The sequence below is a fragment of the Haliaeetus leucocephalus genome, unplaced genomic scaffold (assembly GCF_000737465.1).
Source record: "Haliaeetus leucocephalus isolate CR32 unplaced genomic scaffold, Haliaeetus_leucocephalus-4.0 Scaffold587, whole genome shotgun sequence".
NCBI classification, from domain to species: domain Eukaryota; kingdom Metazoa; phylum Chordata; class Aves; order Accipitriformes; family Accipitridae; genus Haliaeetus; species Haliaeetus leucocephalus.
This window is the reverse complement of record NW_010973023.1, coordinates 783,101-923,472: the sequence shown is the minus strand read 5'-3', so window position 1 is coordinate 923,472 and position 140,372 is coordinate 783,101. Positions and strand designations below refer to the sequence as shown.

At 43.1% G+C, this 140,372-nt stretch overlaps 2 protein-coding genes across 2 annotated transcripts; both read right to left on the bottom strand.

Annotated features, from left to right (window-relative positions):
• Positions 1 to 1,710: 1,710 nt before the first annotated feature.
• ASB18 (ankyrin repeat and SOCS box containing 18) lies at positions 1,711 to 13,483 on the bottom strand. Its single transcript, XM_010577996.1, has 5 exons — positions 13,228 to 13,483; positions 11,979 to 12,246; positions 3,553 to 4,051; positions 2,778 to 2,891; positions 1,711 to 1,896 (listed from the first exon to the last, which is right to left on the bottom strand). The coding sequence occupies exons 1-5, from the start codon at positions 13,481 to 13,483 to the stop codon at positions 1,711 to 1,713; spliced, it is 1,323 nt and encodes a 440-aa protein (XP_010576298.1).
• Positions 13,484 to 19,189: 5,706 nt separating this feature from the next.
• Positions 19,190 to 130,548, bottom strand: IQCA1 (IQ motif containing with AAA domain 1). Its single transcript, XM_010577995.1, has 18 exons — positions 130,237 to 130,548; positions 126,545 to 126,662; positions 124,233 to 124,426; positions 123,432 to 123,503; positions 111,679 to 111,866; positions 87,564 to 87,648; positions 74,042 to 74,117; positions 67,653 to 67,759; positions 67,344 to 67,439; positions 60,473 to 60,534; positions 57,541 to 57,623; positions 54,614 to 54,721; positions 50,980 to 51,179; positions 41,503 to 41,586; positions 37,247 to 37,424; positions 33,779 to 34,017; positions 29,321 to 29,398; positions 19,190 to 19,462 (listed from the first exon to the last, which is right to left on the bottom strand). Exons 1-18 carry the CDS (start codon positions 130,546 to 130,548, stop codon positions 19,190 to 19,192), a joined length of 2,553 nt encoding a protein of 850 aa, XP_010576297.1.
• Between the last annotated feature and the right edge of the window lie 9,824 nt (positions 130,549 to 140,372).

Below are 140,372 nucleotides of genomic sequence, written 5' to 3'. Positions count from 1 at the left end.
GCCTCTCTTCCTCCCCCCTGCCCCCCTAGCCCCACGGCGATGTTCCCCAGCACAGACCAGCTTTTTTTAAATTTTATTTTGATTTCCCCCCCTGCCTCTTTGATGTGCTTTTGGGTTTGTTTTTTTGCCCCAACGGTAGCTGCGGGATGGGGAGCCGAGGTCACGGATGTAGGGGGGAAGGATGTGATCACCTGGCAGGACTCTATCGCCATGCAAACTTGCCCGATAGGGATGTAAAACATGCCATTCTTCTCAGTCGGGGGACCACACAAAAGATGAAAGACTCATCAGAAGCACCAAAATTTAGATTTGGCTGGTTCAAACGCACCGTGACTCAGTCAGGACTCATTTTCCCTAAATCCCCTTCAATTGCCCGCCCCCCCACTCTGACCACTGAAACGAACCGTAAAGTAAACCAGCTACTAAAGTCATGAGCTGCCAGGACTCAAGGTGTGGCGGAGATTTGGCGTGACTCTTTGCTGTGGGGCGTTCCCATGTGGGACAGGTCTCAGGTACCAAAGACGAGGAACACAGGGGTTGAGGGGGGGCCCGGCAATGCCCTTGCACACATGTACACATCTTAAAGGGAAGGGAAGGTGGGGAAGCAGCAGGTGGAAGCTGGGGGCTGGGGGGGGGGGGGGGTTTATTTTCCCTCCCCATTTCCATGCATCCTGCTCCACGGGCACCGGCTCTGGGAGCCAGAGGTGCTGCCAGGCACCCTGCGCACATTGGCTGTATAACCCACAATAGTGTTGGGTGCTGGTGCAAAGTCCAGTCAAATGTGCAAAAAGGCTGATTTATTTACTTACATATTTTTAACTAGCGAGCGTAATTAAGCAGTGGAGCAATTTGGCGAGTGCTGTGGCAGAGCTGCTAACATGAGGACAGCTGTTCTTCTAAGGGGCACGTGCGCATGCTTGCTTTGGTTCCACAGAAATTAATTTGGGGAGCCTGAGGGTCTGGGAAAACAGATCCTCGCTCCTCCTGGTACCTTTTGCCAAGTCATTGTATGAAATGAAAGCCCAAATTCCTTCACTTTGGGTTGCCACAGGGCTTTCCAGCCCCTCCGAGTGCCAGATGGGCGCGGGAGGTGCTGGTGCACCCCTTGGAGCATGAGGAGCAGGGAGAAATAGGGGCTGTGTCACGCCCTGCCTCTGGTCCTGCGTGGAGTAACCAGCTCTTTCTTGGTGGCATCAACATAAAAAAATAGATTTTTTTGGTCTATTTTAAAGACTATATTAATGCCACTGGGTATTGGATCCTGCTAACAGCTTCCACGCTGCACCTCTCGTCCCAGTTCTGCTTGTGCCACTCACAGGGGAGATTTATCCAAGGGGATTTGATGCCCACGTGGGCTGATTTTAGTCATCTGCCGTGCATGCTTGCCTTTGCACACCTGAGGAGCCCCGCTGCTTCGCACAGATCCTTTATAATGAGTATTATTCATATCTGCAGCATGCTCGTAACAGCTACTAATCATTTTATTACTCTTTATAATCTATTTAAAGCACAATTAGAAAAAAATCTATACAAAGTTACAGCCGAAAGCACATTTTAGTTACATTATAAATCCCTGAAAAACAACCATCTATCACGAAAACTGGCTCTCCTCCGCTTGGCTGACAGAAATGGATGCTGCTGCGCTACACCGAGGGATGACGAGGTAAGGGAGGGCTGGACGGCAGACCTCGGCCGGCTCCTCTTGGCCCTTCAAAGCACGACTCCTTCGGGTTCCAGCAGCAGGTAATTGTGCAGAGGCTTGGGCACAGGCAGCAAGGGGATAAGGCAATGGCATTTGCTGCCAAACTTTTTCCGAATGGCAGAGCGGCATAGATGTTGCAGGCACCGGACTGTGCCCACCAGCTGGAAAAAGGACTCATAGAATAGCTGGTGCTGCTGCGAAGAGAGAGGGGGAGAGAAAAAAACAAGACCATCAGCTGGTTTGATTTTTTTGCCTGATTAAGCCAAACAAGCCAAGAGGTACTTTTGAGATGAAGAGCTAAGGGGAGGAGGTAGGAAACCCAGCGACGATGTTTGCCCATGGGTTAGGGCTCCGTGCACTGACATGGATCCTGCAGGCCTTAAAGGCTGGGTGAGGAATTCTCCTGTGGAAGCACACGTGAAGAAACCCAGCCTCACTGCAGGCACTGTTTGGGGAGGGTGATTTCATGCCCACCGGCAGCAGCATTCCTGCAGAAAGCCTTAGAGCTGAAGCAGAAGACACCCGCTTGTTTCTGAGATGGGGAAACAAAGCAGGATCGGTCTGTGAAGCCTCAGCCTTTCCCTAGCTTGGAATAAAAAAAAATATCACTTCTCAATCCCCTAGAACATGCTGAAGAGGTTTATTTGCATTTCAGCAGCTGGCCCCCCCTTGCAGCCAAGCTAACCAAAGACCTGCGGGGGTAAGGCAGCAATCCGAGATCATTCAAGAGCAGGCTGCCCGTACCTGTTGCACATCTGGGGACAAGCTTTTTAAAACCAAAATTAGTGGTGTGGGCTCCTGCCAGGCAGCGGTCTGGCTCCAGGGTCACTTCAAATGCTGGGATTGTATTTTATTGCAGGCCAGGGGCAGGAATGGGGGTTTTGGTGTTGATGAAGCTGAAAGGATGCAAAAAGCTGCTGCGATGAATTGGGAGTGCAGTGGTGCTCCGAGGACCATTCCTTTTTTTTTTCCTCCCCACCCAAGTGAAGTTTGGGTGGGGAAAAACACCTCTCAGTGGGTAAAACCCCCTCCTCAGGGCTTAGCCATCCCTGCCAAAGCAGCAGCGCCGTCTCACCTGAAACACCTCCTCCGGCACGGCCTCGGCCCACTTCTCGGAGATGGAGATTTGCGAGTAGGAGTTGAAGAGGACTTCGATGATCTCCGGTACAGCTGCGCAGGATTTCAGTACCTAGTCGTGGGCAAGGGGGAGGGGGTTCAGACAGAGATGGATGTCCCAGAGGGGCAGAGCATCCACGTGCTGCAGCCTCGGCTTGTCCCACCCCACCATGGTCCAGGCTGGGATAGTCCCATGTCGGTATGAGGCAGGCGTAGGGTTTGTCCTGGCCTGCCCTGGAGATTTTTCTCCATCTGTGAAGCAGTGGGAAGACCTGCCTCGCTGTGGCACTTCTTCCTCTGGATGCGGCCCTTGCTTCTTATTTACATTTTTGGCTTGTGCGTGATAATCCAGGATAATATTTTCTTTATTGTTTGATGTAAAATCAATGAAACGCAGAGCCATAAGGCAGCTGCACTGAAGGCTGATGTACCAAGCCTGTCTCTGAGATCCCCAGGCGGGAAACTTGCCAGACCCCCCTGCCCATGCTGGCTCCATCCTACCCTTCACCCTGCCTGCTTTTCCCCACTGCCACACCACAGGTGTTTTCATTTCCATCATTCCCAGTAGCATCGCCAACCCCGATGCCATGGTCCCCTCTCCCTTCCCGGATCTGGAAGCTCTCCCACATTCTCCCCCCCCCACCCCCCCGGCTTTTTATTTCCCAAAGCACCCCAAACCCAATTGCAAAATCCTGGGTGCCAGGGGATACACGGGAGCGGTTTTGGGTTGGTACCTTGACGAAGGCGGGGGGCCATATCTTCTGGGAGCCGTGGTTGAGCAGCAGCTGGACGGTGAGGTGGGGCCGCAGATCCCTCTTGAAAGCGGCGTTTTGCAGCGCGCAGCCCAGGGGCGAGACGCCGTCGTAGTCGATGGCGTTGACGTCAGCCCCGCACCACAGGAGGAAGCGCGCCAGGCCGGCGTTGGCGGCACCGCACGCCTTGTGCAAGGGGCTCCTCCGCATCTCATCCCGGGCATCAATGTCAGCGCCGTGGGCAGCCAGCAGCCGGCAAAGCTGCAGGCAGCCCTCGCTGGCACCCGGCGCCTGCCCGCAGAGGACGCCGAGGGCCGTGTCCTCCTGCGCGCTGCGCGCGTCGACGCGTGCCCCGTGCCGCAGGTAGAGGCGGGCATGGTCGCAGAGGCAGTGCTTGGCCGCCACGTGGAGCGCCGTCTCCTCCCCATCCTCGCTGGGCAGGTTGACGATGGCCCCATGTCTCAGCAGGAGCTTGGCGCATCTGCAAAGAGATGGGGAAGCTGGGGGGCTCCACCGCCCAGGTGGGTTTTGGGGGGCATGGGCTGGAGTGGGAGCTGTGAGGGACGATGAGGCGGGAAGCGGCGTGGGGAGGAGGGTCATGCTGGAGCTGGGGTCCCACAGGGGTTGTGGCACATGAGGATTTTGGGAGGGAGCAGCAGAGGCTGGGGAGGGTGACCCTGTGCCCTGGTGGTGCCTGCTGCAGTGGTGGTAATGGTGGTTTGGGCAATGTCTCCCTCTTGCCCTTGACCAGCATCATTCATGAATGGTCATCCCTGACCATCCTTGACTACATTGACCATCCTTGACCCACCAGGGTCCCACCATCCTAGACCCACCACAGAACAGTGATCCTTGTCCCAGCTGTGCCAGTGGTCGGGCAGCGCCGGGAGCGGTGCCCACAGTTAGCCATGCCAGCTGGGTCAGTCCTGGCCGGTGAAGGATGCATCCAGTCACGATGAGGACACATAGGGTAATGGGCCCCTTTGTGCCATCAATCCGTCCATTGCAGTTTCATCTCCCGGCACGGGTGCAGCCCTGGGGTGCTATGGAGATGATCTATACAGTCCCACCCCTTGGCTGACATCCACAGAGCTTCTCAGCTGAAAACATCTTAAACTGCTGCCTCCAGCTTAATCTGTGCTGGGACCAAGCTGATATGGAGCGAAATGCTTGATAAAGGCTCTGTGCAGCAGAAGAGCTCCCTGTGAGTTTACTTTCGTATAAAAATGGATTCTCCTTCTCCCGTTAAGGGACCCAAACACCTGTTTGGGGGTCCCGCCCCAGAGAGGACTAAAGGGTTGTGTTTTCTGCCCATCCTGAAAAGAAACACCTTTGCAGGTGGTTTAAGCCTGCAGAAATGAGTTTTGCTGGCTTGTTTGGCACCTGGTGATGATGGAGCAGCAGCACCTGCAGTTCCCAGGCGGAAAAGATCAAGGTAAGCAATCCTCCCCATCCTCAGTCGCTACTCGTACCTCTCTTTACCTCTAACATCACCATGTGTGGTTGCAAAGAGGCATCGTGGCTGCTGCAAAGTGGGGGCACTGGTTCCCATCAGAGCTTTCTGCCTGCATCCTTCTGACAACAGACGGGGATTAAAGATGCGTGGTATGCCCCAATGTGTTTTGTGTTTTTTTTTTTTAACTTTGGCGTTTGTGAGTAAATGGATGTGATCAGCCAGTCTAAGTGAATCAAAGTGACTGCTCCATCTTCCGCCACGAGCCGCTGGGGCTGACGCGGCTCAATGTCACCGCCCGGGCAGGGCTGTTGGCAGCCGGGTTAGTGCGTGGGGCTGAGCTCACCGCTGTGGCACTGAGGAGTTATTTTTTGGAGGGGGGCCAGACCCACAAGTGAGACCTTGAAAATGTGGCCAGCTTGTGTTTCCCAAGAGTTGCTGCCAGGGAGGTGGGAAGAGCAGTCCTTCAGGAAGCCTCAGCAGTGGTTGACTGGAGTCCAGGGAGGTGTATCAACCTTTAACCTCCCCCCCCCACCTGTTTAATTTTCCTCTAATACACTTTTCTTTTAGCTCAGGCATCACCCAGAGCCCTAAGTGGGGTTCTGGGCCGATACAGAAGCAAAATGAGGGGGAGCTGTGGAGGAGCAGAGCCCTAGCTTAATCCCTCCAGCAAGAGGGATGGGGAGGAAGAAGAGCCCTGGGGAGGAAGGATGGTGCCAGGGCATTGCTCATTTTGCCTGACCCAGATGAATGCTAACACATGTGGGGATAATAATAATAATAATAATAATGCTACTTGAATCCTTCTGGACCTGCAGCATCACCTCCCCAAGGTTTGATAGGAGCTGTTGAGACATTCCCTGTCCTTGGTGGTGCAGGATCTGCAAATGCCTCCTTAGGCTGCTATCAAGCCTCAGTTTACCAGGAAAGATCCTGCGGGACCTGTGGGGACAGGCTGTTTCTGCAGCCCTTGCAGGTGTAATGCTCCCAGACCATGCTGGACCTCCCTGGAGGCATCTGGTGTGGATGGTGTCTCCTGGGGATGCAGCTGTGGGTGAGCAGATTGAGTGTGTGCCCCCAAATCCCCAGATCCTTACTTTACAATTCCCTTTTTACTCTAAAACGTGCTGAATCCCTTTCTCAAGCAATGGCTTATCTCGCTGAGTGTGTTTTGGTGCTTGCTGTCTGCTGCTGGTCGGTAAAACTTTGTTGGAGGGGGTCTGTTGCTGGAGGAAATCACACCACGACTTGGTCATGTTCACTGGTCTTGTCCGACCTGACAGCAGGGAATTTGTAGCCCTAATTATAATGACTCTCTTGGGAGCTCTCTGGGTTAGCTTAATCCTAATGTCACAGGTAGCTCTGGCACCCTAAAATAACGTATTTGGGGCAAACCAAGGGATGGTTCTGTGGGGGAAAAAATGGGAAAAAAAATGTATTTTTGACTTGGTTGCTAAACACGCAGCAGCCTAGTCCAGGAGAATAATCCCCTTTTGTTCTTTTTTTAATAGATCACGCTTAAAACTTCTCTGTTCTTTCCCAGGCAAGGAGGTGGCTGTGCCGTGAGACCCTGAGCACAAACACCACGCCAGTTTTGGCAAGCACTGTGTATCGAGAGCACCCAGGCTGAAGATTTACATCGGCATAGGCAAGACAGAGGGAATGTTCCCCTGCCCTTAATTTCCAGGTAAAAGATGGTACACCATGGGTTGCCTGGCGAGGCCAAGACCTGAGCCCAGCCCCTCCAGCCCAGCATCCTCGCTCTGCCACGGGGTTTTCCCTTACTGAGAGCAGGATGGGAGTTCAATACAGGGAGTTCCTGTATTCCTCTTGGCCTCCTGCTAGACATCCCAAATTTTCTTCTAGAGATACCAGAGTGGAAATGCCATCCCTCCCAGATGCTATTTTGCTGAAGGGTTATTCTCTTTTCTTATCAAGTTCTTGTTGGAAGAAACCCAAGTTGGTTTATACTGAATTTCCCCCCTGGGTAGTCCTCCCTTGGCAAAGAGGGAACGTTAGTGAGGGGCTATAAATAAGGGGTGATCTCCTCCGGTTAATGGAAATGGCAGGCCCCCACGAGGAGTACATGCCTCCTGTTTGAATGTATGGGGCATCAGCAGGTGCTGGGTAGATGCCGTTCATGTTTGCTGGCTATACGTTCTTATTTTAGCCTCTCATCTCTGCTGATGAACTCATATGCTCTAACACTTTGCCAGCATTTCTGGCTTCTTGGTTTTTTTATTAACACCCTGTTGTGCACCATCAGATTAGACTAAAATCCCATTAAATGAGGCACAGCGATAGCTTGCTGCTTTTTGAGGGCTCCTCTCCAATTTTCTGGGAATATTGCAAGAAGCCATAGGTTTAGTTCAGCAGAAATTCAGACACAGCATGGCAAAGCAAGCCAGTTTCTTTTCCACCCAGCTGGGTACCGTTGACCTGGCTGAGCAGCTCACCGGCAGCAGCGATACCTCTGGAGCAAGCCCTCAAAGAGCCACTCTTGTGCACAGCTATGCCTTGTTTTGCCTAGTTTAAACTCACTTCCAAACCCTTCCTAACTCATTTGCGAGTGATGGGTAACACACCCGAATGTCTCCTTGCTTGGGCAAGTCATTTGTTAGGTTAAAGTTGCACTAATTTGTGACAACCGGTGTTAGTACTACAGGTTTGCCTTGTGCTGGGGTCCTGGCTCAAATAAATGGGATAAAATGGTTTGGGTTTTGTTTTCCTTCTTCATTCATCAATAGAGTCAGGGCAGACGTCGGTGCTGCATTGGGCAGGACATGCCCATCACCCTCCCCTGCCCTCTTGCTGCCAGGATGGTTCCTGCTGGCCACAGCTCCCAGCATCGCAGCGGGATGCTGCTCAATTTGGGATGAAAAATGCCCAGGCTGGGAATGCGGGATTTAGCTTGAAATGGGATGCAATGAATAACCAGCAGGAGGAGCAGGAGGTTGGGGCAGCGGAGGCTGGAGGAAAATTCCTGTCTCAAAAATCCACTCAGGCCCTTGGTCTTCTTAAGGAAAAATCCCATTTGGATTTTTTTCCCCTTCCCTGGGGTCGGAGTGAGGCTTGGTTGTTTTTCAAGGCATCTGAGTGACCACCTCCTAATCTGTCTGTGATTTATTGCAGGATTGATCCCACTCGGAAAAACAGCCTTCCCCAAGCCTGGCTCTGAATGCAAGGATTATTCTTATTAATTCCCTAAAAGAAGGAGAAAGGAAGCCTGTCTTTCTTTACAAGTTAAAACCCTTTTTGGGCACCGCAAGCCCACTGGTGAACTGCGGCAATGCTGGTGCCGAGGGCTGGTTGAAGGCAGGGCTGGCCGTGCCGGCATGGGGACCACTTGGCCGCCGCGGGGCAAACGCCAGCCCACGGGCATCGCTCTCTGCGCCATCTCTTTGCCAAAGCTTTGTGAGCTGTGGGTACTCGTCTGTATGAGCCCTCATTTTGTCACACCAAGTTGGGGAGCAGCTTCTCCAAAAAGCAGGGTCAGGCCTTGGGTTGCACTCAATGTCTGCTTTTGGGCTCTTTATTTCTTGCCCAGGACTCATTAAGGAGCTGATCTTCCCCAGCGGGGGGCCGAGTTTCCAAAACGATGGCTCCAAATGTTCCGAGCTTTGCATTTTAGCAACGCTAAATGGAGCAGAGGATGAGGTTTGGCACTAGATGATGCTAAACGCTGGCTTTTAAAAATCTGTGGTCTTTTTTTATTTGTAGTAATGCTTATTTCCCACAGCCAAAAGGGCTGAGTGTCCGGGCTGATGCTGGAATAGCCGGAGGGTGCCATGGGGCCGGGTCCACCACCAGCAGGTTAGCACCCATCTCCCTGTCATTTGGGACCCTTGCCATCTTGATTGCATTGCCTTTTTAGGTACCTGTCTTCCTGCTTGGCTCCTGTTTTCTGCTAAGTCCTCCCATGATGAGCTATCTTCATCTCACATCCCCTAAGCTAAACCCGTCCTGTCTCCCTGAGCTGGCCGCTCTTGCACTCGCACCCTATCGTTTCTTGCACGGACACTGACTGTCCTCCTGCATTGACTCATCCCACCATTTATCTCCCATCCCTCCGAGCTGGAGGCTCGGAGCCAGAAGATAACTCTGGTTTCAGCTCCCAAAGTGGAGAGAAAGCTTGAAGAAGTGAACGCAACAGCATCACTCAGCCATAAGCCCAAGTTGCAGGGAGGTAGGGGTGACATCTTCTTTTCTCATCCCTTGGTTTGACTAAGCCCTCTTCCCTATGTGGAAGGCTGGAGAAGGCAAGCCCTGGGGGATTTCTCTCCAGGTAGGCTCTCCCTGGTTGCACGGGAAACGTGGGATCTTCAGAGAGCTTTTTCCGACTCGCAGATCTGAAGGAGGACTCTACAAATGTGGTAGCATTCACCATGCCTTCTGCTACAGGTACCATGATGGGAGGCGGGAGCTACATCCCACATCCCTGCGATGCGCCTTCCCACCACCCCACGCCTGCTCTTCCCCCCGGCACTGCTGGGAGAGTTGAGACTCTTCCTCTCCTCCTCAATTATTTTAATTTTATTTTTTTTCGGGGTGCCAATAAAGGCAGCCTCCTTTAATCATCCCAGCTTTAAGAGGGAAATGGGAGAGCGCCAGGGAGAGAGTGCAGTGAATTTAGAGACTCATCTTACCCCACCATGTTAATTATCTCCGCTGTAAAAAAGAGGTCAAGGAGAGGAACTCTACTAAATAGGCCGACGTTGGCATGAACAGCTCCTAAAGTGAAGAAGGTAAGACTGAACTTTACTGGAACTTTTTTTTTTTCCATCTCTTCAAAAAGCTCCTAGATTAAAGCTCTGATATCCTTTTTGTTGAAATCTCATGGATTCTGAAGCTCAAATGGCTGGAAGGAAGCCCAGATAATTTTTTTTTATCCCAGTCACTGAGAGGCTCAAAGGTTTTAAGTCCTGCCCCCATGGTGAATTGCCGAGTATATGGGAATACAGAAGAACCCGGCACATAGGTGTTCTGGCCATTGTTATCGAGAGGGAGAAAAATAAAATAGCTCTCTATGTAGGTCAATGACCTGCTCTTTATTGTCAGTAAAAAATTAAGGATGACCTAAAATCTACTACTCAATAAAAAAAAATAAAAAAAAAAAAGGCAAGGTAAAGTAGTCTCCCCCTAATCAAAGAGGAAATGTTTGTGTTACCTAAAGCTTGACCTCTTCAGTCTCTAACTTTAGCAAAGTCTTTGCGATTGAAAAGCAGTGGTCGAAACCTCAAAACCTGTCTGAAATGTCTATTAATTTTTGATCTTTCAAGGGAGTTAGCTTAGTTATTGTAGAAGCCCCCGTAGCGCTGGGTAGCGTAGTTAAGGGTCTCTCAGCATTTCCATTATAAAGCCCCAATATTCAAGGGCTTATAACTCAGCTGTTTCCACGTTGCGTCTGTCTGATCCTCGCGCTGCCGTTTGCTGGCTCACCTGCCATCCCCCTTCGTCCTTCTGGGGGAAATAACATGTAAATCCATGACAAAGGCTCATTTTTAATATATATATTTTTTTTTTTTTTTCCCACGCTGGGAAGCACCTGGCCAAAAATGTGACACCTGGACCTCTGTGGGCCATGGGTTCTCCTCCATGCACCGAGCTGGTTTCTGTGCCCCATCTCAACGGGGGGAAAGTCAGTCGGTGAAGCCTAAAATACCCCCTTGGGGCTGTCAGGGTAGCTTGGGGTTTGGAGACAGAAGACGTTAAGGTAAAAAGGGCACACAGGTGAAGGAATTAAAACCAGCTCCTTATTAGTGATGAGGGCTGCTTGTAGCATCCTCCCTTACCCATCCCACTCCCCCCAACCCTTATTGCACCAAGGATGCGTTTGATTAATCCCTACATTTTTGGCTGAGCCAAAATTTGATTAATATCTTGTTTTTTGGCTGTCTTGCAGAGACTCTTACTTATAAGCCAGGCTCAAGATATTTACATCTGCAAACCTTTTCCTCTCTGTCTGCTTTCCTTTTGCAGAGCTCTTTCCCTGACACCTGGCCCACGATGCATTGGATCCATAGTGGGAACCTTGCCTTCACCAACTACTTCTAGTTAAGCTTGCTGCCTGCTTAAAGGGGATAGGATTGAAGCCGGGGTGGGTTTTCACTGAAGCTGGCAGGCAATGAAATTTGCTACAGCCCTAAGTAGTTTTGTCAGGCTATCAAGGGGCCGAGCTCTTTATATAAAAAAAATAAAAATCCCTATTCCCTGGGTCTAATGATTCAGGCACTTAAAATCCTACTGAGACATACATACGTGCATGAAAAGCTTATTTTTTCAAGGCAACATTTATGCCCATCTCTGTGTGATGCTGATGCTGACCCAGGGTGAGAAGGGAGCAGATTCACGTGGCCGAGCCTTAGCCCTGACTATAAACCGAGGTGGACCCATAGGTGGCTTGCGCGAGGTGAGGAGGTGGGAGGGTTGCTCCCATCCTGCAGACCCCATCCTGCATTCCTTAAGCCCTGGGGCTGGGATTTGAGGAGGAGTGGGTATCCTGATTGGCACTGACCTCCCTCACGGGTGGGGTCAGCGTGGGGCTGAGGAGGTTGGGGTGACCCATGTACCCCATGACTGGACCCATCCCAAGCATCTCCCAGGGGGAAACTGTGCTGGACCTGGGATGTGGGACATAGTGATTTTTTAGAGAGAAATCATCAGAGAAGAGGAAGAAGAAAAAGCGTGTGGAGCTGGGCTGGGCTGTTCCTGTTCATGGGAAGGAGACCCGGGCCGTGCAATGTGATTGGGACTGAAAAGTCCCTTTTCGGCTCTGCTGAACTTGCTGCAGCAGCTGATGCAGCCCGGAAATGTGGGAGCATATGGGAAGCCTTGCCAGGGACCATGGCATCTCTTTTGCACCGCCCAGAGGCAAAAGCACCGGGGTCTGCATGCAGGGTACACAGAGCGAGGTTGTCAGTGGGGGGGATGCTGATAGGGCGGACCCTCTCCTTACCCCAAGGAGTCTTGCGTGGTGCAGAGGTGCAGTGGGGCCAGACCCTCGTCGCTCTGCAGGTTGGGGTCAGCCTTGTGCTCCAGCAGCAGCTCGACGCAGTCAGTGTGCCCCCCCAGGCAGGCTTCGTGCAGGGGCCCCTGTCCCCCCAGTGCCAGGTTGGGGTCGGCCCGTCGGCGGAGGAGATGGCGCAGGCAGGCTGCGTGACCCCGGCGGGCGACGAGGCACAGCGGGGTGGTCAGCTCCCGCTTGTACTCCAGCGACCACAGCCCTGTGGGGTGGAGGGAGCAGGGCTGATGCCCAGGGCTGACCCACTGGGTTCCCCTGTCCCCCACACGCCAGCCTTGTGACTAAAGAGGATCAAGACGTTGCTTTTTCCCTTTTTCTTTTAGCTCCTTGGCAGCTTTAGAGGGGTTCAAAGAGCCCGGTTACGGTTTGGTGGCTGCTCCGAGGGCTGTTGGCAAGAGGGGAAGCAAAATTCCCCTGGCATATGTGCATCCAGGAGCAGGATTTCATATGGTATGAGCTGGGTAAACCAATACCCTGCCCGCAGCCAGCTGTGCAGGGGCCCCTGTGTGCAAGACCTTGCTGGCAGGAGCTAAAAGGCAGCTCACCTGCACCCACGGGAGGAAAAAACTGTCATTGCTGGGACTGTGCTGGGCCTGAAGGCACCCAAGCTGGGTGGGAGGGTGGTGGGAGGGTGATGCAGGGCTGGGAATGGGATGCATTGGGTTTGGGCTCAGCTGGAGCAAGGCATTGCATTTCCCAGCAGCTCTGGAACCTCCCGGACCATCAGTAGATGCACAGAGCCCGGTGAGCATCTGGGACCATGGGGAGCATCTGGGATTGGGAGGCACCAAGTATCACTACCCTGGGAGCATCTTCTTCCTCCCAGATAGGCCCAGGTTGCTCTTGCTGACCCCTGCACGGGCAACTTGGACTGCGAGTCCTCTTGCAAGCATGCCTAAGCCACAGAGCACCCCATCCCCACCTGAAGAATTCATGTGGACACAAGCTTCTAACACTTCCCTGCCCCTCTGGTGGGTTAGTATGTGCAGAAGAGAAGAAAATAACACAAGAAAGTGCTGAATATTTATGGATAGGGCTGCAGGACGCAGTCAGATAACCAGAAAGCAGCCACCTCAGGAGCAGGGTCTATAAAAACAGCCTAATGCACTGCACCTCTCCTATTTAGGGTTAGTAAATACCTGTTGTTTTAATTTTTCTGGACTGGCCTTTAAAGGAAAAGTACCTGAGAGTCCAAAAGAGGCTTGGCTTTTCACCTGCCACTCCAGCTCATTTTTACTGATCTCAAAAACCAGGTTGACATCTTGATAGTATTGGTCAGTCAGGACCTCGAGGCTTCTCAGGTCTCCCGTGACCAGGGCTGTGTAATACTTGGTGGCGGGAGTGCGAGCTGTTAGAGGATGCTCCGAATCCAGTTTGGGGGAAATCTGTAGCTTTTCTGTTACAGGTCCCGGTAACTCGCCCATTCCACTGCTTCCCATGTGTGTAGGTCCTAGCTGGGAGGATAGACGGGCTTTTATAGTTCATTGTTTCCATCCTCCTGGGCTCATTGTCTAATTATAATCCAGTTAAGGCTCTATTGTTGTTGTATTTATAACTCCGGTGGGGTCAGATGATAACGGGCATGCGATACAATGAGGGTCAAATGGTCACTGGGCTGTGTTGTGGCAGCACCTCTTGGATTAAATTGCCGGTTTAAGTCCAGGCAGCAGCTTGAGACGTGAGTGTTTAGGCTGGGAGGAAAACAGTGCCTAGTGTTTAGGGGGAAAAAAAAAAAAGAAATTTAGTCAGCTCCTGTGTGCCCAACCTCATTGTTGTGGTTTAACCTCGTTTGTGTGCTCTGAGAAAGTGTTTTTTTTTTTTTCTCTGCCTAACACTGTTGCTGTTTTTTTCTTTAAGGCACTCATACCTGTTTCCAGTCTCGTGGTTGCTATACAGAAAAATCTGGGCATCACATTAGTGGTCAACACGACGCGGGCCGGAACACTGGCGTGTCCCTGCAGGGATGCAAAGCACTTGGCAAAGGCCAGCGAGGTACAAATCCTCCCAGGGCTTTGGCAGGGGCTCAATGCCTTGTATAGGAGAGAGAAAAGGCCCAGCCTCTGTTGCCGTTTAAGCACAGGGACGGATGCCAGCCAAGTGTCCCTGGCTCCCGCTGCCCCAAGGCTCGTGGCTCGTTTCCTCAAGGTCACGGGAGAAGTCCGCGGCAGGGACGAGAATAGACCTCGGCATCTCGTGACTTGGAGGCTCTGAGCAACACAACTCCCCCCCCACCTCCTCAAGGAATAAACACAATCAAAGGGGATCTCAGGAAGACGTTAAACTCTATCAAAGCAACTAGATGTGGAAGGACTGCTGAAATGCTTCGTGGTTCCCTCTGTGTGGAGTCAACCTGGAAGAAATGTTTGGGACCTTCTCCATACCCCCCTGCAAGCGGGGACCTTGCTGGGCTCCTGCAGGTGACCATGAGCATCCTTGTGCCAAGCCCGGGGCGACCCATCCACCACTGCAAGGCTCGTCGGAGGTTTCTTGGGGGTTTCCTCAGCAGGGCTGTGGTAACATCCAGCCACCTGGCCCCAGAGACCATGGGAAGAGCACGGAGCCACATAAAAATCAATGTGTCTGTCCAGGATGGGGTCATGCTGAGCTGGGGGGGGGTCTGACTTGGGGTTCTTGTGTAAATTAATGCCTTGTGTGAAGGACCCCTCTGCCTTGGGGTCCTTGTTCACTCACAGCTGCAGTGGGAACTAATTTGATGGCAACCTATGTGGTCTCTCCCATTTTCTTTCTCCTTCTGAACTGAAGGCTGGCCTTCTCACCTGTCTGTCTGTCCACAACTGCTTGGTTGGTTTGAACCTCCAGATCCCCTCATCTTTCTCTTTTTTACCACTTGTTGCTATTCTGCTACCTCCAGCCTTTCTGTGCCCCTTCACCCTCCTGTTATCAACTGAACCACCTCCTCAAAGCATTGCTTTGGTATGAAAAATAGCCTTGTTATCCCCTGGGGAACCTTAGCAGGTGCAGGAGAAGGCTTGGAGACCCAGGCAGTGGCACAGACTGGGTTCGTTTTCCTCAGGGACTTGTCCTGGGTCATGTTTCTGCAGCCCTGGCTCACTTTCCCTCTCTGCTCATTAGCAACCCTGTAATATTTCCACAGCGGCGTGGAGGAAGCTTGCCTTCACGTGCCAAGGGGATCGCCTTCCTGCGGCATGGGCCACCTCCCACGCTGGCAGCCGGGTATATTTAGCAAGGAGTCTAGACCTTCCCGGTCAGACGTGGGCTAATTTTGCAAGGGGGTGTGTGTGTGTGTGTGTGTGTGTGTGTGTGTGTCTGGCATCAACCTGCTGTTGAGAGTGTGTTGAAATACCCTGTGACCCCTTCTTGTGAGCCTTTTAATCAGTGTCTATTTGTATATAACACTTCTTGGGTCACAGTAATGACAGGATTAACAACATCACTGACGGAGGGGGTTAAAAATAGCCAGGGCCAGCAAGAGTAGAAAGAAAAAGTCCTCTTGTAGCTGAGTGGCACATATAAACCCACAAGCCTGAGCTCCTGCCAGCCAAGTCAAGTGCTTTTTCCACTGATGAGTGGAAAGTGATGTCAGGATGAAATGCTATTTCTGTGTTTTTAAGTGGAACGCTCCTGTACAGGCAGGAGTGATTTACTGCAGAGAGGAGCTGGCAGCCAGGACACCTGCAGAGCATCCTGGGGCTGGCCAGGAGAGGGGGAGAAGTCCCAGGTTGGGTTTCAAAGGAAAATGGGGGGTTTCAACTGCTTATAAACTACTTGTCGCCTTTGGGCAGTGATTTTGGGTGGTGGAGTAAGGCTGGCACCCTGCAGCCCTACCCTCTCCTCTGCCACTGCCATGCTGCATGGCCTTGGGTGCATCACCTGTCCTCCCAGCATCCTGATCCCCACACGGTGAGACCCTGAGGAGCTGAGGGCCTGATCCTGCAACAAATTGAGCCTGGGATCATCCTTATGTGTCCTTACTTCAGTAGAGATGTTCCCACATGGAATCAGGCCCCAAACGTTGGCGAGGATGAGCACTTCATTAGCAGTAGCCTCGCGCTCATTAATTTCTAACATGGGGGTAGCATCTTAACCTTCTTCCCGCATGTGACTGTTTGCAGAGTACACCTCATTTAACAAAACATTAAGCATTTTACTTCCTCAGATCAAGTGTATCTATTAATAATGACTTAAATTGTCTGCACCGGCTTCACATTATGAGGAAAACTCATTCCTGGCACATGAAAGAGCACGATACACAGAAGCAAAATGACTTCAGCGTGAGCTTGTTCCCCAAGTTAAGCTGCCGCATAACAACTTAGTCTTCACACCGGGGAGATCTCAGCCCGTAATAACTTGCCCTGCCGGTTCAAAAAAACCATGAGACTGCCTTAAAAAAATCCAGCGAGTCCAGATGTGCCTGTGCTGAGAGCTCCTGGCATCGCCACCGTGATTTACAGCTGCCCTCCGGCAGTGGGAAATGGCATTTTTTTTTTTTCCAGGGAAATTTCCAGCGTGGCAAGGGAGCTCGAAGGCTGGCAGCCCGCGGCACTGCCTCCTCCAGCCGCTCTCAAGTGCAAATTGCAATGCACGACCGATTTAAAGCTCGCACCCCCTCTCACCCCCCAAAATAATTAAAATGAGCTGGCTGAGTGGCGGAGCTCCCTGTGATGGCTGTGTCCCCCACCCCTGGTACCCCGCAGTTGTGGGGAGGGGATGCTGAGCATCCTGTGGGCAGGCAGGATGGTGAGGCCACCATGCCACAAGATAAACCATCAGTTGCCCAAGCCTACCTTGGAGGGACGGCAGCGTGAGGGTGGCTCTCTCAGGTGATGCTTGCTTGTCCCCCCTGGGACACCATCCCCAGCCAGGCACCGTGGGCTGGGAGGTTTAATCTCCTCTCTCGGAGCCAGGTGCCACCTTGCAAACAGCCAACCTGCCACCGAAACGTCCCCACGTTTATATTTTCAGTGCTTTCCCCCCCACCCCCCCTTCCCTGGTCCATGTGACAGCGCTGCTCAGTTATGTGGCTGGTGGCTGAGCGAGGGGGTCAGACCACAAGATTGACGCCCACGAAGACGTGTGTCTTTGTGCGGGGGGGGGTGTCATGCTTTGCAACCCCCCAAAAAAAAAACTTTTGCAGATGCAATCGCATGAGCTGAGCCGGCTGAGCTGCTGGACCAGTTCTCCTTTAAAAACTGCCACCCGGTGAAATATAAACTCATCCCGAGGCTGCATTGATTTTGTCCGTTTTTTATTGGAAATTAGATAATATTTAAATAGTGCCAAAACATTTCCCTTTAACAGCTCTATATAATATGAAAAGGTATTCTGTGCTATGCTGGTTTATAGTGGCCCTTCTTTGTCAAACATAAATAATTAAATTCAATAATAAAAAAAACCCTTTCCAGTTCTCATAACCGTGCAGTGCTTTCTCCCCTCCCCCCCCCTTTTTCCACCAATTACAGGAATAAAATAACTATAGCTCTTAGCCTAACTAAGAATACTGGGCCCCCCCCCCCCCCGCCCTGAAGAATTGCAGCTGTGTTAATTATCCCCTGGGAATTCAATCCTGGTGTGCATCCTCTTTTAAAGGCGAAGGGGAGCCCTACCAATTATTTAACCCCTCAGTAATGCGCTCATGAAATGTCACCCTGAGTGCCAGCCTGGAAAACCATCTCAGACTGACCCTCCATCACACGGTCCCCTTACAGTACAAGGCCGGGTGATGGCATTTGCTAATTAGCAGCTCGCCCCTCATCTCCAGCAGCAAGGAGACAGGGTTATTTTTAGCAATCACCCCTGAGGTTGCTCATTTGTGGGCTGTAAATGTTGTAGTTTGTTTGTTTTTGGTTTTTTTTTTCCCCATTTTACCCTAGAATATTAGAGCCCCTTTGGCAAAGGAAGGCACTGGACTGCGATGCCTCTGCTGCTCTGGGCTGCAAAAGGCTCTTGGTGAGTGGCAGGCACGAAGCTTTCAGGTCGGTCTGCCTTAGATTTGGGGATGTGGGGGACTCGAGTTCTCCCCTGCATTTTTTTTTTTTCTCTTATTACCCCTTTCTCTTAGAAGGCATATGGCAAAGCTGTAATTTCTGGGTAGTGATGGTTTGCGGGTTGTACCCAAGAGGGTTTAACTCAAGGTGCAAGGGCTGTTCCCTCCCTGCATGAAAGCTGGTTTTGCTGCATAACACCTCTTTGTTAATGCCTACCTCAAACTTTGATGCCCCAAGGCTGCAATCTAAGCACCTGCCCACCTATGGCGGCTATAAAGACCACTAGCCCTGCTGTGGTTACCCCAGGGAGGACTTAGGAGTGGAGAAGCAGGCGGTGATAAAGGAGATGCTGGAAAGAAACCTGCACAACAAACCTTCTGAAAAGCAGGGACAGTTTTCTTTTGTGAAGGTTGTGTGCAATGGGAAAGGGCAGGAGAGCAGCTGTCCTGTGGGACTCACCCAGGAGATGCCACCAACCTTGGCACCAGCTCTTGGAACACAAACCCAAGAGGCATCTCTCAAGTGCTCAGAAAAAAAAATTTGTTTCTGCCATTAAAGTTTCAAAACTGCTGGGTTCAGCAGGGGATTGGGCTCTGCCAGCTGTTTAATGGCAACGGAGCATTGTTTTCGTTTTCAGTTTGCCTGGGTCTGCTGAAAAAATGAAGAGGAAAGGACACAAGTGAAATAACATTGTCCTATATAAAAGGTGGGATGGAAGGACAGAGCAAATATCTTGTTTGACTAAAGTGGCTCATAGGGCAGCACAAGGTGGCAATGGCTCTGCGCACCCCAAAAAAATGCTACTGGGGTCATGCAGGCATTTTTGTTGCTGAGCTGAGGCGGGGGAAGGTTTAGCATCTCCACAGCACGGGTTTGCTCTCAGTTTAGCCAGCACTGCAGTCGATGCTCTCCCACGGCTGCTGGAGAAGGGGGGTGCAAGATGGGTGACCCCCTCCCCACCTGCCAGGTGCCCTGTGGCCAGTGAGTCCCACCATGGCATCCCTGGGGGGGGCTGTGGTCCCAGGGAGGAGGAGTAAAGGGAGGAAAGAAGGTGGAAGAGATTAGAGGCTCCTTGTAGGGTCCGTAATGCAGGACCCCCTCCTGGGATGGGAGACACCAGGAGTGTGATGTGCCACGTGTCAACACCACTGCTCACAGGCTGACCACCTAAAAAGGGACTTATAAACGATTATAGGGTGAGGAGCCAGTGCTGGGTACCTCGGGACTCAAGCCCCAGTCCCTTTCCCCAAACTCAAAAACTGAATCAGATTCACCCCATTCCCTAGCTGGATCTCCACCAGGAGCATCGCTGCCATCCAACAGGCTTTTCTTTGCCAAAATGCTACGGGACGTGGAAACAGAGGAGCTGGACGGCACCACGAGCTTCAACAAGCCCTTCACTCGATTTCGTGCCATGCTGTTTTGCTCCTGAGAAAAATTAGCTTTTGACACCTGAAAGTGTAACGTAGTTGTGGAAAGGAGGTATTTATGGATCGGAAGATGTGTTTCCCAAGTGCACCCTAACTAGAAAGTTATGGAGATAATTGCTTGCCCTCTGGGATGCAGAAGAACAAACTCAACTATCCCTCATTGGCCATATCCATTTCTGGGGGATTGATTTATTCCTTACCAGTGGACACATCTGAACTTTGCTTGTCAGCATTAATTAGTGGGGACTCGGCCCGATTCATTACAGCTATGACCTCTCCTTGGCGCAGCTGCACTTTAACGAGAGAGCCATCTGGTTTGCCTGCTCAGCTCTGCCTTCATTCCTGCCGCCCCTTCCCATCACTTGCGGAGTACAGGCTGGAAACGCTGCCTTGGAAATTACAGGTTGCTGTTGCGGTGGGATGAGGCAGCCGGTTCTTGGGGTCCGGCCACGGCACCTGGACCATCCGTCACATCAGCAGCACCCGGCGGGGTGAGCTGTCAGCGCACTGCCCCCGCTGCCGCATCCCTGCCCTCCTCGAGCTGTGACACCGAGGAGTTTCCCTGCTGAAGGTGGAGGGTGGCTTGGGTGGGCAATGGCAGGGGGGACAGGGCTTTGGGCTGCCCCCGCCACCCCCCCACGAGAAGCTTTGTTAGCGGGCAGAGGGGGATGCGTTGCCTGCTGGCAGGGGTGACACATCATCGGTGGGTTAGGGACATCCCAGAATTGGGAGCTTTATCTTGGCGATGGAGCGGGGATGGCTTTGTAAGCCTAAAATGAAATGCTGGCTCAAGGCAGGACCCCGCTCGAGGGGCTCGTGGATGGAGGCATCTCCTGGCTGGGCTGGAGAAAATGACGCAAGGATGGGGCAGGTTTTTGGGCCATGAGGTGGCATCACGGTGTGCCCGCATGCGTGACCCCTCCAACCCACCCCGATGGGAGAGGAGGGGTTGCTCCCTGATGGGTGTTTTTAGGCTAATGTGGGGGGTAGGATGGGGGGGCCACCACGCCAGTGCAGGCTTCCATCAGGCTTTGAAATGATGCAACCGAGTCCCCAGATTTTGGGCTGGCCTGATGCATTTTCGCATTTCTCTCTACCCATCACCCACCCGAAGGGTGCTGCCTGAGAGGCTTTTCAGGAGCTGTCTGAGCAATGGCATTTGGGATGGAGCCTATCTGAGTGCACCTTTAATTAGAGCAATTATGGGTGTAACTTAGCCAAACATTGTGCTGAGTGGGGGTATTGGCTTTGCTGGCGAAAGGGCTCATTTGCATGATTTCCATCTCCTCCTGCTAATCCTCCAGTCTATTCACCCCTCCGAGGACAGGATTGCACCCAACCCTTCACCTCTCAGCAAGCTTTGACTAGGGCTTGGCCCATCACACAGTATCCAGTCTTAATGGCTGATGCCTAGATTTTCCCTTGCTTTTCAAACAGTCTTTCTTGGTGTTTCTGCTCTTGTTTCAGCCCATTCTCTTTCCTCTCCATCTTTTTTTTTCTTCCTGGAGTTTGATACTGAGTTATTTTTACTTAGGAAGCAAAAGTCCCACTCCACTGTGACAGCCTGATGTGGATGCTGGGACCTCACCCTGGACACCTGCTAGAGAAAATGGTGGAGGAGAACCAGCTGAGGTCCTCAGGCTTCATGACCTGCTTGCCCTGTTGGCTTTGCTAACTGGCCCGTTGCAGCAGCTGAGGAGTTTCTCCTGCTGTGAGGGCAGCAGGTGGTCTGGGTTTCCCATTTGCAGGTGATCCACCGAGCCAGAGAAAAGCCTCAGCCCCTGAGCTCCTTGGGATTTACTGGTTGGCTGTGGGCTTTGGGTGGTTTCTTGGGCAAAGCATTGCTTACAATCATTTTCCTTTCTTGTGGTCCACACACCAAGTACATCTGTGCAGAAGCTGTAGATGCTGCAAGGGAGAGCAGGTGAGTTCCTTGTGTTGGTTGTTTTTTTTTTTTTTTTTTTTTTTTTTTTTTATGATGATAGTATTTGGTTGTCCTCTGCAGGTCCTCCTTGTTCCAGTTCCTTGCTCTCTGCTGCTTATTTTGGGCTTTGGTGCTACTGTTGCCTGTGCTGTGAGCTGTCCTTCACCCTTTCCCAGTGTTTGCATTAATCCTTGCCTTGCGTTGCTGCTGGTTGCCTTTTCTCTGATGGGGAAACTGAGTAGAAGACTAAAGCAAGGGAGCCAGAAGAGGATGCTAGGAAATGGCCTTTACCTTGCTGCTGGCTTGCAGCTGCCCTCCTGAGAAGCAAACAAACAGCCTTATTTCATGTTTCTCTTCCCCTTTGCTTCTGGGTGCACTTTGTTGTCTTACTAATGATGACTTTCTTGCTAGTTTGAGCAACTTAAAGCATGAATACTTTTAAGGAGAGGGGCATCCCACCTATGGGAAACTGCACAGCATTGGTATTGTTGGAAATTGTGCAGAGGAGATTAGGGATGTGACTAGCCTTTTTTTGGAGGACTGAGAAAATGGGAAAGGGTGTGGAGTTTGCATTTCCCACCCTTTGGCCTTAAGGCTGCTGGGTAGGTGGGAGCAGAGCCTGGCAGTGCCCTGCCCTGGGACGGCACCTGGTTTCGGGGCATCCAGGAGCGGGGTGCAAGCCATGCTGGCACAACCCCTATTATTTTCCCCCCCCCCCCTGCCAAGAAAGGGTACTCTAGCTGAGGGCTGTAATGCCAAAGGCCAACCAAGGCTGTGTTTGGTGCTTTTGCAAGAGGCAACGGCACGCAAAAATAGGATGGTGCTTGTTTGCTCTGCAAAAGAAACGGCCCTTCTTTTGCAGCATCCTCCCAGGGTAGCGGCATTTCAGCCTGGAGCTCGGGAATTTGCCGGAACCGTGTAGGCACTGTGCCATTGATTGCACCGTGGTGGCCTCTGAAAAGCATCGTTGGCTGGGGGCATCCCAGGGCAGTGAGCCAGGGGTCCGGCTGGAGAAACCCCTTCTCCTTTGAAGAGGACAGCCTCACAGAAGCTGTGCAAAGCTGAACAAGAGCCCTAAATGATTTGGGGATTTTATGCAGCTTGTTATCTTAGGTGTAGGGTTTTCTTGAAATCCCAGCAAGAAATAATCCTCTTTTTCTGGCTGGAATAGAAATGGCTTGATGCCATGAGGCAAAAAAATAAAAGGAAGATCTACCCGGTGCTGTGATGATTTGCAAGGCTAGTGAGAGACTACATAAGGCGTTTTCAAATAGACTCCAATATTTTCAGTGCTTAAAGAGGGCCCGACTACATGATACCTTTTTTGAAGCCCTGATTTACAATGGACCCAGGCTGAGTGCATTATAATTTGCTGCACGAAGTGCCAAAGTCGCAGTACTTTCAATAATGAGGAGAGAAACCCTAATATGATGAGACTTTTTTTGGGTATTGTGTTTAATGAAAAGCTGAAAATGTGCTAATTTGTAAGTCCTGTTGTGGTAGTGGCATTGGAGGCTTTTGAAATGCATTACTGACTTAGGAAGTATTAAGAAAAAATGACATTTTGCTACTAGCAGAAAAGTCAATTATAATGTTTCTACACTTTAGAAAATTGCTGATGCAGGATGGGAGTTAATAGAACAGTCAGCTTCACTTTGTATTACCACATTTGGGGGGTTTTGCTGAGAAATGTCGGCTTGTTTTTTAATTCTGATGGCAACTTAAACAATAAGCTACAACAGGTGCCCTGTGGTTGGGACTTGTCTCTGGGGTGTGCTGGAAGGAGATGTATTCCTGTGGGCTGTTCCCACCTGGAGTTGGACTGTTTGCCAGCCTGGCATGATGCAGACTGCCCAGGACTGGGGTGAATTATCATAAATAAAGATTTAGCAGCATTTTGCAGTTGGGCTGATCTCTCCCTGATGGTGGAGGAGCAAGTGCCAAAGTGCTGAGGCCGGTGCAATCTGTTCCCAGTGCTTTGCAAAAGAGCCCTGTAAATTTGTTAAAAAACGTTTAAACCAAGAAACTGGAGAAAACAGCTGTCCTTACCCACTGTGCTTTGGAAGGAGCTTTTTTCCATCTCCTGGAGAACAAAACAGCAGTAAACTTTTCCTAAGCTCCTGGGGAACGGAGAGGCGGGAGCTCTGGGAGACTTGCTGCGGTTGCCAGAGAGCTTCAGTGCTGGTTGTAAAATCCCAGTGCTAGAGGAGTCTGCTTTCAGGAAGGCAGCGGTTGCTCCCAATAACCCTATCTCTAAATCGGTACAGGCTAGCAAGGCAAAATAGCTCATGCAAAATTGGCAGGGATCAGAGACAAGGGCTGGCACTGCTTTTAACAGGAGTTACAGTGTCTGATTAAAGGGCTTTGGCCACAGCGGCATAACCTGAGCTCTTGACATAAGCCAGGGACCTAATAATACTCAAGGCACATCGTGAAAGCATGACTTCATGGCGGCGGCGGCTGCCTTTTACCCAGCGAGGGCCATTTTCCCTCCCTCCTCGCTGCGAGGATGCAGCCCTCCTGCCTGGCTGCTCGGGACTGGGGCTGCCTTTGGCCGGCTGTGTCCCCAGGAGGTAGAGGCATCTCCTGCACGGATGCCAACAGGGATGGAGACTGGAATCTGCAAAGAGACAGGGGTGGCGGGAGCTCTGTCCTGGGCACTTGGTGGGTGCTGTAGAGCAGTGTGGAGGTGATGCCTCAGGACTTAAGGCTCCACTTGGTTTTGGTTTCTTATTCATCCTATTCCAAGCACTATGGTAAACTGCTTGTTTCTCAGGCTTATTGATAGGGTTTAAATCAATTGGCAGACATCTTATCCGAGGCAGGGTATCCCCTACACACCTGAAATTCTAATTATGGCACTTTTTTTGCCTTGGGGCAAATTGGTAGCAACTTATTTCCAGCTGTAGCAGGCCTGTCAGCCGCAGCCTGAGTCTCTGCTCTGGCTGGTTTGGCTGATGCCCAGGTGATGGGGATTGGGGTTTATTGGCATTTTGGGGAGGCAAAGGTGATGAGGGGAATTTGTACAACAGGGGAGGTGCGTAAGAATGGCTCCCAGGTGCTTGGATGGAGGCAGGGTGCTGGGGCTGTTCTCCTTGCCCACCACCAAGGACCCTGCAAAGCTGGAACTGAAACCTGGGCTCCTGCTCCAAGCATGGCCTCAGGGGCTATATTTAAAGCACATTAAAATCCACAGGAGGGGTTATGCCAAGACTTTATTGCCTCTGGGAGAGTGAAGTCACACTTTGTTCCCTCTTTCTCGGCTGTTCCTCCCCAAGTGTTTCAAAGGGGGGGTTCCCACTTGGTGTGGTTAAAGCAGAAAGATGGGGAGTGAGAATGAACACTTTTAGAAAGTCACGTCATATGTAGTTCTCCTGGGTTTGGAGGAAGCAATTAAGCCAATTAATTTATTGGTAAATTATCTTATGATGAAGTACAAAATAACTGCAATGAAACGCTGACATTCACATTAATACCAAATTAGTTACTGTATTATGACTGTTCTTACAATGAATGCCCAGTAATTTAATAGTAATGGGACATTTAAATAATTTAGCCGATAATTCTCTAGATCACTTGCATATATAAATGAGTGTGACAGCTTCTTTCCTCAACTTTGCTGGTGCTTCTGGATTACCTCCTACCACCACACCAGGAGGCAAAGCAGCCTGGCACTCTGCCATCTCCCAAAACTCATCTCTTGCTGGAAACTAAGTAGGGGACAGGGTGTAGCAAGAGGGATTTTCCTCCCTGGTCAGATTTTGGGATTGCTGTGGGTGGAAAGCAGAGCACAATTGCCTTGCAGCTGGGCTTAGCAAAGCCACAATCTTTTTTTTTTTTTTTTTTCTGTGGTGAAAGATCTCTGGGTAGAGATGCCCTACTCAGGCCTGGTAGAGCATCTCTAGCAGTGTTGTTTGTGAGAGCACTGTTAGCTTCACAGCAGGACAGGCATTGGAGGTCCAGCTGGGGCTGCTTAATTGAATAGTTCAGCTATTGATACCGAAATTACTGTGTGTTGGCTCTGCTCGATGCAACAACTTCAAGTAACTGCACTTTCTGTAATAATAATTATAAATAGCATTAAAATTGCTCCTCATCCTTCCTTCCCCACCTCCCACTGAGAGGGCTCTAAAGGAGAGCAAGGGCTTGGCAGCTACACAGGGCACAGTTTGTCTGCTTTATTGCATCTTTGTCACCCCCCTGCACCTATGGAGCTGTTTGTAGGTACACCAGCTGTGGCTTCCAGATCTCCATGGCTGGGGGGGTGGGGAAGAAATGCAGTTTACGCTGAAAGCAGCCACTGTTGCAAGCTACACCTAAAGGCTAAATTGCCCCAGTGTTTTTTTTCCCCCATAAACTGGTGAATACTGGAGAAAAACTGCAGGCTTCTGCCCTGCCAAGCACACCTGGGATGGTTAGAGGTTCATTCATCCTTTCTGCATGGGGTCGGAGTCATGCCCTGGAGATGGATGTTGCCAGTCAGCGTGTTACTTTGCTATTGAGATTGCACTGAACCTGCTGAAATATTAGTTAATGGGCTTGCTTACGTCCAACCTAAATGCGGTCTTTTCATCACATCACATTCTGCTGTCAAACCTGTTGTGGAGAGGAGTATTCCACTGTCGGCAAGATTGAGGACGGAATTATCCAAATTAGTTTTCTTGCAGATGAGAGCAGAGATGAGGTTTTTAACACAAACCCTGCCACATCTTTGGAGAGTCTGGCTCCCCTCACCGAGGGTGAAGTTGAAGAGTACCTTTTAATTTGGATGTGCTGCCAAATTTGGGAAGCCAGCAGCCTGCCACAAGCAAGTGTCTGCAAAGAAAGAATAAAGAAAGGAAAGCCAAAGTTTGTAGCTGCTCTGCTGCAAGTGATTAAATCCAGGGGCTGGCAGCTCATACTCATGGAGTCCCTTGTGTGGGTCATGACAAGACTCCAGCAGCTGGATTACTGCTGGGATGGCTGGGGGAAGGACTTGTGTACACCAGAAATATCCTGAGGTATAGCACACAGGAGATCCAGTAAGCATCTCTTTTCCTGTTGTTTGGATCCCCTTGGCAGGGCTGGAGATGCAGCCTCAAGGTTGAAAGGCTGAAATCCAGGGGAGCCCTGTACTGGACAGCAAAATGTAGCCAAAGAGGACCACAAAAAGCCCCAGTTGGGGTGGCTCTATCCTATGTGCTGTGATAGCATGGCAGCCTATTCTTCCCCTAGGGAGAAAATTCACTTTATTAACAAGAGCCATCCAGTTCCCTCTGCTGCGCTCAATGAGATGATTGTTTGAATCGTTTTCTGTGCCATTAGTTGCCTGTAGGAATCTTTCTGGGCTTTTGTTCAGACTTTGCTGTTTCCAGGAGCATCTTTTCCCATTGGATTTCTTCTTAGGAGCAGGAGAGGCTCAATACGATCCCCTTTGAGCAAGCTTTGTTAGAGTAGGTTTTTGGGTGGTCTTTCATCTTTCTGCAGGGTTTCTGTCCTAAAACATGTTGTGTACTGACACTCTGGGTAAGAGCATGTTTTCTACAAGTGTCGTGGTTTAACCCCAGCCAGCAACTAAGCACCATGCAGCCACTCACTCACTCCCCCCCCATCCAGTGGGATGGGGGAGAAAATCAGGAAAAGAAGTAAAACTCCTGGGTTGAGATAAGAACGGTTTAATAGAACAGAAAAGAAGAGACTAATAATGATAATGATAACACTAATAAAATGACAACAGTAGTAATAAAAGGATTGGAATGTACAAATGATGCGCAGGGCACCTGCCCCCCCCCCGCCGCCCGCCCCCCAGCCAGTCCCCGAGCGGCGAATCCCTGGCCCCCACTTCCCACCCAGTTCCTAAACTAGAGGGGACGTCCCATGGTATGGAATACACTGTTGGCCAGTTTGGGTCAGGTGCCCTGGCTGGGCATGAGAAGCTGAAAAATCCTTGACTGTAGTCTAAACACTACTGAGCAACAACTGAAAACATCAGTGTTATCAACATTCTTCTCATACTGAACTCAAAACATAGCACTGTACCAGCTACTAGGAAGACAGCTAACTACATCCCAGCTGAAACCAGGACAAGTCACTTGCCATCATATTTTTGATGAAATAACTGTTCTAGTAGGGGAAGCCAGGGGAGTAAGGGGTTGGGATAGTACTAAGATGCAGAAATTTTTGAAATGTGATCATTACCTTTTATGTAGAAGACCTGTCAGTAAGATCTTAATAAGCAGTGAGCAGTGCTATACTCAGAGTGAATTGTAACTGGCAGAGTATGTGTGATGTGCTGTCGTCAGCCTGCCCTCCTCTAAAGGCAGGTTGGCCTGGTCTGGTCTGGAGGAAACCTGAGCAGCTTCCTACAGCAATGCAGCCCTCCTCTACTTCACAGTCTGTCTATAGAGAAGGTACAGAGAGGTCCTTTGACTCCCTGGGGATGATGTGCCTTGTGTTTCCAGTTAAAATAGGTATTGTGAGTTACCTATTGTCAAGTCAACATAGGTAGGCTGCAGTTAGAGGTGAAAACAGGTATTTGTGGCTTTTATCTGTAGAAGACTCTAGCGAATGAGATCCTGCACTTGACATAAAGGTGGTGCTGGCTCCATCAGTGTCATGTAAGATGTTCCAAAGCTTTAGGGTGTTCTAACCACTGTTTAGAAATACCTTGTCCCCAAAATTGCTGATTTGTGCACAAACAAGATTGCCTATCAACTGAAACACTATCAAATCCTATCATGGACCACTTGGTGCATTGGCATTGTGTTTCCGAGACGGTTTAGTTCCCTGCACTTGCTATTTGTGATATTTTGATATTAGGCCTAATGCACCCTGTTGAGTAGGAGACACTACATCAAAGCCTAAGACCAGGAAATCTCTGCCTCCAAGTGTCTTAGGTCCTTCTGTGCAGAAGACATGCCTGCCACAGAGCTTCAGGTTTTCCTGCTCAAGCACACAGAAAGAGCTGCTGTGGTCCCACAAGCTGCATCTGCGCATGGCTTCATGCGTGGGGTCTGAATGTGGTGGGGCAGACTTTCACCAGTGGGCTACTTAAACAGAGCTTGCAGGACTGGATTTAGAAGAAGCTGAAGCAGGTCTCCGGATTGGGTTTAACACAGCATGAAACAGCCTTTTAGAAAGCTCAACAGGCCTATTCCAGATTGCCATTACAGCTGCTGCTTTGCTACACACGGGGTTTGTTTTAAGCAACAGATACATTGCTATTTGTGCAAACAAAGCAATTGGGCACTGCTTTCTATTGCAAAACAGACTTTCAGGACATCCACCAAAATGAACACCACCTGACTGCTTTGCTTTTGTGCTGCTTATTAATGTTTTCTGCTAAGATCCACATGTATGAATTTGTCCATGAAAAGGCATCAAAAGGTGAAACAGTGCTGGTCCTCATGTGACTATGTAAATATTCAGCTTGTGGTAGATTGCATTAAGTGTCTTATAATCCATCGCAATTAAAAAGCAGTCTTTATAGCTGTAATAGTTTTATTGAGAACTGTAACACATTAGACCTACAGATATATAAAGCAGTTAGTTTTATAAAGCATATAGGATATTAAAGTAATGAAAGACATTAATGTGACATCAATTTTTAAGGAGAGTTACTTGCTGAAATAAATGAGTATAGCCTAAAAGTTGATAGCATGTTACAGTCCTGAGTAATGAACCCTTCTGTCCCCTAAAATCTCTTAGAATAAATAATGCTTGAGCAAGTTAGTGGTCATTAACTCTTTATCCTCTGAGAGCTACTTGTCACATTGATGTCTTACCCGATTTTTTTAACTTTTAAAAATTCATTCAGAAAGGAGTTGTGTTTCCTGGAATACCTATAACTTGGGGTGTACTATTCTGACATGTCTGTTTTCCTAATGTCTTCCTCTTTCCCATGAAGTAGAGCTGTGGCTGGTATTGCCAGATGCAAAATTCTTGAGGAAGTTAGTTTTTCCCTTTTCCTTTTTTTGTTTTTCCTTTTTCTGCTTTCTCACTGTCTGCCAGCGCTTTGATGCGTGCTTTACCCAGTGGTGTCTTGGCATACCAAGCCTGGAGAATCAAAAAGCATGTGTATGTTTTTATTAAAACTTTAAAAAAAAAAAAAAAAAGAACATTTAAACTTTTTACTAGTACAATCGAGCATTCCTTAAAAAAACCCCACCTCTTAAAATCCTGGCTGGCTTGTGGAGAAGCAGAAATGAAATCCTCCCATCTCTTGAGAACATTATTATAACAAGAAGTATAGCAATTGCTTGCTTGAATTGTGTCTCATTAACAGGAATACTTAGCTGGGCCATTTGTGTTGCTATAGTTATGGAAATGTTAGAACTTCTATGATCAACCCTATTTCTGAGGCATATAGCTCTTGTCAAAACTCCCTCTGGTCTGAAACTTGGCAATAGACAAAGCATATACTTCTCATGGCTCTGCAAATCAATCCAGACAGTTTTTATTTCAATGAGAGAGCTTAAGAAGCAAAACAAACCCCGAACATTAAAAACCTGTTTATTGCTTTCAGATGCCTGTTCACAGTCCTGTGACTTGTAAATGATTTTGGTATAGTCGCTCTGCAAACTTGCCAAGCTCCTGGACTGCAATGTCAACAAGGCAGTTCTAGGCCATGTGAAAATAATGTAAAGTGAAGGAGAAGGCAATGCTTTAAAGTTAGTAGTTTGTAGGAATTAGTCTTTCCCCATATGTACGTACAGGAACCTTTATCAACAAAGGCCTGCCTACACCAGAGATTAAAATGCCACTAGGTGTTGACATGATTGATAAAATACCTTCCATCTTGACTGTATTCATCCATGTGCTGCCCCAGGAATGAATGTCTTTCTGCTGACCACAGACCACTATTTAATGCCAGAACTGTGACTCCTCTGCCCTTCGATTGGGCCCCTGTCATCTTCACCCTTCTTACCAATGCGGCATTCTGTGAAATCTGCCTTTTCCATATGATCCATCCAAAATGCTGCCTCCAACTTGAGCCTGGTAAGGCTACCCCTAGGAATTTGCCTTGTCCAGTTTCCCAGTATGTGTTACAGACAGGCAGTAGCAAGAGAAGTAATTGGGAGAAGAGGTATTGGAAGCGTATAGGGAAGAAAACCCCTTGATGTTCCTTTCCTGGCCTCAGACGGTCCTTCTTGGTGTCATGCTTCTTAAAGGCTTCCTCTGGGTCCCAGAAAGGGGCTGATGACAGGCACCCTATTTGGTTCTCTTGTCTGGCAGATTAAATACTGTCAGCAGGTAAATGAAGTCTGAGAGCTGTCCAATGTCCAGCTGGCTGCTGGGCAGCCCTAACCCTGATCTCTGCTCTAATTGCCTGAACTAGCTGAGCAGCCCTCCTCCTAGAAGCCTGACTCCACAGATTAAAACATCGTGCAACCTCTCATGCATCCACTTCTAGATGGAGGTGGGAATCCCTGAGCCTTTAATGCAGTGGCCTGGGCAATTAAATTTTGCTGTCCTAAAGATGGTTTTGGGCCAAGCTATTTCTGTGTCGGGGGAACGGATGCAGGATGGGGTAGGGAGAGGTCTGGACATGGTTGTTTCTGGTCCTTCACATGAGTGGGGTAAGAAAGACAAGGTGGTGGTTGTGACTGTTGGCTCAGGGAGGAGTTGACGTCCCCAAGAGTAGCTAGCAATCAAGCAATGACTCTGGCCTTCCGTGCATGATAGGCCATGAGGCCACAGAAATCCTATTTCCCCCCAGGTTTGTTGTCTTGGGTATAATGCTCTCCAGACTTTAAGTGCGAGATGGAAAGAACAACAAAACCCTGCCAACAGCTTGCTGGGACCTTGGTAGGGTGGAAAGCGCTGTTTGGTGGGTGCGGACTGGGGAGATCATCTCGCTGCCCACTCTGGGTTGCTGATAAAGGGCTCTGCACGTGGCATGAGGAGCTGAGTGACTCGTGATGGCTTCTCTTGTTCTCTTCCCAGTTCTTTGTGCATATATTTCAATGCACAAAATTAATCTGCCTGTTAGCGTGCCCTAACGGCTGCTTTTCACTCTTTAGCTAGTGGAACTGCTATGTGGGATTAATGAAGTCAGCTCCCCAGATATAGTTAAAATAAAAGTAGATTTATCACTAATGCACTAGCATATGAACTGGAGACATAAGTTACTGACAGTAAGTGACTGATCAGAGTAAAATGTTTGATTATTGGAGGAATGATGTCCACAGTCTTTGGTATGGGTTTTCTTACATATTATACATATTTTGTACCAGTCACTGCCAGGCAGAGCTACTGTGCTAGTGGACTGCCCCTTGCTCCTCTTCTAGGACTACTGTTATTTTTGTGTAAGGATTTGTATCAATCACTGGTGCAATAATTTATAATTTAAAAAATGTCCATGTATAATTGGGGCAGAAATTTGAGTAAATTGAATGAAGAAATCGCATTATCACAAATTTTGCATTATTTATATTCATTTTGGATCACTGGCAGAATATAAATGTCAAACAGGGAGATTCATGTTTCCAGTGAATGGAAATCAAAGATTCATCACAGTGCTAATCTTCACTTTGAACACCACGGTTTAGCCGCCCCACTTCAAAAAGGACAAAGCAAAGCAACAGAAAAGGTCCAGTGATGGGAACTATCAGAGGCACAGGAACAGGGGCTTCTGTGCAAGAAGAGATGAAGATACTGGAGTTAATTAATGCACGAGGCCATTTTGACAATCCTCTTCCCCTGTGCCATATTACAGGTGCTGGGGCAAGATTCCATGACATTTAAGGGAAACAAATTTAAAATAGATAAAAGGAAATACTTTCTTAAGGGCTGTAATTAATGCAAGGAAATGATTGTCATGGGACGCTGAGGATGGTATCATTTTAGCCGTGTTCAAAATGAAGTGCTGCCTGCATACTTTATGCTGTACAAAACAGGCACATTTATAGTAAGTGGAATAGTATTGTCAAGTTAAACTCACACTAAATACTAGCTCTCATGTTTCAGGGTAAAAATGGATTACTACTTGGAGCTGGGAATGATAGGGTTTTTTCTTCTTTGCTGCAATACTGAACCATTAGCCTTTCCCTGAGGAAAGATACTGGTTTAGATAGGAAGCATGAGGAAAAAAACGAGTAATTTGCCAAATATCACAAATGCTGCCTATGTTGAGTGAGCCAAATGGCTCTAAATGGAAATTGGAAAGTATTCAACAGAGCTGGGAGAAATATGCGCTATCATCAGGTTAGCAGTGGAAGAAGACTTGGACAAAGTTGTGAGAAACCACATCCTGTTTATTGTGTGAGGTGCTGTGGGGATTCAAAAGCAGGGGGGATTTAAAGAGCAAAATGAAAAGGAAACCTTTCAGCCAGGAGAACTGGATGGTTTATAAGCAGGTCTGGGTAGGAGATGAGGGGGTATGGGACTGAGAAAACTCTTTTGTGGTCTCTTGGTACACAGCAGGGTTTTCCTGTTTGGTGGCCAAGGCTTTTACTAGAGTTTAGTAGGCTTGAAATGCCTTAGTCAAGTGTTGTACCATTTTTTCTGGGGTGTCAGTGCTGCTAAACTGTAGTGTTGCACTCAGCTAGTTCAAGTCCAGTTCAGCTGTCCCTAAGCTACACCGAAGTCACTACAGTAAATAAATGGTAGACCTGTACTTAAGTCCAATTAAACTGTTCCTATCAACAGGAAAACCAAATGCAATACAGTGGAAGCAGAATTAACCACCACATAAAGATAATCCTTGTCTAGGGAAAGAAAGAGTAATTATTACTGAGCTACATGTGGAAAAAAGTAGTTGTTTGCAGGGTAATCCATGTATATTTGAGGTACATGTAATGCACCTCAAATGCACTAGGTTTTGCCTTCAGGATTTTATAGCCCTGAGGGTGGGAAGAGGGATGGAGTTTGAAGCAGAAACTATTTTTTTTTAACCCTGAAATGAAAACTCTTATAAGACAATTCTTGTTTGAAATAATTTAAAATAAGGGCTTAAAACTTGATCCTTTTGTGGAACACCCTGCAGACCCTGCATGTCCAGGGTTTTTTGCCTTCTCAAGATAACACAGCCAGGCTTGCTGAACATGTCAGCTCTGAAAGAAAAAGGACCAATGCGTTGTACTAATGGCACCTGCATAACTGATCCATGCCTGTGAAGGTTGCTCTGTTCAACATGAGCTGGGTGCGGGCAGTAGGTTCAGCAAAGCAGTACGCCAGGCGTGTTGCCCATGCAGAGTTGCTGCCTGTAATAATGACTGTTTGCCTGGCATATCCAGCTACCCAGTGGCCTGGGCTGCCAAACATCCCAAAATGGGGGAGATGGGTGTTTGGTGCCGTCGAGCCATACATCATCATTCAAACAGTGATGTGCCAACCCATCAGCAGAATTAGCAGGTCTCCAGAGCAAATGTGCCTGGACAAGGACATGGCAGGGGACGATGAAAGACAGCCAGTTAACATAGCTCTTAATGTCACCTTAAATGTTTCCTCCTCCTCTTTGTACACTGGGTCCTGTCTGGCCAGAGAAGTCATGAATTCGGCAGTCCTCAGTGGCTTCCTGGTCATCTGTAGGAGGCGTAGCTCGCTCAGGACAGCCTGCACCGCCTGGATGATGTGTCCTTGGGTGAAACCATCGGACACCTTTGCTAGGCAGCTTATGTTCAGCAAGTTGGTGATTGCTCCACCGTTCTGCAGGATGATGTGTTTCCATAACACTGTTCATCAGGACCCAGAAAAAGAGAGAATGCCGAAGACATGCATTAAGGAAAACAGGAGAAATATTTTTGCATTTTGAAGTTGAAGCAGGAAAATAAGGGGTATCAGCCAGGAAAGCCAAGACTCAAATCTTCCTTGTTTGCTGTTTCTTTTGTCTGTAGATTTGCAGTATAGCATCTGTTCTTAAACCATTAGTGATCATTTGTTGGCTACCAGTCAGTACTTTTCAGAAAGTCGTTAAGGGCACATAAAGTGAGGTGGATATGTGTGTAGAAATGGAAAGAACTACTTAAATATGCCTGTGTGTATACACAGAAAAAGAACCTGTCCAGAATGTTCCCATTTGGGTGTGTAGAGTTAAGTAGCTATATTAACAGCCTGTTGTTACTTCCACGACCCTGACTTCTGGTGAACTGAGGGCTGCTATGGGGACTCAATGTCTGGTTTGGAAGCCAAAGAAGCTAAAGGCTTCCAGCTATGCAGGCACATCTTGCGAAGGCCAGGTGTAAATTTCTGTGATTGGCATTTTGCTTGTTATTTAAATGGTGAACCTGTTTTTATCTTCTAGCTGTGAACCTCTGTGACATGAAGGTTTTCTTAATGTTTGTGAAGTGCCTGAGATTTTGCCTCCCAAAATAAATTAATAGGAGTAACAACACTTCTTGTTTTATCCTATGTAAAGTAATGGTCTGTCTCAGAGAAACTTAGTAAAACTTGCATGCCATCTCACTATGCTTTCCTTTGAAGCCTTATATGAAAACATGAGGAAAAAATAATTAGTATTATGCATAGAGATTAAAAACGTTCTTGAATGAAACAATTTGTGATTTGAGTATCGTGCATTTGAACACTCATATTATGAAAATGTTGGGAGGAAAGTTAATGGTAATGGATGTTGCAGCACTCATGTAACGGAGAAAACCTGCCTTATTCTTCCTTCGACTGCGATGTCGATACTATGGACTTGTGCCCATAACTATTGACAACTTTGTAGTACATTTTCCACTCAGGCAAATTGTGATCTTCCACTTGAATTACATCTATGCTCAATAATTATTGGCTGAATCACTAATTCATAAAAGAGGAATTGATGCGCACAACAGTGAGCGCTACTTCTGTGCAGCCATATATTGTGTGCCGCAGGCTGCAGGTAGGATCATGCGTAATAGGAGGTACTAACTTGCTGGGTGATTAATAGCAAGAAACCAGTACAGGATCGTGAATCTTCCACTTTAACGATTTCCATTGTATGTTTACTGTTTCCATCGTGCGTAGATTGGAATATTCTGGTTTGTAACAAAAGGGAGGGTTGTAGCAGACAGGTTGCTGTGCACTGTGGCTATTAATGTTTGTTACATCGTGGGTTTTCTGTCAAAACAAGTTTCTTTAGTTCTCAAATTGGGTGTTGGCACTGAAAATTGTCAAGAATGGGAGGTGAGTGCTCTGTACTGTAAAGATCATATTTCCATTGAACTCCAGGGAAGGTTGGAGCTAAAGAGCAAGCCAGGCACTTTCTTAAATGGGACAATGTTGAAGAAGTAAAGCTACAAGTTTAATCTGCTTTAAAATGTCAAGAGTTAACTTCTTGGGGCATTCTTAAGTTTGCAGCTGAAATCCCTTTAGCTGGCCCCATTTTTTTTTTTTTTTTTTTACTCCAAATGAGTGGTGAGAATCCCAGAATGTGACAGTTCAATCCCCAGAAGCGAACACAGCTAAATTCAGCTGCTATCACCTCTGTTCTCTAGGTCTTATTCATGTCCCTTATCTGTTAGCAATTTATCAGAGCTGTAACATAACATGAAACACATGTTAGCTTGCTTAGAGACCATTTCCCATCCACACTATGAAAATTATTGAACGTGGGAGAGATTTACAATGTGCTAGGCAGTCAAAACCTGTCTTGAGCTTGCCCAAACATGCATCTTCTCAGTACCTTGGCTGCCTCCATGAAAGGCAGTATGAAACTGGACTTCACAATACAGTTGCATGATTTTTGTAATAAGGTGACTATGCAGAGCAATATTGTAGTCAAGGTACAATTGTGTAGCAAGGTCCCTGAACTGAATGTGGTTTCCTTTACTACCGTGTTCTTCTGGGACATGATCTACTGGATCAGTGGCATGAAGGGAGCCTGTTTTCCTTGATGTGGTGATCAATAGAGATATTCATGCTAGGAGCTGCTGGTAGGAGAAGCGCACCATTGAGAGTCCTAACTTGAAGTGTTTGGTGCCATTCTGAATAGCCACAAACCTTTTTTCCATATTATCTTTAGACTGAATCTAAACAGCCCTTCTGTTCATGAGTTACCCCATCCAGACTCCTTAGTACCCTGGAAAGTGTATTAAACCACATGATACCTGTGATTAAACCACAGGAAAAAAAAAATTTATATTTCTGGGAACAAAAGCCCCTCTACCAGCCACTTCTGAAGGATGTGGACAAACAACCATTTTTCTTGTAGTAACTGATGCACATTATTAAGCTTAATTGGGAGCATTTCTTCTCAGTCAATGGTGAGCTATTGCAGGCTTCCAAGGTGATTCAAATCTGAAAACAAACCTGCATTCCTGGAAGTTTGTCTCTTTCTAGCCATGTAAATTGGTCTAATAAAAGACACTGTTTTCCTTACAAGCTTTGAGTCTCAGCCTATGGGGTATTCAATGAATTTGTCAGACTTTGGGAGGGCCTGTCTATCACTGTAAACATTTGATAGACTAGACATGCAAAATCTTGGATGCCTCTACAATTTCTCTCATGATCTGTAAGTACAAAAATGGAATCTGATAGCAACAAAACTCAGTCCTCCAGACATGGCTCTGTTTATGGAGAGGTCCCGAAGTATATTGTTTAGAGTATGGGAACTACATAGGAGTAACAGAAATTCAGAATCCCTGTGTAAAAAAATAAAAGCTTAAAATAGAAAATGGGCACTGAAATAGGATCTTATCCTTCATACAGGGGAAAAACCAGCTTGGGCTGAACTTACTGCACACTAAACTCATGAAAAAATGTTAATCACTGCTGAGCAGTATTTTAAACTCTTCTCCCAACTTGCACTTCTATTATTTGATCTTTGGGGGTAGCCTGTATCAATATTACCTAAATTTTCAGGAATTGAGATGTACCTGGGGTGTGAATTGAGTTTAAAGTCAGTTCTGAGGATAACCAGACAAAATAAGCATGGATTTTTAAACAGTAGTAATCATGAGGATGACTTGAAATACTTGCCAAATCTTGAAGCGTAGTCGGGCCTAGGAATCAGAATGATTTTTTGATAAACTTTGCAGAAGGATTTAACATTAGCATCGAAGGGACGGTTGGTGGTTCCCACTAGCAGCACTCTGTCCTGTGCTTTCAAAGCCTTAAGGAATTTGGGGAGGATCTTTTCCAGTCGTTTTGGGTTCGTCTTCAGCATGTACATGTAAATACAAGGAGGAAAGAGTTGTTACTAATGCTGACAGTTGAGTTAACGAGGTGTAGTTGTAGACATGCTACATGCAACAGGATTTTGTGCTTTTAGTAGTCTAGTTGCATTTAGTATAAGCAGACTAGATGCTGAACCTGAGTAGAAAGCCTCTGTCTTCTGAAAGTCAGGTAAGCACTTGGTTTCTGCTTAGGTATTTGTGGGTTTGTGCTAGTGCCTTTCACTATTGAATTTGCTGGTCCTGTTACTGAAAAGCAGGAAGGAAACAACTCATTTAAAAGAAGGAAATACTGATTTCCAGTGCAAGGAGAAATATTGCTTGGACCTGTGCACCTGATGAACCTTAACAGATAGAAAAATTGCCAGGGTATGTAACCTGTTCTGGAATCCTCACAGCTCTTGGAGGTAAACCAACTCCTGCCCATGGTTTAAATGTGAAAAATACAGTCCCTAATTTTCACTGTGATTTTTAGCTTGCTGAGGCTCTAACCTGAGGACACAAGCTCTTTGAATTCAGGATTCATTTCTTTGCAATAATTTACTATTGGACTTTATAACAAATATTTAACTACTATTTACAGAACAGATGAGTATCGAGCAAAACCTGTTATTGGATAGTTATGTTTGATAATGTTCAAGTGACTATTGGTTGGAGAAGCTTAATCAAATTGCTGTGGTGTCACTCTACTGTTAATAAAGCTGTAAGTGAGTAACTGTGTTAGGATAGTGCATCAGAGAAGTGTAATGACTTGGGCCTCTTCAGAAATGACTGAGACTTAACATCCAAGTCACCAACACTCACTTGAAAACTTTATTCTTTAGATCACCTTGTGGTTTTTTTTTGTGGTTTTTTTTTTGTTGTTTTTACTATATAGTAGGCAACTACCTGAGAAACTTGAGCTTCAATTTCAGATCAGCCTTCCTTAATGTCAGTAAGGAAGAAACTATGTCCTGCAAACCTTCTCAGCTGAAAGGCAATAATAAACACCTGTGAATCTATATTGCATGTACAATCTTTGTGATCCAATGTTTGTTTTCTGCAGTAGCAGATGGCTGACAGAAAGGAGACAAAACTCTGTTCTTTGGCGTGAAAGCTACAGAGGAGCAGAAATTGGGAAATCAATAAGAAATCCCCAAAGTCTTGGGGTAGAGTCACACAGCAATTTTCTAGCTAAACTTGTCTTAATTACAATATGTCTGTTTTCTCTTTCTTTTTATTCTCATGGTCATACTGTGCATCTTCCTAAGTTTGCCAATTGCTTAATCATGATAATGAGTTGAACATGTCTTAGCACTGGGGCTTAGGTTCTACTTCGGAGCATGGGCATGTTGCTTGCCTGGACAGTGCATCCAGCTCATACTTTTGCTCTTGGATTAACTATTCTTGTGGCCATTACTCAATGCCAGCTGCCATCTTTTTATCCCCTCCTTGTCATACCTATGCACCCAATGCTCCCAGGAGAGCAGGATGCCTGCACTTGCTCCCAAAGAAGGTACCTTGTAAGCACAGTAGGTCTGCCCTAGAGCAAAGGAGAAGCCTTGGCTTTTCTCTTGCTCCGAAAGAAAGGATGTTGCTCTGTCCGAACAGTATGTTTGCTGTCTCAGATCACAAGCTCTCATCCAAACTTTGCCATTCCCTTGTTGGGAAGCTTTTGGTAATGAACTTTACTTCTCTGATGATTAAACAAGCTGCTGTTATATATCTACCTTAGAAGTTTTAGCCAATCTTGCCACCCTTCCTCTGTCAGGGAGATCTGGTCACAGCAATGACTGAAATGTGGATTTACTTTGTTTTTAACACATTTTTATGCTGGCTAAATTACTCTCTGTGATTTATATATATCTGTTGCTACTCATAGGCTTCAAGATTTCCTCCTCTTCATGTATATTGGAAGGAAGTACAAGTGTTCTCCAAGATGTTTTGAGACATCAATATTGCTAGAAAAGTGAGAATTATCAAATTACTTTAGGTTTGGAGGGGGGATGGGTGGGTAGAGGCACCCCATCTCACTGAAATGACTGATAGACGATAATAGTTGCTTCAAGTGACACATGGTGTTTTCTGGGCTTGCAGTATATCTTCTGCTGGAAAAACTGACTATCAGGAGATGCAGAGAATTTTTAAAACAACTGTCTGACTCTTATTTCACCTCTTACTCGTGAAAATAAGTCCTAATTTAACCCCTGTATTTAGAACTTTAATTTATTTGGGTGATAAATGATATTCATGGATTCCCACTGATCTAGAGTTGGTTACAGCCTATGTTCATTGCTCAGCTTGTAGGAATCTTAATTTTTCAATTTTAAATGATTGAACCAGTATCAGAGACTGAGCTAAACACTCACTCTCAGGTTAAGCCTACTAAGCCAGACTGGCATTTATGTGTCAGCAGCTCCTGTTATGCTTGTGAAACTAATGTACGTCCATAGTGCACACATTTCAGGGTTATGTCCTGAAAGCTAATAATACCTCCTTCACTTTGAAAGAAATGTGTCAATAGCAAGAAGGGCTGTTGAAGAGGCAAGCTATGATTTTGGCCATCATGTGGACCTGAGCTGGAGAAAAGTGGGGTGGACTGTGAAAGTGACCCCTATTTGTTTAACTATGAGTAGCTGAACTGCTTCCACATCACCCTTGGCAACTGGGTTTACCATAACGTAGTTGCTATTGGACTGCTTTGCATCCTTTGGGGAGGACTGGAGAGAGACTAGTTTTTTAGTGGGTATTTGAAGAATTTAAGGCTTCTTTTTATGAGGTTCTGAGTCATGGTGCCAGAAATGTCACACTGGGATGAGCAAAGTGACTTCCACTCACTTTGGCTTCTTAGGGCTGAGCTTAGCTCATCTTCTCCAAAATTCTAGTGCTCCTAAGGAAGGCTCCCCAGGCTGCCAGTTACCACTACCTGTCCCTCCTGTTTCATGCTCTCTGGTTCCAAATATTGGTTATGCCATGAGAACTATCTTGGACGTGAGTGATTTCAAGCCTGGAACCACCCACTCCAACCATAAATGCAAGAGACCTTTTGTTAAATGCCTGCAGGTCTCGGGATGCGATAGCAGGGGCAGAGGTGATACCCTTGACACTGAGGTGCGCAGGACAAGAAATTTTTCCATGCTGGTGGTTATCAAAGCAGTTAAAGATAATGAGTACTCCAGGCAATCTTTGGCCCCTGGTCTTAATTTTACTCCCTATCTGCACTTGCTGTCAAGGTTTGAGCCCAAGAGAAAGGTTCCCTTTTGGTGTGGGGACCACTAGAGGGTATCAACCATTGCACACCTAGCAGCTCATACAGCCCTCATAGAAGTAACAGCCTCATCTGAGGTGATGCTTCATTGGTCTTTTAAAATACAGGCTTGTATCCATCCCACAGTCTAAATGTACAGGACTCACCTTAAGGAAAAAGGTTTAATTTTTCACTTGGATCTCTAAAAGTAAAATATTTTGCAAGCAGCATGAATCTAATCAGGATTTCAGGTGAATTGCTCTCTGCTGCAGTGGTTGAGTTGCCGTGCCTATTGGGCAGTGTTTTAATTTTCTTTCTTGTGGGGAAGCTACACAAGAGAGGAAGGAATGGCAGTAGGACTCCTGGGAGCCCAAAGAAAATAATCTGTAAACATAACTATTTAACATAGGCTCTTTGTTTTCACAGTGGAAATTTATCCTTGTTGCTTCATTGTTCACTTTGGCTCCATCCAATTTCTCAAATTAATAGAGCTGAACAATTTCAGCTCATCATAACTTTTAGTTTCTTGCCTCATATTTCGAAATTCTCCATTATTCTCTTCTACTTTTCAGTGCACTGATGAGCAGTGACTGGACTATTTTTAAATAAAGCAAGTATAGGCATAGGAGAGAAATGTGACCTCTTGGGGGCTCTTGAAGTCACAAGACTCTCTTAAAAGAAAAAAACTGTTAGTGAGGCAAGCTATTATCAAGCAAGCTTTGGCAGGTCTGGTCATACTGGTATGTGCTAAGCTAAGAAATACACTTGTTCCTTTGTGTTGGTTGTAACGCAACAGGAGAAATTATCTGCACCGAAATAAAAAAGGAGCAACTGACCTCTTCAGCCTTCGGTGCTGCTTTGGAAAATATTTTTTCTGTCTCTCCAATCCACACGACTGAAGGCTGCAATTGCTTAGCCACCTAAGAGAAAATGGGGGAGAGAAGGCAAGAAGTTGATTAAAATGGCTACAATTTCATACCTGGGTGCCTATAATTATGCTTTTGAATCCATATTTCAGCAGTTAAAATTAGCCAGGATTATTTTTTTTCCAGAAATGTTCAGTGTTCATAGATAGCACTGGGTCTGCTCAGCAGCCTTGGCAAATCAAACTGTTTCTAGTTAGGAATCTAACATTAAGAACCCAACCCAAACTGGATCATTTTGAGTGCTATGCTTATCCTCCATTTCTCAACCCAAATTCACTTGCAGTTCTGCAAAAGGAAGCCTGGACTTGGAGTTCAGTGGCAAACAATAGATCACTAGCAGCTTTAGACTGACTGCCCTTGCTGGTAGGATCCCTCCCTGGTTTTCCGAGGGCGATACAGAGGGAGAGACAGGCAAGACATGGCTGTTGCATGAGAAGTGAGGATACTAATCTTTAAGCAAAATAGGCTGATGTGCAATCTTCTAGCTTACAAAATAGCATTTAATTTGCAGTTAGCCCAAGAATTAAAACAGAGCCTGTTAAATTTGAAGGGGGGGGTCTATACAAATGGCCTTTCTGGCTCCAAAGTCAGAGGCACTATACCTCTGGTTCACAGCAGGATGGCAGCAATGCTACAGGCTTTTTCACATTTTGCACTCTCCCTATTGCTATAGAAACGCCAGTGGTTTAGATTTTCTGCTGCCAAATTTTAATCACTTTCCAGTGGCTCTCAGAGCTATATTAGTTTGCTCAGCAACAAAAGTGATGGCTTGAGGAGTCAATGGGTAATGAGAGACAGACAGCATTCTTCTGTCCCGCTTCCCCCACCCATCCTGCCCCCACCCAGTTGAAACTGCTGTTTCCAGGAAGGAAGCTTACAAAATCGACAGATTGTATACATCATAAGCTCAGTGTCTGATTGACAGCCAGTGCAGGAAGAATTAAGTCATGAACATTTTTCTTCAAAGCACCACAGTTCATTTTTATGGACACATATCAAAAGCACCAAGCGAGTGTGTGGCTGTACAGTAAAAATGGATTGACGATAGGAGAAAAGAATAGGAGATGAGGGCTGTTAAACTTGTTTGCTCTGCTGTGCTGCTGATGGGGTGAACTGGCAACAATGCCATCTTCAGCATGTGACACTTTATTTGTGGTAACTCATCAGTCCTAGAATATGTCAGGTGGTACCTCCAAGTTCAGAACCATTGCATTGAGGAAAACTGAGCTTCCCCCTTTGTTGAAAGGCAGGAACTCAAATGTTTAGCATTAATAATGAGGATTTAAAAAATAAAAACACCATATAATAAAAGATAATATGAAAATCTTGCAGAAACTGACATGTGGACCCAGGCAGTTATGTGAATGTTTATCTGCATGTACAACTTAAGGAGTAACTTCTCAGTCCAGCAGTGTGTTGAGTATACAAGCTGGAATGAAATGACAGATTAAAATTGTACAGCAATAATATCTGCCATTTTAAGGCCAGAGGGTTTTTTTATCCATCTCCTCTTTATCTATTTTCAGAGGTATGTTTGACACATTCCTAAGCCTGCACGCACTCTGCAAAGTACATTTGAGAGGCCAAGTTTGTGGCTTTCGTTGAACTGAGCTGTGCAGCAGCCTTAGACTCGGGTATTTTCTGCTGAGTATCCTACTAGTCAAGGGCTCAGACACCTGCAGAAAAATGCGTGTCAGTCCTACTGATTCATACTTGCAGGTGAATTCGGTTAGCTCCTGGATGTCTGTAAACAAGCTTGGACACAAGTGGTGAAAGAAGTGTAATGTGGTAGCATGATTATATAGGAGAGATGGGATAACTGACATTCTTTGTAAAATTAAGGCTTGGAAAGAAAAATGTAGGTGTGGTTTAAGTTGCTAAAAGAAACCTACAGCTTAAAGAGCTGCATTTGCATTTCGTGCACCCACTATGAAATCTACTGTGACGTGTGGAAACTTTGACTCGGAGACCCCTACTGAACTCGGCACTGCTAATGAATGGATTATCAGCTGGGGCTTTCTGATGTTTCTGATGGTGACTTTTGCCTTCTGAAATATAAGATAACAACCATTTTTCGCTCCCACTCTGTGTGTGTGCCTGGTGAGGATGTCAGGAGGGAGATGAGGCAGTGGGAGACTGTTCCCCTTGAAGCCTGCCTTTCCCCTGAGTGAGGACTGGGCTGGTGGCACGCTGTCGACTCCTGTTCATAGACTGTGCGTGCACGCATTACCAACCCAATAGGCTTTGTCACTGTGGGATCTGCTGTTATTGTGGTGCTTTTCCCCGCTTTGCTTGTGTTTATGACCTGTTAATGTCTCAGCTGTTGACAAGGGTTACCTCCCTGCTAATGTTAAGGCAAAGAGGTGCTGTGCGTTTGCTTCCTAAGAACAGTCCCCTTTTGGTATTTTTGCTTTGTGCGGGTAATGCAGCTGTACGATGTCTGGGGAGGTGCGTAGCTGTTCTGCAATACAGTCTCCATACCTGTGTGTCTGATGATGCAGTATGATGTGACAAAGGGAATAAGGGGGGGGCAAGGGTACAGAGGCTATAAAAGTTGTTGGCAATGCTTGAACTCTGCTTGGGTACTTCAAAGGGAACCAAGTCGTCCTTTCAGTGGGGCCACTGCAGTCAGGGAGGTGCTGAATCTTCCCCATTTGGCTCAGAGATGACTTCTGTGGTTAGAAGCCCTCTAAAATGGAGCCTTAAGTTTTAAATCAGACTATACTTTCATTTTAACTATTAATGAAGAATGCTTACTGTTGTCATACCTGTCACCTTTTTTGTCCCTTTTATTTCCCCACTAAGTGGAAATACAATGAATAACCTCAGGTCTGGCTCTTTCTTCAACACATACTTTCCTGTGCTTTCTGTTTTGAGGCAATGCTCTAAATGTATAAAGTGGCCTGCATATATTTTTCTGGTGCTGATACACGTTAATGTGACCAAATTCAACACACTGTGGGCCCGGCTGTTTCTTTTTTTTAAAGACATATCAGACACCCAGAATCCATTGGCATCTAATTTAAATTGTTGGCAGATACGTAGCAGACTGTATATCCCCCGTGAAAGTGCTTCATTTGAATTATCCATGGACAGTTTGAATCCATGGATAATTAAATGCACTGTACATAATTAATTTGTAATTGAAATTTTATTAGCTTTGCTGCATTCCACAATTTGTTGGAGCTGCCAGCAGATGGCTCCTTAACCCTTCTAATACCATACTGACCCAGAAGCTGCCTGCGCAGCAAACCTGTCTCTGATGGGTCACCAAAGCTTGATTTGCTCTTCAGGAAAATCACTGAGAAAAAGCCTTCTCATCCTGCTGTCTGTCAACATGCAACAAAGATCAAACGGCATTTTTGAAAGCCTTGGGTTAAACTTTTCAAACTTGAGAGCCAGAGTTTAACAGTTAAATTGCTACACTTGAAAATACAGAAACTTGATTCTTGCAGGGCACATGTGCACAAGGCTCCTCCAAACTTGAAGGCTTTGATGGAATTTTTTTAAAAGGCCCAAGACTAAGGTTTTCTGGAAGCTCAAGTTGTTGCTGAAAACCGCTCAATACTCTGTAGCTTATAATTACAGAAATGCTTCAAAGCAGCAAGATGCTGAAACCTGTGATTAGACCTTATCTGTGGGAGCCTCACCAGGCAAATATTCCAGTGCTACAGTGATGATGTCACTGTATTCTGGTTTGTTAGATACAAAACAACTATAAAATACTGTCTTCTAACAGCATGCATTTCATTTTTTGACACTAGAGTAACACAATGTAGAGCTGCTTTGTCACAGAAATAACACTGTATATTTGAGTACTGGTGGTATTGAACACTTCAAGGATCTAGGCTTCTAGCAGACTGAACTGTACCAAGAGAAAAGCATTGTTCTGGGATGCCTGGAAGAAAGGCTGACTGTACTGTTCCCAAACCTCAACTGTAATGGAAAAGTCTTGTGTGGCATGGAAATGCTAAATACAGAGTAAGGTACTAGGGTAAACTGTAGCTGGTTCTTCAGACTGCCAGAAAAATTACCTGTCTGAAGGGACAATACAGCAGTGGTTACGAAGAAATGAGCCTGATTCAGTGGGGAAAAAAAAAAAAAAATTAACGACAGACTTCAAAAATTATGTTGCCTCTAAATGCTGGGATTATATATTTTAATCTTAAATAAACTTAATCATATTCCTTTTTTGGTATAACACTTTCATAGTCACCTCTGACTTGCTAAATAGCCTAAATAAATAGCCTGACAACAGAGTCCCCTAACAGTGATGGTGTTGAAATATTTCTGCAGCTTGCTGCTCTGTAAAACTCCTTGCTTGGTAGAGACGGCTTGCACAGCACATGCTGAGCTGTTGATACACATACACGACTTCTCTGTTGGTATTTCCTCCTAGCCACCTCTTTCCCAACCTTTTAGCCTGGTCAGTGTTGCACTAATAACATTTTCCCATGTGTGGCTTTTTGTACAATGTGCTTTCTGTGTGCTGCTGCGGCCCTGGTAAAGGACGGGAGAGGGGTTGTCTCACTCTGGTAGTGATTAACCTGATGGCTGCCTTATGGTTGCTAATGGAAGGCCAGTGCTTGTCATTTTGATTGCCTTGGAGTTAAGCCTTATGAACTACCTGCATTTTAACACTTCTGTGTTGCAGAGTCAGGCATTCTATCTCCTTGATCCTTTCTGGATTTGTTTTTGTTTCTATGCATCCTTCACTATCCTTCTTTGCATCTTTTATATAAGCTGTTGTACTGCAGCAGTGTTTTGTGCCTTGATGGGAATGCGGGAGAGCCAAGCTGTCGGTTGGTACAAGCTGGTAGAGAGCTGAGTTGAGGCTGGCTTAATGCATGGAAAATGTGGCTTGATTGAAATATTCCAGCACGTTCTGGTACACGCTTGAAGGATGAGTTTTGTTTTGGGGACTGCTGGGAAGTGCTTCTATATTAGAGACAGATTCTCTCTTTTCACTCTGAAGCAGAGCTGACCTGGCAGGGTTTGCTGTGTCTTTATGGAGAACACAAGTGCTCGGGCTTGGTGTTTGCAGCTTCTCTCAATAGTTTTCCTATTTAATATTAATCTTTGTTACATTGCCTTTGAATAGGCAGATTGAAATGTTGGTGTGTTCCTGTTCTGGTATGAGAAGTCATTTCTTCCGTATGACATTTTCAAATGCATGCTTTGAGTAATACACAAGCCTCTCATTTGGATCAGGGCTGGTATGTCTCTTGCAAGTCTCCTCCCAAAATAAGGGAGGGGGGGGAAAAGAATTTGGCTTTTGCATCTGAAACAAATTAAGTTTTTTTTTTTTTTTTTTTTTTTCCCCAATGCTATTCACTTGCATAGGGTGTCTCCCACGAAACAACTGCCAGCAGCCAACACTCAGTTATGGACAGAAAGTTTCCTAATGGTCATTTTATGCTCTCCAGAGTTTCCTTTCATTACAGAAACTCTGTTGTTTGCAGATGCGATAAGTAATCGAAAGTGCAAGGTTACTTCACCTTTATCACAGAGCACCATTAATTCTTTTTTACTAAATCCTGGTGTTTAACGATGGTTACATGGGTCATAAGGTAACAGAAAAAGAACTGTCATGTTTCCTGTCATTCACTTACAACTGTAAGTGGAAGGTCTGTATTCTGCTTGACTAACTCTCTATAAAGGCACTTCTGGAAAGGTGGAGTAGAAAGCTTGCTTGACAACAGTTGCAGTTGCTATTTGCAAAAAACATGACCAGAAGTGTCTGATTATGGAGATGTGGTGAATCTTTCAGCGATCATCTGCACACAAGGCACTTCAACAAGGTATACTATGGTATGTCATAGTAGACTGAGAGCTGTGAATATTAAATACTGCATGTCAGCTGCAAGATGCCATTTGCTTTCATGGCTTGTCTGCTGTATGTGCCACTGTATATTGTAGTCTTACAATAATCCAAATATGTTTACACCAGACTTTTTTTACCATGGTGAAAAATAAACTTCTTTTGGGCAAATACCAGTGTTCAGCTTCCTCTTGTCAAGGTATTTGTTTTCAATTTGTGTTGCCCTTGTGTTTGCTTCAGCTTGAATAACAGTAAATTCATGTAAATCCGGATATAAAAGATTCCTTATCCTTCGATTCCTTGTGAAACTTTTTCCCTAACACTAAACAACTTCCCTTGCTGCAACTTGTGTCCATTGTCTCTTCTTTTGTTGCTGTGCACCTCTGGGAAGAGTGTGGCTCTGTCTGTATTATCCCATGAAGCCCCTGAAAACAGCAGTTGGAGTCCCTTTCACTCCAGCCTTCTCTTAGGCTGGAACAAGTGGATTTGTTCAGCTTATCTCATACACTTCAGCCCCCTTGTCTTCATGGCTCTCCACTGGACCTGCTTGCTGTGTCTGTCATCTTGTAACAGGGTAGCCCAATACTGGACACAGTGTCCAGCTGTGGTCTTATAAGTGCCAAAGAGCAGGGAATCATTAATTGCTTTAAGATGTTGGCTATACTCTTGCTGATATAGGCCAGTATTTGGCTGACTTTTGCTGTGTGGACATGCTGTTGACTAGTGTTCAACTTGCTGTCCTTAAGAACCCCCAGTCCTTTCCTGCAAAGCTGCTGTCTAGTTGGTGGGCTACGGCCTGGACCTCTTTGTGCTGTTGCATGGAGTTACTCCATCCCAGGAGGTGCAGGACTATGATACTGGATGGGAGCATTGATGTTGTAAAAAAGCAGCAACTGATGGCAGGACAAATGGAGCAGATGGCTGTGGCAGGCACTTGAGAGTTCCCAAAGACAGGGAAAATGAGATGCATTTGACATTGTCAAGGCCAAAAAAAGAGAGATTGTAACTGCAGAGGTGAGAGCCTGTGTGGATGGAGGATTGCTTCCAGCCTGGCTCTGGGAACCTACAGAATCTGAGTCTAAATCATCAGCAGATTGGACAAATCAGTGACTTGGCCATAGGGACAGAAGGCAGCAGGGAGAGGTGAAACAACCAAAGGAATTAGGAATGGAAATTGAGCATACTTGGTTTGAATGATGCTAAGACAGGCTGGTGCTATGTCAATATGAATTTGCACAGAAATGAGCATGCAGATGCTGTACCCCTTGGAAAGAGATACTCTGTGCTGTGCCATTTGCTCTGCTGTTAAAGGAGCAGATCTTGGAGCAGTAGTGCTGTTGTAGTTGGAACAAGTCACCTTTTGATAACTGAATGCCTGGACAGCCTTTATTTCATGTGATTGACTGTGAGCAACTTCCATCCCAGTAACTCATGGAGGTTCACCAAAGTGTTACTTCTTCTTTTGTAAGAGCTACAGTAGGGAAGTAAGCTTGGGCTGCTGCCTGTAATTTGGGGGAAGGTGTTAGATAATGTTTCCATTTGTTCTTAAGTAATGTGGAAAAATGTAAGAGTTTTTATATACCTGTGTCTAGACTCATGTATGTGTATACGTGTGTGTACATATATACTTATCTAATGGGTATAGATATCCACACACATTTTATGTATGTTCCAGTTATTGTATAAATTTGTCCTGGTTTCAGCTGGGATAGAGTTAACTGTCTTCCTAGTAGCTGGTACTGTGCTGTGTTTTGAGTTCAGTATGTGAAGAATGTTGATAACACTGATGTTTTCAGTTGTTGCTAAGTAGTGCTTAGACTAAAGTCAAGGATTTTTCAGCTTCTCAAGCCCAGCCAGCGAGAAAGCTGGAGGGGCACAAGAAGTTGGCACAGGACACAGCCAGGGCACCTGACCCAAACTGGCCAGTGGTGTATTCCATACCATGGGATGTTCCATCTAGTATAGGAACTGGGAAGTGGGGGCGGGGGATTGCCCCCTGGGGACTAGCTGGGTGTCAGTCAGCGAGTGGTGAACAATTGCCCTGTGCATCATTTGTACATTCCAATCCTTTTATTACTACTGTTGTCATTTTATTAGTGTTATCATTATCATTATTAGTTTCTTCTTTTCTGTTCTATTAAACCATTCTTATCTCAACCCAGGAGTTTTACTACTTTTCCTGATTTTCTCCCCCATCCCACTGGGTAGTGGTGGTGGGGAGTGAGTGAGTGGCTGCCTGGTGCTTAGTTGCTGGCTGGGGTTAAACCATGACAAAATTATACATATGTATGTATACAAAAATCCTTAATGTCTTCAGCTGGAACCTTCTATAGGAGTAAAAAGGCTGCTCTCCTTTCTCCTGTGTTTAAAGGCCTTGTGCTCTAATGGGGACTAAATGATGGAAAGGATGGTGTGTGTGCTGCGCCTGTAGCCAGGCACGTGCTTTGCTATTGATGAGGGCACAGAAATGAAGTGGAGAAGGGTGAAATGTGCAGAGCAGAGGAAGGAGAGGGAGTATTAGCTCAGTCTAATGCCACTAGCTTGTGTCAGGGAGTGCTAGACCCAGTGCTAGTGTTAAGACATCAAAGGTGCATGATCACAGCACCGTCACTTTTCCTTAGGCACTGCTCTGACCAGCAAGAAACGGGGTCCGTGGGGATTGCTTTGCTTTTAACTGTAAAACCTGTCTTTTCTGGGGATGGAGGCACCTGTCACAAAACCTGCTATAATAGTGGGTTTAATAAAATACATCTGATAAATCCCAGGGAAAGCCAATTTGAATTCAGTCTTTTAGTAGGCCTCTGGCACTGGAAAAATATTGTATTTGGCTTTTTCTAGTGTGTGTGCTTTGTTTTTTCTTTCTAAGAGTATTTTGTCTGGAAATGTTTACCAGCTTCCTTCCTTAGCAAAAATGCTGAGGACTTAAAATGTGGAAGAAATCCTGCCAGGAGTGTCTTTTTTTCTGAAGAGGATTTGGGATATGTTTTTCACAGTTCATATGCCTTCTTTAATTTCCAGACTTCTCATACGTTTCTGTTAATGTAATCCTGAACTAGGATTCCCTCTTTTGAAAAGCTTGCTGATAGGTAAACAGAGAGCAGTATAGGGGAGAGCTGTTTTACAGCAACAGTCCCAGAGAGGAAATTTTTGACCACCCCGGTCTAGTATTTGATTAAATGCTGCATGGCAAGCATTCCTGACTGATGTGCATATAAATAGAGAACAGAATTTGTTTTATCTATGATGCTTTTCATATTCAAGGTAACACAAAACTTGCACAAATGTTAATGTGAAAAATATGGCTACTATGAGTGATTTCTCAAGGGCCGTTAAATCTTCTGCAGTGGTGCATACACTGTCTGTCAACAAATGGTTTTGAAAACTTGAAAGCAGGGAGGGAATTTCAAAATGGGTTGGCAGACCTTTGGACCTTGGGCAGCTTTGCCCTTGTATGACTGGTATATATGTTCCTTGGTATGGAGGAACTACAATTAAATTCCTTATTTGTTCCACAAAAGATGTGATGAACTGAACCAACTTGGTGAGAAGTACACAAAACACAGTACCTTGAGAACCATGTGAAGCATCATTTGCAGGCCATTCTTGCCTGGATATTTCCCAGCAATGTTGGAAGCAGACAAGTTGAAGAGATTGGCTCCTGTTTCTGTGCAGATGGCATGGACCAATGTTTTCTTTCCAACACCAGCAGGTCCAGCTAGTAACAAGGCTTTCACCAAAGGAGCCTTTTCATGGACAGTTTGGGAACCTGTAAAAAGTCATATGGCACTATTATTGCTTTCATTTAAGTCTGCCATAAAGGTAATGGAATGATTCTTCCTTTTTTCTTCACTGTAAATAATTTATAACATGAATTCATTGTTTCCTTAATATGGCACAAGTGCTCTTTAGTTCAGTTCTGTGTAACCAGAGCTGTGGCTGTAGCATGTTTGAGTTAACATCTCTGTTTGTAGCAAAACTAAACCACCCTTATTTGTACCTTCTGATGGGCAAACTTCTGCTCTAAAACTGCGAGCTAAAAGAAAGGTAATTCATCAGTAAATTTTTGAGGACGGACACAAGGTAAGAGCACTGATATGGAACTGCTGCTGGTGGCTATGTGTACAGACAAGCCTGGTGCTCTGCACAGGGACACTTGCCTTCAATTACACAGCAGTTGTCAACTCCCTCCCTCAGCTGTCAGGCAGAGTTAGAGATGTACCTGCGGCTTTGAGCTTTGCATTTGTTGTCAGAGCAGGTCCTCACTTTCTGCAACTGGACAAGGGCATAGACTCATGTTGCACATAGGACTAGGAGAATTCCTTCCTCCTGCTGCCTGAAATGACAATTTCCAGCTTCCCCGTCTTTAAAGAAAACAAGCTAATGGGACTATCTGTTGGACCTGTGTTTGTCAGTGATTTTGAAACCAGATGTTACCATGTGTTTTATTTGCTCTTCTTTAACTTCTGCCTACACCTCCCTTTTTTGGGTAATTTTTCTTCTTAAATGCTATTGCTGTTCAGTGAGCATTGGAGACTGACTGTCACTTGAATAGCTGTGCTCCAAAATCCTTCACTGCTGATATCACCTCTAAGCACACCTGCTGAGAGTAGTGTTAGCTTATCTGTAGAGGAGCCAATGTTATTCCCCAGTCTGGAACATGGCAGCTGCATGCTACAGAGTAGGTATGACGTATCTGCTACAAGAAGGATCCTTTTCTGTTCCCTTAATTTTATTTGGGTGAGCAAATGCAAATGCCAGGGCTGCTATGCTTCACTTGCTCTGCTAGCAGCAGTGACTGCTCAGCATTTCTAAATCTGTCTCTCTGGCTCCTCCAGGTAAATTCATTCTGGGCTGTAAGAAATATGCTCCATCACCTGGGAAAGCCTAGTAGAAATGCCTGCATTGTGGAAACAGAACCACAGAGAGAGATTTAGGTGGTTGGTGGTGATAGAACTTGTCTTCCCTGCAGCTCTGTCACTGTATGAATTAGGCACAGGTGAACCTCCAGAGATGGAAGTAGCAGGGAATGTCAAATGCTTTGTCCTTACCCACTGATAGTCCAGTAACACCACTGCCTGTGCCTAAAAATGTCCTGTATCAGTAGTGGTGGTTGTTACAAAGTCAGATTTGAAAAATTTGTGTGAGCATCTGCTACTTCTGAAGAAGAGACTGGTGTCTATCCAGACTATGGGACTAGTGGGGTAAACTGGCCCCGAAAGTGATGAGCTGCAGAGGGAGCCTATGGCTTAGCCTGGAAAAGTTATCCAGGTTAAGGGGGACAGCTAGGTAAGAATGGTATTTAAAAACAAATTCAATCGGGCTGCCTATCTGTGTCCTAATGGTTTAATGTCCCAAATAAATGACAATGAACTGAGTGCTAAGATGAATGCCATTATTTCAGCACTGTGCAGGATGTAGTGAAGTTGTCAGCCACCCAGGCTTTATTAATATTTGGTCGTTCCATACCAATCTATTACTATTACACACAGATTTATTATGAGGGGAGCAGCAGACTCCTCTGTGGTTAAAGATGAAGTATATCTTCTACTATTATTTCTCCTTTCAGCTGCTTATAATTTTCTCAATGCCATTTAAGCTGGAGCCTTCCTTGCCATCCGGTGACTATTTTGAGAAAAACTTCCACTTCTACACATACACAATTACATAATGATTAACTAGTTTTGAGACCAATTAAGTAAAATATCATCCATAACATATCACCCAAAAGGTGAAACCATTCCTGTGCCTTTTTTTTTTTGGCTTATGTAATACCTTTTTTTACTCAAAGGCATTTTTTCAAACTGCTATTGCAAATACTTTTTGTTTGTTCAACTAGTCCAAGGTCTCTTCTCCCTAGAAGTTTTGCCAATTGTATAAATGGCAGGAAAATTTATGGGTTCTCTTTCCTCCTGCCTCGGGGGTGTCATGGGGCTTGATTTCACTAGATTAGATGGTGTTAAAACATAACCTTGGAGGAGTTATCTGATATGTGAAATACCACATTGCAGTCAGTGCAGACAGGGATAACTGCTGAGCACGGTCTCAGCTGATTGCAGTCAAACCTGCAGCCTGCCCCTGAGGGTTTACCTAAAACCATCTTGAGAGTGTTTTACATGGGAAGAGCCCCATCTAGGTTGAAGGCAAGGGTGCTGCTAGCATCCTGTTTGTTAACCTGACTCTTCAGATTGAGCTGTAGGGCAGCGGGAGCACTCTTCTCTGTCCAAAACCTGAATGAAGCAGACCTGTGCACTATTGCACCAAGCTTTCTACAACATATCGAGCCGCTTTGGGGACAGGGGGAGCGTGAAATGCCCAAGGAGAGCCACAGAGCATGGATGTACAGAATTGCCCAAGCACTGGCCTTTCTGGAAGGTGTGTAAAGGGGAGAGAAAAGCAGAAGCTCTGTGTCATCTCTGCTCCATTTGCTAGAATGGGAGACAGGGAGACGTCAGCTATTTTGCCCTATAAAGGGGATCAGCACACAATGATACAGCCTGGGGGAGGATATGGCTAGTTAAAATCTCCCCAATATCCAACAGGAATGGAAAAGGATGCAAGCAAAGTATGAGTAGAGGCCCTTGAGACAGGCACTTCTTGCAGTCTAGAACTAGACTGCAAACTAGAGTTTGGCTTAATGCCATTCCCAAGTTAAAATATGGGATAGATTTTATGTTAAAAGCAAACAACCTGACCCAGCAAAGCCTTGTTAGATGTTGGCTAAGTCTGGCATTAGAACTGCAAGGGCATTTAAAAGTGTTATCTCTGATGTACAAAATGTATTCAGACTAATTCCTTAAATGATTGCATTGTTTAGTACTGAGTAACATTAGCCAGCTTGTAAAAGGTAAATTGCAACCTTAGCCCTTCCCTTAACTTGATTAATTTTGATCACTGGAGCTTGTTTTAGCTATTATCTTTCCCAAGTGATTTCCTTTTATGTGCTGCCATTCACAAACTGTTAACATGCAAACAGAGATGGTATGGAAATGCAATACCTGACAATAGCATGTGCAAACTCCTTTATGCACTATTAAAATGATATGGTCTTCACTCAGAAGGCTTAATTGAAAAACAATTATACTGCAAAATGCTTTAGATTACGATTAATCAAGCCCTGTCAAAGCCAGTAAAAATGCATGTTACTGACAGGAAGCAAAGCCATTGTATTCTGCCCTCTAGTAATTTTTGCTGTGCTCTTACCTAATGGCAATATTCCATACAGTGCTATTAGCTGTCTGACATCTGCAAGAGAGGGCATTGGCTCTATATCTACCTGACGAAGTGTGGTCCCCAGATAGCTGTACTCGCCTGTAGGGAGGAAGCATGGGCTTAATAAATGTGACACTGCATTGTTATAAAATGCATAACTCAAGTAATGAAAAACTACCATAGAATACCAATATAACATGCTCTCAGCAAAACCAGTACTGTCAAGGGACAGGGACTCAAGCAGGGCGATATTGTTGTGGAATGTGGCCCTGAGAAATTTGAAAGGTGAACTGCAAAGGAAAATGAAGTTAAACACACTGTGGACTTTCCCTTCCAGGCTGTGGAAGGTGTTCAGCAGAGCAGTCGGTCTCGAGTAACCTTTTAAAGAAACTTTGTGGAGAAGAATCATTAGTAGCACCAATAAATCACACTGCTGGCAAAAGATTTCTAGATCTGGGATTTTGCAGGGCTGGAATCCCAGTGAACCATGCTCTATCAAAAGGATTTCAAAAAGGGGGAAAAAATATTTTAACAAGCTTTCCCTTGGCTGCATCACATCTCAGCTTCTCACTATGGTAGACATTTGTCACCTAATTTGGTGGGGCTCTTTGCTTTGCAGTTCACCTTTTCTGAACAAAAAACCCAAACCAACCCAACCTCCACAAAACAACCCAAGAAAACTAAAAATCCCCAACATGAACTGAAATGATCTAATCTTCCCTCAGCTCTTGTTACAGAGCCATAATCACGTTGCTTGCTCTGTCAAAGTCCATATACAAGACATGTTAGAGAACAAAGATCCAGAAAGATGGGCCACAAGCAGGAAAACTAGTTGTGACTGTAGTCAATGATTATTTTTTTAGCATGAATTACATTACTGAAAAAATAATAGTATATCATGTTTTATTGGAAATAAAAAGGGAGAGCACTAGAGCTCTCTGGAGCAGAGGTAAATTAGCAATGGTTAAGAGAGAAAGTGGAGTTGTAATTTGGGGGCAAAAAGGCAGACAAGCCCTGGTGCAGCTGCCTCCTCCCCTCTGAAGAATAAAATTCATTTCAGGTTTTATCTTTTATTTAAGGAGAAATCAAAAGAACTGGATAGGAATTAATCTTCACAGATTTAATTAGAAGGCATCAAAGGGTTTAATTGCAACTGAACATAAATCACAGTGGATATTCTCTGACTAATTTAGATAAGGTCACCAAGAAAATTAGTTCAGTGATGTCGGTTTGTCATAGAGGGGGGACATTTCAGTGCCTTTACTTGCTGTGTAGCACAATTCCACTCTTTGTCCTTTTGCCAGGGACTGGGCTTAGACTTCAGCCACGTAAAAGCTGAGCAGATGAGGACTTATTTTTCTGCAGGCTTTGACTGTGTCCTCAGACCCTTAAAGGGGCTTTTCTTGGTAGTAATAATAATAAAAAAAAGTCCAGATCCCAGGCCAACTTTAAATACCTTCTTTATCTTGTTCTGGCAGCTCAAGAAGCATGACTGAGTTTTGAGCGAGAAAGAGCTCTGGCTTTGACAGTCTGGGCCATCTCCTTGCTGCTTGGTCTGCATGGGCCAGCATCTGTGCTGGGACACATGGGGGACCTGGCATGGGTGTAGGCAGCCAGGTGAATATTGCTAGGCTCAGCACTTCTATGCCCAGTATCTTCTGCTGCTGGGAAGTGAATATTGCTGGTGTAACTTGGAGCAGCCCTTGTGTTGCTCTATGCTGCAGAGGAGCCAAGGCTTCAAACCTCAGGGTCAAGGGAAGATGGCCCAAAGCCATCTCAGCCTGTTTCCAAGTTTGTTACCAGCTGTTAATTATTATCCACTGGCTAAGATGTGCTTTAAAAACATCTGTGGTAGGGAATGTTTGTTGGACAAAAGTGACCTTGATGTACTGGTTGGTTGAATGAAGGAATGATGAAAATCTTCCATTACTTTACTTCATGATCTTTAATGAGCATAAAATGGATGGAATACTTGTTAATTCAGCCTTCAACAGAGTAGGTGAAGACTCTGAAGGAAATAATTGGTGCTTCTAAGAGTTTGTCTAAACACGGCATTTAGAGGTGGTGTACAACAATCTAGCTTTTCTGGCTCCAATACATAATGTACTAACAGCCTGTGGCATTGTGGCTTCTGGATGTCTGCAAATTCAAGTAATGGTGGCCTTTGAAACAACTGAATCTTGGGTTTTTTGCTGTTAAGGTTGCTGTGTTTTTGCTGTATGTCTCCAAATGCTTTTGGAGATGGTGTCAGACCTCTGTGTAGCCTTCAAGTGGTTTGGTTTGGTTTTTTTTTTGCTCTGTGTAAGCATAGGCAAGCATGTCTGACTGCAGCTGCGGGTAACAAACTGGGCAAGAGGACTATGAAATGCAGAACTAGACAGAGACACAGCTTCCTCAAATCAAGGGCCAGATATGCCTCAAAGCACTGCTCAAAGTTCATGGGCAGTCAGGGAGGTGGAGGTAAGAGGGCAAGTCTTCTCTGCTGAATGAACAAATGCTGAAGGTATGGTTTTTGCTGTTCTCTGGGAAATACTCTGGATGGATTATGACCCCTAGTCTGATAGACTTGCATTGTCTTGCCAATGCCTGGCCAGTGCTCCTTAAAGGATGTCCTGGTTCTACCTCAGAGTGGCTTGTGACATCCAAAAACATTCAAGGCTTCCAGGTGTTAGTGCTTGGAGCTAACCACCAGCTTTACAAACAGGTCCTGGTTTCAGTAGCAGAAGTGAAAGGTACTAAGCACCCTGCAGAAACAAACTTGATTTGCATACATGGCCTTAGATATTCAAGTTTGAAAGTCCTGAAAGTGTAATTACTCTTGGATTCACTCTTGACTGGAAATAGGGGTCAGAGAACATTGAATGGCTGGAGGTTTGGTTAGATTAAACACCATATTAGCTGTAAAACGTGTACTTTACCAACATAATCGGAGAGATTCACGGTCTTGGCTTTTATTAGTAATCCTTCTTCCACTAGTTCCCTGTACAGAGAATCGATGGTCCTACGGACAAGAGACATCACTCAGAAATTCTAGGGCACTGTAAGTAAAAGCTCAGTCCTTCAATAACTGAACTAGCTTAAGAGTTATTTATGTTTCCTCAGCTTTATAAATGTATTTTGTAGCTCAGAGGTAAAGGTTATTAGTGCCATCAATATGCAATCAATAAATACCGTTTCCTGCGTTATGGCAAGGAATTTCTTTTATTACCTCACAGACTGCATGGCTCCCTCTCACACTGATTCCATTACCCATTTCCAGGTGATACAAGATCAGTTATGACTTGTGTAATAGACTCGTTCATTAATATCAATTACTGGGAAATTATTTTTAAATTATACAATAATAGCAATCCTAACACTACTATACCTATTCACTTAGCTCTCCAATTAGTAGTAATTCATTAGTTCTTCTTGGAATTTATTCTGTTTGCAATAGACAGCCTCATCTTGTCAGGAACATACTGGGAATGACTCGATCAGTGCAACCAGTGGTTCACCTACTGCAGTGTTAGGGTCATGCTGGCCAAAGGAGGATTGAGGGGGGAAAAACATACAGTGGAAACAGGTATAGCTTCTCCAGTGGAATGATTTCTTCCTATCTCCATTAGTGGCTGGAAACAGCTCCCAGTAACTGAGGATTTAATACATGTACATTTGTATCTGGTTTTCTATTGGTGTGGACATTGTCCACACCCTCTCTTTTGGAGTTCTCTCTAAGTATTAATTTCAATGACACTTTTGGCACTAGGTTCAACAGATTGATATTGCTTTAAGGATTACATAAAATGAATATGCCTGTTGGAAATTCTTGTGATATTGTTAGTATAAACAATACTGATTTGAACCTTTTTAGGTCTTTTGCTGTTTGTGCACTTTCACATTCTCTTCCTTCAGTATCTCAGCTTTTTTTGTCTTTGTCATTTATCTTAATTGGGATGTTCTGGTATGCCTACAATAAAAGTATTTAATAGCAGCTCTCAGCTGGCTAATAAAACTACATATATAATTTGAGGTCTGCAGCCTTTTTCCATTTCAGCTGGGAAGTTTTATGTTTATGCAGTTAGTGGAACAATTAGTATAGGAGTAGTGATAAGCAAATACAAAATTTAACACACCTTCAACAGTGTTGATTTTGCCACTTTGACTCTTGCTTTTATTCTCGGTGATTTTATGTTGAGTATGCATCATAAAACAAGCAGAAGGTAGAATGGGACTAACCTGACAGTTCTGTTGGAAGCATGACTTCTACTTTTCCTGTCTTATTATTTTTACCATGCAAACTTAATGATGCATGCCCTGAGTCTCCTCCAAGTAAGTGTGATGTGATCAGTCTTTGTTGACTAAAACCCCCTGTGCCCCCTCCACCATGCCAAAAGACAGATGAACCTGAGCTTCTCTTGGTTATTTCCAAAATGCTTCCTCCCTCCCTGCTCAGCAGGGAAGAGCAAAGCATAGAGCCAAAATGCCACATAAACTCTGATTAAAAGCCAGCTACTAAAATGCTTGTGTTCTTAAATGCCTGTATGTTGTATTAAGTTTATATATATAAGAAGCAGGTATGTGCAAGAGTAACTTTAAAAGCACAGAATATATGCATCCTTGTTAGACTTTGGCACTGCTCTTGTAAGAGAGGTCATGCTCTGCTATAATCCATGACACATTTACTTTAAATATTTGCTTGGAGAGTTTTGGGGTTTTTTTTTGGTTTTTTTTTTCTTTTTTAAAGTGGGTAAGGAGATCATCAACTGATTGTGTAGTGCTAGCACCAAAATGATCTAGTCCAGGTCTTGCTGTGCATGTCTTGTACAAATAGATTTATGGGATGAACCCCATGTGCTTCCTCCTGTAGTGATTGACTGCGTGCATCTTCATGCTGTTCTCCAGCCCTGCTCTCCTGGGAGATGGGTCTGCTCCTGCTGTGCACTGCTGCTGGGTCAGCAGGTCCCAGTGGTGATATCTCTGTGTAGGTGTACCTGTTATGTGTACAGGTGAAAAATGGCCAAATTATCAGTGAATGCATCACGAGCTCACTGAAAATGTAATGTCAAAAGAAGAAATCCTCAAATCCCCCAAATAAAATAAGGGTGCTTAAGAGCAAGGGTACACAAGAAATTGCCAGGTCTGCCAGAACTCTTATTGATAAATAAGACTGATTTATGACATGTACATTATACCTCAGACATGAAGGGTGATTTATAGAGTACAGGGGCCTGTCTGCAGCCTCCCTTATCAGGCTTCAGCTGAGATGGAAAATCTGACAGTCAACAAAACTGCCAGGTGCTTCTGCACCTGCAGAGAGGATGGGGAGGAGGCAAACAGGGCCAATATCCTGCATAAATGTTACATGTGCTTAGCTTTGCATACTGGAATTAACCTGACTGAAGTTAATGGAGACTGGCCCTAGTGGTGTGTTGCAGAATGGAGATCTTAATTTGTATGCATTGTTGAAGATGGGGGGAAAAACAAGGTCTGTACTGTGTAGCACTAAGGCAGTGTTTTGTTGCTCTGTTATTTGTGGTGCTGTGAAACCATCAGTCCGGGGGGGGGGGCGGGGCAGGCAGGCATTGGGAAGGCTATACTGGTGACTGGGAATGCAAAAAAGGTTTTAGCTGAAGTGTATGTGTTTCAAGTCTGTAAAAGATTTTTTTTAATCATCTAGGCTTTTTATGGATATTTATAACTGTTAGTAAACAGGTTTTATATATATCGTAGGTCTCCTGATGCTGGTAAGCGTAGCAGTGTTGAGGTACTCCTTGTGTAATTAAAACCGAAAAGGGTTGATAGCACATCTAATGCAAAGAGGATGCAGTCTCATTGTCTGAATCTCAGGTAAACGGGTCTTCTCTTTACCTGTCAGGAGTAAGATCTTCCTCCACCTCAGGTATCTTTTTCCTCATGGTCGTCTTCTTTTTCTGAGGACCACAAAACCAGGCAGGAATTAGTGACCTTAGTACAGATATATATATTTGAATGTACTGAAGCAAAGTGAGGGCCAGAACAGCAAATGTTTCAGTGTTACTGTTACTGAAGGAACCCAAACAGAAAAAATCACATCCTTGAATGCCCTGAGGGAAAGGAAGTAATGTGCCCATTTATAAAAGCACAGGAGATGTTCCCATTTATAAGTGTCTCATCAAGGTGTGGGAGAGGTGAAGCACCCCTGGGCTGAGGAGCTGTGTCCAACCTACAAGTCTCATGCAGATCCTGTGGCAGGTGCTCTTAAAGTGGACCCTGCATGGAGTAACCTGGTGGCTGCTGCTTCCTTCTAGAATACAGCTGCTCAGGGAGCCTGTATACCTGAGCTGCAACTGTTACCTCCCCAGTGAGCGCCCAAGAGCACCATACTTCAAAGTGATCAGTCCCGCTCCTTCCAGCGGAGGTTGCATACAAAGAATCCAAGGGTCATTTGCTCCAAGAAAAAGCTCTTCTCTCCTTCCTTTTTGGATCACAACTCTGGTTGAGTGGGTATGGCCCTTACCCAAGAGGGAAGCAGGAAGGAAAAGGGTGTGGGGTTCAAGTAGCTGCTCCAGACCATTCATGCCTTTTTTTTTTTTTTTTTTTTAAATTGGCAGCTTCCCTGAGGGTCATGCAGGGTACTTACAGCTGGGCCAGGACCTGAAACCAATGCTCCTGAGTTTCTGGCTAGCCTCCTAACCATTAGACATCCTTCTGCCTTCTCTTTCCTAATGCCTCAGGGAAGAAGCTTGAAGAGGTCAGAAAAACATGACCTGCTCTTTCTACTTTTGATATTTTCACCACACTTTCACTATGGGAAGGTTTTGACTTGTGTGACTAGTTTCTTTACATACTGCAAGAAACCCATGGAAAATGTAAATAAGAAAGATGTGAATCAGTAATGTCAAGCCCCTCCATTAATTACAGCTCACAAGCTATAAATATGGTTAAGGATAATTAGTAGTGGAGAGGGCATCATTAATCCATGTTAGTGCCCACCACTGGTATCCATACTTAGGTTCTGCAAAGCACTTTAGAATTACTTCAGTGGAACTATTTACACAGTGACATTTGTGCACCATGGGATTTCTTCAACAGCTTAAATTTAAGCATGTGCTTAAATACTTAGTTGATCGAGACAGCTTATTCTTTCCAAAAGTTTATGTTCACTTTCTTGGGAGTAGAGTTGTTTACTTTCTTTTTTTAATAGTGAATACTTCTGCAGAGCTCTAGAGGCTATGTTGTTGAGTTAAAAAATCCTATCCAATTATCTGGAAAATGCTGTGTGATTTTTGATATTTTTTTTTTCCCTAGAATGGATTGGCAGTGTTCAGAAATATATCAATTTTAAGTTTCCAAGGACAGTTGCAATGTAAATAACCTGTTACTGTTTACAGTACAACAAAGATAATCTAGATGAATATGAAAATTAAACCCAGAACTATGTGGCTAAGCTAACTGGGAAAAGGTGATGTTTTTAAGTTTTGGATTAGAATATGCAAACAACTCTTGCATCTGTAGAAGTACACCTTGGGTTTCTTTACATAAATAAGCTTGGCAGCAAATACGTGTTAGAATGTGCCAGTGGAGGTTTTTCTCTAAAGAAAAGGAATGGGAAGCACAAAGCATGTGCCATGCTGTTTTAACAACTGGAAATATTGAGACTGTCAGTGGTTTATTTCTGCTGTTCCTCTAGCTTTGTCTCTCTTTCTTCCAACAAGCTAGAAATTACATATCATGGGGTCTGACTGGGAAGAAAAGCTCATTTCTACCTATGTAAAGACACTAAGCATATGCTGAATTTATTGGCCAACTGGTATTGTCCTCAAGGCAGCTTCACCAATAAAGTAACTCAAGAGCAAAACAAAAATGAACTATGCAGGGGAAAAATGTGTCTTCCTAATTAACATCAGCATTTATGGGAAATCTGGCAAACACTGAGATGCGATAAGGGGAAATATGAATTGTAGACAATGGCTTTTCTCCAAAATGTCTTATTGGGAACTGCTTTTATTTAGAAAATGATACTGTTTAATGAATGTGAACATGCTCACCATTTATAACGGAAATCTCCTTGTTTCTATCTCTGAAATGTCAGTCTAGCTTCTGTGTAGCCATCCACTTACTTGGTTATTTTCTGCTTTGATAAGTCACATGTAGTGAACTGCATTAGCTATTAGCTGGCAAATGACAGAAGACTGTCTTCCATGCACAGTGTGGTATCTTGTCTAACTGTGTGGGCTCATGAAAATGTTCTGAGTAGCTCAGAGGTTGCTATGAGCAAATACAGACCTGATTTCAGACTAGATTCCAGAGCAGAGTGTCTCTGGCACCAGAAGGGAGAGCGTAGCCAAAATGTTTCATTGAGAGAACTGTTCCACATTGGAACTACAAGATGTGTGTCACCCTTTGGCTGTGATCATACAAGTCCTGCTGCCATCAGCTGTCGGCAGCTACTGCCACCAAGTATGTGGAAAAGTAACAAGAGGAAAGTACTCCTGTGGTTTAAGGGAAATGACAGTATATAAGCAGCAGGCTATGAAGTGTTTGTGTGGATTCCTTGCATCATGTGTGATGCTTGGATGGGAAGCTGAGCAAGTGCAGATTTGCACTGTGTGCATCTGAAGTATTTTCTGGCAATGCCAAGATATAGAGAGCAGCTTCTGATACTTTTACTGAAAAAGTCCTTGAAGATGTTCCAACTGATTATTAAGCTCTTGCTAAATGAGGGGCTCTGATCTCTAATCTCTCGGTTTAGCTACAGCATCCAAAGAGGCTACAGCCCCTGCAGCTGGCTGAGAGCTCTGGGTGCTAATCTCCATTAGCTACAGAAAATCCAACAGGGCTTGTGAATCGCTGTCCTCAAACCCAGCCTTTCCTCAGTTCTGACTCAGCCTGTCTTCTGGCCTTATTCACCATGGCTTTGCTCTTACCAAGTCTTTAGACTGATGTCAATATTCTTGTCATAGCCATTGCTATAGTTAACCTCTTCTGGTTTTCTCTGCTTCTGCCCAGCTGCATCAAAAAGGAATATCCAAAGCTGCGTTGAGATGCTAGCAAGGCCTACTTCAGAAGCAACTTTTACACACTTAGGTTCCCATGTCCCCTCTTTCTGTTTTTTTCTGACTTCTGCCCATGCCTTTGTGTTATGTGTGGGTGTGTTCACTTGCAATGGGTTGCTTTACCTGCAGTTGGATCGGAAATAAATCCTTGGGGGAGCAGAGCAGGAAAAGCAGCACAATGGGCTTGATAAAAAGCACTCTGATAAGCACTCAAATGTAACTTCCAGGTCAGTAAATGTAGAGGGCTGATCTGTCAGCTCTTATGTGGGGTGGAAAGCCAGTTTAAAGAAGCCAGGTCTGTGGTGGTTTACTTGGCTGCAGATTCCCAAGAGAAACACCCTTGGCTGCTAAGTCCTCTGGGTACCATGGTTGGGTACGTGGCATCCATCTAGAAGAAACACTTGTAAAGCTGGTGGGTTGTGTTAAGCCACCCAAATCACAAGCTTGGGCTGTCAGCAGAAAGGGGTAGACTCGGAACAACAACATTTCACTAAAAGGCTTGTGCTGGCACAAGGATGCCACCAACTTTTTAGAAATCAAGTACTTTGGAAAATGCTAGCACTTTCTCTTTCACTCCAGGTGCTTTATAATAGGCTCCTCTAGGCTGGGTGGGGACTTAGACCTTCAGACATCTCTTTGCCAGCCTTCCTAGACATCAATGCCATATCCCTTGTTAGGAGGCAATCTCCCTTCAAATCCTTCCTCAGCCTGTTTTTACACAGGTGCTTACAATCCCAGCTTGCTGACCCATGGCTGGGCAGATGACAAGCTGCCACTGTGCATAGTGAAGAAAAATGCAATTTGCAGCAGAACTGAACCACATTCCTTTGTTTCTGCTGTATCCTCATCCCCTCTCCTGTGACAGTCATCAGATCTGGAGCAATTGGAGTCCAGCACAGTGTGTCTCTTAACAAGGACACTTGGGCTATATACCCTATCAATGCTGGACCGTAAGGACAACAGTGGGACAGTCTGTGGGGTGAGATGCTTCTAACATGGATAGAGGCACAGGATCTGTGCCTCCAATGATAGCAGTGTGGCTTGTTGCATATTACGTGCAATTTAATTAGTTTAGGTATTTTCAGACCAGCCTACTGGTCTGGAGACCCGTTTGTAATGAGAAGAGCAATTTGCCTTTCCACCCAAGATGATTCTTTCACAAAGGTGGCAAATGGGCTTTTTATCTTCAGGGGCAATAAGAGCAATTCTTGGTAGGGTTAAGTGTCAGCTTTTAGCAGTGAGTGGTATTTGAAGGTTTGGGAGTGAGTGGTAAAGTTCAGCCTAGAAAGTACAGTGCATGGAAATAAAGGAGTGGCCTGCTGGTATGCCTGGAGCTGTTAAATTTTGTTTATCTAAGACCTAAGCCATCTGAAACACTGACTGGGAGGGAGCTTCTGCTTTTCCTTTTGAGTCCAATTCCAAAATGTCCTTGCTGAACCCTCTATAAAAGGGACTTTCAAACAGGATTTCAAACTCAAATTATCTCCTGTGGGTCAGACAGATTTTTTTTTTTTTTTTTTTTTTTAATATGGACTTGACAGAGTTTTTAAAGTTGTAAACTACTTGTCCTCTGCCTTTTCAAGAGCACCTTAGGATATCTATACTGGGTACCCCTGGGTAGTGACTTTTCCCTGGCAACAAAAAAAGCCCTAGTTCTACTGTGGTGTCTTCCTGCAAAGAAAGTAGAAGAAATCCCTCCTTACAAGAGAGGAGATGGCCAAATGCACGGCATCGTGATTTTGGCGTAACTGCCCCTTGACAGAAAACTCCACTTGTAAAATTTCACTTAAAGAAATTACTCTTGCTGCCCATTCGCCACTGACAGAGTGCAGAAAAAGGTTTGTATTCTCTGAAGAATGTTGAATCCTTATGAGAATGCTTTTCTTTGCAGAATATCCCTTTGGAGCGGGGAGGGGGGGAAATGTTTTGCATTGTGCTCCAGACCTGTTCATGGCTACAATAAGAATCCAAGCCCTCTGTTATTTCACATTGCATAGTTGGGGGGGAGATGTATGGGACCTAGGATGTGGTAACACATGCCTTGAAAAACTAGAGGATTTTTGCTGAATAACAAATTAATAAGCTGCTTTCAAAACTTTCCAGCTCTTTATTATTCTTGTTAAATAAGCCAGATTTTCATAAAGCAGATCTGAATCTGTGTGCACAGGTATGCATGCACTCTGTTTGTTTATGGACTGAGATATTTATGCAAATGCTAATTAGAAAAAGCCTTTGCCAATGTCGATTGGACATTTCAAATAGTTTTGCATAGGGAAGATGTGTTTCGACTAAAACTGGATACATCCTTCCATTCCCCACCCCTAAAATAGAACTGGTTTTTTTTTTCTTTTGTTGTTTTTGGGGGTTTTTTGTTCATTTTTTTTCCCCCAGATAAAATCTTTAGGGAACTTGTATTGTTTAATTAGTACTTATTCCCCTCTTCCCCCACCTCATTCTCTCAGGTTACTGGCACAACTTGGGAAAACAAAAGTTAAATAACCTCCCTCCACCCAAAACTATTCCAACACTGTATTGTAAGAAAAAACCCCAACCCCAAACAAAGCTTTATAAGTCCAGAGTGACATTTTGAAGCAGTTTTGACTAGCTGATCTAAATGCATCTGCCCATGACAACTTTGGGAAGATTGTTGCAATATTTTGTCTGTGTATCTTAAGCCTCCCTATTTTTGAAATGGATTTAGCAATCCAATTGGTATCAGCTTTCACAGTTGCTCCAGTCTTACATTATTAAATTGCTCCTGCACGTTTGTCAGGTGAAAGAGCATTTTTAAATATAATTTGAGTAGAAGTACAGCAAAAGCAAGTATTTGCATGCTAAAAGGATTACAGAAATGAAATACAACATGAGATTAGGGTTGGCTATTTGCCCTGAGGATTTTAAGTGGATCTGCTGATTGAATGGTAGGGTCTGTAAGCTTTGAGTTATTTTGCACTGACATGATCTATAGTTTAAATGCTTGGGTAAGGAATTCTGGGAACTGCGGGCTGTTGAATTCTGCATGTGGTAATGCTGTGAAACGAGATGAGAACATGTGTGCTGTGTTTCACTGGGTAACACACATTAAAAAGAATCTATGTCTTCAATCCATTTTATATGTTTAAATAAACTTGGCTTAATTGCAAGTTCCCAAATGCTTCAATAGTAAGTAGTAACATAATTAATGTGTACCTGGCTGTATGTGATCTATGTGGCGTTACAGGTAAATGAAAGGTAACACCAAAACATTTTTTTGGTGTACAGTTTTGAAACACATGAACTAGTCCTCATTTAGGAGGAAGACAGCCAGCAGCTGGAAAACTTAGTGGCACCCAGATCCATGCCTTCATTGGAAGACCGTACTAATCTGAACCTGTCACCTTAAAGAGAGGGATTGCTTGGATTTTCCTGTTTGACTGGATCAGAGGATTTCAAAAGGGTGTGTATCCCTCTTGAAAATCTGATCTATCTTTTAAAGATTTATCTCTGCAATAGTTCAACTTTTCCTAAGCATTATTTATAAAGATTAGGGAATAATAATAGCTAAAGGAAAAGGCCCTGAAAAAAGCCACAGGTGAATAGATTTTTAAATGCTTCTGACTTGAGATCCAGTAAATGTCTGCGAGACTAGGGTTTGCACTGAATATCACTGTATCTGGGCAGAGAATTGAGATTTACCCTGAATTCTCCCAACTTGCTGCTCTTACCTTTTCACTTTTTCTTCCTTTTTTCTGTTTGTCGCTCTTTTCTCCATCCACAGCCAGTTTGAGATTCTCCAGTTTCTGTTGCATCAACTCATCAACCTATCCAGACAAACACAGTTGAATCTTTCTATGTCTTCTATTCTGCCACCACACCTCAGACAAATGTTCAGTTAAACAAGTGTTAAAGCAAGGAACAGATACTAGGGACTCTGGAAGGAGGTAAGGTCTATGCCAGGGCCAGTTCTTGCAGCTGTAGAGAAATATACACAGGCAATGTATGTTATTAGTGTCCTCTTACTATTGTAAGCACACCTGCACTCTGATCTCTTCCTCCACTTCTTCCCGTTTCTCTTCTTTGATCAGCTCCGGGTCATGATCCTGGAGAAAATCCCATCCCTCGCCTCTGTTCTGCCAAATGGCTGTTATCCAAAAGAAAGAAAAAAGGGAAAAAAAGTTACAGAAGGCATTGGTTTCTCCAACTGCTTCTGGAGGCAAAAAAATAGGTAGTTGTAGGCAGCTTTTATTTAAATTATTAGCTGTATGAAAGTAGCAGGCTCTAGGGACCCTTACCAAGTTCAGAGCCCTGTTGTGTTAGGCTCTGTAAATCTTGAGGTTAACCTTTTTTTTTTTTTTTTTTTTTTTTTTTTTTTTTTTTTTTTTTGTCTTGGGCTGTAAATTGGTATCAGATTTCAGGAGGATAATGGGATATGGAGGTTGTCACTTTCTGGTTGTAAAGCTGAATGCCTGGAGTGTTGCTCATCTTCAAGAGCAGGTAGTACAGTATGGGCCGAACCATATTGTGCCTGATGTTGGCATTCTTTTTTTTGAAGTCACAAAGATGACTCCTGTCCTGGGGAGTGTGCTCTCTATGCACGTCCCTTGGGTGGTGTAGTGCAGGCTTGGGGACCAAAGGAAGGTGTTTAGTTTAAACCAGGAAGTTTCCTTGTTCTCTGCTGCTCAGTTATCTAATGCTAAGTTAAAGCTGCTGCAACCTTGCAAGTTAGCCTTTGTAGTAGTTCACATGAGGCTGAAATATGGGCCAGGAGCACTGGAATAGGCATAAAAGCCTGTGCTGAGCACATGGAAATGGGAGTGTGAGGGGACAGGGAATCTGACAGAGCAGTAACCTCCATCCAACCCACAAGTGACATATGGCCACACGGAGTTTTAACTTCGGGGAGCTTTAAGCTTGATGCAGTAATTGAGATGCAGTCGAAGTCATTTCCGAAAGGTGACAAGGCCCACCTGATACAGCACCTCTATTTCTTAGTGTTGTGCAAAGGATAAGTAGTAAGAAGACCTAACTCCAGGAACAAAACAAGCTTGTGCAAACTGATGATCAAAAAAAACCCCCCAGCCCTGTTTATGATAAAGTAGCTAATGATCCTGAGCTGCAGCTCTTTATTTTTGTTCAGGCAAACAGCAATTTGCTGTTTAGAGAGAGAACTAAATGAGGTCTGGCAAGCTTGGTGCATATCTCAACTCTCTGCTATTAGCAAAAGTACCTTTTTTTTAATGGAAACGCCTCTCTTCTTTCCATATTTTTTGAGCTAATTTGAAGGAAGACAATTCATATCTTGCATTTCAAGCCCCGATAGTATCTTTATAAATGACAGCTAATCTCCAGCAGTATGTGCTAATTCAATTTCCAGATGATTTAAAATGACAGCTTTCCACTTTAAGACATAGGCTCCTTTATGAATCTGTTTTGTACAGGGTACTCCTTCCTGTACCCACTGCCATTTCTAAGGCACTATAAATTCAGGAAGGTTTTCACAGTACCCATAGGAGATCACTCAAGTTTTAGTCCAGTTAATATAATACTGGCTGCTATTTCCACCCCCTACGAATTTTCAGAGTCCAATTATGTGTGGAGTATTTGTGGCTTTACACATAGGGAATAGTTTTTGCAGGTGAGTAGTCTTAATTTCATAACTGAAGATGGTAGAGATGGAGAAGGACAGTGGATTTTTTTGGTAATGAGGAAAGAAACTCAAAAGTATAGATATTAATTTCTTTAAATTACTTGCAGGTCATTAGATGGCATGACACATGTCATGTAATATTTCAAGAGGGAAAGCTGATTTGCCCTAGTTAAAAGGTACCTCCTCCAGGGTTACTACCCTGGAATTTCAGCCCTGGGGAAAGGGGATGTTACATGGGAGTTATGTGAATTTTTAAACATTTTCCTAACTGGGTCAACAGGTTGCAAGTGCTTTATTTGCACAGGAGTGCTAGGTTTTAGATATTTATTTTTCATAGAGGGATTCATAGATTTTTTTTTTTTCATAATTGTTTATTGTAATTTTGTAAATCGATTAGTGGTTAATATCCACTGCAGGCAAACCAGGGACAGTCCCCGCAGATTAGGCAGCTGCCTTTGATATTACCTGGCAACCAGTTTTCTGAGTGCTATATTAGCTACTAGGTTAGAGGTCCCTGATTTTAGAAAAGAGATCAATAAATCATAGGTGTTAGATGCTATGTTGTTCTTCTATAGATCAACAAAATGCTTCAAAGTTATTTTTAAAGTAAGGTCAGGAGGCTAAGGATGTTATGTTTTCACTTGCTGGTCAAAAGAGCCTGGTATTCTGTTACAGACAGGGTCATCCAGCTATGGGAGCTATTTTTGCATGTGTGTGTATGCAGTGCAATTTATATCACTTCTAAAACAGTGTATGCTCATCTTTGGATTATTTTGTATGCGTACCTCTCTAGCTCAGGACTCAAAAGACAGCCCAGTCCACTAACGTGACTGCTAACATCATCTCAGCAGCATTAGTTTTCACTCTGCAGACTAGTAGGTAATTCCAATATCCCTGAATTTCAGAGAACAGCTTGTGACTAATAATTGAAATATATTTATCTGAAACATGAAGATTTTCTTAAAATTACTACTTTCAACCTCCTGGCAAAAGGATTTGAATCTTTTGATGCATAGTTAAAGATACATAATACCTCCACACCTTAAAGTTTGGGCCATGGAGTATTTGTGTTGAACTCAAATATGCTCTGCAACACTGAGCAAGTCGTAAATATCAACTGGCCCTCTGTATAATGGCGGAAATAGCACATCTCTGCCTTGCAGCACAGGCTACTGCAAAAATAAAACCCAGGAAGATGGAGGTAATGATTCAGACTGCGTACATCTGCTCCACATAAACTCTTGCTATTCCAGTGTAAAAGTAGATGTCACACAGAACTGGCTGTTTCCAAAACAGTATATAAAGTAAGTGTTTTAGATAGAGCTTGGCAAATGTAGTTTAGCAACTAGCAAAGCTGCCAAATACAGTTCTAGAAGAATAAAAGTCTTCATGAGTTCCAGTGAAGTTTAGGTAGTAGTTCTAGCTTGGTGGAGGAGGAAAAAAAAAAAAAATTGGGGTGGAGAAGTCTGTAACTGAAATGCTTAGATGTTTGTGAAAAGTAATCTACATCTTTTTAAGTATTTAAGTAACCTAAGAGCAAAGCAACCAGTTTCAGGGGATGGGAAGACTTTCTTAATTGCAAGTGTTGGGGGTGGGGGGTGTGACTAAACAAAAATGTTTGTTGTTTGGTCAGCTACCATTTAGGTAAACTCCAGATACATTCATAAGGGTCTTTAAATGACTCCATTGTAGGCATCTGGTATAAACTTTCTTAATCAAGCTCCCTCACTTCAATGATGTTTTCAAGAGTGATGCACTAATAAAGTTGAACTTCTGTGCAAATTGTGATGGTAATTGAGCTATTTCTACATAAGAATAGAAAAAAGTTCCCAATGTAGAAAGACTAAATTCAAACCTCTCTTATTCTAAACGATTACGCTACTGAAATGAAAGCAGGCTAAAATTAAAAATACAAGAAACTGCTTATACTGTTCTGGTCAGAAGTTGTTCTAGATTTGATTCTGGAGGCCTTGGAAAAAAAGAAACCTTATGCATGGCCAGGTTAAAAGTAAAATTATTCTGAACAACCACCAGGTAGTATTGTGATAAATGGTGTCCTGCAATAAAAAGCACTAAGTGCTTGTGAATGAGGCAGGGGACTGCTGCATGGAGGAATTAACAGCTGTTTACTAAAAATAAATATGGTGTCAAATAGACTTGGTTCACTAGGAGGAAAAAAAAAAAAACTAACACCTGAAGTTTATCTGAACAGCTACAGATTTTTACTGTGCATAAGACAGAACTGCAACTATTCTTTGAAGCTTGCAAGAGAGCTCTCTCCTCTCTGAGGATCTCTGGTTGTGCTCTATGCAGAAAATGGTTCCTTCTTGTATGCCTTTGGAGCTAAGTGAATAGCTGTCAGCTCTGGCAGGATGGGCTGGAGATGAGCATTGGTGTTTAACTCTGAATGCCAGGCTGGAGTCTTTATCTACCACAAAAGGATGCTGCCCATGCCTGACCTACCTGAGCACATTATTGCAGTGTTACCTGAAAGTGCTGCCAGTACATAATGGGAAGATGGAGGTACTAGCACTGACTGGCTTTAGGCATCCAATTCAGGTGCCTGAATAGGAACACAGGCTCCGCAGACAGCTAATAGGCTGCTGAGTTGCCCTTGGGAGGCCTTGTGAGATATACAGGAACACAACAGCCCCAATTCAGCACTCATCTTTGTGCGAAAAGTTAGCATGAGTAACCCTGAAATGTTATATACTTGCAGAGCTTAAAGCAGGCATCTTATTAGGAATGGAAGTACTGGTGTTTAGGTACAGTTTGGGTGACGAATGTGTCTCCCATCCTCTCATAAACCCCCTGACTTGTTATTACTTGAGATAGTTGTGAAATCTGGGAGTCTGTTCCTATTAAACTGACCTATTGACCTCTGTGGTGGTTTTATTCCTAACATTGGCATCCACTGCCATGTCGGGAAGCACTGTTTAAAGCCTCTGCGTGAAGTTACGGCCAAACATGTTTTCTACGACCTGGAGGAGAGTTATTTGCACAAATACAAGGAATTTGTGAATTTGCAGTTCAGCATTGTATTGAAGACTGTAAAGCCTCAGCAGGGGATCCAAGCAGCACTGTGGGAGCACTGGAAAGCACAGCTACTACATCACCTACTCCTTAGTGGAGCGCTGAATGAGCATATTGCGAAGCCTACGTAGTAATGTGAAGCCTTCCTGCTGTCTTGTTGCTACTTTGCAGCAGGTAGGGTCTCTACACTGTTCCGTTATTGCTCTTGGGACTTGCTGGATGGGAAACACTGGGCTTGCTATTGCTGGTCTCCAGTTGCAAGGTGTCGTTTCATCCTGAGTGCATAGAAAAGCACAAGTAATGTTCTTGGCCAGTTAAGGAAAGTAGCATAGATGAATTTGATCCTTATCTAAAACTCCTGCTGACTTCAATGTGGTTCTGATGCAGCATTCAGGAGTAGAGCCTGGGACAAAGAACTCCTCTTTAGCCATAAAACTGCTTTATGATTTATAACGTGTAAGAAAATCCTAATTGTTAGAAGTCAGAGGTCAGGCAAAGCTGTGCTGGTGTATATTTAGAAAGCAAGTTGTACACTTCTTTCTCTCCAGCCAACCTAAATCAGGAAAAAAATTTGATGCCAATAATTTGTCAGCAGGAAGGAATAATGGAGACGTTTCACGTAAGGAATTTTAGCAAGCTCCTAATACTGCAGGGTGGGGAGAAGAACAGATATTTTTAATAATTGAGAATAAAATCTGTATGAAATAAAGCAAAAAAACAAAACAAAAACCAAACAAAAAAACAACCAAAAAAACCCCCAAACCAAAAAACCCCACCCAAAACCCCTATAAGCTTTGATCAGGCATACTTTGTGACACAGGACTTCAAGTTGGCTTCTCTGACCTTTGGAGTCCTATCGTGCTGTTCACTTAAAGTTCATGAGACAGATGCTTCTTTTGATTTCAGACAAGTGCATGACTTCCATGCTCACTTCCAGGCTCAGCAATAAGTGATTGCTAACTCACTTGTTTATCTAGGGTGCATACTGAAGACAAGTGGTTAGGAGATGGGCAAAGGCATCAAGCGTAGAGGAGAGGGTAGAAGAGATACAGAAAAGAGCAAGATGTCCTTTTGTGAAAACCATTTTTAAAATTTGAAAACCCCTACTTTTGGATGCTTTCTCAAGTGACAAAGCAGCCAGTCTCCTAGCTATAAGTCTGAGTTAAGTTTAAGTTGCACACACTTTGAATGAAGCAAGTATATTCATAGTCCAGCAGCATTTTTGTGCCTTTGCTTGAAAAGATGATCCTCTTCTTAAAAAAAGTAATCAAAAAAGATTTGACTAGCTGTAGATTGTGTAGGTGAATGAATCCATGGATGCTTCCCATGAATGAGAGGAGGACAGGACAAAGAGTTACAGGAACATGAAAACATTGATGCTGAAGCCTGATCTACAGAATAGTGCTTCTGAACTATTTGCTATTCAGTTGTCATTTTGCTGCCCTCAGAAAATCCAAGAAAGCCCCTGCATGAACATCAAAGCACTTTGATTCTAGCTTGGCCACTTTCACTCATATGGAATTGTACCTTCCTGTGTGATCAGCTTGATGATTTTGAGAGACTCTAAGAAGACTTGAGGTACTGAGAGGCTCCCTTCCTAAAGACCATTTTTATCTAATGTCCTCATTTCTAGAAAGTTCCATAGTTTGGGCAGCTGCTCTATTTGACCCTATAGGAATGACGTTCAAATTAGGCTGAATTAGAAGAACATTCCAGCTGTAATTGTTATCTTTTTCTACTGACCTTTGTATTGACTGTTTCCTTCCTCCATTATTGAAAGGAAATTACTGGGAGCCATTTTCCAGCCTTCCTCCTCTTCCTAGATTGGGGTGGGGTGAAAAAAAAAAAAGAATATTAAGATGTAGAAACTTCTCAAGTATGAAAAAAGTAATAATTTTCATTGGATTTTTAAAGATTAATTTTAATTTGAGGAATAAGATGCTGTTGTCTCATCAACAAAAATCTTCCTAGCAGGCTATAAGGAAGTTTTATCCCTTTGGAGAGGAGAGGCGGTGTCTGTTCATCAGTTGACCTACTGAGGTCACAAGAATTAAACTCAAGCTTGTTTGAACATGTAATATAGGTAGGAGACTTGCAACATATAAATGAAATTACTTTGCTATTTTTTCAGTTAATCTTATTGTAGGGCTGCTCCCTCCCCCCAAAAAGGAATTCCCAACTTGTGGGTAATTCAAAACTGTTGAAACCTCATTTTAATCTGTAATCAGAAAGAAAAATAGTGATCTTGGTGTATCTTGCAAACCAAAATATTTTGTTTCAACTTTATAAGAACATTTTGACGTTTTTCTCTCTAAAGTAAATGACATTGACGTGTTCCTGAAACAGTTTAATTTCATTGAACCAGTATTTCTGATGGAAAAACTCATCAGAAAACAATGAAAGTTTCTTCATGTTGTATCAGTCATAAGTCCTCAAAATGTTATAAGGTAACAGTTATTAGTTGCAAAGTAGATTGCTGTTTGGGGATGAGGTGAATGTGGATTTATGCAAGATAATGTAAGTTGTATCAGACTTTGCTAACCAATGTGTAGTCTGTAACCCACTGGTTATCAGTAAGATATAAAGTGTAGTTCTTGCAATAAGTAAAATGAAACAAACCCCCTATATATGCCTCTGTAATTAGGTGCCATGGCATACCTGCTATCAGCAGATAGAATTGCAGCCAGGTCATGTGAATTATTAAATGTGTTTTTAATTAAAGTGTTATTATAGTAATTAAAGTTTGGGCCCAGAAGGACATGCAAAACCTAAATACATTTATCACTTCTACCCTATGCTCTATAGATGTATTTGAAAGAGATTCAGGAGTTTCTTGACTAAACATCAAGAACCATTTGGGTGAAATATAAGCAATAGTTTGAGGATTTGACACCCAGAGCTCAAATTCCCAGTTACTCTTAATGTATTCTCAGTTTTTGCAGGGTGTGGCATTTTGAGATTCATCCTTGGATCTTTTGCAGTAAGCAGAATCTATTCTTTTAATATTTTTCCATAATTTATAGAATATTATTAAAACATGATGTTCTAAGAGGAAATATTGATAATTGCTAATTAATTAACCCCCCCAAACAGCCTAAAAATGGGTTATTCATTTTTAGCCTCTTAATAGCGTAGGACACACTAATGTTTCTTTTATTGTTACAAATAAGCCAATAAATCATTTTAATTACTAGCTTCAATGATTTTATACACTGATATAAATAATAGTGTTGTGTCAGTTTCATTGATTTTAATCAAAACCACTCCAAGTCTAAAGGACAGTTGCAGAATGCTGTTCTGTATTCCCTCCTGCCTCTATTAACAGCGTAAGAATCAATGTAATATAAAGAACTTCTTTTTCCTTGAAGTCAGTTGATATATTTTTCTATGTTCAGTTGATTGATGCCATGCTTGTTCTATGTTAAGTGCACTAAGGCACTTAGATTGAAACATACATTGTTGGTTCAAAGGAGACATATGGAAATAACAGTTTGACTATATTTCTGAAGCCTTCTAAAGCCTAGCCCACACTAGGTGATTCTCATTCAACAGCAGGGAAAATTTTGAATTGACTCCATTGTGCACTTTTGCTATGGAGATTTTTGCTAATGGGTTTCACCTAAGGACAAAATGTGCCTCACTGTTAAACATTTCTGGATGCACAGCCTTGCTCATGTTCAGTGAGACAGACAGGTTGCAGCACGCTACTGGGCGAAGCAGTCCAGACTGGTCTGACGTGTTCTGCTATTGAAAAGAGGGATCATACAGTACTGAAGTTGGTGGGGGTTTTTGTTTTGTTTTGTTTTTTCTTAGGTGCCCAATGGGAAATCAAATCAGCACCTTACAGAGAAAAGAAAGTGAAGTTACTTTGACATCAAATACACCTTTTTAAAGATTGCTATCTGCCTTTTCAGAAATATTTAAATTTCCTTCTGGGATCAAACTCTTGTTTTCTTTAAGTACTGAGGTTAGGAGCAGGGCTTTTTTCTGCCTGCATCACTATGACTTATAGCCTACACTTATTAATAAGAATCCTGCTGTTAGAACTTTTCCAAATACTTCTCAACTGGTCTTAAATGCTATTTTTTTTTTCCCCTGTCAGTATTATAACCTTGGAGAGAATGTTCCCTTTGTTCTTTCTCAATGAACCATAGAGAACCTGATATAATGGCTTAGAATTTTACTTGACAGGACTTGTGATGGCTGAAGAGATGAGAACGACATCAAGTTATAAAGCCCCAGAGCTCTATATTGGTATTTCACCCCATTTCAAAACAACCTTGTGGAGGCTGTGAGGGGATTGAGATTCATTTTTGGTATTGTTGGTTCTTATCTAGTGAAATGTGCAAAACCAACAAAGAATCAAATTTACCCCGTGAAAGTCAGATTTTTGAGCAGATGAGTGAGTTGCTATCCAGTTTCAGAAGTTTGGGTTGGGTTTGGTGGTTTCAGCGTGCCTGAACATTAATGTCTCACTTTGACTTACTTAGACTGAAGTGTCTGGAACAGCCAGCCTTTTCCATTGCCTGTGCAAGACCAGAGGCATCACAGGGGTTTGTTCTGGGCCAGCTGAGTTGGGAAGGAGCAAGGACATTAGAGGACACCCTTGTGAATGCTCCCCAAAGGAACCTGTCTGTCTGAGATGTTATAGGGTTCTATAACTGTGAATGACAATGGTCTTTAAAGTCTCTAATTTCAAAAGCTTTTCTGAGCTGTTGCCTTCATACATGTACTTTTATCTGATCTTTCCCATAGAGTTCTGCAGTGTATGTGCTGATTTAAGGGGTTACACCATGAATTGGTCCCTCAGAGCTGAACTCAGTACTAGTACAAGTCACCAGAAGTCTTATGGACAACAAACAACTTGGTATTACTTGGCTTAGGTCTGCAGGCCATTACCCTTTCTCCTCTGTTGCTCCTCCAGGTTGGCTCCACTCTGCCACTAAGATACAATGAGGTGGTACCAGTAATCACCTTCCACTGTGTTGGGTTTTGTGGCAAGGTTTTGGTAGTGGGTGGGGGTTAGAGAGGTGGCTTCAGTGAGAAGTTGCTGGAAGCCTCCCCTGTGTCCGACAGAGCCAATACCAGCCGGCTCTAAGACGGACCCGCCGCCGGCCAAGGCCGAGCTAATCAGCGATAGTGGTAACACCTCTGTGATAACATTTTTAAGAAGGAAAAAAAGTTGCTGGGACACACAGAAACAGCAGCCAGAGAGAGGATTGAGAACATGTAGGAGAGACAACCCTGCAGGACACCAAGGTCAGTGCAGAAGGAGGGGGAGGAGATGCTCCAGGTGCCGGAGCAGAGATTCCCCTGCAGCCCGTGGTGAAGACCCTGGTGAGGCAGGCTGTGCCCCTGCAGTCCATGGAGGTCCACGGTGGAGCAGATATCCACCTGCAGCCCGTGGAGGACCCCATGCTGGAGCAGGTGGGTTCCCGAAAGAGGCTGTGACCCTGTGGGAACCCCGCGCTGGAGCAGGCTCCTGGCAGGACCCGTGGATCTGTGGAGAGAGGAGCCCATGGAGCAGGTTTTCTGGGAGGACTTGTGACCCCATGGGGGACCCACGCTGGAACAGTGTGCTCCTGAAGGACTGCACACCATGGAAGGGACCCATGCTGGAGCAGTTCATGAAGAACTGCAGCCTGTGGGAAGGACCCACGTTGGAGAAGTTTGGGGAGGACTGTCTCCTGTGGGAGGGACCCCATGCTGGAGCAGGGGAAGAGTGTGATGAGTCCTGTCCCTGAAGAGGATTAAGCGGCAGAGATAACGTGTGATGAACTGACCATAAACCCCATTCCCCATCCCCCTGTGCCACTGGGGGGGGGTAGGTAGAGAATCCGGGAGTGAAGTTGTGTCTGGGAAGAAGGGAGGGGAGGAGGGAAGGTGATTTGAGATTTGGTTTTATTTCTCATTACCCTACTCTGGTTGATTCGTAATAGAGTTAATTTTCCCCAAGTTGAGTCTGTTTTGCCTGTGATGGTAACTGGTGAGTGATCTCTCCTGTCTTTATCTTGACCCATGAGCCCTTTGTTGTATTTTCTCTCCCCTGTCCAGCTGAGGGGAGCGGGAGTGATAGAATGGCTTTGGTAGGCACCTGGTGTCCAGCCAGTGTCAACCCACCACACACTGCTTGCAGCATTATGCCTTCACTAGTGCTGTGACATTGCACCCTGTGATAGTGTCTCCCTGATGGCGAACTACTGCCTGAAGACAAGTGTTGATAGGAACTTAAATTCCTGTTTGCACAGGAGCAACCACTACCCTTCCTAGTTGGCAATGCAAGATCAGGCTTAAAGAGCTCAGAAAACCCATTTATGTATGCTGCTCCTTCAGCCCGCTGTGCATCTTCATCTACAAAGGGAAAGAAACACCCCCAAAACCCCACACTTTGTTTTGTATGACCCAAAAAGCATCTTTTCTGGTTGAAAACACTATCTAAGTTACAAGTCAGTGCTTAGATATCTACCTCCCAACTAGATTGATGCATCCTAAGTTTGTGTAGTTTAAGTTCCTGGGTAGCTGTAATGAGAGCTTTGGCCAGATTAATGGATGTTGTCCAAGAAAAGCATCTTCTGTTATATGGTTTTTCTAGGGTTAGGACTTAAAATTAATTTGTGTAAAACTTGAAGTGAAGAGTAAGCTTTGCCCCAGAAAACTCACCCTTCTCCTCCACATACTTGGCGAGAGATTAATGACCCTTATTAAAAAAATACATTGTTTCAACTTTGTTTATAAAGTAAATGAGAAACAAAAGTTGCTGCTTCAGCAAAAGCCTACAATTTTTGTTGCATAGCTCACTTCTGAAGATGCCCTTTGGTCTTTCACAGGTGTTTTCCTCAGTGAAGTTGCTCCTGAAAGAATTTGGAAGCATACCTTCTGTGAAACCATACCTTAGTATATCAAAGGTTTCAGGGAGTATATCACATTAAGTGGCATCCACTGTGACTTGAAGCAAAGAAGAGCTCATACTGTAAGAATGTGGGCTGAAAATACATGACTGCTATTTACAGGCTTACAAAGTATTGGCTTGCAGTACAAAAGATGCAGCTGGCCTATGTGGAACTGTACCTATAAATTAGTTTGAAATGCATGCAAGCTCTGATGCAGGTATCTGACTTGAGGCTAAGGTTCTCACTTCCTAGTTCTTGTGTGAAGGGGTGGCAGTAACTAACTTCTCTGTACCCAACACTAAAAGTAGAAATACTTGGTTAGATAGCTCAGCACCATTTTGTTATCTGCACAAAAAAAGCAACAATGCTTTGTAAAAGTGCTTGCACGCCGTCTTGGCAACAATGTCAAAGCCATAAAGAGTATTTTTCAATTCATTTGTGTCTCTCGCAGTCTGTACCTACATCAGCTCTTCCCACTGAGCTGAGTCATAGCTGTACAAATGGTCATTCCTAAAACATGAGAAGTAAAATTCAGTTCCCCAGAATCATCAAGGTAATTGAAAGGCTGAGAGGGACTGGCCTCAGGCACTTCCTGTGTCTTCTGAAGCCTTGGTGACCATTCTAATGTAAACTAGCAGCCTCTGCCCACACATGGCTTAATAGGCTGGACTTTGGCTGTTTTCACAAACTGCTAACTATTTTTACTCCTGGAGCTCTTACTTTCTTTCCAGTTTTCTGTGGCTTTTTTACTTTTGTTTTTTCCTTCCCTTGTTCTTTTTTCCCCTTTTGGGCTTTTTTCTGCAAAGCCATCTCCTTTCTGGCAGCCAGTTCTGCAGTGACCTGAAAGAGACAGAAAGGAATGTGAAGAGCTGGTCAAACACTTTCATGTGCAAGGCGTTAGATGTGCTTGTGGAGTTATGAACCAGTGTGTATTTTTTCTCCCTCACTTCTATCTTTCCAGTATTGGGGGAACATGATATCCAATACATTGCTTGGTAGCTCTCTATGAACTCCAGAGTGGCTGACCATTACAGAGAAGTCCTTTTAATTTATGCTGAGGGCACTCCCACCTGCAAACTTTAACACAGATGCTGACTATCCCAATATATCATTGGAAAAGAGGTGATTTCTGTCCCAAACCATGAAGGCTTTTATAGAGTAAGACCAATTCCTGAAAGCACCCAGAAGCACAATATCCTAATGGCATACAACTTAAAGTTCCCTCTGGACTTGGACTCAGATTATGAATTTGTCTTAGCGTTTCTAAGGCAGATTGATTATATAGAGATGGATTTTGAGAGATTGCCCTGAGGCATGTCTAATTTCAATACGTGGCTAAAGACTGAAATTGTTCTAGTGCGCGAGAGAGATTGGATAGAGATATTGTGACAAACTGACGATATACATGGATTGCCCAGCATCTTTAGCCCTGCAAGCCAGTAGCAGCTGATAACTGAGTAAAGATACATAATTTTCCATAATTTTAGTTCCTGGCCATTTATACCTTATTATCTGAAAAAAATGGAGGACTAAATTTGCCGCTTCTACTGTTCTCTTGTTCCCAGGCGCCTTTCATTGTGTTCTTTTGTAAGGTCATCTGCTGATGAGTGTAAATCAGAAAACCTGTGGCCACTGAAGCTTATTAATGGACCATTAATACTGATAGTACCATGAAAGAGTAGAAAATAAAAAAATTTTCAGTTGTAAGATATGTTTCCTGTAACAGTAAAAATATTTATTTTTTAAAGAATGCCTTTTAACATATTGAAGATTGGACAGTGGAAGGGAGATGATAACAAGGGCTATACTTTGCAGCCAGTGAAATTTCATTAGTAGATTTCCCCAAGCATTTCACTATCTCACATTTAATTAAATATGGTAATTTAAACCCCAAGCACCATTCAGTCATATCTTGCGGTGATAAGCAGTGAAGCATTTCATTCCCTGGGATAGATTAACAGATTGACTAGAGTTCAAAATAGGTTTTTAGTGTCCCAGCAGGCCTGTTGTATCCAAAACCAACAGAACTACTCAAAGTGTATCCTTTACTGTAGCGCTAATACCCTGCCAGAAATCCAACCTTGTCACCTCCACCCTCTGCTCTTGACTGCCTACCAAAGGGTAACCGTAACAGTTTCCAGCACCTCAAGGGTGGGTTTATCCAGCAGGATACCTGTAAGCACCCATGTGATTGACAAAGGTTTTAATTTTAAACAGTGCTTTTTGAGTTCTACTGGTAATATTTTAAGTATATCCAGACTCTGATTGGAATGATTTGCTTTCATGTTTTTATACAGATGAATGATACTGCAAGGGGTTATATAGAGTTTCTGTTCTCATGAACCTGCTATAATGGGACTGAATTGTTGAACTGTCCTCATCCTTCTGTCTTGCCTTCAACCGTTTTGTAAGGTGGCAAGAAAAAAGTTGTTTACTATTTTCAGAACTGTAGTATGAGCTATGGCACTAACTCTTGACCTAACTGCTCATATAGGGAACAGAAAAATGGTGCTTGTAGTTAGCACTGAATGAAATGTGCAGTGACAAGAAGCCGTATCTAGAAACATGCATAGTGACTGCAGGCACATGGTTGTATGCATCCAAATAACACCTGTGCAGTCTCTCTCCTGGATGCCTTGGCAATAGATGTCATCAGAGGTGCCAAGTAGTTTTGGTGAAATGCTCCAAAGCCATGCAGCTGGCAGTGCTGTTGGCATGTGGAGCCTGACTTTTTCTGAAGTGGCTTTCTTCTTCCCAAAAGAGAACGACAGAGTAAATATAATTTTTTCCATGTCAGATATGTCTTCTTCTCTATACTCCTTTGGTGCAGCTTCTCCAGCTCTGCTTTCACCTCTGCTCTAAGCAGCTTTGTAATTGCAGAGGACTGGGAGCTGGGGTGAAGCTGGCTGTGTATCTAACCTTGAATGGCTTATACTCTTCTGTACAGAACAATTTCCCCTCCAGCTACAAGAAGATGCCTGAAGAATCTGACAAAAGAGGAGGAAAGAAAGGTAAGGGCAAGCAAAGGTTAGTTTGAGATACTAAGCAATTCACCCACATTATAATACGGGTTTTTTTGCCCTGAAGAAAACTTAATAGTGGAAATAAAAGCAGATGTCTTAATTTATTTTAGACTGCCCTTTTCTTTGCTAGGTTGCCTCCTTTTGCAATGATGCTGAAAGCACTTGGCAAACTCTTAATATTGAGGAAGAGAGTGTTTCAGTAAGAGCAGATGAATTTTAGCCTCCCTTTTTTTTTTTTTTCCCTAGTCTTGATGCAGGACTCCTGCTGTGCTAGTGATGACTCTTCTCCAGTAACATGTTCTTCTGAGGCTGAAAAGATGTATTTTCCTCTGAACCAATATGCCACAAAAGTCAAATTGACTTTTCTATTCATACATCAGTTCAAGTGTGTTTCCCAACTTTTGCAGAGCAAATCCCCTTTTTTGGGAAAGAGAGGGGCACTAAAACAGAACACAGCCTATGAATGGAAATGCCTGATACTGGTTTACATGAGCCAAATATATGAAAACCTCTAGATGCTAGTAGGACTTGCTTATGTTCTGCTGTCCTCAGCCATAGGAAGCTTGGTGTTGGCTTAAGCAAGCTGATACTTGAGGTAAATGTTCTTCCTCAAGAATAAGCCCTTCCTTCATCCTTTGAAAGAAGACCTTACTTGAACTTCTTGCCTTCTAGTGTTGTGGGCATAAATGAAAAGCAGGGATAGAGAGAGTTTGGGAATTCTTGATCTCTAGCTGTGGCAGATGAGAGCCAGTCTCAGAGCCTAGCTCTAAAACCATTTGGAACAGAAACACTTTATATGTACATAGCCTAAGTGTTCCTGGAGAGAAAATTTGTTGTCTTTTGAGTATTAACTCTACAGGAAGAAGCTGTTTTGGAATCTAACAAAAGACATGTTCCTGTTCAAGAAAACAGGACTGTTTGAGACGGGAAGGGATGTCATCCCCATGTTGCAGAGCAGCATGCCAAACGTTGGACTGCCTATTTGCATCACTTGCACATAACATGCAGTATGCTGTAAATGTGCTTCCCCCTGTTCTGCACCCCTAGCTTGAGGACACTTAATTGCAACCCTTTCTATAGGCTCATTATTCCTGTAAGGTGATATTACTTTTTTGTCAGTTGGAGGAGATGTTATTTTCATCACGGTAGGCCTGGGACTCTGCCCAATCTAGCTAGCAGAGGGCCAGTGTTCTGAATTCATTCCCTCTTACAGGCAAATCCGCTTGTGTAGCTTTTAATAATGTAGCGTTCTCTTGGCAAGGTATTTCTGAGTGTTGTTTATTTTTGGGTGTGCACCTGCAAGCAAAGTTTAAGCTGTTTAAAACAACTCCAGTGATCTGTTTCTTGCAGGAATTAATTCAAAATATTGAGTGTGATTTCATAGCTTTATGGGATCTTGCAAAATCTTATGGTTGGCTTTAACAAGACTGCCAAGCATTTCAGTCCATGGTTGATAACATGCTCTAGGTTTTTTTCCATCTGGCAGATGTTGCTCAAGTGTAGTTTAACTCACCAGTTTAACTCCCTCGCTGTTCTGTTCATTTTCTGGCAAACATTTCAAAACGTTGGTCTCCATTTAATTCGTTTATGAAAAATTTGTTAGCTTTCCTTGGTGTGGGGTTTTGTTTTGTGGTTGCTTTGGGGGGGAAGGTGGGTGGTAGAGGTGAAAAGGGGTTGTTGATACTGCCTGGCTTTAGGCATACAATCTAGACTACTGACTTCAGCCAAAAGAGATCATGATCATAGGTAGTGGAGAGCCGCTGGACTAGGAGTCTACCTGCTGAATGGCTTCATTGCAGTGAGTTGTTGTCTGGAGGTGAACACATCTGCCTGTTGCGTAGCTGAACAGAGACTGAGTACTATTTCTGTCCTCCTGTATGGTTAACTTGAAATGATCACAACATTTTAAGGCTTTGAGGTGCCCAGCTCCAGCTGATGGCACTGTGTGTTTATCACTTGTGAAAATCCAGCCTGATAATTTCTACAAGGAGCATCCAGAATAGTGTGAAACGGGAAATAAAGGTGAGCATAACTGTAGGCATCTACTTCTATTACTGAAAAGTATACTTCATGTATTTGCTGTCAGGATAAAAGCATATTTGCAAAATGCTGGATACAAAAAAGTACAACTCCACAGAGCCTCTTGAGTCCTTCTCTGACACTTTAAAGCTACTTGTGATACATTCATTTGGTAAAAACAAGTAAGATCGTGTCTGTGTGTCTGTGTGTGAATACTGCAGTACCTGATTGCATAAAAGCATTTTACTGTCCCTACCTGGGAAATAGTCAGGGTTACTAACTAAATATTAACTAACTACTGGGGATTTCTCGCACTGCCATTTACAATCAAACTGATTACTGGGATTCATGGGGATCTTTAGGTGTTGGTAATAATGAATACTAATTAGCAGCACAGTATTGCACAGAGTGCTAAGCGAGGATCAGGAGTATATGTTTGCACAGCAGCTAACACATACTTTTTCTCACCCTTTCTTTAGGTGCTGCTGGATCAGATACTGCGATTACAGTAATGTGAAAATGACTTTGTCCTCCATGCAGCAATTGAATGTACAACCAAAATCTTGGTAAGTAAGCATCTTTTTTTTTCCTGATAAGTTATTTAATATTGGAAATGAGGGGAAGTTGGGAGAGGGGGAATGCCTGCTAAATGGCAGCTCTCTTGGCTTATTTTCATGATGATGAGACTTAACGAACTACAGGAAGAGATCATAATTTTGTTGGCAGCAGAATAAGGGCAAAGCTAAAAATTGTCACATCTGATGATTATCTTCAGAGCAAAACATAAAAAAAACATTAGGGATAGACAACTGAACAGATGCAGGGAGATTACACTGATGTCTCACAATCTTAAATTTCTCTTGAAGAGTATGTAAAGTAGAGAAAAGCTTCTTTTCAGTCAAGAGACTGTACGTATTCTTCTGAGTAAACCACCAAGTACTTTGCATTGGGATCTCTTTGGCATATCTTTTTGAAAGGTATTTGTAAAATGTCATGAAAGCAGGTTGTGTGGAAGGCCAGCTACATTACAAAGTCAAGTAAGGTCAGAGTTGTCAAAGGATAAAGAAATATAGAATATATAATAATGCAGCAATGGTTCGTGAAGTGATTAATTTGTATTTTATTTTCCCCAAAGTGTCTTTACCTAAGTCTTATAAAATGCTCACTTTTTAAATACAGTTCAGTCTTGATTTTTCATGGAGTTTAACTTGGGAGTAACCAACCCATTCACAGAAGCTAATATATACAAGAGGTGAAATCTTGTCTCCCCTGAAGTCAAGGACAAAACTCCCATTAACTTCAATGGGGCCAGGATTTCATTTACTATGTTGCCCAGTAGACCAGTGTGGAACAAAACCAGTTGCCTTGGGGATTTTTAATATGTAGCTGACTCAGTTGAACAAAAAATGCTTTACTTCTCTGACATTCAGGTAAAATCATGATCGTACTGAACTTTCTTTTGCCAAATGCATCCTGCATATCTGTTAAGGTTATATTACATGCATTCTGCTCTCAGTTGTGCTGGCTAAAAAGGGAGAAAAAACAGAACCAAAAATCTTTGAAAATCAGATAATTGCTAGTGAAAATTTGTTGGGAAAAGAGAGGCAATTTTTTTTTCTTCCAGGTATTTTTCTTTTATGCAGGGAAAATGGGTAGTAAAGCAATCTCTCTAGACTTTTGGCTTCATTTATATTTTTTTTATGCAAAGAGAAAGCAGATGCCCTGGAACAACAGCAAAATAGCTGAAGGTAGGAATTCAAAGCTGGGAGTAGGACAGGAAGAATATATTTCTCCAGAATCTACTACCATATCCAGTTTTGCTCAGTATAATTTCTTGTAACATTTTTCTTTGAGTTGTGTTTATCCTTGCTGGTGGTAGCAGGTCTAATTAGCATCATGTTCCCTAAAGTCTCCTCCAGAAATAAGCCATACTTGCTGGGTGGCTCCCCTGCTGCTCAGTGCAGCCAACAAAGCCTTCTTGACTCGGCGTTTCTACTTTAGAAGCTGAAAACTTAACTTGTGGGTCTCCTTCACTCTGTCTGGGACTGAACAACTGAGTGGCTTAGACACAGAGGCCAGCAGGGTTGACCTTGGCATACTCTGAACTTGGCTAAAACCAGGAGCATGCCCTGAGCTCGTTTTAGAGAGGCATGGAGAGCTGCTTGTAGCAGTTTCCTTGCATATTTTTGTAAGCAAAGTAAGAAATGGTTAGAGTACTGTGCTTTATGCTGGGCTAGTCTGTATTTACCACCCCTCAAACCACACAGAGACTGCTAATATGCCCCAGGCTTTTCCCTATGATTCCAGGAAGGAGTGAATCCAAAAATATTGTTTTACCATACTTGCATCAGATCATCAGTTCAGGCAGCTGATGAACACAACAGTCTGTCTCAACAGGGGAGCTTTAAGGACTAGTGAGGTTAGGTTTTGACCAGTTAGTTTTCCTAGCCCTCTGGTAGCCACCATGCCTGGTTCACTCAGGGGCCAAATCCTGCTCCTGTGTGCAGGGCTTCCTGTTTATAATTTCCCTCAACAGACTCATCATCCTGCTAAGATCATTGTGGTGGGTAGAAACGGCTCTGAGTGCTGACCACTGCCTTTACTGTCTCAACTGGTCTTAATCACTTTCTCAGTGTGACACCCAGATGATCAGAGGAAGAGATTACCAGCCACTTCTACTAGCCAGAGAAGTCAAAAGAGGGATTTTACCAGGAAAAACAACTGAGTTAACAACAAGAATACATAAGAAACATACCTCCTTCACTTGAATGTTCAAGCTCGCTTAATGGATCCTTGGCAGTAAATCAAGGTTTAGGCCTGCCTGCATAAGAAACTCTTCTCTGCTTAAACTAATTATTGCTAGACTGTGCTGATACAGAATGCAAACACACTGGAACCAATTTCAGCCTCTGGGGTAGCTTTGGAGGCCTATTTTAAACGGAGGGTCTTTAAACTGTTTAATATATATTTCTACTAGTAGTTAGCACCAGTCTAACAACCTGGATTTTGCAACAGGAGAGCAACTCTTTGCAGCTGAGCCCTTTCCTCTTAGCTCCCTCAGACATTTATCTGTCTGTAACTTTCGTGCCTGAGTACCTTCTGCCATGACTAAGTGGGTGCACATCCTGAAAGAGAACAAATTTTGGTATGTGACTTCCATGGTTTACCCTGGAAGAAAACAATCCTTTTACTTGCAGCAAAAGGCTTTTTAACTGTAAGGTTCCTGGAATACAAGAGGCCATTGTCATGAAAAATTGCTACTTAAAACAGACATGTTTTGTGGCAATTCCTTCCCAATCCCATTTATCTTTTTCATTAACAGGGTGACAGTACCTGCTCTGGAGTTTTTTGAGAAAGAATAGCCATTGAACCTCCTGCCTCTTCAGTGGGGTAGTCTGGAAACTTGCCTATGATATGCCTGTGTGAGAAGCAAAAGTGGAAAAGGAATTAATCCATGCTTTTTTGGCTGGTTGACAAAGATGTTAGATGGTGGGGAAGCATACCCTCCCTCACCTCCTATTCAAAAAACAGAGCGCTGGATCGCTTCTCATGACAGTGGCTTCTTATGACAGTCCAGTAAACTCGTTAGAACAGTTACCAACCCATGCCTCTTGTCCCATGGGCCATCAAACACTGAAAGCTCTTCGGGGACTTCTTAGGACTGCACATCACTTTGTACCTGAGAGACTTAGCTTAAAGTATTTACATTTATAGCTCTGCTCTCTGCTTTTAACAGCCAGCTTCTTAAAAAAAAAAAAAAATTAATTTTATTTAAATCAGGTTTTGATCTACAAATTCCAGATTGTATTTCTGTGTGAGGATCTCCACCCTCAGAAATTTCTAACGTATTTGCACAATTAGGTGGTGATGGAAACTGGTGAGGGGGCAAGAAGTGACTTTATGATAAGGTTTCACAGATGGCACAGATAACATATGATGCTTCCACACCTTTCAGAAAGAGATTAAAAGATATAAATAATAACTATAGACTAAAGGCCATTTGTATTGATAAGACACTTTTAACTTCTTTCACTTTTGTAGCTTTTTGGATTATATCAGTAAGATTTTCTGTTTGTTTGGTAATATCAGGAAGACTTTCTGTTCCAAAGAAAATTCTGACACTTCAGAAAAATCCTTGTGCTACTTTCAAATAGAATGGTAATGTTTCCTCTAAATGAAACAAAATTTCCCTTGAGAAGAATACAGCTCAGAAAGGTCAATGTGATTCATAAAAATGGCTTTCATTTTTTTTAGAACAACTGATACCTTAAGGGACTTTCCTAGTCTACTGTTAAGCATTAGACTCAATTTCAAACCGAGATCCTTGGAACAGAGCATCTGTTACATTTCTGTAGTACCATGTGTAGGGTTTGGATCCTAGTTAGTATTAATGTAATACCAATTACAGAAGAATAAACAAACATTCATCTGTGATTGTAAGCTCCGACTTGCATGTTCAACAATTACTAGTTTTATATGCAAACAGATGCAAAACTTTGGTCATTGCATTCCCAGAAACCAGTCCGAATGAACAAAGGGGTGTCATTGTTAGTGTATTTTTTAAAAAAAAAAATCTAGTAAGAATGGGATTTTGGCCTCAAAAACCTGCATCATCTAGTTTATTTAATGTTAGATCATGTTTCATTTTTTTACAAACAGCCGGAAAATAGCTCAATTTTATTAAATGCAGTCTTGTTTTAAATGCTGCTACGAGTCTGGCTTACAGCAACAAAACCTGATATTAAGGTTGTTGCTACTTTACTAATGCCAGCTGGGAGGAAGGAAAGGCAATGTGCACTGTGGGTGAAGAATCAGTTTGGAGTCCACTGCGCCCTGAATGTGGTATCAGTGCCAGCTTTCAATATTTATTAGTGTTACATTTGGTAGTTGTATTAGCTTTTTCACTTCTAAATCATTTATAGCTTTTGAAGACAGAAGTATTTACCCTGTGGGTATGTATGATGAGTGTATATTTGAGTGCTGTAGGAATTCTAAAATCCTGAAATTTGGAAGTGGGTTCCAGTTTGTTTATAATCTGTATTTTCTGCATGATTCTTCTGCTCACAGCTGGTGCAGCTGTTTGGCATGACATGGTTCATCTCATCTTTTTGTAGCAGCTACAGCAAGTGCTATGTTGAAAAATAACTTGAGGTGAGGAGAAGGCAATACTAATCTGGAAGTGGAAGAAAAGTGTCAGCCACTTACTAACCAGTCAGCTGCCCAAGGACCGGGTCTTCTGTTGAAGGTAATGCAGAATATAAGTTCCCATGGTCATCAGTGACCCTGAGAGCAGACAGCTACCACACATTTCAGTTGTGCTAATTCTTCAGGGACATCTGTTTTTTTCTTTCTGGACTTCATCCTTTCCTGTGTACTGTTGTTTAGCATATCAATTGCTGTCTGATGGTCAGCTAGTAGTATTCTGAAGGCTCATTTCCCTATCCAACTTCTTGTGGGTCTTCCTCTTTATCTTCTAGGTTTAAACAACTTCAATCTTGTAATGCCTGTAAAGCATGCACATGCATGACCCTTATAGACAAATTCCTCTCTTGATGAAACCCCCTGAGTTCAGAGGTTAAACCAGGGATTCATTTGGCCTGTAAATCTGCACAGAAAAATGCAGTCATTGATCTTCCTGGTCAAAAGTCCATTTTAAACATAATAAATCTCAATTTTCATTCTCCATTCACTGTTTGGCAGTATTCTACTCAGAACTATCACAATGGGTTGTCTCATGCATTTGTCATAAGATGCTAATGTGGACTCAGCTGGATCTAAACTAGGTGATTCTTCCCCTCTACTCTGCTCTCATGAGACCCCACCTGGAGTACTGTGTTCCGCTCTGGGCCCCCAACATAAGAAGGACCTGGACCTGATGGAGCAGGTCCAGAGGAGGGCCATGAAGATGATCAGAGAGCTGGAGAGCCTCTCCTGTGATGACAGGCTGAGAGAGTTGGGGTTGTTCAACCTGGAGAAGAGAAGGTTCTGGGGACACCTTATAGCAGCCTTCCAGTCCCTAAAGGGGGCCTACAAGAAAGCTGGAGATGGACTTTTTACAAGGGCACGTAGTGATAGGAAAAGGGATAATAGCTTTATACTGAAAGAGGGTAGAATTAGATTGGATGTAAGGAGGAAGTTCTTCACTGTGAGGGTAGTGAGACACCGGCACAGGTTGCCCAGAGAGGTTGTGGATGCCCCATCCCTGGAAGGGTTCAAGGCCAGGTTGGATGGGGCTTTGAGCAACCTGGTCTGGTGGAAGGTGTCCCTGCCCATAGCAGGGGGGTTGGAACTAGATGATCTTCGAGGTCCCTTCCAACCCAAACCATTCTATGATTCTATTTTGTATAAGCTTGTTTTACAGTTGATATTGGCAAAACACCAGGATGAAATGAGCAGCTAGCATGCACTCCATGAACAGACAAGGATATTCCTATATCTTTGTTCCATCAAACAAGCTACAATCATCTATGCCTCAGGAGAGTCCCACCAGGCATGTCCCACATTGAACAGCTCTTGAACTAGGAGGATCTCCCAAACATGTAGAATGATTTTCAGCTTGCTTTACAATAATAATTGTTCAAATAATTTTAAACTGCCCTCCCCTTCTGAAACTTCCTAGCAACAATGAAGTATTCATTATTAGAGCCACTTCTAAGGCAATAATACTGAAAGAAAATTAATCCAGATGATATAAGAACTTGCTCCAAACTCGAGCCTAGTGTGCTGTTTTGTTTTGCTGGAAGTGTAGAGGAGAGCTCTATGGTGGAAATTCTTCTTGGTTCCACCTGTGTGGCACTAATGGCACTACCCATGCTCTAAATCAAGACTTAGAGAAGGTGGAGCTGCAGAGGTTCCCATAGTCAGCAGCTAGTCCTGAAAATTGAACTGGGGAGTAGAACAGCATTATACCTACACCTGCATTGTTCATTGACTCTAAAAGTTGAATTACAACTACAGTCACTGTAAGGCTAAACCCACTGGAGATCACTGAATGTGTTTGTTATTTAGATTGCTTTCTTGGTTGAGTGAAAAAAGAAAGGTACTTGGTGTGCATTTCCTCTAATCTGCCCAGCATTTATTTTCGATACTCATAGTACCTTAACACTTTCTTTGCATGTCAGTCACTATATCTAGCTGACAGATTACCCACAAAGTTCACACACACTGATGCGTTCTCTGCATGTCCCTGAAAAGGGAACAGTATGCAAAAATAAACTGGTGGTCAGGAAAGTCTGAAAGTCTTGTTGCATGTTAATGGGGAGAGGAGACTGCAAAAAGCTTAAGCTCTCGATAAGAAGAGTATTGGAGTGTGTAACATATTTGAGACATGGTACATGTCAGAAACATCTGGTTCTGAGGCAAGTCAAAACTCAATGAATCTCTTACTATTGTCTCAATGTTTGCAGGGAAAAAAAACATCCAACTGCTTTTCCAGCATCTCATAAAAATGTGCAAATGCCAGAACTGGAAGAAGCTACTCTTATTTTCCACACAATTGCTTCAGTGGGAGTGCTGACAACGTGTTAAGGACTGCAAGCAAAAGCAATGCAAATTCTATTGGATTTCAAATGGAGGATGCAGTTGTAGTAAAACTGTTTGCATAAATGAACAAATGAAATTTTTAATAAGTATGGCTGCTTAGCAGGACTGTGCTTGGTGGCCACTCAGAAGCAAGGAAGGTGAGACAGAAGGGTAGGGCTAGGAAGAAACGTCAACCTTAAAACAAACTTCAGCCTAGGGAAGCCCTTATAGACTAAGGAACCCAAAGCCTGCTGCTTCCCAGTCTGCAGGCAAGGAGCTGAGGATGGTTCTTGTGGCTGACCTGCTCCCTGTTGCTTATTCACAGGCCACTGTACAGAAACTTGTGTTTGGGAGCTTTGCTTGCAGTGCTGCAAATCAAACTGAGTGCCAGAGTTCACGGTCAGCAAAATATCTTTCTTTGGGTCAGAGACACTGCTTTAACAGAACTACTAAATGTTTCTGTGCTGCGGAGGACACTGCTGAAGAAAGGACCTTCTGTGGTATGTGGGAAATCCATTACTCTTCTGGAAAGCAGTGAACCTGTCAATGGGAGCATGGCATGGGTTTGCTAAACAGCTTTACAGAAAAGCCATCTAATTGGAATGAATGGGGGCCCTAAATCTGAATCAAACCAGCTCAAGCAGAAGAGTAAGGGGATGAACAAGGATGGAAGAGTGAAAAAGATGGTCTTCCACTCCCAGCTAAAAAAGAAAAGGATCTGATGAGATTTTTGTGGTGTTTTTTGAGTTACATTCTGTTCTCTGGTTCACTGTTACTGCTCTCCCCCTTTCCAAACCTGTTTCATTTATAATAAGTTAGATCTGTCAAGTGTAATTGAAAAAGAACAGTCATTTATAGTCTGCAGTGCAAATCCTTTTGTCTGTGATTGTGTAGCATAGAGTTCTGTCTCTTCTGGGCTCAATTTTTGTTTTAGTGCACAACCCACATAAATGTCCAAGTTTTAACTAGGTTCGAATGGTTCTTTAACATCTCCAAATCGCCACCAGACTTGGTATGAGTTGGTATGATTGGCAGTCTGCTTAAGTCTACTCAGCCCTGAATGCTGTGGCACCTCAATTCTGACCTATAAAATAAATTCCTTGTCTGGGAAATGACCCTACACTGTGCTTGTCTCATCTGCTGCTTCCTCCCCTCCTCATTTCAGGAGCCATCACCATTTTTTTCTCTAAAGTGTTTCTTCTACTCCACATTGTTCAGGGATGGTTATAGTTAAAGCTAAATATGGCTGTTGATTTATGAGAACACACCAATGATTTAAACATTTTTGTCTGGTAATAGACTCAACAAGTTACTACCTACTCTGTTCTCTGGCATGATTTTACATGTGTTATTCTTTCTCTTTGGCTATGGCTTCTCCAGCTAATTGCATAAAAGGCCTTGTCGGGGGAAAATAAAAAATTGTTCTTTGGAGGAAAAAGAGTGTTTAACTCTTTTTCAGGGTAAGAAAGGATGTGGACTGTGTGCAGAAGAAAAGGCATGAAGGATGGCTGTATGCTCTAGGCAGAGGGACAGCCAAGTGTTCTGTGCAGAAAAGGAACAAAAACAAAAGGCGAGGGGAACCCTTTAAAGAAATAAACCCCTTGTTGTTTTGTAGTTGTTGCCTATTTCTGTAATCCCACCTGATATGGGTTCTCTCAAACTACTTAAATAGCAGTGTTGGTTTATTTTAAGTGCCTTTGCTGTGGCATTTTCTTTCCTTCTGTGTGTGTGCTTTCTTTAGCTCTTTGAAAACCACTTCCAGAAAAAATAACCTATGCAAATACAGAATTACTTATAAAGCAAGATTAATTTCCCCAGGCTTCTTGTCATCTTTAATGGGTTTGGACACAGACGTATTACAACTTATGTTTTATCTAAGGTCCTGATCCTCCAAGCGTTTGCTTGTACATGTGATTGTTATGCATGGAAGTAATTCAGTGGAGTGACTTACAAGGAGAAGTGTTTGGAGGATTGGAAACTTTATTGTTCTGGATATATATTCAGCTTTAAAAATTTAAGATCAAGTGTTGTGAGGCCAACAACGTGCAAGAAGAAACATTCCCATGGAGGAACGAGTGTGAAAGGTTTGTGGGGAAAGGTGATATCCTTTATTACAGTAACTATCATAATTAGAAACAATAGATGGTCTTTTGGGTACCGAGTGCCTGCCTTAGATCTGAAATGGTAGAAGTAAGCTTCAAAGCCAAGTGATAGTTGGGAAACAGTTGTTGGAGGGGACAGATCTAAATGTGGAATGTGGTAATTCTCTCTGATAGTTTTATTACATGTAGTATTATTGGCCAGGAAAGGTAAACCTTTGGCTGACCTACTACAGTTGTTCTTAAGCTTCTTGAGTTCTTACAGTGAAATAGTCTGTTCTGCTTTGTCATGAAGTTATTTTACCTTTTCAAAAATCCTCCTGGTCTTTTAAGGATAGTAAAAGGTAATTAGTCTACTGGAAAAAGAGGAGGACTCCTGGTTATCCTGCTCCCTGCTGTAAAACATAGGGGAAAAGGATTTTTTTGACCTATGGGTACCTTCAAAATTCTGACAAATTATTCCTGGTTTAAAACGGTAATACATTTTTCTCCTTGAATTGAATCAGAGATGTGGGAAGGTAGCACTGCTAAGGTTTTGAATGAAAATAAAAGGCAATATGGGCATGAATAATGCCAAGGAGACACAGATTTATTTTACAGTTTCAATATTAGCTTAAATTAAAAAAAATAATGGAAAAATCAGAACAAAAATTTGGTAATATCAACACTCACAAAATGTTCTGGTACTCTGATTTTTGCATGTCCCTCTCTGCCCTCAAAACATATTGCCAGAAGTTTTTTCAGAGCTCAAATCTGAATTAACTCAGGATTGGGAGAAATCACATCATGACCTACATAACTGAACTGCTTTGCAAGAGCTAATAATGTCCAACCCATACTGAAAGCTTAGACAAACCTAGAGAAGAAGAGTATTAAATTTACCCACCATGGCACAGAAATGGAAATAAGATTAAAGGGACTGGAAAGCAGATCCCTATAAGGTTATTTAGGGGTTTTTGGCTTGACTCCTGCAATGCAGAACAGTCTTGGGCAGAGGAGCTGCTAAGCCTGGTGTGAGGCTCTCTGCAGTAACAGTGAAAGCATCTCCTGGTGGACCCAAGGATACCTGGATTGTCCCAACCCTGCCCTTGGAGGGAATGGTTTCTGAGCTAGGAGCAGGGCACATCATGGTGTCACACAGTGGTCTCTAGTCTGTAGTATTTCTGCTGTTGGCCTTGTCAGGCTTACCAGTAACTGCCTTGTTAGTGAGGAATTCATCAAACTGACTGTATGTACTTGTGTTGTGGTAAAATCTTGCTTATCGGAAACAGGGCTGCGACAACCAGAAATCCTGCCTTTTTCTTTTCTCTGAAAGCTACAGAACAGATACTGACATCCAACACTGCACCCATGTTTTGGTTTCTAGGTCTACGCTTCTTTTAGTGCCTGTCCTTCTCTTCTGGACATGTTCATCCTACCATGTTTACCAGAGCTGTGAAGCAGGCTATCTTCCTTAAGGGGCTGTCTCAAAAGGTGAAGGGCTGCTCCCCCTCTTTCAAAGTCAGACTGTCCCTAGGCTTATTTCCAGTGTCAGCTTCCTGTTGACTGTCTACAGCCTTTTCAGGAATGCAATCCTGTCAACCCAGCTGTAAGGAGAGTGGGTTTGAGCAATCCTTCCTGCGGTGGAAGAACTCCCCTCAGGGCCTAGCACTATGTCTGGGGGACTTGGCTGATGGAGTAATGAGTACTCTGGAGTGCGTAACTGTCATTAAACTCTCATCTGTTTTGATTTTCTTCTATCTTTCCATTCTCTTTAGAGCAAGGTCAAAAATACAGAAGCTGGCTCAAAGAAATGCCAGGTCAAATTCCTCTTGCATTTACTGAATTCCTTACCTTTGGTCAGCTTATCCTGCCTTCACAGAATGCTGAATCCTGACTCAAATTGGCAATATTTCCTGTGCTTAGTATTAAACTTAAGAGACTGAAACAATTATGGCCAGTTTTAAGCAAGATTACTTTAACTCAGACTAGAAGCTTTGCAAGAACAGCTTTCCTGCAGAGTCAGCCAGAGGGAATCAACAGTACTTTATTAACACAATATGAATTCTGTAAAGAGGAAAATAAAGCATGAGATTTTTGTAGCAAGGCCAGCCAAAAGAAATAACTTGCCCTCCAACATCACAAGTTTCTTTGGGATTTGGAATGAAATGGAGTATAGAGAGCATTTTGTCTTATGGGATATGGTTATGAGAAATTTGAGCAATCGCTTTTGCTTCTTAGAAGTCAAGGTGTTAGCGAAACAAAATGCATCTCTCTGGCAGGGAAACGAGGCTGTAAACTGGGCATTTAAATTTAATGCTTTAAATTGTTTTGCCATGGCCCATCACTTTAGCCTGAAGATAATGCTTTGGGGAGGGTTGAGAAATAGTGCCCTGGACTGGTTGCCCACCTGGGAAAGCGCTGCTTGCACCTAAGCTGTGTGTCAGCTCTCTCAGGACTTTGCCCTCCTCCTTGTTCTGAAATGTTTTTGCATATGCTATATTTCTTCTGCCACCACCTGACTGTGAAAGGTACTTGAAGTATTTCAAGGGTATTAGTGGTATTAGCTGATTAAAAACTCTCTGAAATGACTGCGCTCTCCCTGAACCTATTGCTTATATGCTGGATGGATAGTTGCATGCATGCATAATAAATTCAACTCACTTGGGGCATGTCAAACTCCCTGCACATGCTATGCAGGATATGTACCCTTCATATATGTCTGGAAAACTGGGGACTAAGAGCCTGAAAATCAACAGAGGAGCTTTGTGCTTTGAAACTACCCTTACTGAAATACTGGAATAAATACAGAACAGAATGTTAGAGCAATACATAGCCTTTTGCATTGGTGGTTAAAACAACCCAGCCTGCCTGATGCAAGTGCGGTAAAATGATATGACTTTTTTTAATCTGGTTTTTAACTGCTTGCATCATTTCACAGCGTGATGAAGATGGGTAAATCTGAGGTGATGCTGAAGGTGGCATCAGACGCATTTTGGTAGCTAGATCTCTAAGTCTGCTTTCTGTCTATGGTATCAATGCAGAAATACAGTCCAGTCTGGCATAATTCACCTCGTTTTTTGCCTCCCTGGATTAAAATGATCTGTATGTGCATACTGTCCCCTTCACTATATCATGGCTGTCCCATTCATGGATCACTGTGCCTCTGACCTGCTGCCTGCCCATGATTTGACTTTAAGCGTTTGTAAAGGACAATGTGTAATCAGCAACTGTCAGGCATCACATTACTGCTTGGGAGAGTGGCTTGCTACTTCATTTAAGACCAATACTGTAGTGCTGTGCTAATGGCACTACTTGTAGCTAAGACTGCACTTCCTTGAAAAGCACTTGTGATGCAGAAGAAAAACTTCAGTGGGGAATGAGAAGCTCAAAATGGCACATAGTGTGTTCCTAAGTTTTAAAGAAGGCAACTGAATATGCTGCTGTTTCACTGCTGCTAACATTCTTGTCCACTTCAAGAGATCCAGTTCTCTGTGGTTTGCATGAGTGTTTAAATGAACTATTTAATGATAAATCTGAGGCAATTTCATGCATATGAAAGCAGTCACAGTCCTTGATTTTTCAATGTTCATCCCAATTGGCTTGTGCAGCCTTATTTGAATAAATCACAATCAGGTGTACACAGAGTGTAAAACCAGGAAAAAACTGAGACTGATACTGAAGAATGTTGTAGGGAATCCATATATAGAGATGTTTATAGACTCATGGTCAATGCTAATAACCAAACAGCTCAGTAGTAAGAAAAAGAATTTAGAGTCTCTGCTTTGGCAATTTAAAGCGTGAGAAAAGACAAGGAGAAACAGTCCAATGAGCTCAATTAGAAGCCAGTGTCAGGCTGGTATTAAGAGCATTCATTTATCAATAGCGTTAGCTGAAAAACCCAGTAATCTCTGCAGTCCAAGAAACACACTGTAATGCCTTGAGATGCCAAGTTCATTAACCCTCACCTTTTAGTTTTGTGAAAGAAAAATTGGAGTGCAGTATTTCTGTACCTGTTTGGTGTGTCTCTTCAAATTGACTGAAAACGTGGACGATCTTAGAGACCGATGAAGAATAGAATGCTTTTTGTAGGACTCTGGCACTGCCTCTCTAAATGACTGAAATCTTCTGCATGTGCTACTCACGTGGGATACAGTCAAATTTAATCAATTATAAGCACAAAATGGAGCTTTTTTTATTATTGTTTGTTTATATGATGGCTTAATAATGTGCTTTTTAAGCATCTCTTTGGCAGATGGGGCCAGTGCTACACAGAGCTGCTGGCAATGTGGCAGAAGAGGCAGACACCTGGCTGGAGACCGAGGGACAGGCATGAGGATGTTCTCTGGGAATTTGGAGCTGGACCTGCAGCCCATTCTTGGTAGAAGCAAAGTGCCCACACGTCAGTAGTTTCCTCCTGCCAAAGTGGTGTAACAGGTAAGGTGGTGTGGGAAGTGCAATTTGAAGATTGAGACTTGAAGGGCAGGTTTACTCACTTGCTAAATCTTAGGGTTCTCTTGTATTTTTTTTTTTTTGGTACTGGCGATCTAATGTATTGCTTTGCAGGCCTGTATAGAGTATCAGTTGTCTGGAATGGCCTTATTATAGGATAGCAGAGCTCCCCCAGGCACAGAATTTAAAGATTAGGTTTGCATGGGAATGAAATATAGGCATATATGTGGGAGAGGCTACAATCAGCTGCTCCCACCTTTGCTCCCACTAGTTCTCAGGCCTCCCACAACTGCAAACCTTGCAATGCATAAAGAATAAAACCATGCATTACACATGATTTCCCAGAAGAGGATGAAGGTGAAACGATGTTTTGGGCATAGCATTACCCCCTCTGTAGCAGCTATGAGAGCTAAGCCAATGATGGGAAGCACATGTATGCAATACGAAAGATGGCAGAGCTCCGGCTCTGGAATTTGCTCCCTCAGAGCAATTGTATTCTGACTTGGAATACTTTGAGGACTCCTGCAGCTATGCAGACTGCAGCCTTTAACTTATAGCCATGCTTTAAACCAGTATCTTCAAAATTGGTTGCTGGATTAGATGCTTTCCAGAAAAATCTGCAGGAAAGAGCCAGTCTCCTTGTGTGATGGGGAATACAAAACGAGAGTAAACTTCCTTTCCAAGCCACCAAAGGATTACTGAATCAGTAAGACACTCTAAGAAGAGAGAGGGGAGTATCTGAACAGATTTTTAGTTAAGGGTAATGCAGTTTCCTGGTATTACATAAATATCTCAGTAAATACTGAACCAGCTTTTTTATGGTTCTATGCTCTTTGCCCAAGTCAAACAATATTATATTTGGTATGGTATCTTACTGAAAGGTACTATGTTGATATAGTTATTTTGTACAAGTAGAGCCTAAGGAGAACTAGCAAGCTCCCTTATATGCACTGTTAAATGTCTCTTATTCAGCTTAGGATGGTAACTATTAATACTGCTCCTGCATAAATCCTAAGGATGCCTGACACAGAAGACAAAATATAGCTAGTCTGTGATGCTAATAGCTGGGTGTGTTTAAAGTAAATTGCTATAAGTAATTAGATTTTCTGTTGTATCTGCACAGGACTGAAATGTAGCGTGGCTTTAAAAGCCCTGGACTCTGATCTGGATAATAAAAACAACCTGCTTGATGGAGTCTGACTAATCTCCCCTGTGTTGAAATTCTCAGTAAAACTGAAACATATTGACTCTGGAAGGAATAGATGACACTCATGTTTCAGGCAAGTTCTTGTTCTGCCCACAGAAATACTATCTCCAAACCTTTTCAGTGTTAAGTCGAGATGCAATCCAAGTATAGGATTTGGATGGACCAACTTTAATACTAACTTTGCACTGGGAAGAGTTTACCTAGATGCTTACCAAACCATGCAGCGTACTGCCCACCTGACAAAGGGGTAGTCTGGTGCTCTCAAGGGAAACAATCAGCTCAAATAAAAAATATGCCTTGCCTCACGTGCCCTTGACATGCTTGCCAACCCTGGGACTGCAGTCAGTGTACTGCTGTCATCTGGAGCCTGTACCAGCTACTCCACTGTGGAGATCCAGAGGCTGATGGGATAACATGCTTCTGCCTGTGTCCTTCTCCCCCCTCAACTGCCCATCATTTCTGCTTAACCCTACTGAATTTGACTTATACCCCAAATTGAAGGGCATAAGCTCATTCTATTTAAATGCCTCTGGATGTTTTATTAACCACTTAAGAACCTACTTTCACTGCAGTTGTACTCTCGACCTTAGTGGTACCTTATTGCAGCTGAGTTTGAGTCTAATTGCCTGTTTGACATTTGACTCAGAGATGTGAGCTTTTTGTCCAAGGTACAGGTGAGGGACGGCAAGGAGAAATGAAACTGGAGGGAAAGCACTCTCAGCGGTGTGGTAGATGTTACACCTATTTCCAGTGTAAGCCTGGATTTTCTATGCTAGATGATGCAAGTCTCCTGGGTGTGAAATTCACTTGAAATTCAGCACTTACGTAACTCGTCAAGAGTTTGTTAAATAAACACGTTGGCATACTGAAGCCATAATGCCCTTAATCAGCCTTATATTCCATCAGACACTCTCCCGCTATGGTCCCTAGTATGTAAACTCTGAAAACCCCACTGCCAGTGAAAACAGTGAAACAACTGTATTTCAGAATTAAATATATCCCTTTTCTCTTGTGAGACACAATAATAGGCTGTCATTCCCAGCCACATTCCCAGCCATAACTTGCATGCCTTCACCGTCTCCATAGTCAAATCTGACTTCCTGACAATCAAGTTTTTTTTAATGTAGCTACCTGAGCTTGCTTCCTGGCATACACATTTGGGGGACTGCTCTTTTGTCTTTGCCTTGGACACACTTAATATTTTCTATCAGTCTTTGGTTCTAACTGTCACTATTTTTTTTAATTGGTAACTTATAGGGCTTTTTTTTTTTCACTTATATGCCTCTTTCATCCCTCCTCTTCTGATTCTGCCTCTCCAGCTCCTCGTGACTGTTTCTGCTACCCCTCTGCTCTGCTTGTGTCAGTCCACACCACGTTTCTTTTTTCCTCAATTGCCTCCTTTCTTCTTTGCATTCTACAGAGCCAAGGCTGAAAATGTCTTTTCTACCTCCTCTGCTTGCTTCTCCAAAGAGATCATTTTGCGGAGCAAGGGCTCTGGCTTGGGAGCCACTGCTCTGTGCTTCGTGTTCATTTTTATTCTCCTTACTTCTAAGCTTTTCCTTAGTCTTTCTCTTCCCAGAATATCCCTCAAACATCTCTCCTCTGCTAGCCACTGGCTCTTCAGTGCCTCTCTGTCCTTCTACAAGGCACCAGTGGGACTCCTGATTCTTTTTTTTCTCTGCCTGTTTCTTGTTCCTGTATCCCAGCACATCTTCATTCACTTTGCTTGTTGGAAATGGGGAAGTGGGAAAATTGGTTCTTCCACCTGCTCTGTATTAACTTGCTGGAGAAGACACCTCTCCCTGTCACAGTGGAGTGAAAAAAAAATAGCTGGGCAGGGTGTTCTCTTCTTCCCCTTGGGATTCATTCCCTTCTTTCTTTCTCATTGATTAGGACTAAGCTATGCTGGTCAAACCAAGAATAGATCAGATGGCAGAGCAGGCCCCTCTGGGCCAAGCATAGTAGGTATCTAGCTGGATTACTGGAACAGAAACCAGCTCTGAGGTGAAAATCAGGACCTAGTTACCAGTGTTAAACACCCCATTTGTCTGTTTTCTGCTTTCAGAAATCCTGTCTGCTGTGTTAGAACTCTGCTGGAGAAAGGAATAAAGAAAGTGCAGTGTGGGAGACCGGCAACCTAACATAGCCATTGAACAGGGCACACTACTGCAGCATTTTCCAGAAAAAGCCCAATCTGGTCTTTAAAACATGTAGAGCTGTATTATAATAAGCTGCTGGCAAGACTGGGTCCCTGAACGTAATCAATGTTTGTGTCTGTGAGTATCTATGACAACAAATAAATCTAATGTTTGGGAAGTGTCCTTGAGAATATTAGTGGGGGGGTTGTTGCATTATGTCGGTAACATTTAGCATTTTCAGACTTTTAATTCCCAAGTATTACTATAGATGGGTATGAGTACTTTAGGAAAAATGAACTAATTGGTTACAAGATTTTTTTTCTTGTTTGCAAATGGGACCAACTCAGAGTAATGCTATTTAGCTGATTCCAGACTTCTAGACGTACAAAGAAGTGACTATTTTTAGGAGCTTTAATGCTAAGTGGGAGGCTTAGACTCAAGGTCAATGGACTGTGGGTTATCTGTGGGTCACTTTCAGCCATTTGAAGAAGGTAGAAAAGGGAATCTAACCTAAATTTTTTGTAACAGTCAGTGTTGCTTCTGTAGTGCTACAATCAAAAAGTAGGAAACAAATGAAGCCATGAACTCACCCTTACAGAATAGTAGTCAGGATGGGCTTGTCTGTAAGAACACGGCTAGAAGTGACTAGCAGGACAGGACAGAGCAACTTGTCCTTGTACCAAAGACTGTGGTTTTGGTCCTCTAGTTTCTTTGTGCTGAACAGCAGATGTACCACCAAATATGCATGCTGAGGCTTATTGCTTTGGCCTTACTCGTTGCATCCATTTTACTCCCATGTCCCATGCTGTGCTCTTAGGAATGAGAGAGCGAGAATAAAGAGGTGTCCTGTTCGTATGTGCAGAACTACACCTATGGCTGTCTCCACACCACACTGCCTAACCTGCTGGAACTGGGCCTGTAATGGGGAGGCTACGGATCCCTATGAAATATCTGGAAAAGTTATGCACCAAAAATGGGACTCAGAAAGCCCAGTCATTGGCAGCATTGTGGGGGAAGGTGGTGCAAGACCTGCTTCCTCTCATCTATTGGTGCCCTGTCTGGGGCTTCTTGGGGGATGTCTCTCGTGTGCTCAAGTATCTGACTGCTTTTGTCCCTCTTGCATTCTAACCTCTGATGATCAACATTATCTCAGTTCTTGTCTTGCATGAACAGCTCTGCACTCTCTGCAGTGCACTGGGCAGGGGCTGACAGCACCAAACAGCTGTACTAATTTTCCACTTCTGATTTTAGCACTTCCCTGGTGCTACTGCCTGACACTATCCATTACAAAGCTCCTTCTCAGCTGATCACAGATTTGTTAAGCTATTAACCATTTGGACTGAAAGTTTACATGTTGAGCATTCAATTTACAATAGATAGGTCTGAAAGTACTGACTCAAATGAGTCAGGTTTTTCCAAGATGGAGACTAGTTAAAGACATAATTTTGCTTATGCTAAATAAATGAAAATGTCTAACTGGACCCATCCTTTTGCTCCCAAGATTTAGAACAAGGAGTTTCATCTTGCCCTTTGGAACAGAAATGTCTTTGCCGTCCCTGTAAAAATCCTACCTCCGTAGGCTGAGCTAGTAGGCTCTGGACGATTTTGCCTTTGGTGTACCATCATCAGAGTGTTTAGAGCTTTACAGTTGAAAAACTGCAGAGACAGAAACTGGGACTGAAACGGGGTAGGGAAAAGGTTAAGTCTTTCTGGGCAAAGTGATTTAGAAGCAAGCACTCCAAGGAGAAAAGTAGAGGAGGAGAGACTGGTCTGAAGAAGGACCATGCTCATTATGGCTCTGCTAATGTGTGACTGTTCAGATCTGAATGAGCTTTTAATGTCGCTAATGCATAATTTATATGCAAGCATGGCAAGAGGTGTGCAATGCAAATCATGCCTGATGAAGAGATGAATATGTGCTTGCAGATGCTTGAAGTTCTTTCTGAGCATTCCTGCAACGTGCTGAGGAAAAGCCCCATCAGAGGCAGAAAGCCTATGATTGAGCTTTTCAGCAGAAAAGCCCAAAATGCCATGGCACTGAAATAGTTTTCCCTGACCTTGCACTGGAGGTGAACTGCTTAGGGAGCAAGAGTATGTGCTTCTGCCTGTCTGTAACACCCTTGAGAAAGCCCTGATATTGATAAACTTGCTCAGAAACAACAGTGTCTTATTTTATGAATCCTCCTGGAAGTTGATGGGAGTCTGCTTAGAATGAGGACTTAGTTCTGTTAAATAATATCAGGACCTGACCCTATTTTCAGTAACAAAATCAGCAAGCAAACTATGGGGGAAAGGAGAGATCATTCAGGGAAGATTGCTAGTCACTTTGATTTAAGATATCTGAATGTCTGTCTGGAAGGGAATAGTAGCGTTTGGAAAGCTGGTGAAGACGTGCTTATGTGCAGCGTTGGTGCACTTGATGATTAAATCATAGTTCACGAGGATGACTTGTTATGTTGAAAACCCCTTGGGAAGCTTGATTTGCACCTGTGGTATTTTAAGAATCTTCTTTCTGTTCCTTAATTATTTCAAACTTTTGATAGTTCACGGAGCAAAATTAAGGAGCAGCAGCGGAGTCCTTTGCATATGTTTTTAATCACTGTATAAAGGCGGCAATCATAAATTGAAGTGTAAGTTCAAGGAGCCTTACAAAACTGGAAAGGCAACATATTTCAGAGTTTGTGGTGACTTAGAAAGCAGAACTAGTGATGTTATCGACGCCTCTCTGGAGGTGTGACACCAGGGTTCAACTGGTCTTACTGTTTCAGATACCTGCTGCCAAGATTTATCTGTGTTTCACCAAGTATGAGAAATATGTGAATCCAGGGGCTTCCGGCTGATCCCCCCCAAAAGCTATCAAGCCGCCTCCATTAATGTCAGCACACTCGTAAATTTTTAGCATGCACTGAAGTAGGCAACTTCTGCCACTGCACAGAAGCTTCCAGAGGGGTCCCCTGCCTCCTGTAAATCCACGGACACCCAATAAAGTAGATTAACTGCAGATGGACTTAGTAATGGTTGTCCCTCCTTTGGAATTAGAGGGGTTCACACTTTCTAAAAAAGGACAATGTGGTGTTCCCACAAGCAAGAAAGAAGGCCTGAGGGTTTGTTGGGGTTTTTTTTGTTTGTTTTTAAATGGCTGTTGAAGCTAGATAGTTGATGCCAATCAATAGGAAAACAGGTTGCAGAACTGTGGGATCTACTCTCTCCCGCCATATACAAACAATCCTCTTGTTTATGATCACTTATTTTCCCTCTGTTCAAAGAAACCCGGTGGGCTATTTGCTCTGGTACTCCTCTAGTAAGCCAGTGATGCATTTGCATTCCATTCCCTTCCTCCCTCTAGCCCTAAAGATGCCTGCCAAAATCAGTCAATAGATAACTACTCGGTGGAAGCTTTAAGAATGTGTTAGGAAAGGCTTGAACACTACCCATTAATGTTTACAGCTCCTAATTATGTTAATTAATCAGTCTTAGAGGTTGTCTCACCCAGGAGCCCAAAGGCAGGATTTTAGTTCTCACAGATGTACTTTAACCCAGCAGCATGGCTGCTTGCAGTGAGGAGCTCAGCATGGTCTAGCTGCCAGAATATTTATCCAGGGTCCTGGACAGGTTTTGCTGCCAGAGCTATGTGCTGTCACATCTGTGTTGTTCCTATTGGATTCTGAAGATAGCTTTGACTGTCTACACAAGGTACAGTCAAACATCTGGGAGCAGGCTGAGCCGTGTTCAGGAAGACTGATGTTAAATGTAAGCTGTTCCTGCTGAGTGGCCTTTTGGCATAGGAGAAAGGCATTCAGAGAGCACTTTGTACCAGCACTGATTGTTATGATACAGAGATTACTGCCTTTGTAAAATCTGAAGTTAGCTCTGTCAGAAAATAGAGGTGAAACTATTGATAGAGAAAATGGGCATTGTCTCTTCTATTAATGTTTCTGTAGTTTTGCAGGAAGACAAAGTATTCAGGCAGAGGAGGACACCCAAGCCTGTGCCATCCCCTTTCAGAGCTTTGTTTCCACAATCCAGAGCTTGTCTTCGTTCTCCCGAGGAAAATGGGAAGACTCAGAGGAGACAGAACCCAGACTGGCTGTAGAGTGATTCAGAAGGAGCTTCTACTTCTTTTGTGCTATTCCCTAATGAATTTGGTTTGTGTAGGCTTTCAGTGCACAAAGTACAAGGAGGGCAGGAGAAGATATATTCAGCTCCAGTGATAACAGTTAAGGACAGGAGAAAATTGTGGTGCAGATACAGACCTCTTTCTAATTTAGTTCAGCTCATCCTCATCTGGTGGAATTACCAGACAACCACTTATTTATCCTCATTTGCAGAATATCCTGATCTTCACGTTGAGCTCACAGCTGTTTCTGGCTGGTAATTTTTGCTCCCGAGTGGAATGTCGCATACAAGTGGCTTGTGACTGTGTGACAATCCTTTAATGATGACAGGGAAAACAAGTAATGACAATATGGATTAGGTGAAAGAGAGTGGTTCATCACCCATCTATAAATGGCTCCTGTAGGCAGTAACTCCTGTTTGTGGTGAATATAAAGTACTAGATACCAGAGAGGCTTTTTTTGGGTAGGTTCCTACAGGAGAAATGCCCTTGCAAGGGTGGCAGAGAAGGGAATGCATTTTCTAGAGTAACAGGGCATTGTATGGAAAGCGGACTGATTACGGGGCTGGTGATGTCTCTGGTTGTATTCCAAGGATTTCCAGACTGGAGCTTGCTCTTTAAGAGAGCTGTCTGCTGTAGTGGTTCAGTGCACTAAAACTGGTTATTAAGCAATTTTCCTATCAGCTTTTTCGTGAACTGTTGCCATATTGTGTAGAGACAGCAATCCATACTCCTTGGTTACTTGGAAGGCACTTCTGGCAGGCTGAGGGCACGTATGATGAACCAGACAGGACTGAAACACAACACACGTCTGGATGGACTTAGAGCAACAATGCCTCCGAACCAGGGCTGAGGTGGTACGGGGAGGGGGTGCCACTGCTTGGCACTGCTGAGGTGTCATCTGTCTCTGTCTTGTTGGCAAGACTTCAGTTGCTGATGAATTGCCTGGCAACTTTCAGGCATGTTAACATTAACTTCGTAAAAAGCAGTGTGTACAGAGTGTGAAATGTGATACGGGCAGTGCCTGACACAAATGAATACTCTCCTTATTCTGTGGAGTTTCAGTGCAAAACCTCTCTCTCCATTCATCTTCCTCCTGCCGCCTCCTTCCCCGCCCCCTGCTACCTAGGGAGCCCCGTGAACAGGCGTATTGGCAGTGAACTCGACTCAACAAAACAGTCTTGTGAAAAAGGGAAATATAACATGATCACTTCCTATTTCTTTCTCCTTTCCTCTGCATCAAAGCCTGGGCTGGCTGTCAGGAATGTTCCAAATGAATAAATAAAGCGCAGGAACCCCCTACTTCAGAAGGGGTCTCATTCACTCACCACGAAGGTTGGCCAATTCTTTTTCTGACAGTACTCAAGTCAGCAGGCAGAGCAAGAAGATCATTCAAAGCTAATCAGTAAAGTGTAAACCTATTATGAAAGCACATTTACCCCTTGCCTCCCCCTTCCTCCAGAAAACCAATCCCCAAATCTGTGGGAATAACACATAATGTACATAAAAGTTGCTATTACTTAGATCCCCTGTTATTAGGTCAGCAATGCCACTGATGAAATGCTCCCCAGAGCACTGAGCAGTGATATATAAATCCTCCAAGAAATTCACAGCATAATTTGTTACAGCTAGAGGGCATAAGATACATTACAGCAAAGCCTGTGTATTAGGCTCTCCCCTGTGATTCTTGAGGCTATCTCTGGTAATAAAAGCCTCATCTTGATTTCTTATCCTTCATATTGATTTCTGTCAGAGAAGACTTTGTAGACAAAGATACTACTATATTTCTCTGTACAAGGGAATCCTTCTCCTCTTTTCTTCACCACCCCTTTTTAAAATTTATTTTAGGGATGACTCCAAGGAAGATTTGTGATTTGGGAACTGTTGGTATGTACAGTGGGTAAAGAGTGGAAAAGATGATGATGACGGTTTTTGCATATGCAGTGCAAAACCCTAAATGTAAAATTAGAGAAAAATGGTTTTGGTCTGGAATAGTATAGGAAATTGGAAGGAAAACCCCAGGTATGCAATTGCTGTATCTTAAAATGAAATGCCGTTATTAATGTAATGGAGGGAATCTGTGGGAGCCAGGTGATTAAAATCCAGACTCAGATGCATATAATCATAGCAACTGTTAATTTTGGAACATTTGGACTCCTGCTCTACGAATCATATAGGTATCTTGGAAAAAAAGGGAGGACTGAAGGTATACTGCATGATGCTTTCATAAAAAAGCATTAAAAAAATTATCTATCTTTTCTAGTGTGGTGCATAGGGACAAGGCCAAATAGAAATCTAGAAAGCTTTATGTGAATAATTTGCAAGCCAAATAAGAACAGCTCCATGGAAGTCAATACAGATAAATGGAACGATGGATGGTAAGGCTGTGAAATGCACAGTGTTTTATCAAAAATACGTTGTCTTCTCTGCAGAGGGATTGCTATAAGCAACTGGAACATTTTTGTTTAATCTATTCCTTTGGGTTTTGCTTTATTTTGCTTTTTTAGAACCTATCTTCACAAGAAGCTGTCTCGGGTCTTGAAATGACCGAAGCTATGCCTGTTCCCTTGTGGAAAGAAAGTGGTAAATATTTATAGCAGTTCTTGCAAGTGGAGAAACTTAATACGTGCTCACTGCTTTTGTCATCTAATAGTAGCTGCGCTAAAGACAATACCTGCTAATTGTATTTCCCATCATATCCTTTTCCAATTGAAGGATAAAATATGGAAGTTTGGGGTTATTTTTTTTTTAGTACATACAGCAAAATTTATTCAAAAGAATCTTTGTTCCTCTTTAGCTATCTGTTTATTTAATAGACTATGGACAATGGTAAACTGTCAAAAAGCCTAGCTGAATAGCAATTTGTAAGCTACATTTAGCTGTTGATCTCATAGACTGGCTTACTGGAGAGCCAAAATATATCCTGGCAGGTAATAATTAATGTAAGCCTTGACACTTTAGATCTGGCTACTGTTCAGCAGGCCAGGCAGGAGCAGGACACAACTCCTGCTCATTCTGCAGTGTCTCTGGCATGCATCACATGGAAAGCTTGGCTCTGTGTGACACACATGATCCCCATCTGTAGAAATTTGCTGATTTTTTTTTTTTTTTTAAACCTATTTTGGATGCAAGTGAATATGTCTGTGGGGAAAATTATTTTGGTGACTTAAACGGAGGCCTCCTGTGAAGAGCAGGATGGTAGGCAGCTCACTCTGACTCCTCTCAGTCCCATAAATCACTGCATCACTCAGCCAGATTCAAATGAACTAAAATATTGGGTGATGTCCAGCCTTTGCTGAAGCTGATGGCAGGTCTCCCACTGGCTTCACTGGGGGCAGAATTTTATCTACCACACTGCTAAATCACCAGAATATTTCTTTATCAATGAGATCTGTCTAGTCTTGGCTGAAACATGCCTTACTGCTTTCTAGAGATCACAATGGACAGTTAGTTTAAAAGAAGAGTAAAGGGGAGCATGATCAAACACACTGCTCTGCCTGCACCAAGTCTGTCACTGCCCCTCTGCCACATAACTGCACATGCAACATTTCTTTAACTGCTCTCTCTTGAAATGGTCTGATTTAGCTTAAAATTGCTTTTTCATTCATTTTTTTTAATGTTTCAGATTGTTTCAGAGGGGTGAGTTGAGAAGCAGCTTGCTCTGGTTATACTACAAGGTTGGAGGGAAGCCATTTTCTCAGTCCATCTCAGCTGCAGCAGAACAAGTCTGACTAAAGGCTTGTCTATAAGCAGTGGTGTCATTGATTAACTAACTCTGTGTGTGGGTATATGTTAGTCCCATTTAATATAATCACTTGCTCAGGAAAAGCATACCTATAAAGCTATCCAAGATCAGTTAACATGGTGCTTATATTCTAACATCTGCTTTAATCTTTGTTAATTTTCAAGTCTAGATGAGATTCAAGACTATTGAACCCGACTAGACCAGACCAGACAACTTAAAGGTTAGCTAAAGAACTCCTTTTAACTTGTTTAATCACATATTTATATGCTGGGATACTGACTGTGTCTGCCTATAGCCTTGGAGTCTCACCTAAAGTTGGGCCCCTGGGCACAACTGGGATATAAATGTAGCAGTGAGGTCCCATTTCACTTGTAAGAGCTCCAGAATAAGAAAGCTCAGCATTTACACTCCACCTTACATCTTCAGAGTATTTCACAGATACATGAGACTGAGGTCGCTTATACATTAGGTAGCAAGGGTTTTGATGAACTGCTCATTCAGCCATTCCTCTCCATCTCCCTTGATCGAATGATGGCTTTGGCTTCCTCCAAATGATCCTTTGGATTGGTTAGCTCTTGGTTAGCTCTGCTGTTAAGTGTCTCCATGGAATGGATTTTACTTTTAATAATGTCTCATAACTGTCTTTAAAGAGGTTTATGGCTCAGCCTTATTCTCTGGGAGATTGACTGTTCTCTGCTAATCTCCTATAGAAACATTGTTATTGGTTCACATAGCATTTCAGTTAGCTCTCCTCAAGCTCTAGAGTCAAGTTAATTGGACACGACTGACCTATGTTAGAGAATTACTATTAGATGAGTAATATTAAGCAAAGGAAATAAGATATTTCTGTACCTCAGAACATGCTGGGAGTTGTGGGGAGTGGCAGGAAATGGCAGCTCAAGAAGTGTGCAGAGTGGACCCTAGGAACAGGGTTGATTTAAGGAAAAGGGAAGTGCTTTGTAATAATAGAGGTTTGTAAACCCAGCAGTTCTTTCTAAAGTAGAGCTAGATGGGGTAAAAATGTGCTAGTCTTGAGTGTCTAAAAGAGGCAAAAGTACAAGACAGAAGAGACATAGATTGTGGCAGACCTGTGAGAGTGCTATTTTTGATTGCCTTTTTTTTTTTTTAACAAACACTATGCTCTTGTATAGCTGCCAAAACCTGATTAAAGTAGTCAAGGAATAAATAGAGCAGGATTTCATCAGAATGCATTTGTGTTTCCAACTGGAAACTGCATGCTGAAGGCAGGTCAGGTACACTGAAAAAATGCTGAACGATTAATGGACATGACACTAGTCCACAAGACAAATGGGAGCCCTGTAACACTGGAAGTGTTTTTGCAGAGCAGTTTTATGCAGAGCAGCTGAAACATTCCTGCTAAATCCTGGAACTTTTGCGTGCTGCTTCCCAATTTACTTTTACATACAAACCCATTGGATGTGGTAAATCCTGGAAAAAATTACCTATATAATAAAACCAGCCTATACTCCTTAGTACAAGGCTTTATAGTATTGCCAGTCTCAAAACTTCTTCAGCTAAAGTAAACTTCCTGAGAGAACTATAGGTGTCAGCACTCAGTTTAAAAACGTGTAAGTATGTGCTTAACTCTACTGAGACGTGAAGTTTCACTGAGATCAGCAGCACTACTTAAGTAAAGTTACATTTGGGGGAGTGTCTTGAAGGTCAGGCCTCAAGTACAAAAGTACTTCAGATTCATATCGGCTGCTGGATAATACCAGCAGCGGGCAGCTGGATTGCAGTACCAGTGACGTGATGTGATTTGCTATGGCAAATAATTATACTTCTATCTCATGGAAGACTGCATTCTCTCTCTTAAACCTTATGTATTCAGACAGGGAAAAAAGTCAGTGTTCTTAAACTTTAAGTATGCTGCTTATAATTACAAAGCTGGAGCCCAAGCTAACAGGCAATCTAAATGTGCCCCCACAGGTCTGTGGACCTGATTCTGCAGTCAGTCTTTCAAGGCACACCTCTGATCCCTGCTGGACTGTGCAAGGAGTGATGTGTTATTCTGGTTTCCCTAATTAGGAGTCCTGCCACTCAGTAACTTAGCTCTGCAGCTGGGACTGGGATCACCACCTTAAGATGGATTTTGCAATCTGAAAGAACTGCACAATTAGACTCCTTGGGGCAAATGGACTTATTAATGGGCAAGTGTTGATGTCCGCTCACCGGCACTCGATGAAACACTGGCTAATCTGATCCTGGAGTGTTTCCTTGATGTCAAGCCCCTCTGTTTCTCTCAGCTTGTCCTTGATGAATACCTCCTCATGCCTCTCCTGGACCTCAACTTCCAGGGCGTTTACTTGCCCAGCATGCATCTGCGAAATATTCATTGCCTTTAAGTGAGGAGGTAGGCTCTGAAAATGACGAGAGGAAAAAAAACAAAAGGTATGAATTAAAAGAAACTTAATATAAACTGGAATGCCAGGTTGACAGTGAATCCAAGCTTAAGCCTTAATTTATTTGCGGGAAGCCAGGAAAAAACCCTGTGCTCACAAAAATTGCCTGGATGAACACAATAGTCTATTGTTAGTGTTTCAGTATTAATTAACAACATTGCAATGTACAAAAACAACCCTTCTAGCGTGGGATCCTGGGATCTCAATGAGACAGGTGAGAAAGCTGCTGTTCTGTAAATGCCAACTTTATCCATGTCAGAAGGGTGCCAGAGATTTTTTAATTGAATTTTCAAATGTTTGGACTTCCTATTGGTACTTTTTAATTAGCCAGTATTGTTTTTAATTTGTTCACTTAAATTTTTATATGCACTGCTTGGTCAGTGATTTCCTGGTATTTTGTTGCAGCTGGTCATATTCCTTTAGGAAATCAACTTCCCTTGAGGAACAACAACAAAAGAATAAACAACCCCCCAAACACTGTAATAAAAATCATAGCTCCCCAAGTTTCCCAGGATTTGATAACCTTGGCAAGAAGAGCTTCTAAGCCAGTTTAAAGTCTTACAGTAATTTCTGCTTTGTGATTGATTTTACATGTGTACTTTGAGAGAGAAAAATGAAAGTCTTTCTCGTATGCAAATACAGAAGCATGAAAAATACCATCTGTGTGGGTGGTCTGAAACTTTGCATTTTTAGTTTGTAATGGTTGATAAAGTTAAGATGTTCCCAGTGTTTTATAAGCTATTACTACCTTATAAGTGTAGAGAAAAATATAGTTTAAAAATTAACTTGTAAATTAGCTTTAGGGTTTTTTTCAGTTCTAGAACAAAATATTTTACACGTACATGGGAAGTACTAATGATGTTGTCTGATAGTATATGTCAAATTTAAGAATGGAAAGGAGGAGAAAATATGATAATATGGTGTGCTTTACTCTTCAAAATTAGTGACTGTCTGACATATAGGTGGCAGCGTATGTGAACAAAAGCCTAGGACTGTTGGTCTGCATGAAAAAGACCTATACAATTCTGCTGTGGCCTTCCACCTTCAGAATGTATAGAAATTGTCCTTAATCAGCACATCTCAGACTAATTTAGTAATGCATTCTCCTTGCTCTGGTGTGATGTATTTTCTAGTGTGCTCCAAGTCCTAATTCCACAGGTCTCCTGCAAAGACAAAAAGGCTTCTATTAAAGGTTTGGACAGCTTATTTTTAAGATCTCTTATTAAATGGTTTTCCATGCTTCGACCAGGTTTCAAAAATCACTAACAAGTGCCAAGCAAGTTTGGTTTCAGAAAGTACACAGCGGGATTGCACACTATCCAAAGTAAGCGCGGAGGCCTTCCCCTGTTCAGGAAAGCAATTTACTGCCTTCCCTGCATCTGCAATATGTGACTTGCACTATGCAGAAGGAATTGGTCAAGGCCACCACTGAGAAAATATTCAGGGGGAAATAAGAAGAGCAGCATGCTTTTGAAAGGTGGCTGGAACATGCTCTCTTCCTGAATATATGTTGCCTTTCACCCTGAGATGTTACCTTCACTCATGTTTCAGTTTCCATAGAAGTCAAGTGTTTCCAATCTTCACCTTCACCAGCACCTATTTTTAAGTATGACACAACTAACATTACACTATTTATTCGTATTTCACCTGGATTTCACTGTTGTCTGCCTTCCTGATGTTAAATGAACCTTAGAATAGCCAGATATGATGCTGCTTTCTCAGGGCTCATTTGGAAACCAGAGGAGGACCCATGAGGCCTGCTTCCCAGATTGAGATCTAGAAACAAGATCCCCTTCCCTCCGGCAGTTTCCTATTCAGCTTTTGCTTCACTACAGTAATGCTCAAGGGACTGCTTTTCTGAGAAGTTCCTATCAGAGCACTACTGCCTAGAGGTACTGGTAGCAGGGCTGCTATGGAAGAGATGAGCCAGCTAGAGCCAACATGATTCTTCCATGTCTTTCTATACTGCTGTAGCACAGTCTGAAGAGACACTGCATTACGCACAGAGGACAACCTACTAGATTTCCTAACTAAATGCTGACCAGGGGAAGCTGGGGAAGGGCTCTTTCATTTAGAAATAAGTTTTCTAGCTGAAGATACGTGAGAAGAAAAGGGATAAGGGAAAGAAATCTGGGAGCACAAGAAAGGGGACTGAACAAGTATTTCCATGAGCAAAGGTAGTTGTGGTGAATGCTGATGATGTCTTGCTGGGTGGGCAGAAGGTCCCCTGTCTCCTTTGGGAAGTGACAGAATCAATGTTCAGGACTAGGCAACTTGGTGTGAGAGGCACAAGGATATCTCCAGCTTTAATGAGGCTGATCTGCAGCTGATGGAGAAAGACAGGCTTCTCTACAGCATGCACCTGAATGTTTAAGGGTGAAATGCCATGAGATGGCTCACCAGACGGACAGCTTATTGGTGCTGGGAAGGGGCAGTTCCCCCTCCATCCTAACTGCTGGATGTGTGGTCCTGCGGTTCCTCCCTTCTCCTGCACAGGCTCTGGCACTCGCCTGACCCTGCAGTGAACCAGTTCAGCTCTCTAAGAAGTAGAAAATAATCCCTTTTGGCTTCATCCCCCCCCTGCCCTGCCCCCTCCTTGCATTAATTATCTCCTGGTATAATGAGGTGAATCAGCAAGCCAAGGGGGCAGCTGAGGGGCCAGAGCCATAGCAAGGGAAGTGGTGGCTGAGCATGGGACCAGACCAAGGTGGAGAGCGGGATGGCCCATGCAGCAGCACAGACAGGAGAGCTCCTCTTTCCCATCTCTGAACTTTTCCTCCACTCGGCTCCTCTGAACTGCTCTGCACTGAGTCCTGAGGGAGCCTTTGATGACCAGCTACTTGTCACTGTGAATTTGCTGTCAGAGTATCTTTCATCAGTACCAAAGCCAGATGAGGTAACAACTGTTTGAACTGGCAAGAACGTGCCCAGACCGTGCCCTGAGCAAGACCAGAAGTAGAAGATTCTTATCCTTAAGTGAATTAATACAGAATGTATCTACGCTTGAGTCCAGAGTCATGAAGCTGGTGTGGACACAGTCCAGGTAGCTCTAAACCAGCTGGCTCAGATCCTGATAGCAACAAGGCTACTGAACACGCTCTGGTTGGCAAAATCCAGCCAAGCCCTGAGTAAATATTTGTGCAGCTACCTGTCTGAGCACCATATGGTTATCAATATATCTGCTGATACTAGTTTATGAGCTGCACTCAAGGCCTTAAGGCTGAAGTACAGACATAACCTTGTAACACAGCTTATGGAAAGAAGCTCTGTTGTGTTTATCCTTCATGTTTTTTTCATTTTCTTTTCCAAAGACTGTTTTACTACAAGAAAACAAAAGAAACAGGAATCACTTCTACCAGCGAGAGTCTAGCTATCGACCTTTGATAACCCACTAAAGAAAGGAACGAAAGAGAATGGGGAAAGTTGGTAAGATTGTATTCTCATTTGACTGTCTTTTTTTCCAATCCTATTGATTTCTGGTTATTAATAATTTCTAATTTAAGGTATGTGGAAAAGGCTTTATTTACATGGAGGAAAAGGCCATTGCTGATGTGAAATGTGCTGTTGCTTGATTGCTTCCACCTCTGAGAAAGCGGAGCTGGCTTAGACCTAGATGGCCAGATAAGCTGGGGAGGAGAGTAGGTGTTGGAGAGAAGCCAACAAGATAGGATGACATGGCAGGTATGAAAAGACACTTGATCTGAGCAGGAGTCAGCACTGCCAGGCAAGCTGTTGCAATGAGTAGCAGGGAGATATATTAATAACAAATGACATCTTTTGAAGTTGGCCTAGCAGTGGACAGACGGTTGCCAAACCTGGGGCTCCTCTTGTAGTGCAAAAGCTTTGGCAATAACATGCTCCAGCTCAGATGGGTGAGGGAGAGCATGAAATGAAGAGCGGAGCTGTTTGTGATAAATGAGTCCTGAAGGATTTGTGGCAGTCTAATGTGGAACATACGCAGTGCACCCTGTCTATGAGTGAAGACCAGGAGGCCGACACATGTCAGGAACTGAAGGGTGACTTCTGTTCTGGGGGAGGAGGAGGAGGAGGCAAGTGCTGAACAGCAGTGAGGAAAGCATGCCATGGTTATTTGATTTTTAAGTAAAACATTACAAGTGAATGTACAACTGGCCTGACTTTCTATTCTGTTACTTTGAAATCAATACAGTTACCTCAATAAAAAATGAATTGGACTTGAGGAAAACAAGGATGAAGAAATATCAAAAGAACTTGTGTGTATGTGGTCTAATAAGTAAAATGGAGACTATCTTAAAAACTGCTTCCCTGGCCTATAAGAACAGATCCAAGTGTACATAAGGGTGTGAATGATCAAGGAAAGGAATCGGCTGGTAAAATATAGGTAGGGAATAAGAAGATGAACTAGATAAAAGTTGAGTGTGGAAGCTAATTTAGCAACATAACCTAAAATAGACACTTCAGCAGCAGGAGCTGCTGAAGAGATACAACAAGATGTTCAGAGGATGTAATTGTTGTAAAACAATTTACAATGTAACCATTGTTTTAGCTGTCAGTCCTCTGTCATTTGTTGTGCATTTGTGATGCATTTTCATAGAAAATGCTTTTCTTTTGTCAAGTAAAAGACAAAGTGAGGAAAGAAAACTGATTCCTCAGGCACCTAATGGATGGTATGAAATGTTTTAGACTATTATAACACCTTAAAAAAAAAAAGGCTATAAATAGCATAGCTGATATGAATTAGAGAACACTGCTTCCACCTTCTTGCTTTGCAATTGAAGAAAGCCACTGTATTAAGCTCTCTTTCTTTTGTCCAGTGTTCTTGTTCTAATCAGAAAAGTATGTGTCATCCTAAACCTCACCAGCTTCAGAGTTTAATGCATTCCTAACCCTGCCTCAGTAATGAGGAGACGAGTGCAAAACCTGGGACCTTATATTCATCGTCAAGCACTTCTGGGTCTTCAAACAAAGACAGAGTCTATATAACAGCCTTGGTGGAGTTTGTGTTCTCTTGTCAAGGAGCAGACTTCAGAAGAAAGTATGTCTTGAAAAAGCTTTGTCCACCTGAGGATGCAAGAGAAAAATAGGTACTGAAATGGTAGAAGGGGTGCCAAGAGAGATGGACAGTGCGAGAGAATGGTTTTAAAGAGCTCCAGCAGGAATGCCTCCCTGCTGGCCAGTCTTTGACCTGTGCCTTGCGGTATTGTGGATCAACTTTCCATGTGCCTACATGCTTGTTCTGGAGCTCTAAAGAGTTATGCTGAGACAATATGATGAGTGCTGCTTTTATAGCCCTCTATACTTAATGTGTACGTTAAGGAAGACAAAAGCCAATTTATTTCTAGCATCACTTCTCTCAGCGCCTCTAATGTTTCTGCTTCTAAACCAAAGGGAGGCATTCTACAGTAAGATGCTAATAAATAGGTCTTCCTTGGGGGAAGAAGCATTTTCCCATCTTTAAGAAATTTCTTTGGCCATGTGAAATTCAAATTTGTTAACTTGCTCTACAAACAGCAACTCATTTAGAAACAAATTACAAATATTAGATGGAGACAGTGAACTTGATAATGCAATGCTGCCACATCAGTTGTAGAATAATGCATCTTAATGAAGGCTTCCCATGTGAATAAACCATTATATTTACAAGCTTTTCACAGTTAATGACCCAGAACTGGATAACGAAACTCACATTTTTAGTGTGGTCCTCTGTCAGCAAAAGTATACATATTAATAATTGATGTTGCTGTAAAAATAGGACATAATATGAAGATTCCTGAGTTTGTGGGAAAATAGGACTACATGGTCCATTAACTTAAAATGCTTATCTAATGTTTGATGGGCTTTGTCTTTAAAATCCTTGTTTAAATTAATAAGGCAAAATGGACATTTGTCTAAAAGAGAATTTTATTCCAACTCATCAGTCACAAGTATGCTGATGAGAGTGTTGTTAGGTTCTTCTGTTCTTTATTCCTCCTCCCCCTGTCCTTCCCAAAGGGAATTCAGGTTTTATGAAAGTGGAAGACCTACCAGTATAAGGATGGATGAAGTTCCCCACACCTCCCAGGGAAGCTAATGTGATCAAAGTCTCTGTGTGTTTTCCCTTTTTGACTTAAGAAACTCAATTGCACAGATCACTCTTTCCTAGCTTGAAAAGCCTGCCTTTCTGCTTAGTCAGCTCAACAGCTCTTTCCAACACAGACTGCTTTATTGTTCATTATAAAACACTTAGAGGTGTGCAGGGTGGCTGAACATGCTTAAGGCTACAGTTCTACATATAGGAGGCCCCATGCTGTGGAACTAACTGCTCTTCAATTGTTCCATTACGACTACACTTACAAGGAAAGATAGTCTTCATTTCAATGAAATAAATAAATTTCATTTTACTTCACGTTTTAAGGCCAACATTCATATTATGCCTGAAAGGTAGATTTACTGCAGCTTTTATTACTGGGTACTTAATTTAGGACAGCTTCTTTTCTTAGACCTGAAAGAGCACAGCTGAAACACACGCTGCATGGTTTTATGGGACTTCTTCAGTATATGTTCTGCTATAGACAGCATTGTCTGCAATTGTAGTGTTTTGATAGACGTACTAGTTGTGTAGCACTTTGCTGTAGATTGCTTATTTTCAGGAGTATAGTTTGCTTCTCTAGAGGACTTTATTTTCTAAGCAAAGTAAGTATTTTTAATGGTCTCTTATTTTTTCCCTGGTAGTGAAAGTGAGATCTTTTTACGTTTAGACTACACAGGCAAGTAACTCCTTACTGGTAGACTAAATGAATTTACCACCTAAGCAATTGGGGTTCTGTTCTTTACTTATGACTATTATTCTGCTGAATTTTAAACTGTGATCCAAAATATCTTTAAAAGCTTAATATAGGAGTTAGCTATGGTCCTTGCTTTCTCATTTCCTCAATGTATTTTGTTTGGGTGCAGGAAGAATGTATTTTAAAGAAGTCTCTTGTCTTACGAAGGTTGTATTCATGTAGGTTCCATGGTACACAAATGGTGATAGCCACATCAATTATATGGCTGAATTCCTAAATTAGGCACAAAAAAGGAACAACTAAGCAAAATATATTGCATTCATTAAAGCTTCCCTACTATATGATTCACTTCAATAGCTTTGCCAATTAAAGTAATTGTCATATGCATTCAAATAAAGCATTTATAGTAAGAGGCCTTGTTAGAAAAATATTGAAAATGGCTGTTTTATAGATTTATATCATATATATAAAAATATTGACATGCAGCACTTTTTAATAAGATGAAAGAAAATTTAAACTGGAGAAAACACTTATATCCATGACCATCTAAGTTTTATATAAGTTTGGCTATGTTTATTTCCAATATTATACCTGGGCATGCTGTCAAACTTCTACTAAAAATGGCAAGTATGTTTTGGACTCTGAAAGGCAGCGATTTCATTGTTAGTGTGACTTCAGCCAATGCAAGCCAAATTATTTAGTGGGCTTCTTGCTTCCAAGCGTCTATTTCAAAAATAAGCAGGTTTAAAATTTCTCTTGAAAACATGCCAGATTAGTTATCACTGTTTAGATGTATATGTATGCCTGGTGAAATAACATATAACTTTGTGCTGAAATCTAAATGCTATATAGGTTGCAAGTGAAACAAAAGTCATTTTAACGTTATGCTCAATAAAAACAGGCCTGGTGTGTACCACTACTGTAACTGCCCACTTTCAAGAGCTTGAGAAATATTTTAAATTTCACTTACTTATGGAGTTTGCAGTTTGTTAAATCCCATATAATATTTATTTAGCTATAGTCTATAATATTTACACAGAAGGCTATTCTGGGAAATGCTAATTTTTTTTCTGACTGGATGAAATGAATTATATTTATCAGGAATTCAAAGAACAAGGAATGTTTGGCAGACTGTTTTCTCAGATATAAATAAAAGCATTATCCAAGACAACATGCCTAAATTAGGGTATGTTTAAAAGAGGTAAGAAAGAGAGAACAGTTTAAGACCACATAGATCCTTCCATGTGAAAAGGATATAGAGGAAGGAAGAACATTTGAAATACTATGTGAGAAAATCATAGATCAGCATGTGTTATGCCCCTAACTCTTCGGTAATGGCTGAAATTACAGAATAGAGCAGTGTGAGAGCTGTGTAACTGTAAATCAACAGATGTGCCCGTGAGACAAGAAGGCGTTTACATGTGTGCGTGTCCAAAGCACACAGGGCTCAGTCCTATAAATTGTTAAAGCATGTAAAGCACTTGGCTCCAATGGGATTGATTACTTGTGCTTGTTGAGTGAAAACATGAACAAGGGGATGTCCAGGACTTCGGAGTACTCCCGCTTCGAAGTTGCAACAGTAGGCTGAGCCCCTAAATTGGGATAGATTTTGTCTTGCCTTTTTGTATTCCTTGTTCCTAGGCTTCTCCTACTCTTCCTACTCTTTGATTGCAAACTGTTTATCCTAACATTTCATGTTAAAAGCAGCTTTTTCCTCTTTCCAGTAGCCTGTGTTCTGAGATTGTAAGTATAACTTCCTGCAGGGTCTACTCTGTTAGGAAAGTCTGTTGGGGAGAGCACTGAGTGTAGATCCATTATTAGGCTTGGGCTGTTTTGTACCACCCTGAGACAAAGCAGTTGCCAAAAACCAGTTCACACATCCAGTTACACTAGGCTGATAGCTAGTTTGCACTGCAGCAAAATGAAACAGTCACAGAAACCTCTCACTGGGGTGTTTAATGACAGGGAATTTATAAATGCCAGAATTAGACAAGTGGAAGCAGGCACCAGTTTAAAAACTGAAAAAAATGGTACGTTATAATTGGGTTGTAACAGTGAAACAGTCAGAGCAAGGAAATGCAGGTTTGTTTGGGCCGCACATGCATGTTTTCAAGACAATTTAATGTGTTTTCTTGCAACAACAGTGTGGTCGGTGTGGCTTAAACACAGATCTATGCCTAGAACATTCGTTATGCTTGTCATGGTGGAGCTTCTAGTAAACAGCATTGTGGCAGCAATGTGAGGATGATCAGGAAAACAGGTCAGGATACAGTTATCAAGATATATGTGCTCTTAGTGAGGCTTGCTTCTCTTTACAAATTAAACCGGTATTGCAAATTGTGATTTATCGGACATTTAGAAAAACATGTGCTGAGGGAATCATGCTGTTTCTGCAATTAAACTTTAATAAATAATAATAATAATGAGGCTTTATTTTTGAGCCAAGAAAAATCTCTGGAACATAGGCTTCTACTCCGTCATCAAGAAAAAGATGAAATAGAATTGAATTCCAGAAAAGATACATAAATTTTTCTGAAGCAAGTAGATGGTAAAGAAAATAATACTGAATTCAGTAAAAGACTGGACAATTCTTGCTCTTTGCGCATATTTCTGTATTTTTTTAGATCAACACAATTGAATTTTTCCAAAAATCATTATTCAGAACTTCAAATGGACTAGCTCTTTTTGCAAAGCAGTCTTTATAAGCAAGTAACATAGACATTTTTAAAACAACTATAATTACAAGAGAAATTATATTTATTGCAGTAAAAGTCAAGTCTCCTTTGGGATGGACTTGGAGTAATGGATGGCTAGGTCTTCTAATTTATCTAAGTCGTGCAGCATTAGAAAAGCAAATTCAACATATTTACACATGAAGATCTGTGGTCATTTTTTAGAGGGCTGACATGATCATACATCAAAGGGACTTGACCTTTGGAGCTCACTGCCTATCTATCAGTGTGAACCAATGTCTGCTTGCCACTCACTTCCTTTGGAGACCATGGAAGGGAATGCAGCATGAAAAGTAAAAGGGAAATGCAAATGGGGAATATAAAAACACTAGAAAGATGAACAGATTTTTTTTTTATTATTTAGAGGTATCAATTTTTTCCCTACATACTTTGATTATATACTTGATAAAGAGTAATGAGTCTGAGTGCAGAGTTGCAAACATCAATTCTCTTGCTCCTAAATGGAGGTCAGGAAATGAATATGCTGTTATGTGTTTGGTTTTAATTCCCTTCATCCCTATGATCATATAGATTTCCTCCCCATAAACTAGGCTATTTACATCCTAGTTATCAGCTACTCCTACCATTGGCCACCATGAAAAGAGTGTTTTGCTGTGAACCCTCCAATAACTGATACCAGACTTCAAGATTTCCTTCTTAAGACTCTAGTTTTAAGACTCGACAGAAACTGTCATGAGATTTGATAGGATATGATCCCTTGTTTTGCAAAAGGTGTAATTTCTAATTCATCTTCAGTACATCCCAAATATTCATCATTTTAGGGCTGCACTAATTTAAAATCTCTGGAAATTTTCTTTGTCTTAAACAGAGGTGGAATTGGCACCCAAAGCTCTGTTTAGCTATGCGGGCCACACTTACTGTTAATGACCAGCAGATATTAAAGGCAATAATCCATAACGTGTTTTTTAAATCCATAAACTGTATTTAACATGGCAAAGCTTAGGTAAATGTACGTGTTACTTTCTAAAGATAAGATTTTAAAGTCATTCTTAACTGATGATACATGTTTGTTAGATGTGCTACCAGCACAATTAGTTTTCATAAACCTATAATGCAGCTAAGGGCAATTCCATTCATTGCTGGGCAAGAAAATCATCCAAATTGTCTGGGAGAAGCAGAAAGCATGTTTTAATTCAAAATTAAATGATTAATTTATAAATTAATCTTATAAGAACTGTAGAACATAGAGGTATAAATAAACCTACCAAACATAGAGCAATGATGAATGTTTCTGTAATGTGGTGCTCTGAAGCAGCTTTACTAGAACTTGGTACAAGGGCTGTGCTACTGTAGCTGGAGTTGAAGAGAGCTGTGAGACTTGACACCTGTTAGTACCTAATGAAGGCACCCAAAGAGTTGGTGGTGGCCAAAGAAAATATCAACTCTAAAGAGTTTATACTTTTTCTCAAGTACTTGCTAGGAAGGAAGATGTTGGTGGGAGCAGATGTACCTTCTCTAATTGTGGGAGAAGAGGTTCCTTCTGGAAAGGGTGCTTTCATTTTTTTTTCTTTTGCAGTATGATGTGAGGAATATTTGGATTATTTCTATGTGGAAATATTGACATATTAATATGGCAGTTCTAATGTCCCTTTTCCTTGCTCTTGACACACACATGCAGTGGTTTGCAAAGGGTTGGGACAGGAGACTTTGCTGCTTTAATTCTGCTCCAGGAATAAGACAGCTCAAATGTCTTGGAATTATGAATTAAAAATCGATTAATAAAATTTCCTTCCTCTGTCATGCTCTGTCATGCAATTCCCTAGAACCTGGGGCAAATTCTACACCGCCTGTTTCCACATCTGCCATATACATCGGACTATGTATACATAGCACAAAAGCGTGCAGCATAAGACAAATAGTGCTACTTCTGTGCTATCTATCATTCCAGTTTAGCTCTGTACTCCTTAGAGACTCCTTTTAAAATAGGAAGAATCTTAGAAATTAATTTCTCATCTTCTGCTAAATTACAAAAGTCTGAAGAACAAACGGACTGTGGCATTTTATATTCTCCAGCCAGCACTACTTACCATCCCCAGAAATATCATTTCCTCTCCTCTCATTTTCTCTGTTTTCTTGCGCTGGATATATCCACGCCAAACCTGAATTGTAAACAAAACTCTAATGAGATAAATGGGCCTTGTTACAGCTTCCTTTACTCTGGCAGACACAGGAAAAAACAAATAGAGGAAGGAAAGGCACAATATACAATTGAAACTATTACTCTTTAACAGGTTGCCATCTGCTTTTTTTTTTTTTTTTTTTTTAAAAAAATTCTGAGGTTTGTTATCCCCTCACACTGGTATATCTAGCTTTTAAATACAACAACATTAGGGTTTCAAAAAGTGTTTAGACTTAAGATTTAGACTGAGCTCCTGTTCTCATCAGGCTGAATTGTCTGAATTATTCATGTGCAAGGACTTTTTCTGGAATTTAGCAGTGATCTCCCTTTGTCATCTTTTCAAGATATGGAATGAACTATTTCCCTAGACATCACAGGAAAAGGCATGAATTCTCTGAAATTCACTGGATTCCAAGGGGATGCCAGAAAGAGCAACTGAGGTCATAAAAATCAGAATGGAAAAACATGGAGGTTATAAAGTCATCCAGCATTGCCAGTGCAGGACTGTTTCCATTGATCTCACATCTAGGGTCCTGTCTCATTTTGGTAAGTGGTTTAAACGATGTATGTCACCTTGCTAGACATCCTGAAAGCTGTAATTTCAGAATGCTTCCCATCCTACGAGCTGCACTTCTGTCTACTGCTGTTCTTCTGAACAAAACATTGTCATTGGGTTCTGCCAGAACTGTTGTTAAATCAGAGGTGTCACCTTTTGAATGCAAGTGGCAGCAGCATCTGGACTCGGACCCATCTGGACCTGAAGTTTAGTTTGTCTTTCTCTCTTCTCTTCAAGGTAAATTTGCTTCATGAATGCTGCTCGACAACGGCCTTGACGAGCCCGTTCTGCAACCTGGATCATTTTAATGGCTTCTTCAAATGTCATGACCTTGACGGGTTTCTTCAACAGCACAGCCAAAAAGGAATGGACAAAACAAAGTATTAGTTATGTGTTTTGTTAATTGCCTATCTCAGTTAGCAAATGAAACAATGAATGAACTTCTTGCAGAAACTTCTGAAGACAAAAAAATCCCTGTCACAAACAGTAGAGACTCCTGTCTCAGTGCTATCTTGCAATATCTTGTAAGTTTGGTATCTTGAGAGATGTGTTTTTCTGAGGACGTTTAGGAGAACCTGATGTGTTGATGTGTGACAAGGAAAGCCTGATGCTATAATGAGAAGCAAGAACAGCTCTATATGGCTTATGCATCCCACTGGACTATCCATTTGAGAAAAAAAAACCTAAAGAACCATAGGAATTTCTTAGGCTATGGAATGTCTTCCTTTTACTTTTCTGAAGGCATGGGTTTCTGGATGTGCTGCAGGGACTCCAGCTCTCTTGCTGAATGGAAGGACAGGCAGTTCTGAGCCAGCCCAGGCCTGGTAAGCCCAGCCCAAGTAGAAAACGCCTAAGGAAAAATGTATCAGAACAGTGCAGCTGGAGAGAGGGACTTCCCCTTCTCACTCCTGAGAACTCTTGTTAAACCCTCATGGTCCCCATGGAAAAACTGAATTATTGTCCTTTCTTGACGTTAATCCCCTGATTGGAGACAGTTTACATTTAATGCTTCTATATATATTGTGTGGAGCTCACTATACTACACTTTCAGCAGGGCTTTATACAACAAAATTACATAGAAGGACAAATGATCTGCAGAGCAGACTCCTCTTATGAACTCTGTTGTTTTTGATTTATGTTACACTGCTTGTAACACTGCCATGGACACTGAAGAATACAGTGGTCTACACAACAGTTGAGACTTCCTGAGTGTACGTGGCTTGCTATGATGCATACAGAACTGCTGACAACCCTCTAGCAATCCCAGTGGTGATTGAACTGGAAGTGCAGCACAGGGCACTGGATTCATACTGTGTGATTATTTTATTCATGTTTATTGAATCCTGTGCCTCTCTTGTGGTATCCTGGCAAGGGAGACCTGGACCCTGCCAGAGCCTGAAGTGCAAGAGCCCAGTGCTCCCAGGTGAGCTGGCTGCACACCAGATAGTCTCATCTGTAATGGATGCCATGCTGAAAAGGGGTGACAGCAGAACTCTGGGATACAAAAAGGCTTCAAGATGTAATATGCTGAAACAGAGGATCTGCACAGACCAACATCGGACTACTAAGAAGAGCAGAGAATTTACCCAGAGATTTACTGTGGAGGCCAAGAGGACTGCAACTGCCCATTAAAGTAACTGAGCAGAGAGCCTGCGCTCTGTCTCTGCAGACTGCCTCTGTCTGGTGCACAGACTTCCCCTACCAGCATAATTACTGGTGGAGAATTCAATGGTTGGGGCAGTGCAGCAGTTTGACTAAGTGGTCTGGTCGGGACTGTCTCTTATGGCTATAACATCTATGAATCTAAGTCATCCAGACATGTAGGCACAGTTGTTTATTTCAAGGGGTTAGCAACGACTGCTTGTAGGCAATGTGCCATTTCCAAAAGGTCAAAAGTATATCAAATCCAGAACAGTCTTCACTGGAGTGCTCATGTACTTCTCTGTAATGACTCTTGCTCTGCCAAAACTCAATTTTCTACTCCTCCTAGCAGCTGCAGCTCTATAGCTGTACAGAAGAGACTGCAGTCATTGTTCAGAGGTTATAAACAACTGAATGCTAACAGTTGTGCTGACCTGAACTCTGAGTTTTGCCCATTCTGGTTAGGAATCCTGGTTCAGTAAAACTTAAGCCCAACTTGATTTCAGTAAGACTAATTATGTGATGAGAGTTAGCTAGACAAATAAAGCACCTACTAAATTTGGCTAAAGTGCTGCCCTTTCTCTGACACTCTCACACACATAAAGCAGAGTTGATTCATTTCAGTCTTAACCAGACTCAAGATGTGACTGGATATTGTTAGACAGGAAAATTTAATGTTACTTTCTATTTGTGCCTTATCCGTAGACAGAGTTTTACTTCCTAACTGCTATGAAAGTTCTTTTCACTTCAGTGGCTCGTGTTCAGACATGTGTGGCTATAAACTAAAAAAGTTAAGCATGTTATTATGTAGGTATGTGGTGTAGTTACCTGTGTTTGCAATCCAGCATCAAGCAAAATCTGATCAAGGATTTTCTCCCTCTGCTGCAGGACTTCCAGCTTTTCTTTAATGAAATACCTTGGAATAGGTACTTCTATGTCTTCCTAGAAGAAGAAATAGTCATGAGATGCTTTTTAGAACGGCACTAAAATCACATTGCTTACTAATTGAACACCTTTACAAAGCAATTAAATTGGACTGAGATTGTTGAATATTTTGGAGTTTTGAGGAATTTGACCTCTGTAACAGCTGCTGAGCTGTTACTTTGCAATTACTTTAAGACCTAATTCAACAAAAACAAATAAATCAACCCAGTTTCTGAACCATGGGAGCCCAGAAATCTTTCTTTTTATAATGGCTCAATTATATTATTAAACTGTTAAAATATTTGGTAGAGTTGCTGGAAACTTAAACATGATTTCTACCTAATTGAATACCTTGGGTTGTATGATCATCCTGCCTCTTTTTTTTAATCAAAATGAAAAACAGATCTGTTCTCTTTCTTTTTTTTTTTTTTAAACCATTACACAGAACCAAAGCACAATTCTGTTCGTCTACAGTTATTTTCACCTGTAGACAAACTGTCACTGTCTGTGATATCTCAGTCACTTCTCAAAATGAGGTGTGATTAGAAGTGGCTGCCTTCACTCGTTTCTATCATTAAAAAAATGTAACTGATTCACATTTCTACTGATTCTTCTCCTGTATGATTTCACTCTTGTTGAGAAATGGAAAAGACACAGGCACACAAAAAACCACCCCAAAAGTTAAGAAGCTGCAGAGTGACATAACCTGCTCTTTGTATCATATTGAAGACAAAATAATTCTCCAAGAATATTTACTGGCAAGTATATTTTGGGGTGGGTGGGATGGGGAATGTGTCTTCATACTGGTGCCGTATTCCCTATATACTGTTTAAGGAACATCTAGAATATTTTCTCAAGCAAATGATTTACCCAGAAGGATAGAAGGAGGCATGGGGGAGACAGGCAGGAGTTACCCTGTCACACTACTCATGAGGAGTTGCACAGTCAAGTTATGCAATAATTTGTCCCTAGGTGTATGTGGGTACTTTGTCCTTTTGCCCAAGGAGCTTAAGACAGGTACAAGACTTGATGCTGCACTCACGGTCAGCGCTCTCTGTTCTGTCTGCTATGGAAACTGGTGAGTTTTGACCTGCTCAGGGAGACCTTTGACTTGATCCTTTGCAGCCTCAATGCCAGCTTTGGTGTGGACAGATACAGAGGAGAAAAGTGCTGGCTGTAAAGAACAAGCACTGCTCCTGCCTTGACACAGGCACATGGTAAATACGGTGCTTGTGAGCTCTAAGGCCTTCCAATTCCTAGAGCAAGACTTTGCAGGGAAGGCTGTGGCCAATGAAAACAGCCCTTGTGAACTGCCAACTTAAAGATTTCATTACTAATTCCCTCAGTTGCGTACTGTGCAGACCAGGACATCCCTATTATGGCAGCGTAAGAAAGCTTCCAAGTAGGACTGTTTACCCCTGTTGATTTTATCAACGTAGAGGTCTGGTCTGCTAAAGTTTCTAAATATTTGTCTTGTTAAGCTCCTGTTTTCACCCTCCAACATCCTTGATTGTTGATGGAAATGATTATACATTGTGCAAATCACTCTATGATAGATTACAAATCTGGCTGTCTTTAGGTATAAGGAATCAAGCGGTTTGTCTGGACACCCTCACATAGGATAAGAGGACTTGTACACTGTCAGGTAGCAGCGTAAGTCAGTGTAGGGCTGATGAGTATCTCTGACATCTAACCTGGGATTTAATTACAAGTGGTTCTAGATTGCAACTTTTACTGACTGTAAAGACGAGATCAAAGCCGTAATACTGGGGCTGGAGGGGTGGGGAGTAGGGAGCTTGCTTCTCTTCATAATCTCTTTTTGGGGCCCAGCATTGAAAAGTTAGGCTTGTGATGTTTATCCTGAAGTCAAATCTGCAGCTTTTTAGCCACTCCTGTCTCTACATGGAATTTGTGTATCCAAATACCTTTACAATTACCCCAGGAAACGTAATGACTGAGTGTTGGAAGGCAACCATACAAAAACATGAGGCACAGAACTCAAGAAAGATGAAGCTTGGCCTTACAGTGACATAGTAAAAAGTATGCAATATCATTGTATAAGGTATAAAATGAGACTACTCTGTTGAGTTATCTGCCTACAATCATGCTGGATTTTAGCCCATGATAATACAGTAAAAGGAAGGACTAGAGGTATCCTTTCTGAGCACATACTTTAAGAAACAGAAGTTACTTGTCAAGCACTGGCCAGTAATTTTGTTTTGTAACCAAGAATATGTGATTATTTAAAACCCCATAAATCTGTATTCCTATCTACTACGGAAAATAATGTTTGCTTTGAAAAACTCTAAAATCTTTTCAGTGCCCCCTTTTTTTTTTTTTTTTTTAGTAGGTAGGTATGTCATGCCTTCTTACAATTAAGGTGTGGTGCAGGAATTTGAATTTATGCTTGTTTTTTAATAGATGTCAAGCGTGACCTTTCAGACTTGCCAAATTTTTTTGCTGTAGGTGGATTTACTGAGAAGTCATGAAAACAGCAGTGCTTAACGGTTTCAAAATATGATTTGAAGGCTCAATTTCCCCGGATATGTGTTTATACTCTCTAGTATGCCTTCTCATAGTTTAAAATAGTTCTCTGCTGCAATTAATATAGAAGGTAAAGAGCTGGTGAAAATCTATGGCAATTACTATCCTAAATTTGCACAGTGAAATCGACGTGTAATCACAAATAGAAACGTTTGAAAATCTCAAAATAATGTTATAAGGCAATTTATCTCACCTTATAACTGGGATCCTGAAAAAAGCAGTAATTTAAGCTCCAGCTTTTTCTTTAGAAAAGCAGTGGTACGTGAATTTGACAATAGGTGGAGCTGTCTGCGAGAGAAGCAACCACCTCTTTGCAGCTGATTTTTTTATACTGCTTTTAGAGCACAGCTTCAAGACTTTGCCTTATTGTCATATTCATCTGGTTTAGTGGGCTGTCTGTCAGGGGGCTGCTTTTACATCAGGCAGTCCTGAACCCTGGATGCTGAATATGGTCCAGGCTCCTGCCTCCTTTACAATACAAGACTTGTCTCAGATTTCTCATTTTAGTAGTTCATTGTACTATGAACTAGTAGACCAGACAATGCAACTTTTAGTATTACCTGTAATCTCTGGAAGAGGCCTGGGGCCAGGCTGATTCACAGTGACGCAAAGGGCAGACTGAAGTGGACTGTACCTTGGTTATCAGTTGTCCATCCTCTATCTAATCCCACACTAAAATTGGGCAGAGTCAAGCCACTGTCATTAATAGTGAAGCTAAGCTAATATGACTTCATGTTAGGACATGTACAAGTGAAAGATCCACAGAGCCTGTGCTGCTATGGAGATGCAGAAATGCAACATATGGATCAAGCAGATCAGCTTTTAAAATCTTGCTCTAATATATAATACTCATCATAGATCAAATATACACTGATCTGTAATAAAAAATACTGTAATTACTGATCATCCACTACACTAGTGACCGTGCAAGAAGCTAAATCACTTGGTGGAACTTTACAGACTGCAAGTAAATGGTAAATGTGACAGCCCTTAAAATACAGGATAGGCAAAGTTCCTATGAATTTGCTCATAATAGAGGTAGACCTACCGGGAGAAGTTTTAGATCTTCCAGGATATTATCAATGTAATGAAACTCCGAGTTCTCCAGCTCCACCATCTCTTTTTTTATTTCCAGGATCCGGCCAATCACGCCATCTAGCACTTGCCGAATCACCATCCGTTTCTGCCGGTGAATGAGTCGGTCGTGGGCCGTCTCCAAGTTACGGAAGATTTGCATGTATTTGATGTAGGAAGCAGCTAACATCTTGAACGCTTCCACACGGTCCTTGTCTGGCTGGAGGAACTCTTCTCTTTCTCTTTGGAGCTGGATGTCGAGGTCTTTCTGGGCATCTGTCCACATCTTATTGTAAGTGCTAAGTGAAAAGAGAAGACTATGTTAACCTGACATGAAAGTAAGAGTTAGCACACAAGGATTCTGGGGCTCTGTGTGTGTGGATTTCTCAAAACAAGCCTGGAAATGTGAGCCATTATATTTATAAAGAGATTTTAACTACAGTGCATTTTAAAAACCATTAGCGAAAGTTTCTCGTTTTAAAAACAGGAATCTTAAAATGCTGCTTTATTAACAAGAGCTTAAAAGTTAAAAACTTTTTGACTTCATCCAAAACATATGCTTGAAGCTGCAACCCTGATAAGGTCGTGAGTTTCGTTCAGTTACACTGAGATGATCATTTAACAGAAAAGGTGTCTTCCCCTTAAAGCCCTTATGGTGGGCAAAGGTCTCTTTCAGGTCTTTCCATGTTTGTGCTGAGAACCAACTGATGTTTCTAAAGCATGTGTTGCTTTTCTGCCTTTCTGAAGTGGTTGCTCAGAGCTAATTGTAGGGTAAAGGCTGTATTGGTGCTAATGGTAGAGCATAGCTTGGGCACTGTTTTGAATGTGAAGTGAGGAAAGTAATTTATTTCTATGGCAGCAAGTGTTGCACTCCAAGCAATTGCTACATCTCTGGTCCAGTGGCTAGAGGATTATGTGACATGGAAGACGTCACCTAAGGCTAGCTACATTTCCAGAAGCGATAATGCTGTTTACTTGGTAGTTCTGGTAGGAATAGGTGGAGCTCTGATGTTAGCACGGACTGGCTGTCAGTGGCTTTTCATGGTAAAAGCAGATTAGTGATGAATATTGTGAGAAATCATCCTAAAGTAACAGGAAATGGACTCTGGACAAAATGAGGCTTTTATTCAGAGAAGAGCTCAAACGGTAGGTTTGTCACTGAAAGGTGCCAACATCTGTGGTAGTGAAAGACCCTTTTAGGTCCTGTTCTACTTTGTAACCTCTCTTTGCCAACTGGAGACTCTCTCTTGGGAGTGACAGGTGTCAAAAAAATCTTACATCTTTGAAAATGCTTCTCTACCAGCAGAGCTAAGAAATTTCTTCTGCACTGTGCTGAGACTCAATTATGCTGGGAGAAAAACAGTTGATTCACATTGTCAGGTTTGCAGGAGGAGGGGAAAACTATGGGTCAAGGTAACAGGGAAATCTGGCTTTTATTTCTTAGATCTAGGAATAAAGGCCATTGGCCTCAACGGTGCAATAGAGACCCATCCACGTGCTTAAGCAAGCTATTGCTTGCTGCAGCTAGAGCCTCTCAAAGAAGGATGAAGACAGTAAAAGGCCCTGCCTCCATCAGATGAACTTTCAGAGCAGCCCTTTTGCTGGTCTGAGCAGCATTGAGGGAGTGCTTGTGTATCAATTCTGACAAGAAAGCTGGGCAGCTGTTAACATTGCTTGTGCTTGATAATAAATGCCTAAGCTGGAGATCTGTCAGCTGATCTTATCATTCCTAATCTTGGAGTACAGAATGACCTGAGGCTTGTGCTGTGGGAGAGACCAGCGGGGTGGACAGGACAAACTCCAGCCCACAAGTGCCCCGAGTGTGGGGTGTGTGCTGCACATCCAGGATTCTGATGGTACTGTTGGGACTCCCTGGAGCAGTCAGCAAAAACACCACCAATCTGAACCCTGCTATTGAATTTGCACCACTAGCTTTATAAAGTGCATATTATACTTTTCAGCTGACATGGGTTTCTGCAGGATGCATCTGGTATTGCTTTTCCTAATGCCTCTGCAGCCCACCCAGGTCTTTCCCTTTCCTTTTTTCCTACTTCATTTACATCCCATTGCAACACCCAAATCACTCAATTGCTGCAATTAACCCAGGTGCAGGAGATAAACAAAATAAAACCAACAGAGTGGAGAAGATTGGCACAAACAAGACCAGTATTAGCTTTGACCTAACAGCTCTGCTGGTTGATCAATGGCAGTTTTGTACACTTCCTCTAAAGTCAGGACACGAAGAACGTATACTGGTGTGAGGTTCACAGGGTTTTCCAGCACCGAAGGAAACAACGTGGTATTGTACTTACTTAGCTGTGCCTACTCACAGACCATTTGATAGTGGGGAGGTTATAAATCTTTGAGGAAGCCTAGCCCTGTAGGCTGTCCCCACAACCATACCGCTGATTTATGAACAAGTGGGTATCCTTGGGCTAGAGCATTTTGAATGCCAGTTATTGCATGGAGACAACAGATTGTACCGCAGCAAGAACCGACTCCACAATTGTCCACTCCAATTTACAATAATCTCCCTTTCTGCCTCCCCTGACTAAGGAATGTCAAGTGGTTCCTCCTGCTGAGCTAGCTAATATCCAGTTTCTTTTTATATTTAGAATGACTTCTTGAGGGAGGAGGGAGACAGAGCGCTCTAGCCCTTCAGAGTGTGTTAACACAGCGCAATATAGATGGAACATAATCGCTTCCATAAAGAATTAGTTTATCAGATAAGCATTAAGATGATAGCAAGCATGTTGCTGTGGGTCAGATGTTAAGACTATGGATATTATGGTGTGTTTGTAGCTTTTGCAGCAGTGATGTTCTGTGTAAATGAGGGCAAAAGAATTGACAGGCCCACTGAAAAACAAAGTACTAAAGGAAAAGATTGACGTGGAGCTGCTAAATTTTCAGCTGTGATAAGCTGATAGCTCCTGTGTACCTGTTGTGGTCAGGGTGACTGTCCCTTGCAGGGACCTGGCCCTAGTGCTTCTGTTAGTTAAGCACATGATGGGGAACAGCAGATACTTGATAACTGGACAGTGCAAGCAGAAATGTGATTTGAGTGTTTCTTTGGTTCACCCTGATTAAAAACTAGAGGACACGTGCACAGCCATTTGTTTCCCCTCCCCAAAACAGGATTATAATAATTACTTCAGGTTTTACTAGTGTCCAAATGGGAGCCCTTCTGGACGAGTTTGAAGCATCAGATGGCTTGGTGTTGATAACCCTTTCTGGGGGACTTGGCAGAGCTGCTATAATCCTGAGGAGCCCTTCAGCTTTGGAGACAAACATGTTCAAGGGTAGTCAGAAGGAGTAATGCATGTCTTCAAGATTACATGTTAAAAGCAAAGGACAGGACTGACTCTTCTTGCCTGTTAATCAGACAGCATGTGTCCCCCAAGTCTCTACTTGAATTTTTCCCTGTTTGCTCAGTCTCCCTTTGCACTAAGTTGTAAACTCCCTCAAAGTTGCTTCCACACGCTGAAGGGGGAGTACAATGCAGCCTTGAGTGCGCTAGCTTTCTATTTACTGTTACTGGTTCATCTCGTAGGCTTCTTCCTGTTCTGTAACAGGTAGGTTGTGAGCTGTATCTGTGCCCGAGGATGATACTGCATCAGAATTAGAGTGGATTAGAGCATCTAACTAGCCTACTAGTGCAGGTACCCAGCAGGACTGAGCCTAATTTTCCTACTCAAGGCATAAGATTATTAAATCCTGAAAAAGAAAGAAGTCTGTCTCCTAATCTCTGCATGTGTATAGCAGCATAAGTAATGCTGCAAATTGTCATAGCAACTACAAAACAGGAGTGTTATGGGGAAAATAAGCAATGCTGTAATGGGATGAGGAAAAAACACATAAGGTGACTTAATTCCAGAGCCCCCAGAGTGCTTTCTGGCAGCTTACAGCTTGGAGGGAAGGTCAAGGCTTTACCTCCTAACCGATGTCTCTTTTCTTCACTCCCACGGAGTTTAAAACAAGGGTTTAAGAAGACTCTTTTGCCATAGCATGACTACTAGTTTGAATCTCATTTTTATTGCTCAAAATAAAGCCTGATCAGCTTATTTAGAGTGAAGCTTACAAATATGTTTTTCTGCTTAAGTTATAAAGAAATGTTTAAAATCCTGCCAAATTATGCATTGCCTCATTTTAATATTCCAGGGCCCTTTAACTCTGCATGTTTGCTTGACCCATCTCTTCTTACACTTAGAAAAATGTGTTGGTTTTGAGTACAGCTGAGGTTAGCCTGCTTACTTGTGTTGAACTGGTTCTGAGACTTCAGCATGCCCTTCTTGGAAGGATTTGTGCTGAGCATGCAAACTGTCCTTCAGACCACTCTTGAGCCAGTAGTGGAATCTGGCATCAGTGGGGTTACCTTTGTGTGTGTGGTTTTTCTTCACCCCCCCCCCCAAACTGTCTTGGTGTTTTTACTTAGCTGCCAAAGGGAACACTATTTCTGTTATTCCAGGACATGGCACAGTTTGCACTCCAAGCTGTGTCTGTCTCTGGATTTGTATATGGGCTGAACCCAGGCTTCTTTGATGCCTGATTTTTCTGGGCTGTCCTCCGAGGTCAGAAATATCTCACACTTTCACATGCCAACCATGTAAATGCAGAGTGTAGTGCTCTGTGGGCCCTACTGTTTTTTTGTGATGGATGGGCACATGTAAAGAGATGGAAAGGAAAACATTTGACTCTGACTTGGCCCAGCTCTCCTCATCTAACTTGATTAAATGAGTGCTAAATTGTGTGTGTTTTAAAACATTTCTGAAGCGTCTATGCTGCCACTGCAAACTACCTGCATTTCTTCTTTCTCAGAAGATGAGATTGGGCCATCTAACAGGGAATGGGGAAACCATTAGCAGGGCTTGTGACAGCAAGGGGCTGTAGCAGGGATCTGTGCTCTGCCGGCTCCTGCAGGCACAAAGAGCCCAGCACATATTCACCACCGCACAAATCAAGCCAACAGTCACGGAGCAGACGAGAGGAGACCAAAACATGGGTTTAGCAACAAGGAAGTGTGTGCAGGGGCCAGTCCTCAGGGTCTCCTCTAGATACTTGGGGCTTGACAGGTCAGCCATTGTGCTAAGCCCTGGGCAAACATGGGGGAGGGAAACCCTGCCCTGCAGCCTCTGTAAAATAAAGAAACAAGAGACAAAGGTTGGGAGGGGAAAGTGAGGCCTCGAGAGGAAAAGGGGCTTGCACAAATGCTGTTGCTGCTTTTCTTTTTTCTTCTCTCTTTCTAAAAATCACCAGACTTAAAATGACTGCTGGCTTACCCAGGTCAACAGTTACCTGTTCTCCCACTACAACCTGCTCAGGCATTGCATGGTGATTGCTGGGCTAAATATATTATAGGAGTAGCCCTCTCTTTTTTTTTTTTCTTTTATCTTATTATAGACAAAACTTTTTTGGGGGTGGAGAGGTACAGACAGAAGCAGAGATCAGTGTGGCCTTATGACAAAACTGAATTGACTGAAAGGTTGTCTGAATCAATTCCTGTTTTAAAATCCTTTAGCCTGTAGTCTGGAGCTGCACAGGCTCACGATTCTGAGCCTGGTCAGGCCCACCTTGCTTCTAAAATAAGATCTGGCTTACAATTATGCCAAACTTCTTAGCTGGTGGTGAATGTAACACTGCCAGATGTCTTCTTTTAAGCATGCTTGCTCTAGCCATGATATTCTACAGTTTGAAGCATTTGTGGAAAATAAAGGATAAATCTCAATAGGCTTTGGTTGTGACAGGGGAAGAAGAAAACATACAGCCTGCTGTCATTGTTAATGTGAACAGCTCTACGCTTCTGTCATCTCCAATTTCAGTCTTTGGCACTTATGACAGAAAGTGAACAGGGGATAAAAGGTTTTTGTGTCATAAATGTAATGGGAAACTGGAAGGAAGGTGAGGAAGCCTGCTTCACTAAGCACTGGGGGCAACACACCACACGTCAGCGTGTCTCACACTAAACTCACAAGGCTGATTGGAAAAATGGCTGTTTTCTAAAAGGAGGACATTGTGAAGCGATTAAGGTGGGGGAGACATTATTCTAGGCTGAACTTTGCTGTAGCCAGCTCCAAGGGCCATCCTTCTGTCCATCAGGCTGCAGCTCCTGCCTGGGCTGGAGGCTGCCCTCCTCTCTCAGGTAAGGAGGAGAACAGCAGCCTCCTTTCCGTTGCAAGCAGTATTTCTCCTGGCCAGGGAAGCATGAAAGGATGGGGAGGGAGAGCTCTGGTAACTTACATCCAATTACTGTGTAGCACTGCTGCGGCAGATACTGCAGTGAGCTCTTCACTGAAAGATGGATAGCTAGAAATAGGCCAGAGCTGTGAAGACCCTACCTACTCAAGCTCCAAGCAGCATTTGTCTATACCATGCTTTGGTGGGTGTAGTAATGAAGTTTATTTCAGCATTAACCATCCTATGTGCATAATTTGTTTTCCCTCTTCCTTAGAAAAGGAAAGAACAATCACCTGTCCAGCTGCCTACAGTTGCATGCATAAAGGGCAAATGCTGTCTCTGGGTGCTGCTCTACCTCTGCTAGCATCAGGAAGCTTTAAGCTCAAAGTTAACATGGTCCACTCAGTTTCTTGAAAACTGTAGTCTCTTCTTTCACTGTTTTCTAGCACAAGTGCTGCTGGGACATTTTCACTGACAATGCTTTTTCCCAAAGGCGACAATGTATGAGTAATGCGCAAGATCTTTCCCTACCTGCTCATTAAGGATGAAGGGAAGGAGGGAGTTGCAGCTTTGAGTCTTAGTTGTGATCATTTTGATTCTGTCTCTGTTTTCCTGCTTTAATATAAGCAGGATGACATGCTAATGCTCACCAGGGTTGGAAAGAGGGGCAAAAATGAATCTGTGAATGCTTGGGAGATGCATGAGAGAGAACATGCTAGGAATGCCCAGGAGGAAGCTAATAATTATGGCGTTTGGATGGAATTTGAAGAATATGGCCTGGGGCCACATGCTGAATGAGGGGATAAAAAGAAATATTCAACAACAGCCCAATCGCTGAATGAGGCTGGGGCCCCGTGGGAGGAAAATAGGATATGATCACAACATAAGAAACTGCATCATAGTACAGCCATGTTAAGTAGGAGAGAGAAGAGAGGATTAAAAGTTGCACTGAAATTTTCTTACATTTTGGTTTTGCAACCTTAATTTTCTTTAACTGAGCTTTGGGGATGTAATATAAAAATACATAGCTCTCTTTTGGTTGTTTCTGTCAGAAGCAGAAGGGGAAATGCTAAAGAACTTGTCTTAGATCAATATTTAACCACTGAATCAATCTATTTGTGACACGAGATTAATTTTAAAGCTTTTTGATTGTTTAAAGCTCCTTGGTGGCAGTGGCAAATGTCTTGTAGCTGATTAAAACCTGGTAAAAATGGTAGCAGAGCCAAGACTCAGCTTTGAATGTGTCTGGACTAGGAATGTTAGGGCAAGTTAAGAAATTACTGGTCAAGATCTTACAGGTCAAGTAAATGGTAAACAAATTCATAAATGAGGAGGAAATGCAGCAGGAAAACATAAATGCAAAACCATCTATGTAAATTTCCTGTTCGATGTCTGGAACAGAATGTACATCCGTACGTAAATGCTGGGGTTTGAGTACTTTAGGAAGTGCCATACATCCAGCACTTCTTAATCAGCCCTACAGCAAATGTAATGGGTATGCTCTCTTGTGAGCACTACAACTGTCCTTAGAAAATGTCAAGCACATCTGGACATGCTGGCTTTTCTTTTGGCTGGCTGCTGGAGCCTACTGACCCTAAAAAAATATAGCTGAGTGCTTTCTGAGTGTACTCTCTCTATCCTGATACAAAGCTTACTAAAGCAGTGGATAACATGCTTCTGTGAGCTTTAGACTGTGCCGCTGTTAAAATCGCAGGGCCTTGAGGATGGTGAGCATGACCCATAAACTGATTGGAAATACTTGAAATCCAAGCCACGTAAATTGTGTGCAGTGTGACTCTGTACCGCAGAAGTTGCTAGTCTGACGCTCTGACTTGTGGTGCATGTGAGACAACTGCCCTGCACACACACTTACTACGTCTAGCATGACCAATTGGCTGCACAAGATGCATGCAATTTCTCTCTGTGTGTAGCAGCTGTTCTTCCAGATGTCTAAAAAGCAGCTGTTTACCTCAAGCTCAAAAAAAGCTATGTGTTGTGTAGCATTTCTATACAGTACACAGGATGTGACTGTACAGTAGTGAAAAATCGGTACTATAAACTTGACCGTGCCTACTGATGTGCCTACCTCTTTGTAGGATGGAGTCTGTCTTCTATGTGACATGGCAAGACAGGCAGCCATCTCTATTCCTAGCTAAATAAGGTGGTGTCCCCTAAAATATTTTTGCCCAAAATACCAAAGTTCTTTCTCATAAACCCTGTGCATTATTAGCTCTTTGCTTCACTGCCTTCAAGTAAGGCAGTCTGTTATAAGACATTTTTGTCGCATGGCTTTTAAAATACTTCTAATTTAGCATGATTTAGGGTACCCAGCCAGGATAACATCATACAATCATGTAACAGTAGCCTCAGTAACTTACCTGAGAACCAACTCAGCTGTACCTTGCAAAACAAGATAGCCTAGGACAAAAGGAAAGCATGCTCCTATTTCGTAACTACTGGCATTGATGACAACTCAGCTTTGTGCTGGGGAGGAATGCACAAGGCTGTGAACAGTAAACGTTAAGATAACTTTTTTTTATAGCTTTCCCAGCACTGTCAGCCCCAACCATTTAAAAATCATGAAACTAAACTTTTAAGGCCATGTATACTTAGGTAAGAATTTAATACTTTTTATTTTCCTGATGGTTTAGGAGCATTTTTGATTCACGTTTTTTGTTTGTTTGGTTGGTTTTTTTTTTTTTTGTTTTAAAGGAATGCTGAGATTCTCAGGTGATAACCTGAATCCTGTTGCTGGTGCAACAAAGAAAAGCACAAACTGTCCAGAAAACTTGGTACACTGACTGAGGTGTAGAATACAGTAAACAAAACTATCCAGTGCATTGCTTAACTCAAGCTCTACAGATGCAGTGGTTGATGAACTGGTGTATATTCAGACTTCTGTTTACGAAGGACTGGATTAGCCTAGCTATAAATGCCGTGCTGTGCACAGCTAATAGAGTGATTATAGTTAAGCGAGCCAAGTAGCATCAATGTCAGACTGGAGCCCCTTACCAGCACCACTACCTTGTTTGGAAACAGAACTGTATATATTTTTGTCATGTGATGTGGAGAGATGTGTATCATGTTTATATGGACTTGCTGTTCAATGCTTGCAATGCTACAGGAAATGCTAAAGAGCTCTGCCTCTATTAAAATTAAACAGAATTAGGCCAAACAGTTGAAGCACAAGTATTTTCCAACTATACTCAATTCTTTTTGCGTTAATATAGCTTAAGTAAGAGCAGCCGTGATTCAGACACTCAGTAGGAATGACAGATTCTGAGATAACTCTCTCAGGAAGAGGTCAAACTACTTTTGTGGCTTTTTTTTGGTTGGTTTTGTTTGTTTGTTTGTTTTCTTTTAAACAATGTAATTTAGATTACTATCCATTACTTTGTGAACTTCCCTTAACTGAGCGACCATGCCCAGTGTGAGGCACGATTAGTGCTACTACAAGCCAAGTCCTGCACCAGATTAGCCACGAACCTAACCAAGCCTTCCTCAAACTTACAGCTGCTGGAGGCTGTGCTGGCTCTGTGTCCTTGGACAGAGCCCCCAGACAGTTTCTGCTGTGCCCTTGGTGATGTTTTTCTTTATTCCTCTCAGGTCACCCTTCTCTTCTGAGCCAAGGAAAAGGAAGCTGCCTGGCTGGAATGCAGTGGAGTTGGCGGTGGTATCTGGCTGGGGGTGAAAATGCGTTGAGGCTGGGCTAGGGGAAACCCACCGTGAAGGTGACAAGGAGAGCTGCTCTAGTTCTGAGGCTGGAAGGATGTTTTAGAGCCTGAGAGGTTTTACCTGGCAAAGAGCTGGAGTTTGGAAAGACAATACTGAGCAAAAACACAGGAGGCTTTGAGGCTGGTACCTGTGATGCTGGAGGAGGAGAAGGGCATGGATAAGAAGCCAGCAGAGGCTGTGCTCACAACTTGCTAGATATGGTCA

Coding starts and splice junctions, on each gene's coding strand:
- ASB18 (XM_010577996.1), bottom strand. CDS start 13,483: ATGGGAAGCAGTGGAATGGGCGAGTTACCGGGACCTGTAACAGAAAAG. Junction 4,052..11,978: donor ACCACGCAAGACTCCTTGGG/GTAAGGAGAGGG, acceptor ATCTCTTTGCAG/ATGCGCCAAGCTCCTGCTGA. Junction 2,892..3,552: donor GGCCCCCCGCCTTCGTCAAG/GTACCAACCCAA, acceptor GCCCACGACTAG/GTACTGAAATCCTGCGCAGC.
- IQCA1 (XM_010577995.1), bottom strand. CDS start 130,548: ATGTGGACAGATGCCCAGAAAGACCTCGACATCCAGCTCCAAAGAGAA. Junction 41,587..50,979: donor TGCTTCACATGGTTCTCAAG/GTACTGTGTTTT, acceptor ATTTTCTCTTAG/GTGGCTAAGCAATTGCAGCC. Junction 19,463..29,320: donor AGAAAGCAGAAAAAGGAAAA/ACAAAAAAAGGA, acceptor TTACACTTTCAG/GTGTCAAAAGCTAATTTTTC.